The sequence below is a fragment of the Strigops habroptila genome, chromosome 15 (genome assembly GCF_004027225.2).
Source record: "Strigops habroptila isolate Jane chromosome 15, bStrHab1.2.pri, whole genome shotgun sequence".
Taxonomy (NCBI): Eukaryota; Metazoa; Chordata; class Aves; order Psittaciformes; family Psittacidae; genus Strigops; species Strigops habroptila.
Window position 1 is genome coordinate 7373476 of NC_044291.2, and position 144179 is coordinate 7517654.

Sequence of the window (144179 nt, forward strand, 5' to 3'; positions counted from 1 at the left end):
TGGCAGTGCTCTAGGGGAGATTTCTGGGCTGGCTCAGAGCTGCCATGGACAAATGGATACCAAGAGGGGAAAAGATGAGAAATCAGAACCTGCAGGATCCCCCAGACTGAATTTCTGCTTAATGTTCAACCCACTTCTGCAGAAATGCAGGAAATTAAGTGTTTGGTATGGAAAGCTGGAACATGCTGGTATCAGAGCGTGTCTGGACAGCAGGAGGTGCAGAAGCACGTAGGCGAAGTTCATTGTTGGCAATATTACCATTAGCAGGGAAACATAGCAGCTGAGTTCAGGACTGCTTAGGGAGAGATGTGCATACACAGAGTAAGTAGCAGTCTTTGCTTTGGGAAGCATCCAAATAAAATAAACAAGATGGAGTTTTTATACACACTCTTTAACATGCTGCTTGGGAAACTGTGGCGTAAAAGCTACATTTACACCGTCTAGCAGCTGTGTTTCACACTACATGCTAAGATCTTGGTGTTAGGCACCTGCACAGAGTATGCTATGGCTTGTTCTTAGTTTATTTGACTGTGTTTCTAGAAACAGATTGAACTTTCCTGCTCTGACCACTAACCAGAATAGCCTGAGAGGCTGTTTAGGCAGAGAGTTTTTGTAAAGCACTTTGGTGTGTGCCTTTCAATGTAGCTCCTGAAAATCGATCGCATCAACTTTTTCTTAACAAGATGAAAAGTCACTATTGTATGTGAGAAATAACGTTGCTCAAGGCATGTGGTTACTGCATGGTAACAATAACCTCACTTCTCAGGGTGCCGGTATGCACCAGCTATCAACCTTGTGACTCACTGCATACCTGAGGCAAAGTGCAGTTATCTCAGAGTAGCAGCATGCTCTAAAACATGTCATTCCTTAGTGCTTCAAATTCAAATTTTCTCACAAATAAATAATACATGATACCCAGGAGGAAAGGGGAAGGGAGGGGGAATTACTTACTCTTCTTTTAGTATTCAATACTTAACAGATATATAATTTTGTCCAAAGATAATGGTGATAGTCCATTCTGAGCTAGACTACTGTTGATGGAAGAAGTGCAGTGTGGTTTTATGAATATGTTGTAACGTGCCAGACTCCCTTCCCTGATGATTTGGATCCTTGGGATCCAGTAAATGGAATTTACCTGCTTTGTTGTGTGGCAGATATTCAGGTGGCTTGAGCGTTATTTATAATGCAAAGAGAAAAAGACAAAGCCATCCCTTCCAGAAGCTGAAAAAAATTGCTCATACAATTACAATATATCAGCATCAGTCTAACAGTCATGCAGTCAGATGTGCATACATGTTATGAATTGATTTGATGCTGTGGGTGGTACAGTTATTCTGTATCAACATCCGATCATGCAACCTTAGCACAGCCCTGTTAGATGTGCACTGGCTTCTCTTGGGTAAATTGGAAAAGAAGCACTGACCTTCTAACTCTCATTGGCATGCTTCAGAATTAGTTTAGACTATGGATGACAGTGGCTGTCCGCCTCCTCCAGCATCCCCTGTTAAAAGACTGTGAGATCTTTCTCATGCCTGCTTCACAAACATCAGGAGATATCAGTGGCCCTTGCTTTGCCATCTCCTTTGCAATGAACATTTCTGGGGCTCTGGGAAATATGAAGCAGATGCAAGAACATAGATATGTTGGAGTGAGAAATAAGGGGGGGGGGAAGCTCAATTGAACATTCTATTCCCCTCATTTGACTGCGTGGGTTTCAACTATGAACACTTTTTTGAGTGGTCTGAAGTGCTGAGTGATTGCAGATAGAAGCAGAGCGAGGCTTGAAGCCTTCTGTGCAGTGTACAGCTCATGATGGGTTGGGAGTTACAAGTAGTTCCCCTTTGAAAGCCTTAGTCCAAGTTCAGAAGGAAACTGAGCTGCAGGTGATGAATACTGATGACTTGTACTTGGTACCAGACAATAGTAACAATAGTGAATATGAAAGACTGCTAATAAAGAGGATGGTTTGTGCCTAAGATGGGAAAATCAGCAGATATATGTTCATTTGGTTGATTTTTGTGCACCTCAGCAAGCTCTAGAGGAAAATATTCAACTCCTTTAGCTTCCTCCCTCTCAAATTTAGGAATTCAGTCTAAGCTGCTAATTTTGTTCCCTTGAGAGTCAACATAGAGTGAATTTCAGAAGGAAATTCATCCCATGTCAGAGATAGTGTTTGATGTAACAGAAAGATGACATTTGTAGAGTTGAAATTACCCCTTTTTGTTAACTGGAAAGAACACTTAGACAAATACCTGAAACCCAATGCCCGGACTGTTCTAATTCCTCATGAATTTAATGGATCACATAATTTTGCATCAGTTAGCTTTGGTCAGGACCCTTCACGTCAATGACAGTTGGGAAGCAACCTTCTGAGCTGCGAAGAAATCAGTTCTCACTGCTCTTTCTGCCCACTACCTTTTCCTTATAGTGGCTGCTGTCTATTTTAAATCTCCAATGAGGCACAAACCACTATTACTACTTTTTCGCAAGACATCTGCTTCCTACCCAAGACCAGTAGGAAAAATACTTAAAAAGCTAATTGGAAAGCTAGATCTCAGGAGACTGAAAATCTCATTCTGCAATCCCTAGGAGCTTGCACTGCTCAGAACAAGTATCCTGAAAAGTGAGCGCCTAGGACAGCTCAAGTTCAATTTTGAAGATGTGGCATTTCTTTTATTGGTTTGATGCTGGAAAGGGATTTACCTCAGAAGATAAACTTGGGATATGTCAATTGAGGAGCAGTGCAAAGATGGAGAAGTATTTCTTTGGGAAGTTTAGTGAGTTGACGTCATCTACCTGGACTTGTGCAAAGCGTTCGACACTGTCCCGCACGACATCCTTGTCTCTAAATTGGAGAGACATCAATTTGATAGATGGACCACTCGGTGGATAAAAAACTGGCTCGATGGCCGCACGCAAAGAGTTGTGGTAAATGGCTCGATGTCCAGTTGGAAACCTGTAACGAGTGGTGTCCCTCAGGGATCGGTGTTGGGACCGGTCCTGTTCAACATCTTTGTCGGCAACATGGACAGTGGTATTGAGTGCGCCCTCAGCAAGTTTGCCGACGACACCAAGCTGTGTGGTTCGGTTGATACACTGGAGGGAAGGGATGCCATCCAGAGGGACCTTGACACGCTTGTGAGGTGGGCCGATGCCAGCCTTATGAAGTTTAACCAAGCCAAGTGTAAGGTTCTACACCTGGGTGGGGCAATCCCAGGCACTGCTACAGGCTGGGCAGAGAAGAGATTCAGAGCAGCCTTGCAGAAAAGGACTTGGGGGTGTTGGTTGACGAGAAGCTTAACATGAGTCGGCAGTGTGCGCTTGCAGCCCAGAAAGCCAACCGTATCCTGGGCTGCATCAAAAGAAGCATGACCAGCAGGTCGAAGGAGGTGATCCTGCCCCTCTACTCTGCTCTCGTGAGACCTCACTTGGAGTACTGTGTACAGTTCTGGTGTCCTCAACACAGAAAGGACATGGAGCTGTTGGGGTGAGTCCGGAGGACGGCCACGAGGATGATAAGAGGGCTGGAGCACCTCCCGTATGAAGACAGGCTAAGAGAGTTGGGGCTGTTCAGCCTGGAGAAGAGAAGGCTGCGTGGTGACCTCATAGCAGCCTTCCAGTATCTGAAGGGGGTCTACAAGGATGCTGGGGAGGGACTCTTCCTTAGGGACTGTAGTGGTAGGACAAGGGGTAATGGGTTCAAACTTAAACAGGGGAAGTTTAGATTAGATATAAGGAAGAAGTTCTTTACAGTGAGGGTGGTGAAGCACTGGAATGGGTTGCCCAGGGAGGTTGTGGATGCTCCATCCCTGGCGGTGTTCAAGGCCAGGTTGGACAGAGCCTTGAACCACGTGGTTTAGGGCAAGGTGTCCCTGCCCATGTCCGGGGGGTTGGAACTAGATGATCTTAAGGTCCTTTCCAACCCTTACAATTCTATGATTCTATGAGTTCAGAGCCTTTCAGGCTTCTAGAGCTTCACTGAGGATGATTCAGTTTAATGCAGAGGAACCAGCTATCAGAAACTCCTTTCAGATATAAAAATCAAAACCATTCCCAACTGTTTCTTCCCACTCTGCTGGGACCTGCCAACATCTTTGCTCAGCTTGGCAGGGGGTTCCAGCCTTCCCTCCAACCCCTACTCAATCCTTGACTCCTGCATTGCGGATGGTGGAAACAGTCTCTGCTAGCTCCTTATGTCTTCGCCCTGACGCTTAAGCCCACTCCCAGACTTTTTCCCACCATCCATCAAAATAGCCTGGTGTTTGGCGACACTGCCCTTTGTATCACCCATCCTGCCTTGCGAACAGTGAGACACTCACCCATGTTTTAAGGGATACTAACAGCAAATGAATATGATTAGTACTTAGGAGCTGGATATCTCTGCAACCAACACAAAGCACAACCTAAATAAGATCACTACTTACTGTGATATTGTTTTCAGAGGAGAAAGAGGAAATACATTTCACAAGAGACTGGGAGAGACCAGAATATCAATACAATGCTCACAAAGCAAGTTTAATCCATTTTTAGCCTGTAATAAACAATGAAGTCTGCAAAACCTTGACAAGAATACATTCTGCCTCCTCCAGGAGGGCAGCACAACAGGATATGTGGAAAGAAAAAGTTTGTTGGTAGCATAAGAACAACTCTGAGTAGGGTCAGATTATCTTCACCAGCTCATGGGACTTTGAAGTGAGTTTTTGCTGCAGTATCACAAGCAGAAATGAAGCATTCACCATATGCAGTTGGCACATACAGCTCCTTTTGCACTAGATAATAGCACTTTGTACTGGCCTCTTTGGGATGGAGTTGATGTCCTTTATAGCAGCTCACATGGTTCTGTGTTCTAGATCTGTGACCAAAACAATGCTGTTAACATGCTGATGTTTAATTGTTGCTGAGCAGTATTGGCACAGCATGGAGGTTTTGTCTGCTTGTTACTCTGCTCCTCCAGTACATAGACTGGGGGATGTGCAAGAGATAGTGAGGGGATGAGACCAGGTGGATGACCTGAGCTAACTGAAGAGATATTCTATGCCATATAACAACATACTTGGAAATAAAAAGGGAAAAGGGGGGAGCTTATGTTAGCCATCTTTTGCTTGGGAACCAGCTTGATATTGGTCTAACTATGGAAGATGGTGAGTGATTGCCTTTGCATCACTCGTTTCATTTTCTTTCTCATCTTCTAGTGCTCCTTCAGTTGTTAACAATTTTTCGCATGACTCCCAAGTTGTCTTGTTTTTACTTGTCCTCTCCTCTTCCCCCATCCCTCTGGAATGCGAGGTAGAAGGGAGTGAGTGGCTCTCTGCAGTGTTTAGTTGAATACTGTAGTTAATCCACACCCACAACACACTTGGAGTATGCAGTGAAAACTCATTTGCTCATCTTTGTGGCAGCTGTTATGTGAAAAACCATGAACACTGCTTTCTGCTTTCTAGGTCTGTTTCATGTGATATGTTCCAAAACTTGTCATAGACAGTCCAAATTACTGTTTTCCTATCCTTGCCACAACCATAATTTTTGGGGGGCCTAGTGCTTGCAATTGGTAGACTCCTTTTACACCATGTGCGTTGTGATTTTCTGTTCTTCATATCTTCCTGTGATTGACTAGCTTCTATTTTCTTCATGGGAAGAATATTATAGCTTGGAAAAAACCTAAACATTGCTTTAAAGACAACTGTTGAAAAAGGGAAAAAAAATATAAAAGTGAGGATTTGACATGCTGAAACTGTTAATAGCTAAAAAAAAAAAAAAAAAAAGTCCTTACTGGTAGAAGAAGAAGTAGAAATCCTTGTTCAATGGAGCTTTGCTGATTTGGGGTGAAGATCCAGGTTTTGTTCATTGCAGGGAGAAGGGGAGTTGAAATATCCAAGACTAAAGAGAGATCACTGAGAAGAGAAAACTACTGAAGTGAAATAATTTTGTTTTTTAAAATGACATCCAGAAACCTTATCTTTGACACATAAGAACAGACACATAGTTAAATATGCTGTAACCTGCTTAGGTTTCCAAAGCAGCAAATTAAACCACTGGACTATGCAGTGAGTGTCCATTCAGATGAGCAAAGCTCATTGAACACAACAATATTGTAAGAGAACATGTTGAATACTCAATGCACCAAATAATCCTCTTTTGATACAGAGACAGTAAAAGCTTTTGGGAAAGAGGAAGCAATAGTGTATGTATGAACTGGGGGGAATAGAGAGAAGCATTCTGGGACAGGAAAATGATGCGCAAAACTACTTTGCTTTGGTTTATGTTTTCCCTTCATATTTTTATGATATTGATAGCAACTATTATGTCCAGGCAGGACACTGGTCCTAGAATTTCTTGTCTTTGACCTCCTGGAAGGAGAATATTTGAGTTGTTCTCTAGGTCTGTGAAACCTTTTGTTGCCTGAAGAGCATCATCTTGCTGTTTTCTCTCATTCCCTCTTCATGGGGAACATGAAATATTAGGCTGGGTGGTGCCAGGTCCTGCTGGACCCAATTGCACAACAGCCTTCCCAGGTGTAGTGCGAGAAGACACCCACTACTGTTGCATTAGTTGAATCCATATATCCTGTGTGACTACAGAACTTGTTCATGGAGCCTTTTCTTTGATTTTAAACAACTTCACCTAGGACAGAAAGATTCCTCTTCCATTTCTGGCAAATGCCACAAGTACCAGTGAAAGAACACACTAGTGATAACCCCAAACACCACTTTTATGTTTAAACAAATGAAAAGTGCTTGTTTGTGTCCTGTATAAGACCTGATCCCTCAATCTTCTCTGCCATGGCGTAAGCCATTCCTCTGTGGCCTTCTACCGGGGGAACCTGTGAGAATCATTTCAGTCTTTCATTTGAGCCAATGTGACAGAATCAGGGGTGGCTTTACTAGGAAGAGTGCTTTGTGGCTGACCAGTCACTTGGAAAAAAGTAAAACTCCAGAGCTTTGGGTGCACTAACTGAGATAGGCTAAGCTACAGCCCTATTGGTATAGCTTGGAGTTTAACCAAACAGCTTCTAATTCTGCTTAGGAAAGATTTGCTCAAGATTTAGCGTAAGACAATGTTCTGCAGCCACAGAGGATGGGTGAGAGAAGGACAGAGTGTCCTTGCAGGCCAGGGAAGGAAGATGGAAGGACATGTCTCCTTTTGCCCTCCTTGCTACCCCTGAACAAGGTGGTCCATTTTTCCCTTCTGTCAGCACAGCCAGTGCCTGACTTGTCTGAGGGGTTCCTGGCTGGAAGCCTCATGCAGGAACTGTGAGGTGCTCTTCCTACACTGGGTGGCCACTGCTGAGGTTTGCCTGAGTGGGCCATGTCCTTGAGGCATCCCCATCTCCATTCCCCATCCCAAACCTTCCCTGGGGGGCTTTCCCCACCCCTGCCGTGCCGACCCAGCCGAGCAGCCGTGACAGGAGGCTCCGGAGCACAGCCGCCTGTCCGCTGCTTCCCGGGATCGCCCGTCTCCTCTCCGCTCCGCTCCCGGCCTGCAGCGGCCGTCACCGCCCCGCCGGGACGCCGCTGTCCGCGGTGCTGAACAGCAACCGCACTGCGCGGCTCGGGGCGGTGGGGGAGGAGACGGCGACTGCTTCCCCTCACCCTTGGGGGAGGTCGTACCCCAAAGCGAGGAGGAGATGGGGGACACCCCGCCTTCCCGCAGCTCTCTGCTCGGCGGATCGCGATCCATGAGAGAAAAATCGAAGGCGGAGGAGGAGAAATAAATATATATTACATGGATGGGGGCTGCCTGGAATCCAGCCAGCCCCCTCCCCAAATCCGGGGGGCAGACAAGTTTAGGTCCCCGTCCAGCGGCCCTTCCCGGTGTCATCCTCCCTTCCCATGGCCCAGGCTCCGTCTGGCCGGAGCTTAAGTCACTCCTTTTTGCTCCCCCATCCCGCCCCTCCCCTAATTATGTACAAAACACTTCTTAGCATAAGATGGCCAGGCTGGGGCTCCTCCCTGCTTCCCTCTTCCCCATTCATCCTCTCCAGGCCGCTCCAAGCCCCTCCCCCGGCGGCAAGCCCAGCCTCTCGCTTCCCTCCTGGAGCCCTTTTCATTTTTATTTCTAACCCCCTCTCCATTCTCCCTGCTGCCTCTGCTCCTTCCCCCGATGGCTACGAACTGAGCAGCAGAAGAGAGGGGGGGGCGCGGGAATAAGGGAAGGGGGGAGAAAAAAATCAAGGGAAAGAGGGGGAAGAAAAGGATTTATTTTTATTTTTATTTTTTTGCCTCTGCCCTTAATGCCCGCGATCTGGATCAAGGAAGGGGATTTTCTGTCTGAGCATGAAAAGGACTGCTAGAGCCCCAGGATTTTCACGCCTGCATTATCAGCCCAGCACCCAGTATGCGAGCTGGACACAGAAGCTCTCCCACAAGTTCCTACCGAGCCGAATAAAACCCACGGACGAGCAGATCTCCGCCAGAGAGGGACATTAGCATCAGGTAAGGCGAGCGCTGCGGCTGCAGCCCGGCGCCGGCTCCGCTCCCGCCGGGCTCCCTGGTCCTGCTCGGCCGCGTTGTGTAACGGCCCCCCGGTCTCTCCGCGCCCTCGGGCAGCGGGGAGTTAGCGGGCGGAGGGATGCACAAGTCCTGCAACCCGGTTAGCGAGTGTGTGTAGGAGCGCGGGGCCGAGATTCGCCGGTACCGGGAACACTGGGAGCACTGGTTCCTACCAGGAAAGGCGCAGCCCCCGGGGGCTGGCCGCGAGTGGGGGTGGGAGGTAGCCAGGATCTATCTGTATTCCAGAGTATCGATACAGCCCGGAGCGGGTAGGGGGGGACACAGGGACCCTCCCCAGGGAGATGGTGTCATCGCCGCTTAATCTGCTGCTCGGGTTTTGCGAGTGACAGAAGCAAATCGCGGAGGAAAAGGGAAGTCTGGCGCCTTGGATCCAACACTGGGCTGCTCGCCGCTACTTCGGGGGGGGAGGAAAAGATGCCGGTGGGGAGCGATGCCGAGGGCTGCATCCCACAGCGCAGTCGGTTGGTGCTCCCCGGCTCAGCTGCTTGTGAGGCTGGTGCGGAGCGCAACTTTGCCTTTTCTAGTCCGTGGGGGAATGGGGGGCCCGGAGGGCACCTCCACGCCATTGCATCATTCCCGGGGTCCAGAGTAGCCCGGGTGTGATGATTCAGAGAGAGGAGGAGGAGGAAGGCTGCCGATGTGAGTGTGTGGCTTTGGGGAGTCCCCCGTGCTTTTACTTGGGAGTAGGGAAGGGGAGGGGGTGTCACTTCCCAGATGCAGTCTTCTTTTCATGGAGAAAAGCAAGTGCTGGTAGTCTTAATGTATGGATTTAGCCTTGTGATCGACATCTGCACTAGGTAGGACAGGAGGGTCCTTCATGCTTTACCCTGGCTGTTCATCTGGGTGCATATTAATTTGTTAATGGCAGTAAAGCTGCTTTCCTAAGAGTTGTAGAGAAGTGTTTGGGGGATGGTGAGAGCAGGAGGTAGTGAGTAAAGGGGAGACGAGGCTTCGATGTAAGAAATATGAAAGGGTTATATGTTTTTTTAATTCCTTATAAAGGAAAAAGATTGATCAGATCTGCTTGTGGGTGACAGACAGACAAACCCGGGCGCTCTCCCACCCACACACCACACAGACAAGCAGTCGCGGTGTCCCTGGCAGGCATGTACACGCTAAGCACACATAACACATGCTGCCGAACTCGCGCAGTCCCCACGCTTCAGCGCAGCATCTCAGTCTTGTTCTTGCACAGATTCAAGGACCTGTTCAAGCCCTGCAGCTCTGCAGTTCCCCACACTCAGACACATGTTCGACCTACACAGGAACACACTGTAATGTGCAGAAATAACCACATTGATATTCTCATGATGTGAATCAAACATTCAAATGTTTGTATGAGCATACACGCACTGCCTCTTTTGCAGGTCTCTCAGTAGGTGGTTTGTTCCCCAGCTTCATCCTCTTAATCGTAGTGGGTTCCAGGCATTGATTTGGGGTTTGTTTGACTCCCAAGCTCTTTGCAACTCAGCGGAAAGAGCTGCTACATTTTGTGTGTCTCTGTCTGTTTTATGGCTCTTTGCACGTTCCTAGGACTCGGGGATGATTTCACTACTGGAAAGGCAGGCAAGCAGCAGGCAGGGACCAGGCGAATGGCTGGGGGGAGCGGTGGCAATCCCAAACCCATCACACCCTCTCTGATCACGAGCTGGAGCCTGTGAGTATGGGAAGGACTCTGCTGGAGCCACACTGCTTTTCTCTGTGTGTGAACAAAACCACATATACGTCTATAGCTAAAGCACACACAGTGCCAGCCTGTGCTTCAGTCTTACCCTGCTTCAGAGCAAAACCCTCCCATCCTCTGAGTACCAACACTCCTGAGCCTTTGCAAGCCCCTTTGATCAGAAATGGCATCATATGCACGGGGGGTTGTTGTCACTGGTGTTAGATGTATTTAATTGACACACCCCTCTGACCTTCGTCCCCTTTCCCTCTTTCCATGGGGCCTAGTGAGGAGGTTGTGCAAGCGCAAGGGTAGAACGAGGCTAAAGTCTGTGCTAAAACTTCAGAGAGGAGGAATGTGTGTGGAATGGGCTTGCTGTAGGGAGAAGGTGTCCCAGAAGAGGTGGTGGAGGGTGCTCTGTGTTCCCTCCTCACTTCCGCTGTTTACTACATTAGAAGTATGTGTAAGGCTGATGCTGAACGTTACGTGGGAACGGGTCTGCCAGCAGACAATCCTCGCTGCTGTCTGCGTAACAGAAACGGTTCAAAGCCAAATCCTCCCGTCCTCGCTCCGGCAGAAGCCCCACTGTCTGCCTGGAGCACGCTGTTGGGGAAGGCGCTGCAGAAACTGGCTCCAGCCCAGACCCGCGCAGCCGTGCCTGCCTCCAGGCATAGATGTGGGTTTCCAGAGTTTATCCAGGGCTCTAAGCCGACACCCTGAATCCAGCTGACGCAGGGAAGGCAGGAAAAATTTACTGGGGGGGTGGTGGGGGGTGGATATAAACGGCTAAAGATGAGAAGCGGGGATGGAGAGCACCAGGAGAGCCCAAAGCACCATGTTCGAGGATGGGGAGTGAGGGAGGGATTTCAGCACCACCACCCCCCTTTCCTCCGCCACCGCGCAGCGCTGCGCTCCCGCGGAGGGAGGCGGGAGGCGCCGTCCTGGACCAGTAGGGGGCGCTGTGGCTCCATGCAGCACCAAGCGCGCAGCGGCGCGGAGCGGGACCGACTTCCCCCCCACTCTCCCCGGCCCCGCGGAGCTGGAGCCAAGCGCTGAAGATAATAATAGTACGGGGGGGAGCTGTACATAACAACGGCGCTCTCTTCTCCCAGGGGCCCAGGTGCAGCTGAATGGGCCGGATTGGATCCTTCTCGACCCGCTGGAGCGTGCGGAGTGCTGAGGATCTGGCCTGGTGCACGCAGGAATCTTTTACCCGGTGATGAAATGCAGCTACTTCTGGGACAGAGCCCAGCAGCTTTTCCGTGCCAGCCAATACTACAGGGGAAGTGAAAAATCACTTCATGCATTGAAAGTGCAGAGATGAACTTAGTGAGGCAGAATATAAATTACCCAGAGTTAAGTAGCTTGTGCCCTGTGGCTTGATTTACACCATCCCTCTTGCAAAAGTATCACGAGATTTTTAACAGCCACAAGGACCTTGGTCTGTTTCCTTCCAAAACAGCTTCCCAGAAAGGGAAAATATCCACGTGCAGGGATCTGGCTGCTAAAGAGACCCATGGATCATGGTCCTATTCTGTGTCTCTTCCTCTTGCCTGGAAGATGGCTGCCACCCAGAGCAGGATTCTGAGTTACTGCATGGTGCTGAGCTGGGTCGGGTTAAAGCATCTGTGTGTGGTACCCCAGGGTGTTCTTGGATGCTGGGGAGGTTTTTCCCTGCTTGCTGTGCCACCGCACTGCCGCATCCAGCTGACCCGCTGGGACTGGACCTGGGCTGGACAGGGTTGCAGCAGGCTCTTAGCTTGTAATCAGTGTGGAAAAGGGAGATGCTATCAAGCAGAGAGGCCTGGGGAAGGAAACTGGATATATCTGCTGGGTTCTTTTGTTTGGAGAGAGTCAAACATGAGCAGAGGTGGACTAGACAAATGAGGTGACATTTACTGGGGCTGGGGAGTAGGTATAGGGTAGCTGTTGCTGACTTGATGGGCTGAGCTGTGTTGTTTCAGGGAAGAAGTCCTAGGAATAGTAGGAGGGAGGAATGGGAGAAACAGCAGAAATTGGAGGATCGGCTAATTTAGACTGAGCTGAAGACAACTTCAGGGATGCTGGACCAGATCCTAAGTGAAGGTGTCATAAACTGGGTATAAACATGTCATTTTGAAATGGAGGTAAGAGTCAGGCCCAGGATTCCTCCCGTGATTGGGTTGGGGAGTTTGATGCAACATGTCTAAGCCTTTGCAGCCCCCTGCTCAGTGAGCTGTTTTTTTGCAGCCTTGGGGCAGGACCTGCAAACAGCATCACAGGAGAGAAAGATGCTTATTTATTTTTGCTATTTGTTCTTCTGAAGTCATGTGCTCTACATCCATTTTATTGTTGCCTACAAGATGCAGCTGACAGAGCTTAGCTACGCACAACGCTGTTGCTCTGCCTGCTGACAGGCCCCTTTAGAGCACAGTGCTGGGTGAGAGCGGTACCCACAGCAGCACTGATGTCCCTGCAGCTCTGTTGGTGGCATGTCTCTAGGTGTAGATATAGTGTTCCCCAGTGCTTGGACTCATATGCATGATTCCCTGCTCCTGTTTCAGGAAAACAACTAGTTGCACTGCTGATAGATCACCTCTTACACTGGCAATAGAAATAACAGTAAGTCAGAGCAGCAGCAACTGATTGGAGTAAGTAATCTACAACAGCTTCTAACGGTGGCCTGCAGAGGAGGATGGAGTAAATAGCCTTTGCCAGACACACGCTGTTGTTTCATTGTTTATTTTGGTGATAGAAATGCTGGACAGAGGTAGAAATTCAGGTGCCAGGAACACCAGTATGGCTCTCAAGCCCTAGGACAAATTCACTCTGTGTGTTAGCAGTGGGCACTGTGCAGTGGAATATTGCCACCACAGTGACATCTTCCCTCCCAGAGGTTCACAAATGACAATAAAGCCAGCTCTGGGCTGACACGTACGAAGCAATGACACAAAAGCTTGCAAACCGAGCTATGAGAGGTTCTCACATGTAAGAGAAGCTCCAGAAAAAACAGCTGGCTCCAGGGCTTTTTGCTGGAAATCAGAACAGAGTGTAGGAGCAGAGGGAGCTCTCACACTCCCATCCATCTTCCTGTACTGCCTGATTTCCAGTAGAGTAGCTCTGGTTCTTTGAGTCTCTTCATGCTTGGGACATGTCTCATGGCTATCCTCATAGAATGTGTGCTCTTTCACCTGGTGGTTATAGGAGATAAAGCCTGGAGACTTATGAGAGGTCTTCTTATAGCTTGGACTTTAATATCTATGCATATTACAGCTGAAATATGTTGTACAGTGAGTATCCACGAAAAGCTTGGAAGCGCTTGCTGTAAATCATCACAGGCTGTCGAAGCCGGGAAGTTAACTGGCTTCATGGTGAGTGAGGATCTCTTTCTTAGGGTTTGATTTAGAGCATGATTTAGAATCTGGCCTCTGCTCTAGACTCTGCTGTGTCCATCATGAATTTGGATGCAGTTTTGGCCAGAAGTCCTGAGTCGGCACAACTGATCCCATTTAGCCATCTCTTTACCCTCCTGGAGCTGTGTACAAGGTTGTCGGATACATTGCTAACATTGGAGACCCTTGTTGCAATTTATCCTCTGCAACTGTGGATGCTGCCTCACTGAGCTGGATGGAAGATGGAGATGGTGAGCTTTAAAACCACTGCCTCATGTGGGCAGCACATTCCAGGTGTAGCTGCAGGACCAGAAGAATAAATACAAGGAACTTATACAATAGGTCAAAGCAATAGTTAGAAAATATCAAAAAAATTAAAACTAACCAAGGAAGGATGGAAGGGAATGAACTGTGACCCAGGGGAGGAGGCTGATGGTTCCGGGCAGGTAGGAAAACCGAGATGAGCAGGTGGACTTAGGGGATCAGTGGAGCAGACAGCAGTGAGGCAGGTACCAGTGCTGGAGCAGCCTGCCTGCTTTCAGCATGTGACTGCTCTGCAAGCAGGTACAGATAGTGAGCGGGTAAGCAAAGCCCTTGGACATATGCTGGGGTACATATGGGGCTATGGGTCCCTCCTGGCTCAGACCACTTCCTTGCCTAGAACATGAGGATACTAGCGTTAATCCAGACACTTCTCGCACTGCTCTGTGCTGGCAGAAATTTGCAGTCACAATCAAGGGTGTGTTTTGAGGCAGCTGGGAGAGCTGAGGATGTACAAGGTGAGACTGAAGAATGCTTGAGAAATGCTGAGAAAGTCCAAGTCAAGAACGAACAAAGGCAGCATAATGTTTGTGCTGAAATGTTGAACGGAGATGAAAAAGCAGCAGCAAGGATACATGTAATGTAGCCTTAAGACCAGCAGCTATTTCTAGAATTGCTTATGTCATGTTGTCCAAATTCAGAGTAGCTTCTGCAAAACAACTCCAGGCTTTGCTGTTCTATGCCTGAGAATGCTGATAATGTGTTTATCTGCCATTTCCACACTCCTAAAGGAGAACTATAAAGTATTAGAAAATGATGGTGGGTTGCTGTACTATATTTTAGGCCAGCGACTAGATAAATCTAATCAGCCAAGGAAAAGGCACCCGTTAAGATTCTCCCACAATTTGTATGATGCTGGCTTAAAATAACCTAATAGGGGTAATCTGAGTTCTCACAAGTATTTTGGTAGAATCCTTTCTGTGCATTTAGAAATACGTATATATCAATGCTTTTATTTGCTTCTTGGGGGAGAAGAGTTAATGTTCAAAGGCAGTGATGGGAACTGGATGTGCTGCTCGGCATATTTGCTGGTGACATGGAGGAAGGAGTGATATGTTTTGGTGATGTAGCTGGATCAGGCCTTGCTAAGACTGGGAAAAACTGAGAAGGGGTCTAACTAAGAGAGCAGAGATTAGAAAGGCATGGATGAATGCAATCGCTCCTGGGATAAACTTTCAGTTGTTTGGGGACATGCAAACTCAGCATGTCATGTGTGGGATTGTCATGTGCAGTGCCACCAGAAATCCGAGATCTTGCGGGTACGACTACATCTTTATTGAGCCTTTTTATGCTTTTGGTTTTTGTAATATTCTGCAGCAATGGAATTAGTTATGTGTTCTCTGCAAAAATATTTTGTTTGGAATTTTCTTGGATCTGGTACCACGTAACTTCCTTGGGTGTCTCCAACTTTCTATGGGCAAGATAAGGTGAGAACATTTCTCACTGTCCATCTCTCCCTCATTTGTGACTGGGTAGACATCAAATCACACCCCTTGTCTAAATGGCATACAGGCCCCACTCCTGCAGGGTATGTAACTGAGTGCTTGGGTATTGCTCAAAGTGTATCACATACAGGCTTGCTTTCAAATGTGTGCTCAAATGTCACTGGCCCAATGCTATCCTGACTGCAAAGGTCCTGATCCTGCGCTCTGAATCACACAGACAAATTTTTAATTACAGTCCCATGCATATAATGAAACCTGTTTCCAGGATCAAAGTCTAAGCAACAGCAAATCCATACATATGCTGACTGCAGAGTGAATCATGTTTACGATCTGCCGGAGTTCAGCTGCTTTGTTCTAAAAATGCTGGTCAGGAAGGCAGAAGAAATATTCCCCAGCATATTATAAAGACTAACATATCATCAGAGGGAGAGTCAATGAAGATTGATGGCAAAATAGATGGACACTCGAGACATTAAAAGGAAGGCTGGAAAACCGAAGTGATATTATAATTGAACCATATTAATATTTTTTGAATTGCTTTATAAATACTAACAAGTTAAATAAGGAAAGCCTGGAAATAATAGTTTATTTAGTCTAGGAAAGCTGGGAGTAAGAAGGGACTTTCGAGTTCCACTACAAAAGTATATGAAGGTTAGAATGAAAAAGTTATCAGAAATATCTTAAAGCTTTGATGATACAAGAACAAGGGGACACATCAAAATTAAAGGGCACAACTTTTAAAGCAAATTAAAAGGAAATAGTCCTTTCTTCAGTGTATAGTGAAGCTACACAATCCTCTGCTGCAGGATGTCGCCAAGATGAAAGTCTGGATGGATTTGAAGTGTAAAAGGCTATGTAACTTAGTAGCAATTAATAGCACTCACAGCTCTGCAATCTGGGACAATGGTAATCAGATCTCACGCTTCAAAGCAAAAGCTGACCATCTTCTGGGGTCAGGAAGGACATTTTCTCTCTGCATAGAAAGAAGATAATATGGCTGGCCAGGTAATGTGACTGGATATGGTCGATCCCGCTAGAAGCTAAGTCAGCAAGAGATTAACAAATTGCTTCTGTGGGTGCTGGATTAAGGTATTATAAAAAGGTTTTCATCAATGCCAGACAGAATATCAATCCAAAAATCTCTTCTTCTGTGTCAACTCCCACAAAAGTAATTTCACTGATTACAGTAGATATTGAAGTAGGACATAAAATGAGTGGTTATAAGCAGCGGCAATGACCCTGAGCTGCTCGTTTCAGTTTCCTCTATCAGCATCATGATCTGCAGGATGGTGCAGACCTCATATGAACCTGGAGTCTCTTGGTGCTTGGTACTGTACAGACCAGACAGAGGAAAAGAAACAAGGAATGCTGTCCCTTCTGCTCAGTACGAGAGGAAGTGCAGCACAAGGCCCAGGGATCAATTCAAATACTATTAGAGTCAGCGGAAGCATTTCAGTTTATGGGAACAGGAGCTCGGGCTTGGCCTTGTCAGAACTGGAAAGACATTGGTGGCAAAGTAATGGAACATGTTTAGAAAACAGGACCTTAAATATTACAGTAGGGTATGCTGAACACTTGGAAAATGAGCTTTCAAGGTGTTTGTAAAATGTCACCTTAAAGAATTTGCCCACGCTTACGCAGGAAGGCTGTGGCAGAGAGAAATCCTGGGTACATTAAACCTGGAGATTTGACCAAGCCAGACTGGTAGGAGTGACAATGGAAAGAGCTCAGTTATGGAGCCCATTAGGGTCCCATCTCCTGTCCTCACATTTACCCTCCAGGTCCCCATGCACCAGAGGGTCCCACAGTGTCCTCCCCAAATGGAGATGCACCTTGTGCTGGGCACAGTCCTACATCCTGCCCATGGTCTTCCACCATCACGGGGGCCTTATTGGTGGGAAGAAGGAGAAACCTGCCTTCCTCCATGCTCTTTCTCTCGTATCAGCTATTTTTTCCTGTTGCTGAAGAGATGTTTGAGTGAAGAGAGAACAGGCTATTGTATACAGACCAGTGTGTTCAGCTTCTACACATTACACTTGCTATGAGCCACTTGTCCAGTGGCCATAAGCATCTCTAGGTAAGCAGAGAGGAGACTGCTCTTCCACAGTCATCTGCACTGGGGCTGAGACAGGTAGTAAAACTGAGTTTCCTTCAGAAAGGTGGGAAGGATGAATAGCTGTTGGCTGTAAGGAAAGCATAAACGCTAGATGGGATAAAGCTCTGAGAGATGTGTGACTGGCGGGGGGGAAAGAGGGGAGACCTGGCAGGTAGGAACACCAAGTTCACTGGCAAGGCAAGTGTGAATGCTGAGATGAATTGCTACATCAGGACGAATGATTCCTTTGCTGCTTGGACTGCAAACAAGAGAGAGATGTGACCAGCAGGTGCAAATCTGCCGACAAGGTGCTGTGTAGGTGTGATGATTGCTGTGCTTCCAGGCTTGGCTGGAAAGGGGAAGGATGGACAAGGGAGCTTTCGTTCTGTAAAATGCATGAGAAAGATGCATGAAAAAGAAAATAGCTATGAGGTAGGATTGCAGTTTACCTGTGTTACTGAAAGATTGATTTCTGATGAAAGGAGCAGTAGAAGGAAGGGGAATAAAATTTTATAGATGGCAAGAATGGGATCAGAGCCTTAAAATGGCAGTTGTGAGTTAGTATTCTTGAAGGATTGGTTTAAATGTGACTGCAGAGACCAGTGCTAGTTTCTGATTTCCAACCATCTGCATTTAAAAGAGAGAGAGAGACAGCCCAGCAGACTGGCCTCAGTGAAATTCTGCTGGGTTTCCCCCAGAGAATCAGAATGGTCCCTGCATTTCAAATACCTGGAAGGCTTAAAACACTGACAAGGCTGAAAGGTGAGGCGAGGGTCGAAAGGGAGAATGGATGGCAGGAATAAGTAGATTGTAGACTAGGCTGGATAATTCAGGGTTCTGTAATAAAACTGCATGGTGACAGAGAGTGAATAAAAAACTGTAGGTATATTATGGTTTACGGAGCACAGGACAGATGTGTCTCTAAGGAGGCTGTGATAAGGAGTGGAAGGTAGCAGTGGACTGAGAGCAGCGGCTGTTTTGAGATGCAACAGCGCTGTGTGAATAAAGCAAAACTGTAGCAAGATAGTTCAATCCCAGTGCTCACCGACATGTTATATATGACCTTGGGCAGGTCACTTCGTCTGATACCTTTCAGGAAAGCTTTTAAATGCATGTGTTTCCATGCACAGGAACTGGATTTCTTACAGTCAGTGCTGCAGTCTGAGCCCTCCAGCTCACACCATGGATGTGAACCACCCAGGGAACTCAGCTTCAAGTTTGGTATGATGAAAATTCTGGATTTTTCTTTTCTTCAGAATTCAGCAACCCATGTCGTCAGGAAATACAGCCCCCCAAAGACTGGTATTCAGAGTGCTGAGCCTTTACATTTCCAGTGCTGGGTAAAAGCAGCACTGGATTACATCCATCTCCCCTTTACCCCAGTAAAATGGCTCAATGTTTAGCATTCTGGCCTGAATTAATTTCTCTTCTCATTGCCTAAGATCACTAATGAGGTTGGCCTTTTACTGGAATATATAAGGGAGGAATATGCTAATTGTATCTTATTTCGTTCTGTTGCACACAGATATAGGGCTTTGACTTGCATACCACACAGAACGAAGTGTGCAAGTGTGCATGTGCACACGCAAAGCACATACACGTGTGCATTGTACTTTAATAAGCTTTAATCAAAACTGCTGTTTCAGGGCAGCACATTAGTCTTTTCACCAATTTCAGCATCTGCAGTAAATAGCAATTAATGATAAAGCTGCTTACATTAAAAAGAAGAGCAAAAGAGGCTGATAAGTCCTTGCTACCAGTGGATTCTGCTGCAGTGCTTCTCATTACTTTGGTTTCAAGTTAGAAGACAGAAATCTTGTCCATGGCATATTTTTTTAATCCTCCCTTTCTCTGCTGCTCCTCCAAGGGAGCTCTTCTGTAGAGCCTTGAGACCAGTGAATTACAGTCCCCAAACCTATCGTGTCTCAGGTAAGAGGGACATTGTGATGCTGGGGGCATGACCCTCCCTCGGGTGCCATAATAGAGGTGGACGGAAGGGCTGGGGACAAACACACACTCTGCTGACCTTGCACAGCATTACTGCTCTTCTGCAGACCTCCGTAAATAAGATTTGGAACTGGGGAAATCAACAGGAGAGCTGAGAGACACTCTGGATTTTATTTTTATGTGTAATTTTAAATTTCCAGGCGCTTGAAAGGATGTGAGGGCTGATTTCCAGCTTAGTAATACACTATTTTTGCAGTAAGATGCTCAGGAAGCATTTTCCGTGCCCCATGTGCATGTGGGTTTGGTGGTGCAGTGTCTTCTGGGACAATGCTGAAGGATTGTGGAAGATGACAATAAGTCACTGGAGGGTTTGTGCTTGCACATATTGCCCACAACTGATGTTAAGAAAGCAAAATATACCCAGAACTGAGTTTCTTTTTAGTGGAAGCTTGTTACCTCCTGAAGAAACCCCAAAAGCAAACTAATACAAATGCAGTGCTTATGACTAAGGAATGCAGGAGCCAAGTTCTTTGACAATGTAGAAACATCCCAAGATATTTAGATGGCTGACACCTAGATAGGTGCCTCATTTTCATTCAATCCAGTGAATACAGGAAGCTAAGCAAGTGATGCTTCCCTAAATACCTCTGGGACTAGATTGCCAGTGCGTGGCTGGGAGCAGAGTCTTGTGCTTGAGAGATCAGGAGCAGATGCCAGGTGCTGTCTGAGGAGCAGGAGCCCTGGTACATGCTGTTCCCATCCCTCCCTGTCTGTGTCTAGTCCAGAGAGCACTTCAGTGATTTGAATCAGGGATGGCTGATTACAGGGAGTTTTGCTTTTAATTTTGCTTAATGTCAGATGCTCTTGGACATTGCATGTTCCGATTTGCTGTAGGGACCTCATGCCTGTTTGGTTATGTGTTAGAAATAGCGGTGCTTGAATAAAAGGAAAGCCAAGAGAAGTGAAAAGAAAGAATTCAGAGAAATAGAGAGTTAAAAGGGATGGTGTGATTGTAGAATAAACCAGCAAAATATGGCTATTTCTAATGGAAAAAGTAAAACCATTCTTGAGATAGATTGTTTCTTGGGAACTTTTCTCTCATTTTTGATACAAGGATTTGTTGATGTATTTTTCTGTAAATCTAATTATTTCACTTTAGGTTCTCTGTTGAATGCAGGTTCAGACTAGAAGAAAGCAAAGGACTATGAAAGTCATCAGCTTAAACTCCCAGACTCTCAGCCTTGCTGAGATCCCTCATGTTGTTATGAAGATCTGACAGGCAGTTATTGTAATTCCTGGTAGGGATAGGTGAATAATCATTTTTGGTTTTGGGGGTTTTTTGTCACTTTGATTCTGAAGCAAAAAATGAAGGGGAAAAATGAATTTTAGCTTTTCAAACATAATTGGCATTGGAGGAAGAATGAAAATACTTTTATATTTGGGACTAAAAGGAAAGGAGAATAGAAAATCACTTCCAAACTTTAAATGTTGCAGAAATGCACAACTTCTTTCTCATAACTGTTTTTCATTTTACTTCCTTCTAGATGCACTTCGTAAACATTTCAATCTGAAGCATTTAAGTTAGGGAATAACTCAATCATTTACTTTGATTCTTTTATATTTTTCCCGATCCATTTTTTGACAGTAACTATCTAACAAATTCAACCTGAATTAATAAACACTAGCAGTCGATCCCCAAGCACTTTGCTGTGCCTAATTTTACTATGTGTTTAAAATGTCTTGCATCTTTAGTGCCTATGATTGCAGTTTCCTTTATGCTACACAGGGTTAAAGACAATTCATATCTCAAACAACATATACTCAAAGGGTAGAGAGTGGTGGGAGATACAGGAGAAAGTAAAATGATTTATCTGAAGTCTGAGTAAACCAGTAGCAGAAGCATATAGAGAAGACTATAGTCTTGACTTCCATTCCCTTGCTCTCAGTAGACTGTGGATTAATTATAAATCTCTCACACATCAGATTTTTCTCATACTTCTGCTCCTGCACTTTCTCATTCACACCTTCGATTCCGTGTTACTCTTCTTTTAATTCAATGTTCTTTACTTTCCATTTTTACATGCTTTCCTCTTTTCTCCTCTTTTCTCCTCCTCTTCTCCTCCTGTAGAAGATTACTAATGAAGTGGCAAGTGTTAATAAGGTTTCTTGGCTGTGCCCATTGTGATGGATAAAGGAGCAAGGTGGGTGAAGGAGGAATGGAAGGGGGTGATCTGAATTGATTTCAGACTCCAGGTGAAGGTATGTAGGAACACAGAGGAACCAGCTGCATGCCTGGAAACCCTCAATGCTATCAGAGCAAAGAGTCCAAACTAACTGTCGAAGGAGAGCGTAAGTATGTCTGAAAGGTGGGACTTGTATCCTCAGGGATACAGGCACCAAAAGGAGAGCAAAGATTTATAGGACTGGGAGATGTGTGTGTGAATAGGAACCAGCAGATTCCTCCTCTTTTCTGTGACAGGACCTCAAACATGGATGTCTCTCACTTGATTTATCTGGATAAGTTTGTGCACAGGGACTTCTAGTGCTTGAGTAAAATCAAATGTGAATATGCATATTCAATCAGACAGGGGTTATGGGTGCTCCTTGCGCACTGGGCCTTGCATGCTGGCAGGGATTACACCACCATCTGCTTGGTACAATGTACATCACAGGGTTGGTACCTGAATCTGGGATGTTGCTGGAACTCCTGCTGAATTCCTCAAGTCCTGCAGAATAACACCTTTGTCACCGGAGCCTCTGTTGTGTGGTTAATGGACAAATCTGGACAGAACCTATGGATTTAGGGCAGATAGGCATTTAAGGGGCAGACAGAAGAGGCTGAAGAATCCATGCTTCAGGTTGATACCTCTAGTTCCCTGAGGAACAAAGACCAAGCACGCAACAGCTAGTGGGGGAAACCGTGTTGGTGCCGTGGGAACAGAGATGTTGTTGTAGTCTGCAATCCAGGCAGGAGGAGGGAGAGAACAGAGATATAAATTAGGAGAAGATTTCCTTGAGCTGCTTTGGTCCAAGAATATTATACCAAGAATAAAACGTCCAAGAATAGCTGTCTGTCATTGTAACAGTCACATTAGAAGTGATGGATAACTTCAGGCTATATGTTCATGAGCACAGTAGACTCTAAATACCCTTCTTTCTTAGAAATGCCTTCCAAACACCTGTGATTTCCCAGGGATAAGCCAGCTAGCTGTATTCCTGTTCTGCATTAGATTTCCCACTCACGGAATATTATTCATCTAGCTAGCTATTTATTATCTAATTCCGTGGCTGCGGTTGAGGCAAGTCTGTTTATTCCTTTTCCACAGCAGTGTCTCTTTCTCCAGCAGCTCTTACTAGCTCCGAGGTGCCCTGGGGAATGTCAAAGCAGAATTAATTACTCATGACCAGCGATGGAGGTGTTTTTCAGCTTTGGCTTTGGCCAGCTGATTGCACAAGATCTTTCTGGGAGTCAGGCTGTTGAAGAAACAAATGTGACGCCTGCTCTGGATTGCTTTCAGACAGAGTCACTCAGGGAGGCTGCAGAGGCATGTAGGATCTATCAAGCAGCAGGGAAAAGCTAGCAACCTAGCAGAAATCAGCAGTGTGCATGCTGGTGGAAGGGACTGCTCGCTTCCTTTGGCAGGACACCATGTCAGTGAAACTGTAAACTACAGTTTAGCATGTTCTGCTCTGTTCCCAGCCTGCAAAGGTGTGAATCTTTCAGCAACCACAAGAATGTCTTCTGTGCATTCATTTTGAATGTCCCCTTTGGAGCAGGAGGGGTTGTGATGGCACTTGGAACATGCCAAACTGGAAGCCACCCCATCAGCATGCCCATGAGTGATGGCAATGCTGGCCATCTGTACAGGTTGTGCTGAAGCAGCAGTGCTTGTTTTACAAAGAGCTCTGAATTCTTCCAGACCCTCTTCTTTCCCTTTGTAGAGCCCAGTAGAGCATGTGCTGTTCTTCCTGGTCAGTGATTTCCTCCTGGCAATGGAGAAAGGTCAAGTGTCCATGCCAATTCTTTTTGATCTGTCAGCAGCCTTCTAATCCTCTAGCAATGAAGGGCTAATGATTTGCAGTGTCTGGCATGGATGGGCAATCTCTCCCTGCAGGAGCATTCCTTCTTTCCAGAGAGAGTCTTCAGTGTGGCTTGGAGTGATGAAGCATTTCCCTCAAGGACTCTTCCAAGGGAGCAATTCAGTGTTCAGCTGTCGGAGTGATGGGGCTACAGTATTAGAATGTGCTGATGACAAGGGATAAATTCAACTTTCAAGTAAATAATCCACAGTTATCAAAATTTATTATCCTCAAACATCTTCTACCTTCAACTTGTTCCATTGTTGCCTATCACAGAAACAAATTGAGGCACTTTGCTCCTTTCCCACCCCAGAGATGAGGCCACGTGTACAGAAACATTAGCTGGGACAGAGCCATTTGTGGGGCGGGGAGGTGGAAACATCAGCTTTTATTGGAAGCCTCAGGCTCCAGTACTACTCACTATTAGCAAAAAGCTGTAATCTGTAGTGACAGCCCAGCTGGAGCAAGAGTAGATAATCAGGCACATCTGCATGCAGAGGTGCATGTTGAATCAGCTGCGTGGGGGAATTCAGATTCCGAATTACAGTGTCTGGTGGTGGAGGCATGTCCCTTTAAGAGTAAAAGCAGACAGAAAAACCTCCTGCTACTTCAAATAAACTTCCAAAGACTGGGGATGCTGCTTCTTTCTATTCCCATTGCACAAACCACTGTGCTCACCCGTGCAAAGCCTGCATGGTGGTTGGGACTAACTCCTCTCTCTGAGGGGAGGTGGCAGCTTTGCCATGGGAAGGGGCAGCCTTTTCTCCCTATTTAAACTTGATTTTAGCCTGATGAAAGGGAGGAGAAAGGAAACGTGGTCATGCATAGCCATGCACTGCCTCATGCTCCATGCACAGCCTTGGATCGGGGCCCTGCTTTTGTGTATGTTGTTCTCTGCATGTGCATTTAGAACAGAGTCTGTCCTCTCACGTTCAGCCCTGCAAAGAGGCACCAGCCGCACACAGTGTGCAGACCTCAGCACCGAGACTTGCTGTCCTCCATCTCTTATTGAACTGCAGTGAATGCACAGGAGTTGTTGGGGACATTTTCATCCATGAAATGAAGAATCAATAGAGTTGCCTCATTACAGGCTCCATACCACTGTTCTCTCCTTCATCCCCTTTGCCACTTGCCTTGCCCTGTTTTCCAACCCACTTTTACCACAGACTCGATGGTGTGAATTCACGGGTAGCAATTCCCCTCTGCTATGAACAGAGGAGCAAAAATCTGGTTTAAAAGAAGAAAAGAAAATCAGGTAGACTTCCAAAGAGGAGATGGAATATATATTTTAAAAGCAGGTAAGTGGTTTGGAAGCCAAAGGCCCTGGAGGTCAGTGGTATTCAGAGTTTCAAATCCCTGATGCTTATGAAAACATCATACACAAATTCCACCCTGGGAAAATCTGCATTTTCTTTCTTTCTTCTTTTAACCAGCAGAGAAGTTGGTCTTCTGATATGTGGAAGGGAGGGGAGCTGTGCTAGGCAGTCATTGAGCTGACAGAGCTTCTTGGAAAATGGATGTGTTATTTCCTTAGGAAAAATCTCGCCTTCTGATTTGTGGTAATGTTTTTAAGCTCCAGTTTGGATGAGAACCATGCTCCCACAAAGCTTTTATGGCCTGAAAATTCAAAAGCAATACTAACTCGAGACCCTCAATATCTTCTGTTTCTGTGCTGCCGAAGCACTAGAATGCTCTAGGAAATATTTACCATTGTTTAATGTTAACACATAAACAAACAAACAGCAAATATTTTATACAATATGCAGTATATTTGGAGTATATCAATACAATACAGAATATGTAAGAATGTCAAAACACATTAATTGAAACAACATAAAAACGTGTTTCTCTCCTCAAAAGGAAACATTCCAGTATGACTGAAATGGAGAGAATCAAAATGATTTGTTTTGACACCTTAGACATCAAAAAGTTTGTCAGAATTGACATGTTCCCATGCAACATTTCGATTGCAAGGGAAAGGCGTTTTCCTGCTAAGAACTGTTCTGTCACAATTGTGTGACCAGCTCTACTTGTAGTCTATCTAAACAGACAAACATCACAGCCAAGACTCAAACACTCCAGGTGGTCAGAAGATGGATTTAGCACAGAACAGAACAGACTCAAAGAAGGAAATAAAGAAAACTCACAGCTAGAGATGGCCTTAAACTTGGGAACCAAGCTGTTTTCATGTTTGAGATGTTCAGACCTGCGTGATTTCAGACTTTAATCCTAGCAAGGACTGAGTTCCTTCAGTGTTTTAATAAATCTGTGCTGCAGGATTGGTGTGCTGATGGAAAAGGCTATTTGAGACGGTGGAAGAGAATCTGCCAGTGCAGATTCTCAATATCCTCTGGGATTTTTTGGTTCTTGGAATTGGTTGGGGTCTAGCTGGTACCAGCCCTCTATGTTCGACAGATTAATACTGATAAGTATGAGATGGCTTTGTTTTCCACACATCCCTATGTCTGAGTGGAAATTCCAGGCATAGGACTTAGGCAATGGGCTGAAATGCAGTGTCGTGGGCAGATCGGCTCTGGGATTCAGGGCTGATGAGAACTCCTTAGCCTAGGAGTTCTCCCACCTTCATGATACACAGATTTTAAATCTTCTCATTATATAAATGCAGTTTCAGGTTAATTTGAGCCTCTAATTTAATATGCTGTTCCGAATTAAGAGTTAATATGCTATTTGATTATATTTTTGCAATGAGATCCAACCCAAGGCTCATTGACTTCAATAGACCTTCCAGCAGAACCTGTGTCTGCAGAGCCTGCCTAAATGTGTGCTTAGAGCAGGAGACTCACGCTCAAGATTCCTGGCTTCTGTTTCAGAAGCTGCAGATAAAATGGTGTTATTACACATTCTGGCTGACATATCTAGACTGAATTAAAGTGCCTGTGAATTAATGTGTGTGTAACTTCCCCTGTATTGGAACGCAGGGTGGTAGAAGGAGCTGAACCACGAGTGTTTTCACCCTCAGACCAGTGTCCTATGCACTAAAGGGATGTGTCCTAAATACTTAGAGATTTGTATAACACACCTCTAAGTCACTGGGCAACATCCATTAGGTAGTTGCAGGGATACCAAGCCCATGGCAGTGACTAGTGACTGGTGATACTCTTCCTGGTTCTGTTCACAGCTCTGCTCTTCAGCAGAAGTCTGAGACCTTGTGAGGTCTCACCTTGTCTCTAGTGTCCTGGCAGGGCTGTTGCACAAGGGTCTAAAGCTGCAGGAGCCTGAGTGGCTAAATGCACAGGGAGATTCTTATGGCCACAGCAAATTCTTCATCCTGTTAGTGTGATAAGAAACATGGATGTGTCCAGGGCCATAATTTGCAGTCACCAACAACTTTGGGTCCTTTTTCCTTCCTCTCTTCAGCTGCTTCCGGTTCCCTTGGCTTCATCCAGCGTGAATGGTGGCAGAATCTGGTGCCCACAGGAAGTGCTCAGTTAAATGATGCTTTTCATCCTGGCAGGCAGGGCTGTCATTATCCAAGCAGCAGGAACTGTACCAGCAGAAGCCATGGCCTATGGATTTTAACCCCTTCTACTCCTCCGGTAAGAGCTGAGGAGCACAAAAGACCCAGGTCAACAGCTAAACTCCTTTCTGAGCGACAAGAAAACCAGGAAGATGAATCATTTGTAAGGATTGTTAGGTAACCTCAGCTTCCTAGCATACCAAAACCAACAGTATTAGTTAGTGGAATCACTCTATGTGGCTGTGGTGGTGAAGTCCCTGCCCAGGAATGAATTTCAGAACAACAAAAGTATTGCAATGAATGGTCAGGTGTGGGATAACAGTTGACCTTTTGGAGTGAATGTTACACTATTGCTCTTCAAGGCAGTTTTGGCATCGATTGCTTTTTTCCTTCAAGCTCTCTGCTTACAGGTCCAAATTGTTGCAATGGAAGATATTAGAAAGGCAAGTCTGGGACAGAGAATGGAACAGGCATGAAAGCAAAAACCAGCATTTCTGGACTCTGACAGAAGCCTCTTTGAACTTAGTTTTCAGATTACTCTCTCAAGTCACCAGTAGGGAATAGTCTGATTTTTGTTCAGTTTATTGTGCATAGTTCGCAGGTATTTTCTTGTTTCAAAATGCAAGAAAAGCACTAAATGAATTTGGACATTGCAGAAAGCATAAATTATGAAATATATTTTGGCTCAGTCAAAACACACTGTTTAAGAAAACACTTCATTTTGATTTTGAATGTATAGTACTCAACATGTAATGAAAAACAAAACACAATCTTGAACCGATCCTTTCCAAACAGAACACTCAACACATTCTGTTCCAAAGAAAAGCTGACTTTATCAAAATGCTTCTTTCCCCTGCCCCACCCCCCCCCCGAAATCAACAAATTTCTACCAAGTGTTCTGCCTCTGATGAATTGGCATTTTTCTGACATAAAATGAGCAATCCAAAAAAATCCTAAGCGGCTCCATGGCAAGTCCTAGCTAATTCGGGAATAGTAGCGTGAAGGTGCGTAGGAAGGGTACTGCAAGGAGATGTCGCATTGAGCTGAGACTTAAGAGATTCAGCTTGAATTCCTGAAGCAGTTAGAAAATGATCTGGGACAAGCCATTAATCAAGCCTGTGTCTCAATTCCCATTCTGCAGAATGGGAAAAAACAGCATTTCCCAATCTCCTAGAGCTACTGCAAGGATAAAAACCTATTAACACTTACGAGATTACAGGACTTTGATATGAGGTGTATAAATACTGAGGAAGACGGAGGACAGAGCTGCATTTTTTTGTGTAATTTAGAATGAAATTATGGAGAAGTGGACTAGCTTGGACAATAATTTAATAATAGTAGGAATAATTTCAAGTTCAGGGCAGTGTTTAATAGAAATCACTGCTCACCACCCACCATATTTTTTTTTAATAAGCAGCTCAGAAAAGTGCAATTTATCATTATTATTACCATCTATATTCATTCTATCTCTGCCACTTCATAAATGAGAGGAGTTCCTCACAAACATCTACAAAGCTAGCTCATTATCCAGCCTCCCTATTTAGAACTCTCATTTCTGACAATAGCTATCACAATCTTGCCAACAGTAGGGCTGCTGGTGTGCTGACACCACTGCTCTGAGCCCGCTGAGCAGCATTATCTCACTGTTCCCTTGTGCTCCCCCATCTGTCCCTGGCCATCTGGTGTCGTTGGTCTTTCGATTAGACAGTAAGCTTTTTGGGGCGTCGACCACCTTTCTGGTGTCTGTTTGTTCAGCACCTAGCGTGATACCTGTTCCAGTCTCAGATTCAGCAGGGCTGTCTTCAGAATGTGATACTTCACCACATAAATCTGTGTGTACATGCAGAAGTCCCTTTTAATTCAGTTCCCAAATGTACTGAACACTGTCAGATGGATCCTCTTTCTAAGTAGAGCCCTGAACCTAGGGCCAATGGATCCTGGATTTCAGAGTGGTGGCTTTGATATCTTGGCTACTAGATCTATGATGAGGACTACCTGATGTTGTACTTGATGGACGTTGCGTGCCTGCAGCAATTCTTTGGTTTCAAAGAGCCTCTTATCCTCATCAAAACAACACCAGCACTTTATAATTAGCTGAAGTGTGGGGACAAATGAGCTGAAAACAGGTACTTAGTTGCTACCAGCATGATTCTCACCTTGCTAGAGGCAGGGAGTAAGTAGTTTCTGCACAAAACCTGCTCCCTTTAGGCTGCTGATTGAACTGCATTAATAACAAAGGATTTGTAGGGTGTTTTTGGTTCACCGAATATTCTGACAAGTTGTAAGCACAGTGTTGACAAACTGAAAGGAAAAAACCTTTTCTCCTTTAAGTCACTTGGGGTCAAAAGAACTATTTTCATCACTGTTCTCTCTTAAGAAGCTGGAAAGACAAATCTAGAGGAAAAAACTATAGTAATTTCAAATGGAGACTTGGAAATTTTTCCCCTTCGTGCTCTCACAGCCAAAACACTGACATGTCCGAATCATTATTTTTTTCAGCATGAGCAATTTGGCAAAAAATGAAGTGAATCCATGGGTTGTGTTGGTATTTTTGGAGAGGTATTTCGTATCCTTTCTCCTTGCTTTTCCTCACCCAAAAATGTTTCAGCTGATGACTATCCCTCAGGTCTAACAACTCATGCATGTTTTAAACTGAAATGGTTAAAGGGTAAGTGGAGATTTAGACACTGGTCAGTGCAGACTTACCAAGGTTCGGGGAGGGATTCACCCATCAGTGTCTCAAATAGAGAAATCCTGCTTCCATAAAGGAATAGCTTTATAATCATTTGGGATTTTACAACATTGCATGCCAGAGTCATCTAGAGACTCAGAACCACTGCTGAATTGCAGCTCCATCTCTGACAGCAGTCAGTTATCAACACCCGTAGTTTGAGCTATAGAGACATCTAGATCAGAAGCAGCCAGATTCTTTTTTCCCAGAGCCCAGCTTTATCCACAGAAGTTCATATGACTCAACAAACCTTGACAGATTGGCTTTCTGATCCTTTTCCATCCTTATTCCCTGTTTTCTCCTGGCCCTGACACAGAAAAGACGTCCTCAGCTTGGTTGGATTGCTGACCAGTGGTTCCAAATGACAGTTAAAGCTGTTTCACAAGCGGTATCTGCCTTTCAGCACTTTCATGGGCTATCTCTGAATTAGGTGCAGGACATAAGTAATATTGCTCTAGTTGCACCCAGTGACCTAACACGAGCTAAATCCTAAAGGTGTAGGGCAGTAGTTATCTGTCTAACAGGAATGGGAGTGTACAGTTAACTTAAAGGAAGGATAGTTGAATAAAATCTAGAAGAGCATCTCCTGGACTTAAAATTAAGGATGCACTTAAGCTGTTTGCTGAAATGAGGTCAGATGATCGTCACTTTACAGGGTCGAGCTCTAAACTAACATAAGCTGTTTCATCTCTCCCTTGACACTTCTGTCTTTTACTAATTTATCAGCATCCTAAAGCAGCGTGTGAAGTTGCTGCAGAACAGAAGTGTTTCAGATACAAATAGCGATTGTTAGCCTCTTCCCTCTGGTAAATGGCAGCAGGCAGAAACCTCTCTCAACCTGCCAAGAACCAAATGTGGGACACAAGAAAGAATTATTGGTGCATGAAGCTTAAAGAGATAGGGGACTTATTTCTTTACTGCAAATAATGTGTTCACTAATTTCTCTCTTCTGAGTCTGCGTTTCTGATGGAAATAGTTTAAAACACAAGGAGAATGAAACAAGAGGGATACGTGCAAGATCAACTTGAATCTAATAGAAAGGATAAATGAAAGGTACAGAGGTTAGAAGAAAGGTAGAAAATCCCAGGAGGCAGAGGAGTAGTGGAGTATTCACAGCAAGTGATGGAGAGTCAAAGCTCCTGCATTCTGCCTTTCCTGTTTGTAGCAGTGAGCTGGGGCTACACAACCTCCCTTGTATGAAACAGCCCTTGCACTATCATTCTGTGCAAAATCTATCATTCTGAGCTATCCCACTGTATAAAAATTACCTTTTAAGTGGCTAAGTAGACACCCAGCTCCATTCCTTTCTTCATCTTTCAAGAAACAATGGGAGTAACAGCACTTGCCTGCCTTACTAGAGTGCTGAGAGCTTTAATTAATGTCTCTAATTCAATTTGAACTCCTTGGATAAAAGGCGCTGCCTTGTGACAGAAAAGGTATTGCCTAAAATAGAATATAATTAACACAGAGATATCAATCACAGTGAAATTAAGTGTACATTCAAATACAACTTGCACTTTACAGAAAGTACTTGCCTATTTTTCCTCCAAGAATCCTGAAGACTCACAAGACAAAGAACATTTAATGTTCAAGGCTGGATTTGTATTAGAATAAGGCCATCTTAAACCACCTAACAAACTGAAAGGGGTTGTAACGGAAACCTCTGTTTGCACTAGTGGATGTGCCTTCCTGATGGACGATGCTGGAAACTGACTGTAATATGACTCAGAATCAGTACATCTAACATTTTCTTCTCCCAGTTCTTATTTACTGTGAACTGCAGTCCATGCCTTAGCTCACACACTGATCATGTTTATTAACAGATGTGTTAATTGCATGATCATGTTTGCTGACATGAACCAGAAAGACCCAGATGACTGCTTTGCTCTGTAACACTCCTGAGTGAAAATGGCCTTTGTAGCTTGGATTTTTGTTAGCTGCTGTATTACAAAGCTTTCTGACACCTCAGGAAGGTTGTCATTCATTGCTTACAGGGCAGGAACACCTAGGTTCACCTAATGAACCATGTGGGCAGCAGGACTGTCTTTTGTTAGGTGCTGTAATCAGATGATGGCCTTTCCAACAAGTCAGTGGTCCAAGTAGTCAAATACTGTTGTGTTTCCAGGCTGATAATTGCAAAGCAAAGCAAAAAAGCATATGCCCAAGATCGTGGAGGGTGCAGAACTGAGCAGAATGCTGGATTCCTGGATCAAAACCCAGTGTCTGGCTGCCCCAAGCCTCCCCTTTAGTGCAGAGGTGGCTTCTGTGCCACATTTAGCTTTTACTTAGTCTTGTCTCTCCTACCCAAGATCTGTATACTTGGAGACATCACCTCCCTACCCTTTTTTCCCTATCCGCTTTGCAAAATCCCCAGCACATATTGCACATCAGTTGAGCCCCATAAAGATACCTAACAAATTAATTTCAGATTCGATCTTGTTAGGAGTTAGATTGAATGCATCTCATATAATATTGCCTTAGACACAAAATAATCCCACTTTAGTAAGCTTTATAGCTTCCATGGGGACCAGCCCTGTGGTGTGTATTAATCTTTAATGTGAAACAACATCTCTACAGCAGCTACAGGGGGGAAAAAGACACTACTAAAAAATTAAAGTTGATGGTGTGATAGTTGTCTAGACCCAATTGTGCTCTACCATCCTCCATTGCCTCAGGCACCATTCCCTGCTCTCAACACTTAGGCAGCTTCCAGACTGGAGATGTGTCCTTTTCTTCTAGTGATCTTAAGGCATGTTCTCCCCGCGTCTTAACCCATGGTTAAGAGCTATCACAACTCATATCATCCCGACACCAACTTCAACCTAAAAGGAAAGGAAGGGAGGATGAAGAGGTGCGTGGGGGGAATTAGTGAGTATCTCCTCTCTTTTATAAGTTGATATTTCCCCAATGTGTGATGCTCGCATGTGGGAGGACACATTGGGATTTCTCTGAAGCCCATTTTATTCAGCTCTTCTCATAGTTCAGTTCGCACTTGCACTGCCTGGGAACTGCAGGGGAGTTATCACTCGACTTAGGTATGTAAAAGCTCCTCTCTTTGCAATGGAAATTCAATAGAAAGGGAAATGTTTAAAGGAAAACTGGTCCAGGCTGGCTGATGAAGGAAGTAGTTCTGGATTAGTTTCATGAACAGACAACCAACCAAGTTTGGACAATGTGTACATAACAACTGATGGTTATCAGAGCAAATGTGCATACCCATCTAATGGCAAATATGCTGAGTTTGCAGCTGCTTACTGTGATGGGTCGGTGCTGTAGATCTGCAAAGAGCAGCAAGGCAGGGAAGTAGCCTGGATGGATAAGCAGGAGGGATGGCTTTCTGATCTGGAATTCGAAAATGCTGAGGGTGGGATGTAACTGGGAGCATTTCCCAGTAATCACCTTGGGATCATGACCAGTGTGAGTGGAAGCAGATATGGACTGTAGCCCACTTGGAATATGTTCTATTCCTTTCAGTGTGGGGCTAAAAACTCCTCAAACCCCAGGTTTGTAAGGTAAAGTACAACAAGTCCTTTCTAAGAGGAGAGGCACTGAAGCGCCGAGAATCGCCACACTTCTGGGTTCAGTAAGAGTCCGTGGTGAAGGCTACTATTAAATACATGCCTTCAGAACAGGAACAACCTCCCTCAGTCAGGAGCTACAGGTACCATTAGATTTAATAACAGTAATATTCCATCTGCATTTGGAAAGAAGTTTAAATGTGCTCAACAGAAAAAGAGAACATTCGTTGACTTTCCCATACTTAATGTTTTTCATTCCTTCATGTAATGCAACAGCTGACTGTCGTTTTTAACGAGACTTACACAATTCGGCTTTGATAAGTGCTGCAGAGCTCACTGCAGCTCCACAAACACATGCTGTGCACACGTGCAGACTCCCACACACGCACTCGGCACTTGTGCTCCCTGTCACACTCCTGGCACAGGAGACATGGATGCTCAGAGCCACAGGCTGCAGCTCTGCTGTGCTCCTGGGGGAAGATCCTGGAGCAGGAGACAGCCACGCCAACCACAGATGGTGATGCTCTCTGGTCTACACTGTGCTGCTTACACCGGCCAAGGTCTCACGTTCACATGCAGTGCTGCAAGTGTGTATGGCGCCTCTAGTACACCTTGGTTTGGCCTCTCCTACACTCTTAGCAAAACCTTTCCTCTTTGGGAATCACAAACTTTTAGTTTGAGTGCTTATGATGGACTCAAAACCTGAATGGTTTCAGGAGATGTACAAATAAGCCTGACACTAAATCTCCCTGTAGCAGAGCTTTGCATAGCCTAATTTTTCCTTCTTTAAAGAGTAGCTGCAGTCTCCCTGCACTCTGTTCTGCAGAAATAGGTGGGTGTCACCTGTCCTGAGGACAACTTTTAGCCAGGTTTGTGTTCTCAGACTGGGGGATGAAGCCTCAAGATCTCTCTGCCTGCCTGGGCATGCCCACTGTGTTGGCACATCCTCCATGAAACTCAGCAAGGCAGCCAGATGGACAGGAGGTGGGCAGGAGGAGGAACACATCCTGTGTATGGAGAGGACCTTTTCAGAGCAGCATCAGCAATGAGGAGCACAACCCAGCACGCTGGGATGCTGCTGCAGGCACAGTTAGGAAGCAGAAAGGGAGGGTATCCATATCAGGCGTGGGGTGTCAGCTAAGCAAGCTGCTCACCTTCCACCAACAGAGCACACGGCTTCATTCAGATAGGGGCATCGTGCCAACAGCATGACTGTGGAGGTGGATGATCTAATGGCTGAAACATTGCGAATGGGAGTCAGGAGATGAGGGCTCTCTTCCAGCTGTATCCATGGCTTGCTGCGTAACCTTTGGCAAGGCATTTCACCCCTCTGTCTCCCTTCCCACTCATCATATGTCTTGTCTGTTCAGCTGTTAAACACATCAGGGAGAGGAGCTGGCTCATAGCAGGACTAGACTCAGCCATGATTTGATATGGGGATGTGGTGGGATAGCCACTCTCCCATCATATGAATGACATGTCCTGCACCAGGTGCTGTGAAGCGTGCCCTTAAGCTTCCTAGTAAATCTCCCACACTGAATATGCGTGTTCGCTGTGTCGCACTGCAGAGCCTTGATCTTGGAAAAAGCCTGGAGGTCCTACCGTAATCGAAATGGCAACAGACCCTCTTCCCCCTCCACCAGACACACACCTCCCAAACACCCAGGCAGGAAAGCAGGTTGAGGTGATTTTTCTCCTTCAAAGTTTGGCAGGGTTTCATAGTTGTGTGTGCGTCTGTGTGTCCGCATGTGCTCGTCACTGAAGCCTGGGTAATTATTTTGTTTTATTTCTCTTTTTGGCAACACTTTAAAGTAAGAGCTGGGCCTTTATAGATTGCTCAGGTTTCACAGAGTATGGATTATAGATCATCAGAGAGACATGAAAGCAGAAGACACGTTTCTCTGGCATAGCATTAAAGGGACAGGAAAGGGGTAATTGTAGCCTAGGGTGCAGTCACCTTCTGCGCCCAGCTTCACTCACCTCTGCGACACTGCGGAGAACTTCACGAGGGAAGTGATGGAAAAGCTGGGGTGAGGATGTCTCAGGTCAGGACCTGGTTATTTCAAAGGTGATATATGCTCAGGAGGTTAAAGACACCACTTAGGTACATGAATAAAACACTACCAAATACTCTAAGCTGTAACACAGGCAGAGGGAAGTCTTTGAAAACTTGATTTTTCATGTCTATTTTCACTTTGAGAGACAGTTGTCTAAGGATCAAAGCGATTCCCATTTTAAACTCTCTCTTTCTCTCCCTCCTCCCTCTCCTCCCCTCCATTTCTCTCTCTCTCTCTTTCCTTCCTTCCTCCTCTTCCCTCTCTTTTTCAACAGGACTCCACAGAATGGAGCAAGAATGAGAGGAAAAAGGCAGACAGAAAAGCATGAACTGGAGGCTTGTTGAGTTCCTCTACCTCCTGTTTATATGGGACCATATACTAGTACAGCCCTCCCACCAGGACCCAGCTGCTACCAACCAACATGTCTCCAAGGAGTTTGATTGGCTTATTTCAGACAGGGGGCCTTTCCACCACTCACGGAGCTACTTATCCTTTGTGGAAAGACATCGTCAAGGATTTACAACCAGATATAAAATATACAGGTACGTTGGTTTCCTACAGCACCGGGAGCTTGGAGAAGTTGTTAGGTGGTGGGAACTCAGCCATTTCCCATGGGCTCGAGGCTTGTACTCAATTGGAGACACATCATTGCCCCTGTTCCATCTGGAAGCGCTTCTTTTGTTTTTCATGGTCCTCAGCTGGCAATGAAAATTGCTTCAAAGGCTCAGCTGTAATGCTCTGATAGTGAGATGAAGGTAGTACCATGTCAAAAAGGGATCAAGGGTGTGGGTCTACTTTGTTTGTGGTGACAGATAAGTTCATAGCTAGGTTCACAAGCATGTTTGTCAAACCACTGTACCGATGGGCAGACCAAGCCTCTGTACCAAACTCATACATGTGAACTGCCAATAGCTTAAGGTTCACATGAATGAGAACAGACATAAAGATGTCAAGACACACATCAGTATGCCAGTTCTCACACTGCCGAGCATGATGAGCTTTAGCTGTGTACTGCCTACCACAGACCTTTGCAGATTATCTCCATGTAGGAGTTGGATCTGTGCTCTTGGTTTAAAAGGCTTCCAACTAAAAACTCCAGAGAATGGGTAGAATCTGGATTTTCCTTTGCCTTCTAGGTTTTGAAGCCTTTGTTGTTGCCTGTTTCCAGCTCTTCTTGCCCACTGTGATATCCAGAAACATGCTTTCCTTTTCTCATTTTAACATGAAAAGCCGGGGTGCTCATATGAGCCTCCTATTAACACAGCAAGCGCTTCAGAGTGAAGGGGAATAAGCCAGCAAATGTCATGAGATTTATGCTAAAACCCAAAGAGACTGCAAAACTCTCACAGACATGTGCACATTTACATAATTATGTAATCCTGGTGTGTTTCAGAAAGACACTTGCAAACACACCCGTGCAAAGTAGTAGGTAGGAAAGCACTAGTGAATAGCCTAGTGCCAACAGGCACGCAGACACACATGCGTGATGACTGCGGGGAGCAGGGAAACCACGTGTTTAGGCTGTGTTCCCCACGGGCAGAGAGCCAAAAGCACTTGCAGAATAACAGTGATGTGCAAGACATCATCTATGCGTGGGGAAGAAAAATGAGTTGTGCCTGTCCCATGGCCTCCAGGGAGTGCAGCATCCCCTCCCCTCACACCAGTCTGCAGATAAAGGGCAGGTTAACGTGGGTTGAAGGTATTGTCCTGGCTTGTTCTCTTCATTCAAAACAGCTCGGGGGGAAGACAGCCCCAGACCTAGATATTATGCTGCCACGCATCCTCTAAGGATGTCTCACTGTCTTTGCTTGCACAGAGAAGCAGAGAAAACATGCCTTTTTCAGAAAGACTTTCTTCCTGGTTGTGGCTATCCCCAGCTCTCCTCCTGCCCTGCCTGACAACACATGCTGTGATTGAGGCTGCAAATCTCTGCCCCACACAATGCCCCTGGTAGAGGCTCTGCCCTTTGCTAAAGAACAATTCAGCCCTGAATGCCACCGTACCAGTCCACAGGGGCTGTAGTGGGAGAGAAATGCATGCAATATATGTGTTCAGACACATCTATGAACTGCCACTGTAGGTCAGGCCAGAGATCCATCAAGCCTGGGATTCTGTCTCTAAGAATCACGGAAAAATGAGTCTGGAAGGACCTTGAGAGGTCATTTAATCTGTGCCTCTTCCCCAAGGCAGACTCAGACATACCTGTGTCACATCTGACAGAGGTTTGTGGGCGACTTGAAAGGTTTCTTGTGATGGAGAATTCACACACAGAGCAGGCAGCCTTCACCACAGCTTTGCTGTCCCCACTTTTGTAAAAGAGCTAAAGTGTTGTTTGTATGTGAAGCCTGTGATTTCTAGTTGTATCTGCTGTGTGGTGAGGAGCAAATTCCCCTTTGGTTTGTAGGAGGCTGGTAAGAATTTGAAGGCTTATCTCAGTTAAGGATGAACTGTATATATGGGAAGCGGAAAGGGGTCTGTCTCCATTACTGCTGGATATGCACTTATGAAAGGCACTTGTAGCATGGGGAGAAGACAATGTCCTCCTTCTTCTATCATGGGAGAAAATAGGCAGCAGCATTCTGCAAGCATGGAAGGTGTCTGAGAAGGGTCTTGCAGATGGTGACAGTGCTGGAGAACTTACTCAAAAGAAACTGGAGATAAGGTCCAGTGAAAGTAGTTAGGGAGAGAGTTTGGAGAGACAGGGGAAGACTGCAAGGGCACCTAGGGCATCTCATGGCCAAGTACCATGCACAGAGCTGAGGGAAGGAGCTGAGAGCTTTGGGTAATCCATCCACGTGTATCATGGTTTGAGCTGCTGGGAGCGGAGCGCCTTGGAAACACTCACTCTAGGTCTAACTTCTGCTCCCACTACAGTCAGCTGAGGAGGAGGGGAGAGCCTCATGTTCTTCAGCAGATGGAGCCATTAAGTAGGTGGCTGGCCAGATGATGGAGGATTGTTTGTTTCTAATACCCAGTCCTGTTGGCAGAACTGGTCGCTTCAAAACTGGTCCTATACGTTTTTTTAAAGGAGTGTTAAAATCAGTCTGGTTATGGTGAATTAGTGGAGCCACAGCCAATTCCAGCAGTTGAGAGCTGGACTCGGAGCACACACACCCCTTCCAGAACATATCATTTTACTGAAACCCACAGGGGTAAAATCTCATTTTGTGGGATCCTTAAATTGACTTCGAGAAGCTGTAAAGCTGTGGGGATTTTGTCAACTCTTTAATTCCAACACAGAAGCTTCTTTCCTACCAAATGATGTCTCTCAATTGCTCTTTGCACTAGACTAGCCCAAGGGAGGCACATATTCTACATTAAGGATATTGCTCCTTTCCTTAGAAAAGCAGCAGATATGAAGCATGGGAATTTTCTGTGCTGTTTTCTCTTTCAATGTTCTTTTTCCCCCATACTTTTTTGGGTGGCTGGTTTGTTCTTTGTCCCTTCGTCAGATAGTTCCTTGAGGCACTTGTGATGTAGTTAAATGAGGTTTAACCTGACCGCTGCTTTTCTAAGGCCAATAGCAGCAGATCTCAAACCAGACAGAACGACCAAGGATTTAGAGTGGAAGTGAAACCAGGCAAGAGGACCTCACCCATCCCTAATTGAAACACTGTCATCTGTTTAGTGTTGATTTCCCCAGTGTCTTGCTGTGCAGAAGCATGGACACAGTGCGTTAGGACCATGTCATTTACGCTGAAAACCCACAGAGATTAAGCCACTGTCAGTGCTACACAGAGCAGAAGGATAACCACAGCATTTGCTCCTCTTTCCAGGTGATGTTAGAAAGGAAGCAACACTAAACTAAACATGAAACCCTCAGAGCTGAAGTCCAGAAGTCTGCCAACAGCTAGCAAACAGCCTGTTTTAGTTAGCCAGGCTATTTTATATGCTGCATAAGCAGAACTGCTGTAGCACAGCAGAGCTGCCAATATCTTTTCATAGGATGCCTGAATGCAGATCTATCCAAAGGCTTATTCCCTCCTCCTGTGTATTTCATTTTAGTATATTTTAGGTCCCTTTCTCACAAAACTTGGACCACCGATTTTCCTGGTATCCTCTGTCAAAATTTGCACCTTGCATGTGGTATTAGCAGGCAAGCAAAGGGCAAGACGTTTTATATATGAAATCATGAACAGTAGGGGTAGATACAATTGCATTAAGGAAGCACATTAATCAGCATCAATTCATACTAATAAGGCTGGTTTAGGGGGGCCTCTGGCAGGAAAATGCTGCTTTGATCATTATCTGTGCACTCAGATGCTAATGCAGATAGGATGGCAGATGCTGAGAGCGGTTTGTGGGGTGGCTGAATATTCATTATCACTATTCTGGTTGTTCCTAGTCATGGGAGTCTTGGGTACTAGGTACTGCATGAGGGCTGGAAAACAGATGAAGCTCAGCTTGGCTTTGGGACTAGGGCACTGCTCAGCCCAGAAAACATTCCTGTTATCACAAGACAGTAGTTAACAGCTTCAGTCCACTTCTTTGAAGTATATTGTCACGTTGTCCTTTCTTCTTTTCCCAGAAACTGATTATTTAGCTATAAGGCAAAACAAAAGCAACAATAAACTGAGCACTTGAATACACTCTGCAGCCAGCCACACAGAGGCACTGACACAGAGGCATTTTGCTAATGATGCTGCTCAGTTTAAGCAAGTTCTAGAAAAACAAATCTTTCCTAGAAAAAATGAGGCTTTGTTGTTCAATGTCAGAGGTAAGACACAGGAGGCAGAGAGGGAAGTGGTGAAATGGTCTCAGCCAGCTGAGCAGACAGGCTGCCACTGCCAGATTTCCTACAGCAAAGCAGGGATAGGACACAGTGTCTTGGAAAGAGAGACTTATGGTTAGACTGTCAGAGTCTATATAATATCTATATGGATTACGTACATCTAGAATCTATATTATTGCCCCAGGCTGATGGTGTGGCTGTGGGTAAGCTCACTTCTCTATGCCTTGGTTCCATCCTCACCCCCTGAAAATGAGAGACGACAGCGCTTGTCTGCTCTGCATTGCTGGGCAGACTTAATTAAACGCTGCAAGATGTTTGGACATAAGGGACGACAGCAATATAAAATGGATGTTTGAAAGGGGCTGAAAGGGGAATGTGCAAGAAAAAAGGTGGATTTTCCAAGTGTGGGAGTTTAATTCCATTTTCTGCAATGCCAGTAGGGACCAGGAAATCTGGCTTTGTGTGGGAGAGCAGGGAAACCCTGGTGTATAAACAGGAGATCTGCTCGCCTTGCACTTCTCCTGCAGCAGGATCATTTAGAGGCTGCCTAGTTCCATGAAACCTGCAAATATACTCTGCCAAGTCTGGTTAAAATGAACCATCAGATTCCAAACTTAGTGGAGGATGTGACAACAAACCAGTCAGGCCTGCCCCATCCCTGTACCTGCAGAGTGACAGGACAGAACTGATTGCTTATGTACACTCGTTACAGTAAGGTCCCTGGAAATATAAAATGGAAATACAGCTCCTGAGACAGGAAGGGTTGTGAGCATGTGAGTAACTGGATGCACAAGCTAGCTATAAATAGGTTGGAATGATGCCTGGGGAAAAAAAGCTGATTTCCTACCCTTCAAAGGTTGTTTCATCAGGAGGGTGGTGCAGGTCTAAGGCAGGTCAGTGGAGAGGTGAGAGGTATCTCCATAACTGGTGGTCTTCACGAATTGGGTGGACAAAGTCACAGCTGATGTACTCCAGAGCTGGTGATAGTCCTGCTTCAGGTAGAGGTTGGATTAAGGTCCCCCAGGATCTCATCTAACCAACACTTCTGTGATTTCACTGTATCTTTGATTCAGAGTGGGCACTAAAGTGGGTGCTCATAAAGGAATTGGCACTGCTGAATGCATTCAGCCACACTGGAGGATTTTATTTAGTCCTAGAAAACCCACAAATCGTATTCTCTAAATGTGTCATTCTCCCAATGAAGAGGAAGAGAATGATCATGAAGTGAGGATGTTTGCTGTGCATGTAGCGCGGGCTAAAATTGACTTAGAAATACATGTGCTGTTCTGCTGCTTCAGTTTGCCCTTAGAGGAAAAATAAAGTAAAAAAAAAAAAAAAAAAAAAGAGTAAAAAAAAGATCTGGTCTCACAAAATTTCCCAAATTTTATGGCATATTCAACATTGCCCACTGCCCCAGGACCTGCTTCTACAGCTCCAAGGGTTAGAAGGCTGCTTGCCCTGGCTGGCTGGCTGGGGGAATGATGAGCTTTTATTATTTCTAAGCAAAAGCCAAATCTGGCTCCTATTCCAGGCACAGGACTGGGACAATGTGGCAAGTGAATGTGAGGTTTCTATGACTGTTTTTTTATAGCAGCTTCTATTACAGACGTTTTGCCTTTCCTTACCAGAACTTCCAGGCAGTTTTCATGTAAAACGCTGATTTTCACAGCTGAGGAACTGATCTGGCAGAAAACTAAGTTGGCGTTGTTCAGCCTGGAGAAGAGAAGCTGTGGGGAGACCTCAGACCAGCCTTCCAGTATCTGAAGGGGCCCTACAAGGATGCCAGAGAGGGACTCTTCATCAGGGACTGTAGTGACAGGACAAGAGAGAATGGGTTCAAACTAAAACAGGGCAAGTTCAGGTTAGATATAAAGAAGTTCTTTACTGTGGGGGTGGTGAGACCCTGGAACAGGTTGCCAAAAGAACTGGCAAATGCTCCATCCCTGGCAGTGTTCAAGGCCAAGTTGGACTAAGCCTTGGACAACATGGCCTAGTGTGAGGCGCCCCTGCCCGTGGGAGGGGGTTAGAACTAGATGAGCTTAAGGTCCTTTCCAACCCAAACCATTCTGTGATTCTATGACTGTGTGGATGGAAGCAGGAAAGGGACTAAGGGAGGGGACTGGCAAGACTGCTGTTTTCAGCAGCCATGTGGATTAAAATGGTATTAAAGTAGTTGTGAAAATACATGCTGACTTTTGGCAGGGACAAGATCTAGTAGAGCTGCTTCCACCATTTTTTCAGCCCATCTCTCCACTCCTCATTGACTCTTTCTGCTGTCTCTCTATTGCGTTGAATTTAATCTATCGGTCACTAGAGCTGTACAAATAATTGATTTTGTGGTTCACTGGATGTATGGAACAAAAAATAACATTAAAAATGGGTTGATCTGAAATGGATGTTTGTAAAACGGAAAAATCAAAACATTTCATTTTAGGCTCAGTGAGAAGTTTAAGCTTTGCTCCTTGTTTTCATTTTATTAATCCAGTGAAAAACCTTTTCTTTTATTGCAATTTTTAAGACATAAAATCTCATCTCAAAACACAAAATCAACCGATGCCACTTAAAACATGTCAGAAGGGAGACGTTCTGATTTTGAGTGTATTTTGTTTAGCTCTTTTCTCTTCAACTTGCTCATTCAGTTTATGTTGAAGTCTTTATGTCCTTGAAACAAGGAAGGAGGAAATAAAATAGGCTGGATGTCCTTATTGTTCACTCTGAAACTCTTTGACTTCCCTTGGGTTTGGCTTTTAGCATCTTAGGATAAAGGAAAAGTAATACTTTCCTCGGCACTGCTGGGCAAGGGAGGCAGAGCCACCGTGAGTGGTAGGATTGAGCTTTGATGTGCTGCTTCAAACTGAAGCTGGATGCTGAGACCTTGGTGCCACTGACTGAGACAGACAGTACGACACATATGCAGTCATAGCTCCTCTCTCACATACATCTCCTGGAAAGTTTTCAGTCCTGTTCCAGTTATTTGAATGCCTGAAGCATCCAAAAAAGCACTGTGAAGGTTCTTCTCAAACAGCATTAAGGTGATGCTTTGCACTGGCACAAATTGATGGGCACTGTTAGGCTGTTTAATCTTTGCTTTGGCTTTTTTAGTCACGCTGGAGTTCTGCTGACAAGGTTTTCCTATTAGGTTTTTATGCTATCTGTTAAAGGGGACATCAGCTTTTATGTTTCGTAGTCAGAGCAAGGCTTTTTTAGGAGATGCAACGCAGGAATTGAAGGACAGAGGGAGCTGAGATAAAAGGAGGCTCTTGACTCTGTGTGGAATGAGCAATGGAAAGCCGTACAACATTGCATGGCAAAAAGTAGGAAATCTCCATAGTTTACATTATGCATGTAAACGGGTGATGTACATTGGTTTGTAATCAGTAAATGCCTTGTAAATAAATGTGTGTAAACCAAAAATTTAAATCTATTTCCATAGAGCATGTAAACAATGAAGGCTTCCAGCGTTCTCCTCAATGTAAATGTTAATCTCAAAAATGACATTACTACAAGTTTATGCAACTTTACAAGAGAGCCACAATTTACATTCCTGTCTCACCAGCTCTAACACGGCAGTTTGGCAAAGACAGGCCCTTCAGTGATGGGTGTAAACCAGCCAACTCCATCACATTGCCTCTCCTTTAGCCACCACCTTCATTACTCTTGCACTTCAGGGACCAGTGTTGTTACATTCCCTGCATAATGCATCTCCCTGCGTATGGGAAGCTTATAATGTATTTGCATAAGTAGAATAATGGCAGGAGTAGGAGGTGGCAGGGAATGGCTGAGCTGTACAGTGCTTTGTCCTGGGGCTGTTGGGCTAAGCAAACAAGGAGCTTGGCTTCATTGGGGCTGAAGGAGCAGCTGCTCTGGCTGCATTTGGATTCAGATGGTGAGGGCTTGCGGACAGCACTGGCAGCTGCAGGACTTGACACAAGCACACACCTCTCCTCTTCTTTGATATTCTTGAGAACAGAGGGCAAACTAAAGGATAAATGGCACCAGCCTTTGGTATGCTCAGAGCTGTGATGATATGAGAACAGGACATCTGGCCAAGCTTTGGGGAGGGGCAGGCCCTCATCTCAACATGGCACTGCATGTAGGGAATAGTGCAGAAGCTGTAGGGAATGGTGCAGAAGCAATGCAGTTGATAAGTTCATGTTCTGACAGGGTGCTTGTGGTTAGGACTGGGTGGTTCCTCTGGAGAAAAGCATGCACGTGAGCTGTATGCCTAGAAAGGCATATCACTAGCTGGTTGCCCTGCCTGCTGACCCGGGTAAGCTCTTAGCTGGGTTGGCTGAGGGTTAGCACAGTTCTGCAGAGTTGCATGCTCCAGCACAAAAATTCCCGCTCTGAATCCAGGATGAAATGGCTTTAACCTGCCAGAAGGGAGATTGAGATGAGCTCTTAGGCACAAGTTCTTCCCTGTGAGGGTGCTGAGGCACTGGCACAGGGTGTCCAGAGAAGCTGTGGCTGCCCCACCCCTGGCAGTGTTCAAGGCCAGGTTGGACACAGGGGCTTGGAGCAATCTGCTCTAGTGGAAGGTGTCCCTGCCCATAGCAGGGGGTTGGAACTGGATGAGCTTTAAGGTCCCTTCAACCCAAAGCATTCTATGATTCCACAATTCTATGAAATATTTTAACCATGCTCCCAGAAGAGGCACAGGCAAATATTTTTAGTCACTGAACCTTTCCAAATAGATCTGCATCCTGCTGGGCTGGGAAGAAGCTGTCCACACAGCCCCCTCTGGGACTTTACTGGTGGAGAGATCTTTTCCCCTCTGCATAGCACAGGGAGGGCTCTGCCCACATACCTCCCCAGGCTGCTCCCCAGCATGCTGCAGCAGCAATGACTCTGCACGTTCAGCTCACTGTGGTCCAGTGGCTTGGGAGCATATTTTAAAGGCTAACAAGCTGAGGAGAAGCCTTCACTGTTTTTTTTTAGCAGATTATTAATTCTGCTTTCAAATCAGGCAGATGCTTATTTCAGCAGAGAAGCTGTTACACACACACAAAAAGTCATCCTGTTAGATCCATGGAATAATTTTGTTCTTGCACCAGTAGCACTGGGAGATGGCATGACTCCCCCTATTATAGGGGGTTTTCTATTTCTGGATCCATTTAATGTTTCCCTTGGGTTCCAGAAAGTAGTTTTTTCCCCTTTCTTTTTTGCTGATTGCCACCCACCAGCCTCTGTAAATGGAACAAGATGCGTCCCACCGGGGCAGTCAGAGCCATCCAGGCTGGTTTCCTGTGTTAAACTACTAAGAGCAGGTACAAAACCCAAGGACACCTGTGAAAAGAAGCCCAGGAACCAGCTTTGCCTGCAGCAGGGAGGGAAAAGGGTTTGGGTCAGCCCTTTGTGCTAGGATCTCCTCTCCAGGCGGTGTGAAATCAAACATGCCCGTGTGGAGCCAACGGTTCCTCTGTGTGCTGCAGAGCACGTGTGCTTGGTGAAGTAGCTGACACAGCACGTGGGCAGCTTGGTGCAGTCTCAGCATTCCCTGCAGAGAGCTCTGGGCAGTTGGTACCTTCTGTGCTCCTGTGGAACAGGATGCAGGCACTATTTGAGCTGCCAGGTCTGTGCATCAGGGATGCTGTTCACTGGTCACCAAGCTTGGCAGCTCTGCGTCTCGAGTGATCAGACCCCATTTTGCATCCGCAGCCTTCCACACAGTGACCACAAAGTATTTACAAGGAATCTGCAGTGAGGTTCCCTTCACCAGGGAGTCATGTTTGCTGGTTAAATACATCCCATCGGGTGAGAAATGCTGAGAGGGAAGGGAGGAGAGGGAGAGGGATGGGAGCTGCAGGTCGCAGCAGCATTTTCATCTATCTGGGCTGCAGGCAGGTGCTGCCTCCTCCTCCTCCCTCCCTGCCAGACTCCTGGCAGCTGCCTACCTCTTGAACCACTCTGTTTCAACAGGACAGAGATTCCCTCTATCCCCATACTCTGTGGCATGGGAAAGCCTCCGACCTGCTCCAGCGCCTGGCCTGAAAGGCAAAGCAAGCCTTGAGGTGTGACACCAGCAGCTGTGAGCAGGGCCAGGCTGGGGCGTAGCAGAGGGATGGGATTCTCTAACGTATCTGCTATGCTTCTAAATCAAAGTCCCACTGACAGCACAGAGCACTAAATGCCTGCCTGGGGCTCTGCTCCTACAGTCATGTGGTGGCATCAGAATTTAAGCTTTAATTAAGAAACGAGTGCAGGGAGGGAGGAAAGAGTCTCTGGCCCTGATGGCTGCAAAAGAAAGCTTGGAAACATGACCCAAGTGCAACCAACATCTGCTTTAATGTGCAGACGGCTCCCAGCAGAGGGGTAAGCAGCCGGGAGAGAGAAGCCATTACATCAAATTCCCAATCAGGTCAGGCCTGCCTGTGCTTCTGCTTGCAATGAAAGAGCTTGCTTGGAGAAAAGAGTTTCCATTAAAGCTGTGCTGTGGCAGAATTACACCAGTTACACCAATTACAGCATTATACTCTGGCTGTGCGTGGCTCTCATGCAGCCTTGTAGGGCTAATTTTTACGCTAACACAGCCTCTGTTTGTGGACAGCTATCATTTAGAGGTAGCAAGTGCCAGCTCCTGCCTCTTTGCTCCTGCAGGCTGAATCATGCTGATGGTGTGCAGCACTTTTTAAGCAGTGACATGAAATTGTCTGCTCTGGGGTTATGGCAGGAGGTGTTTTTCCTCCTGGAGTTCTTTAGCGCAAACTGAAGGGACTGCTGTTATGCCTATGTGGCATGCTACCATTCAACACTTGCTGGCCTGAAAACCCATGCTGGATTTTCTCCTGCCACCAGTTCCAGCAGCAGCAGAGAGCAACTAGAACTAGAGACCAGTCAAAGAGAAGCTTCTGGATGCTCTCCATTTCTCAGGGACACATCTTTGACGTGGTACATTAAGAAGAACCCTATTTGATAGCTATGCTCTCAGCTAGCACACCAGGGTCTGAAGGCTCAAATATGACTGATATTGCAACAACCTTTCATTCCCACGAATGAGTATCATGAATAGCCAGTGGAAGAGCTGTTCGCCTGTAACTTATAGCTGGGATCTGTCTCCGGACTCTGGCTGACTTAGTGATAGCTCTTGCAAGCATCCTGACACCGACACCATGCACCCCCTCCCTTGCTGATGTGGCTGCTCATGTAGTTTCTTCAGTAAAAGTGCCCCTTTGCAAGCTGTAAACAAAGGTTTCATGGACTGGCAGTGACTGGCAGGTCTACTGGAGCACAGACTTGGGTTTAGGGACTGATTTCGATAGGGAACCATCACAGTGCACTCAGGGCATTCAGTTGGGATGAGGATGCAGACACTGACCAGGGAGGGACACTGCCCCCCCATCAGCTACCTAGGGTTGGAAGAAGCAGCATTGTGTTCAGAGGGCAAAGGTGTTTTCATTGTCTGTGAATCCCTGCCAACTTCATTTTGCTTTTCCTCCCTTTCATACTGGTTCTTTCCCTCCCAGCAAAGGAAAACCTGCCTAGTGAGTATTCAGCATTAAATATTTCAGTGGTAGTTTCCAGCTCTTGAGCCAAAACCCAGAAAGAACATTACTTTTTACTCCCCTCCAAATGTCTGGGGCTTTCCCTGGGGAGCACAGGCGCACAGCCTGGGTAAGGCTAATAAGAGAGCTTGGTACACAAGAAGAACTGTGTTGCATTGACAGAAGCAAGCAGGAGAAACAGGAATAAGAAAAGAAGGTTGTTAGCTTCATCTCTGGTTAAAGCTAAATTGTCTCCATCAGAGTAATACGTTCTCCTTGCATTTTGTTTTCCTCCCCTCTGTTTTCATCCCTTTGCCCCCTATTCATGCACAGACTCAGTGAAAGTCTCAGGTTCCCTCTTCCCTCCCATAAAGACTCCAGACTGTTTCTTGGGAGTACTTAATATCTGGGCCATACCAATTCAGCAGGTGAGTGTCGCCGAATCACAGGATGAACTATACCTCTAGCCTATTTAATGTCTCTTCAAAGCCCACACTTTTAGAGGCCTGTGATTATGTAAAGAGTCTCAACTCAATTTTTAAAGTAAGTTTACGGCCTTCATAATTGCAGAGGAAAACTTGATAATGCTACTCCTACATACTCAGAAAGCAGAAGGCAAAAAAGGAAGAAGGAACAAAAAAAACCCCAAACCCTGAAGTTTATCAGATTTTAAGAGTCTCATGAATTTTAAAACCAATCTCTTAATTCTTTTTTGGAGCCTGACTCATGATTTTCAAACAGTTAGCAATATGGCTGTAGGGATTGTAAGGCTGGTTTGTTATCTTATTAGATAACTTACATAAAATATCCAAACCCATGGAGACTCTGAGATTGAGTACTGCACTCCAGTACACAGCTGGAGAGAACAGTGTCTGTTCCTTCTGTATAGATGCTGAGGATCTCTTCTTAATCCAGGTCTCTAGTCACTACTGCAGCATAAATATTTCCCCAAATTTTATTAGTGCTAATCATATGAATGAGAATAGCCATAATATTGATCTTCATAATACTTAGGTTATTAAATTTGAGTTTGAAGGTAGTTTTGTGGGGCAATTCATAATAATAGTAAATCTCGTCAGCATGCATAACCAGGGAAAACAAGCCACAGAGCAATAGCATTGCAAACCCAGAGAGAAATATGTTCTAGAGTCTTCCATCCTACCACAAGACTGCACACTGAACAGACATGTGAATAAATTAGCAATGCCAGAACTGAAGTTGTGCTAATCATTTGATAATCTCAGGTGAACTAATTGATCTGAAATGGGAGAAAAGCCTTTGGATGTTGAAACAATTTGTTCCAGTATTTCTATGAGGTATATGCACCACCCAGGGGCACTTTATTCCCGGAACATTTACATGCATACAAAGACAAGGATGCTGGTGTGATAAAATGAAAGGGGATTGCCTTCCACATATAAGCTTATTCAGGCTGTCCACATTCAGTTTCAGACTCACACTTACTGAAGAGGTAGGGAGGTAGCAGAGCTCACCATGCTCATATCTGTCACAGAGTCTCATAGGTGCCTCTGTGCAGATAAGAGGTTTGAGATGCACACAGATATTGGGATGGCTGAAGCTTCTTGCATGGCCTGTGGTGGATTAAAGGAAATCTGAGCAGACTTCTCTGTGAAATATCTCTATAATAGGGGCCAGAAAAAGTCTTACCAGCTCTTGTAGCACCTAACAAAGGAGGAACTAAGAGTGTGGAAGAAGCTGAACGCTGCTACATAAGAAGTTTACAGCATAATTGCCAACTGTACTTGGACTTAATTTTCTCTTGCAGAAGAGTCATAAATAAGTTTATTGTTTTCACTGCTGGGAACTGAGATATTTTAAAGACAGTGCTGTATCTCCCCGCTTGAACACATCAGCTCCATTGGTGACTGTCCCCTCTATGATTGTGGGTGAGCATCCAAAGGTGAAGACTTTATATGCATAGCTGCTGTCTGATTGCTGGAATAGAAGTATCTATCTCAGCTCTCTGTCAGAGTCTTGCAAGTGTTTGTAGCACTGGGGTGGGATTTTCACTCATGGTAGTGGGGATTGTGCACCAAGAGGGGAGCAGATCTGGTTCTACAAGGATGGAGGAAGGCAAATGACAGGATGGCAAAGTCTTTGCATAAAATTGGCTCAGTGAGGTAGAAGAATGTTTCAGCCAAAGTAAGGTTTTGTCAAACTCTTTGATTCTGTTAGTAATAGAATGTTTCAGGTGATGGATTGGATTCAACATAGTTTTGAAGTCTCAGCCTCTCTGGTCACTAGTGACTATGGTGGAAAAGAGAAATCCAAGAAATAAGCTGTTTTGACCAAAAATTGTCTAATGAAAACATAATGAGCTGTTCCAGATTCTTCCAGCATGGAAAAAAGCCAGATTCTGCAGACCTGAAAATAGCTGCGAAAAGGAATAAGCGCCCAGACAACTCCAGCCACTACTGAAGTCGGAGCTCACCCAAATGTGAGCGATTTAAGCTTTGTCTGGAGACACAAAACTGAAGCCCTTACCAATTACAGATGAGTTATCATCAGGTGCCACAGGGACAGTGCAAAGAGGTTGAGTAGTAAAGGATTAGCCGGTGCACGCAGCAGTATTGAGCAACCCACTACTACCTCTTATTGTGCTCATGCCAGTGGAAATTCCTTCTTTAGAATGGAATATTTTATTCTATTTTTAAGAGCTCTCCATTTTTCATGTAAGAAAGGGACTTGGAGCAGCGTCCAATCTGTAATCAATCAGTCCGCCTTTGCAGAAAAGCTCTGAGGAAGAGCTTCTGCTCTTTGGTCCTTTATCTTCTCTGTGGACACACAGAAATTATGTTTCTCAATGGGATTAAGAGTGAGGGAGAGGGAGAACTGCAGCCAGGGCAATCCTCAACTAAACCTTATAGGCTATAGTGCTGTAGTGACTATCTGTACCAAAACTGTACCCAACCACACTGCTTCTGTCTCCGGTCAGAACAAGCAGATAAGCTTGGATCAGACTTAGAAAAGGTATTTAAGCACTTTGTGTGGGTACTTAACCGCCTAAATGCCAAATTCCTGTAGATTTTAGTGGGCTTTACAACACAGAATCACAGAATAGTTTGGGTTGGAAAGGACCTTAAAGATCATCCAGTTCCAAGCTTTTGAAGAGGATCTCTCACAACCCTAAATGAGGCCATCAGTGATATAACCCATGATTGTATTATCCCTGGTAATAAATCACTAGAAATACACCATGATAAAAGGAGGAATAATAGGCACAGCTCACCCAGGGATCTCCAAGCTCTTGGCAGCCATTACTTAAGAGTTCCTTATGATCACTAAGGAAAAGGCTGGGTTTTGTTTGTTTGTTTCGAATGAATACATTAATCATTAGTAAAATATTATGCAGTTCATCAAATATATTAATCACTTGCTATTTGTCAAATAACAGCTCAGTCATATATTATCAGGATGAAACACTTATAATGTGTGTGTATCTAGCCATCACATGATTTATTCAGGCTTTTGTGGACTGAGCTAGTTACTGACCAGTGTAGGTACAGCTCCCTTGGGATGCAGGGATGTGTTAGGTTGTGAACTCTTGTACCATCTTCTTTGTCGTTCAGCATCTGACACCACAGAGTCCTGTGTCTGGGTTTCCTTTTGATGTTACCTCAATAAACATAGTTATAACTCTCTTTATCTATAGCCAATACCAGGTCCAGCTGAGGTAGGAAAATTCAACTATTTATTCAAGATCAAACTATGATCTGAGTTCTCCATGTTCTTGTAGGACCAGTGCCTGAACCCAACACCAAGGTCCTCAACCTTTCTGAGATATCTCAGCTGTTTAGTGTCTCTCCATCTCCCAGTTGCAGGAAAAGAGGCTTTAGGGATCCCAGTTCACTGCTCCATGATAGATCACACAGTTTTGGTAACACTGGGGAAGAACAGAGGAGTCCTTTACCATGTCCCTCCCAGCGCCCTCTCCTATGCCAGCAAACTGGCCTCCTTCCAAAAGTGCCTCAGCAGAGCGAAACTACGTGACTGACACTCACCGACTGCCCTTGTCATCCGTGACCAGCATCCCAGGAGACTGCAACTTCTTCCATGCCTTTATTGGTGTCAAACAGCACAGCCTCTCCCCTGGGTTTTATTAGAGAAGCTGATGCCAAATCACCCAGCTTCCTCCTACTCGATAAAAAATGTTTATAACCCAGTAAATTCTAACATATCAGCAGCTTGTTATGGAGGGAAAAGGTCATTGGGAGAGAAAGGAAAGGAAAAAAAAGAGTGCCTTTCCATTAGAATCTCTGGCTGGGTGTATATGAGGGAGTCAGTGCAGGAAAACATCTTTCGATATGATAAAGTCTCATAATAGAAAATGTTGCTGCAATACAGGCCTTGTTTCTTCAGATAAATATTTAATATAGATCACTAAAGATTAATCGAGTACAAAAAAGAGTTCTTCCTATGGTTGGTGTAAAGAAAACATGTTCTTGTTATTTTATCATGGAGCCTGAAACAAGAAAAATCCTATAGAGAGAAATGCAGGGTACAGTTTCCACAGAGAAACAGCGCACCGCACCAGGATTTATTTAGTGTGTGGGCAGAGGACTTCCCAGAACCAGCTGCAGCTTGGCATCCATGTGATAAAAATCCCAGTGTAGGAAGAAGTCTCACAGAGTCATCCGTGTTCTGCTAATCTGACTCCTGCACATCCCAGAGTATCCAGGAATGGTGAGACTGTAGCACCTATGGGCTCTTGAGAGCTTGCTCCATCCTGGATGAAGGTTGTACGATGGCACGTGTACCATCCCAAGCTGCTCCTCCAGGAAAGGGCAGTCAGTTCTTTTGGAGTAAGGTAATGTCCCAAGCTTCCGTGAGGAGAGGACCCCCCAGCCTGATCCTGAGGGCTGCTTGCTTTGGCCAGAAGTCCCCATAAGCATCTCCCTGGCAGTTTCTCTAAGGCATTGTGACTGTTTCAGTGTGTTCCTGACTGTATTGGGCAGCAAAGAATCCATGGTGTTGATGTGAGATTTCCCTCTCTCACAGTGCTGGGGCATGCTTAGTCAGCACCATTGTGATGGGTAAATGAAAGGACCTCTTTGCTATCTGCAACACCATCCACAGGAACCATGTTCCCAACTGTTTTGCAGCGTTAAATAGGACAGTTACAGAGAATAAATCATAAATAGCAGCAGAGGCAGTCAGAGGGAGAAAAGAAGAGTCGCAGGCAAGGGAGGAGAGAAAAGAGATACGATTTCAGCTGAGACTGAAATGGAACAAAGAGTCAATGAGATGAAGAGCTAGATGGGGGTTGTTCCAGATGGCCAGCCCCACTGACGTGAAGCCTCTTGCACCACCAGCATCTTGTGATCAGCTTGTGAAGGAGGAGGGCCGCTTAGATGAGCAGTGGATGTGGGCAGGAGAATCTGGCTGTGCTCAGGGATGTGGGAAATAGAGGAGCCCCCTCCCAAATGCATGTTTTAGAGACCAGAATCAGCTCTGGAGAGAGGGATGCTGTAACATTTTCCCACTTCTCCAACAAGCCGTGTCTAGTTGCTTCTCTACAGGTGGTGCTTTGTTTTCCTGCTTGACTTTTTCCTGTGGACACCTTTCCTGTTTTGGGAATGTTCATGTCAAACAGTCAACAAAACACTAGTCCACTTGTTCGGCTCTCCCCAGGAGAGAGGCCAAGGGAAGGATGGTTGAATCTCACCAGTCATATCCCAGTCATACTGCTCTGTGCAGTGCTGGGAGGCATTCAAGAAAGGTAGCTAGGAAGAAGATGGAAAAAGCATGGTTAGATAAGGATGATTGACTTTATTTTTGTGGCATATGCAACTCAGAGCATCTCTTTGCTGCCATGCCTAGCTGATCTTACAGGATGCCTTTCTTTAGGGTCACATGGAAGAGGGTGGAAGGACAGAAAAGCTTTAGCGTCTGGTACATTGAAGGAACATCAAACTAAAAGGACTTTCCAGGGTCACAGCTTCCCATCTCCCACTCTGCCAGGCACAATGTTTTGCTGTTTGAAGAATTACAGTCCTAAACCTCTAGGGCAGGATGGAGGGGTCTTTTTGAAGACCACATCGGAAGAGGTCTTAGTAACACAACCTAGGTAACAACCCAAAATCTAAGTAATAATCCTCTAGTTCTACCACAGGCTGTTGGAGTTGCTACAGGTGTGACTGGATGGCAGGCACTAGCCTCAGGCTGTCTAGGGGAAAGACTAACAGATTTTTAATAGCTGCAGGGCTCCTTGCAGTCATCTAATATAAACCTAATCTGTGTTTAGAACAGTTATTTGTGGCATGTGACACAGATTTGGTCAGGAGAATTGCAACAGCTAAACCACCCGCAGGCTAACCCGTGGCTGATCAGGGGGCTCTTCTCTCTGCAAACACTGTGACTGTGCTGCAGTTTGGCCCCTGTCACCTTGGCAGAGGCTTTGCCCCTCAGACTCTGCCTGTCATGCTTCGTATTCCTGCTGCACTGAGCCAAGGATATAGCCTGTGGAACACAAACATGATTTTATAATAAGTTTTCTATGCAGCCAGGATAAAATGCCAAAGAGAATCAGAAGACAATCAGTCAGTGAAACTCTCTGCTGCTGATGAGCATGCTGTTTGTGATGGTTCAGTGCCCAGGAAGATTGAGGCTTTAAATACAGCCACCACCTGCCCTTCCAAACATGGGGCAAGGAGAGATAGGCAGGCAGGGGATGAGGCTCAGGGAAGAGGGAATACCCAGTACAGCTCCTGTTGGGAATAAATTAGAACAGGAGCAATATCAGAGCTGCAACCTTAGTGTGGAGTCACTGCTGCTTATACCTGGACATCAGCAAATTCGCCGGGAGCTGGGCTTTGTGAGAGGAGCAGGGACAAACAGGTCTGCCTCAGAGCCAGCATTTGAGATAAACATGCACTTATTGTGAAGGCCTCTGGGTGTTGCTCTTGCACAGGGTCATATAATTGATTCCTCCCACTGGAGGCGGCTTTAGGACGCTTCGCGCCCCCCCCATCAGGCTTGCAACAGCCCCTGCACCGGACAACTTGAAGCTTACATCAGGTTCTACATCCTGCCACAAGAGTATGGTCTGTAGGACCCTAAATCTGTGCTGCTCAGCACAGTGCAACAACTGGGAGAAAGGAAAAAGGGAAGGAGGGCTGGGAAGCAGGAAGAGGGAAAGCAACTCCACAAAAGGGTTTGAGTACCTTGGTATAGAGGGGAGTGATATAGAGCATCCTGCTGGCCTGAGCTCAGCTCATCTGGCAGTTACCCTAGATCAGGAGAGGATAGGGATGTAGCCCAGCGATAACTACCTAGCCTATGGCCAGGAGGCATGGGCTGCTTCTTCTGCTTCCTGATACTTTCTTGGGCACTGGGAGTTGTGAGTTTCTGTTCAGTAGCAGGAAACATTGGGACCAGCTCTCTACTAGACTGCACAGATATTTATAGTTATTTATTTTTCTCCAGTAAGAGTTGGGGGATTCATACTTGCTTTTTTCCTGTCTCCTTTAAGAACTCCAGGCTTGAGTCATATAATTGTATAACTCACAACTTCCATTAAAAAGAAAATAAGAATAGGCGGTCTTTTAGGATTGCAAAGAAAAGCCAGAAAATATGAGCCTTTAAATCTGAAACCCCAGAAGGCAAATAAAAAGCAGTGCAGATATTGTTGTTTTGTTCAGTAGATAAATATATACATATGCATGTGCTTCAAAATGCTGGAGTCCAGTTCATTATGTCTGAACAGAGGCTCAGATGTGCGATAGAACATAATCCTTCATTCAGCCATATGTATGGCTTTCGTTAGCATAGAAGATGATGCTTTTACTTTGCCCAGTCCTCAATCCATAAAATAGATATGAGTAGAGTTCTTTTTAGCTTTCCTGCAGCATCTGATGCCCCCAGACCATTTCCAGTACCTTTCCTTGTGGAGATCACGAGTTTAACTTAACACATACAAAAAAGCCTACCATGAAAGAAAGCAGCACAGGAGAGGGGGAAAGAACCAGCCCCACCGACACTCCCACCCAGACCCAGGAAAGGATTCCTGAACCATGATGAAAGTGCAAAGCAGATACCTGCCAAGCCAAAGTGAAAATCTGAGGTATAAGAGCTCTTTGTAAAGAATAACCCCCTTTACCCTCTATTTCACTCTTTACTAAACTTAAAAACCCCAAACCTTCCCACACAGCTGAGCTCATTCTCCCCCTAAATATGCTTTGAATGGTGAGGCTATAAATCTCTGCAGCTGGCCCTATCCTGCTCCACAGGAAGGAGCCCTGTGTTTGGGGAAGGGGATTGTGCCCTTTGCTTAGCAGCAGGACTCAGGTCCTGCCTATAACCATAAGTTTGAATGCAGGAGTGTAGCCCTGCTTGCAGCCTAGAGACCTGCTGGGCTTTGACATTGCTTTTGCTTATGGGGCTGGATGCTGCTTGCGCTGAAGTCGAAGAGGTTTTATTCTTAATTTCTTCAAGACCTGAGTTTCATGTCTGGTCCTTAGCATGTGAGTGGATTTTGGTTTTGTAGGTGGATTGAGTGACTTGTGTTTTTGTGGCTCTGTGTGTGTTGTGGGCAGTTTGCATGATCTCCCTCCACTATACAGCAGATTTTATGCCAACAGCATGGGTATAACAACCCCTCTCAGCTATTTAAGGTGTGTTTGAGGCTCAGCCAGCTAAGAAAGCGCTCCAGTGATCTTTTTTCACAGAATCAGAAAATTATTTGGGTTGGAAGGTACCTTAAAGCTCACCCAGTCTCAACCCCCTGTCATGGTCAGGGACACCTTCCACTAGACCAGGTTGCTCAAAGCCACATCCAACCTGGCCTTTTTTACGCTAAAACAGTCTCCTGGCTATGCTATATTAATAACATTGTAGGAATTCAGATAGACACAACCTGCGGTGATACAGACTAACATTGCTGGAGAGCTCAGAGTTCTTCAAGCTTCTCTCCCAGACTGGCATGTTCTTTGCTGATTTGAACACAACAGTCAGCAATCAACACAACCTTCCCAAAGGAAGTGGTTTGCATTTCATTAGATTGATTTCACAGCCTTTGGGGTCCTATTACCTCATAGAAGATAAATACCAAGGTGTGCAGTTGATCCCTCTCACTTTTGCTATACACCAGGTCCAACACCAACTGTGGCATGACTCCAGCCCACTCCATGTCTTTCTGCTGCTTGCATGTGGCTCAGGTGTCCTCCCCGACGGGCTGGGATTTGGGAGTCTGTGTGTGATGGTTTTAATAGGCTCGTACTTCTGCTTCTGTTCTCCTTGGCTATTGTGGGGTTGTGTTTGTACATTGCCATCACGACCTTTAGCCTTATTGAGTGTGATGGGGGAAGCAGGGCAGGCAGCGAGGACCCTGGGCACAAACAAAACAGGCAGCAAATTTAGCCATGACCCCACCATCTCCTTTAGTCTTTGCTCATGAAATACTTTGGCCTCCCTCTAGATCTGGGTTAATTTTGTCCATGATTGTCCTGTATGCTAGGTCTCTTCCTTGGAGAAGTTGTTTATCTCCTGCTGCCTTCAGCAAGAGACAGCTTCTCTGTCTGCAATGACACATTTAAAAATGTTTTGGGATCCATGTATCAAAGTCACAAATAACAGCTAAAGGAAACGTGACTCATGACTGGGAAGTTGGTAAGCATGTGCCTGAATAACCAAATGCTTCAAAGCTTCACAAACAGATCCCAGCAAACAAAAGCATTTGCTGTCACTAGTCCCTGTTCCCTGGAAAGGACAGGGCAAAAAGAAAGCTTTTCCTTTCTGAAATGTTGCACAAAAAACATGGTTATCTTTTTATGGCAGCCCACTTTGCACTATGCAAAGAGATTGCCTTTCTTCAGGAGTTTGTGAGTTTGGATTTTATCGTAGTCTTTTTATTGCCTCCATCAAAACATGTCTGAGTTGGAAACGGCATGACTAGGAATGAAAATTAAATACATCAAACCTGATTCTTGTTGAAATGAGATTTTTTTTTTTTTTTTTTTTGGAGCAACCAGGGAATGTTCAAGGCATTCTCACTGCTTGTGTTCAGGGTTTTTTTGCTAAAGAGGGCTGTAGTCTGAGGAAATGGGTCACCTTTTTCCTAGAGAAAATTTCTTCCATTTTACTGTAATTCTGAAATGTCACAGGCTTTTTGGGACAGGGTTTGGGTATTTTTCAATCTTGAACAAAGCACAAATGTCTCTGATTATGGATGGCTTGAATTTTGCTGCTGTTATACTCTGCAGCCTAATTATTTTAGCCCTTCACCTCTTACCTTCTGCCCTTTGCTAGTAATTCCAGGCCCAGTTACCATCTGAATCCTACCCCAAGAGGGGACAACCTCTGCATATACCAGCTATGTATATTCCTGCTTGCTGGATGTCACTGTTAAAATAGCAACCCTTGGTGAATGGTCTGAACTGAACAGCACAGCATGGAAACCAAAGGGCTGTTGAGCCACAGCTCTTAGGGTGAAGGCACAGGAATGGGTGAGGAAACAGGAGGAGAAACCACTATTTTCTCCTAAAACAATTTGGAGAAAATAATGTCACAACTATAGGAATAAAGTAGAAAGAATCAGTGTGGGAGGGGATCGTGGTTTTATGAGGTTGAAACACTTTTTGTCCACTCACACTCAGACCTCCACCATGTACTCATGAATGCACGATCGCTTGCAGCAGCATGGGTGATGAAGAATGTTAGTCCTCATCACATCTCCTGGGTTATTCTGAGGCTGGTGACCACATGTGGGCTCTAGGTATGGCTTGAGGAGCAGGCAGTGATTGGTCTGTCCCGTTGCATCTCAACAAGTCATGATTTCCCTACACATTCTCTACATGCAGCCTGCATTGTGCCCTTCCAGCTGAAGGATATTGCCTGGCAGGGAAGGGTATGGATGCCTTCACTTCACTTAACCTGGACAAAAGTCTCTCATGTAGCCTGCAGCAACAGATCCCTGATGTAAACAGGTGGCTTTGCCAACTGGCAAAGTCTTTAGGCATCCAAGCCACCCACCAGCACCAGCCTGACACGATCACTCATGTCTCCATCAGCTGAGAATGACTCAGGGGCAAGGGGATGAGCAAGAGGGGACAGCTTTCCCGTTTTCCCATCACTGCCTGTCCTTGCTGAGCCCACAAGTGTGGTAGCTGTGCCCAGGTGGCTCTGCCAGGATGGCCTTGAGGGCACAGTTGGGGATGAGAGGCAGGAGGGGCTTTGTATTTAAACATCACTTTTCTTGTTTCCTCCTGAAACCAGTGAATTTGAGCCTTTGCCAAGTGAGTAGCACAACTGACCAGAGGGGGGGTGATGTCTCCATCTCCTAACAACAGTTCAAGTTTTGAAACATGGCTCCATGCTGCTTTGGAGGAAAAAAATGTGCTTTTTGAGGGAAAAAAAGGGCAATCAAGGCTAACTTCCTGATACTTGCTCTCCCAGCATTGATAAATGCTGTGCTTAATTTGCCAGTTGAGCAGTAGCCAGATACCTTCCTCTGTACTGTGAGAAATTAAGGTTCAAGTCCACATTTCTCACAATTATTTCATCTGAGCTAGCTGTGAATCATGATAAGTAAAGAGCAAAGCTTGGGGTTGTGGTGTCACAGGCTGAGGTTATCGGCTTGCTACAGCTAAAAGGGAAAAAAGCCTGTAGTCCACACACTTATGTCTTCAGGAATTAAAGTAAATGCAATTCATAAAATTACTTGTTCTAAACTATGTTCTTGTTAAAGCCTTTGATTCATGTCGTTGTGTTCATATGAACACTGGTAGGCAGTGAATATAATGGTGAATTTTGGGGCAGTGGTCCATGGGTTAAAGAGTGCTCACCATGACTTAGCATGGGCTGTTCCTCCACTTGGTGATGTTATGTGCCCTATAAATGAAAATCTTTCTGCTGGTTTTGCATTTCAAACCTGCTTTTAGAAGTAACGGGTTTAAATACTTTCATGTACAACTTACCCATAGGAGGAGGGACTTGAAGAGTTGAATTTTCTAACCTACTAGAGTCCAAAAACACCAGTGTGAAAAGGTCTCTCTTAGTTGTCTCACCACCTGTGTCTTACCTTCCCTTCCAACCTGTTGTTGGCTAAGTCTCATTGACTGATGTATGCCATCAGCTCTCTGGACAAGGATTGTGCATTGAGCAAAGCAGTGCACAAGAAGGGAAATGGAAGAAGTATGGAGAAGGGAACCTGAAATCATACAGATTATCCCAGGTTTCCTCAAGTCTCCTTCAGTGACTCAGATGTTTCCATCTGTTGCTTCAAGTGCTGTTCTTTGAAAGCAGCTTGTTGACAGCTCCTTGACTTCCCAGGATCTGCTTGATCCTGAATTCTGAGTCAAACTTGTAGAAATATAAATCCAGGAGATCGTGCTATGAAAAATACCGGTTCTCTTGTAATCATAACTATAGAACTCGATGCCCGGTTCATAGATGTGTTTCTCTAGGCTAGCTCAGGTATTTTAGTGGGGAATTGTTCTGGCTGCATCTCTTGTGATTTTTATCCTGATTCATAGTGAAGGAATGAGTGTCTCTATTGTCCATTGCAATGCTTGGAGCACAGGACCGTGCAGCCTATTAGAATAGCTTCCTCAGTAGCTTAATAAACCATGTCTGGTTTAGGTAAGCTTTGAGGATGAAAACAGCAACAGAACAGAACGTTTCTTCTTGCTGATAATGTTTGTTAAGCTGCAGCAGTACTAACAATGCTGGGAGCTCTTGTAGAGATGTCATTTCAGCTTCTAGCAGCTGGTATCAACCACTATGTAAATCCGAGTGGCTTAGAAGTGCTGCCAGCCCAATGCTCAAACCAGCTGAAATGGTGTTAACAGTAATGGGAACCACTTAAAGCAAGTCTCCAAGGGTGGACAAGGCTTAAGTAGGCTGGTGTTGGAAAGGCTGTCTCTAGAGCCTGAGGTGCTTGCTTTTTGCAGTGAAATCTGCCCAAAGGACACTATGAAGAAAGTTGAGTGGAATAAATGTCCCACAAGTAGTTTGCATTGTAAGCTGATGGGTGTGAAGAAAGGGAATTTAGCAGCTGGCTTGAGTGAAATACGGGAATAGATCAATAAATGACAGATGAAGGTAGCTGGTGAGTTTACTCAGTGTTCAAGTTTAGAAGTTACTGTGTTATCTGGGGCTGCATAAACATGTAACTTGGAGGTGACTTTATTCGGTTCAAGGGGTAGTAGCCTACTCTACCATGTTTGCTTGTGATTAATCACAATGTTGCTATGTTTAGATCTGAAGTCAGAGCTAGGAATCATAGCTATGGCCTGGCCATGATCAAATTTAATAATAAGCAACCTTTGTAACGATCAGATTTAATGGCCTGTCTCTTAACTTGTACTTACCTATGCTGAATCACTCTGCTTTGACTCTCTAGTAACACATTTATTCCAGCTTCATCTTTTTTTAAACAAATCAATGTTCTCAGCACCCAACAATTACATGCTACCTCCCAAGAAAGACAAGTGTAGTCCTATCCTAAGCAAGAACATGAGACTCAGAGTCACGTCTGCCTGATTGGTTTTTGACTCAGTGCTGGAACAATCTGTTTACCTGGGTGCTTTCAAGGGCACAGGAAATCCTCCTAACTTTGAAGTCATTTCTTTTTGCGTCTTGCAAACTTCAGGTCATTCTGGATCTATTACTTACCCCCCTCACCTTCTACAAAGATACACCTCAAAACGCTCCAAGTTTTCAACCCTGGCACAAGTTCATGGTTTTAAGGAAAATATTAGAGACGAAAACACTGTTCGTAGCAGGAAAATGCAACAGGATTAAATTATTGCCTAGAAAAGGAGGAGTACTGAGGTTTCAGACACCTCAGCCAACACCAAACACATGGCCAAAGCATATAGGCCAAGGGAAAAAAACACAACAGAAGATTCCTCCATTGTTCTGTGCAAGTAGTAAGGTGAAGGAGTAAGTAGTTCAGAAGCAGTGTTTTATCAGCCATATGATTGAGTGATCCAACCACTGATAGTTTTCTCCTTGGATTCAGTCTTACCAGCAAATGCCCTTATAGGAATAAAACTGCTGCAGCCAGCACAGCATTTATCAATAGATCAATAGTCAATTTATTTATCTTATTCACCTGCCAGCTGTCATCTGCTTGCCTGCCTGCTTGCCTGCTTGTTAAGCTGAAAGCCTGACAGCATTTTGCGTAAGTGATTTCTTTTTCATACTTCTCTGAAATTAGATTTTGGTGAGGTGTTTTTTTGCCTCTCTCTTTCATGGCAGAGCTTCAGCCTCTAATTTGGAACTAGTTTGAATTTACGGACTGGAGTTTTCTTAAATAGATTAGGGGGGATGAGTGCCAAACCCTCACAGGAAACTAATTCTTGTAGGCCCTTTGAAAAGCTCAGCTTTGAAGCCTGACTTCTTCATGCTGGCCTAGTTAGAGAGGAGGCCAAGCTGCAGAGGAAACTGCTAAAGGAATATCGCACTGCTCAGCCTGGGGCTGTCTGGCATTTTGAGGGCACAGACTAGAAATAAAGCATCACTGACCCCATCATAATCACAGATACCCCATACAGACACAGTAAGGCAGCTCTGGTAGTAAAAGATAGCATTATAGTGCTGTTGTTGGGCTCATATCATGCCCTCATGGTGTTGTTTGCAGAGTCAAGGGCTCACAGTAACGTGGAAGAGCTATCACCCTGAGGACTGGAGATAACTATTCCTTTGTGCAGCCCATGATCAGGACAATTGGGCTAAGGAAAGGAAAGACAAAACCTCCCAAACACACAGCTTAGTTGTAGGAGCATCTGGAAGGATTCTGGAAGACTTTGGGCCAAGTTCCTGATGTGAACACAAAACTTGTTTTTTTACCTGGGCAGGACTTAAAATCTGTTTTGGTACACGCTCATTCTAACAGCTAATAACACTTGTTTGCAATGTACATAGAGGTGTCTAAAAATGCCTGTCTCAATGATTGTGAGGTGCTGTGGTGAAATGAAGGTGCAGAGATGTGTCCAGGCAGATGCTATTGTATATGCACCAAAATCCAAGAGAGCAAGAAGGCTCTAAGCATTCTCTGTCTCTGACATTAGGTCATCAGTCAATAATGTTGTGATATGCCAGGAAGAGGACATTGTAATGTTTGTATCTTGTTTTGTTATTGAAAAGGGTGTTGCCTTTGGAGGGGTTCTGTCTGCTCATCACCTATGGGGGCAGTTGATGGATTTTTATGTGTGACCTATAAGAAAGATAACCACTGAACAGAAAGGAGCTGGTGCCTTCTCCTTGCCCTGTTCCCAGGGAGCACTGGGCTGCTCCTGTTTGCTGAGTGTGCACTCTGAGTGGAATGCACTAACTGCCCTGCAGGCAATCCATCCAGAAGCAGGAGATGCTGGGGTGTTCCAGTCAGCATGACAGCTACAGGCTTTGTTCAGTGCCATCCTGCTCTGCTTTTTCCTTTTTCAAACAGGCTCTGTCTCGAGCATCATTTAATGCATTTAATTTCTTTCTGGTTTCAAGTGCCAGCCCCTGAGGTCTGTACTGAACTTGTTTCTTCACTCACATCCTTTAGTTGTCTTGGCCATTTGAAGATGGGGAATTTGATTTGCTCTGATGGCCTCTCTCTTTCAGACTTCCTGGGTAGCGATGTCATGCCCTTGGATCTCCTCGCCTCTCTGCTGGTGCAGCAGTGGGTCTGGGTGATGTACCCATTCCAGGCTTTTGGCTTTTCCTCCCTTTTCAGAATTTTCTCCACTTTTTTCTGTTTCCCTGGAGGGGTCATAGTGCTAATAAGCACTGAGACAACCCTAGTGGACCCCTCTCTCTGACATGCATGGCCTTAATGGGGAGCTCATTGGTGCAAACTATGAAGGGGTAAGTATTTTCTCAGCTGTAGCCATATACAAATAAAATATCCCCTTACTGTTACAGGGAGGAAGGGCTGGAATATGCATATCAGCCTTCCTGAGGCAGTACTTCATCCCTCTATTTCCTCTTCTTTCCCCCTTTAGGCATTAGCACCTCCTATCCCTTCCAGTCATGAGAAGAGTCGACTCTTCAGTGCTCTCACCAGACATTAGAGAGCAGACTCTCCTCTGCTGACCTGGCATGCATTTTCCTGGGCACACTCCACATTAGCATGGGCTGTCTATGCTGGCGAGACATTAGAGCATAAACAAGTGCCTCTCCCTCCACTACTCAGACGTTAGGTCATAGTTTCTCCTTATCCCGTCTCTGCATCAGAGATACAGACTCTTCCTCCTCCTTGCTAAGAGGTTTATCATCTCTTCAAAGCCCTTAAATGCTTCCCCACTGGCAGACGTTCAGGTCCTTGCTGGGGGTTTCCCCTGAGGGTCAGAAGACTGCACTAATCCTAACTGTATCATGGGGTGCCATCATAATCCTGGTCAAGTTTGGTGGCAAATTCACCTGGAAATTGAGCAAGCAACAGTGCAATATTTCTCTTTTTATAAATGCCTTGAGATGTGTAGAGGCTTCACCTGTGTTTTCCAGGCAGTGGCATTGAGACTGTGGTGTCCCTGATGGCACTGAGAAGCAGTGATAGTGCAATGGCATCTGAGAATGATTTCTGGGAGGAAAGATTTCAATGCCCTTTGGCACACAACATCCATGAATCCAAGGTCTTGGTAGATCATCCAAAGACTCACAGAATGAAGGAATCAGTGAAGATAGATGAGAGTATACTTACTAGCGCCATGAATTAGTTTTGGCCAATAGCAGCTGCTTCTTCAGGAAATGCAATTCAGTGCAGCATTGCAAGCTAATAGAAAACCTGTTCTTAGAGGTGTTTCATCACATACTTCAGGAGTTACAGGTTGGATCATTCCTAAGGTCAGAGCTATACAGTTCACTGCAAATATATTTCACCTTCTTTATTACCTCAGTAATGCAAAGTAATTTCACTAGACATACCCATTAATGTTAAGTCTATTTTCTAAATCTGCACCATCATCTTGACATCAGGTGCATCTTCCAGCACAGAGTTCTATAGGTTGTGTGGAAGATTGCTAGTATAAAAGGGTTGCTTTCAATGTAAAATCTTCTGAAACTGGGGAAGCCAAGTTTAAAATGTATTTTTGGTCATTGATCAGGAAGCTTTGCAATTTACTTGACCAATCCCAATCAAACAACAGCACCCAAAGAAAGGATACAGCCAAATGCTATGCAAAACCTTAGGAAAAGAGTTTGGAAAATATCACTAAATAAATTCAAATAATGCATAAATTATGGGGAATGGCAACTGGCTCATGGATATTCTATGAGCAGAAGATAAACATCTAAGTTAGTTGCATAAATTATTCATCACAACGTATTTGCTCAGCTTTCCTCATCAGCTATGAAAGCCACACATCCAAATGTTAGGAAAGTATAACAGAACTGGGCTTCACCTCAATGATATGCCCTAGGAGCAGGAAGCCCAGGAGACGGGTGGCATGCATAGGAACTGAGAGGGGAAAAGAGCCTCCTTTGCTATGTTGTTTTAGATATGGATTCTGCCAAAGGCTTCCGCATGAACAGGGACTGGAATTGTCCCTTGGCACCAGGCAAGGCTGAAGATATGGCAATGATTTCTTTTGAACTCCTCCTTTTGCCTTCTGCCAGTGGTGTTGTGAGATGACGTTGGACCTCATGTAAAAAATGATCCCGCTTTCCCTTTGAATCCACCATTTACCACATTTTCATTCTCTCTTCCTCCCTTCTCCCATCTTCATTGCCCACTGCTTTCCTGTTTTATGGGAAGTAATAACCACCTCTTTGGAGAGGAAAAGAGATGGCATTTTTCCTATGCTTGCTAGTGATGATAGGAACATGGGCATCTCTATTTATTACAAACTTTGCCTGTCTTTCAGCATCCACATATACCTCTTCTCATGCAGTGTGTAACTACTGATGTGACCATTCCTTCTTCATGCAAATGGGATTTCCTTATATAGTTAGATCTGGGATTGCAACATAAACTGGGAATAAGAGCAACCTCTCCTGGTGTGTCAGAGACAAGCTGTTTATCTTACTTTTAAGGTTTTATCTATCTCAAAAATCAACTGGAACTCCCAGACATATCCCTTCCACATGTTCTAAGTACTGGGATTGGACACTATTCTGGGACAGCAGAGAAAACCCCATATATTCTTCTCTGTGTAGTGTACTCATTATCTGCAGACAACTTTGGAGCCACTCCTGGTAGTAGGATCCTGGTGTACAAGTTATTTTGGGTTGAGTTTGGGGATGTGGTTTTGGCCTTTTGGCAGATTTTTGTAGCATAGACCAATGTTTCTGTGGATTTCAATGTTTGACACTAATGATTCTGGATGTGGTAAGAGAGGTGTTTTGTTTTGGCATTTTTACTTGGCTTATGAAAGCCTGGGAGCTACAGAGGGGGCATTAGCTCAGATGTAAAGAGATGTTTAAGTAACAAGCTGGCACTTTCCTATTTTAGTGAATGCAGCTACTGGTGGGCAGCCTGGGGTGTTGTGATGGGGTGGAATCTAAATAAATACATGCATAATTGCATTAAGTAAAATAACCTGGCGAACACAAAGCGGACTGAGTGCAGGATCATCTGGGGGGAAAAAATGATCTGTTTTGGGATCCTGGTTTTGTAACTGACTTAGAGCACCTCCTAATCTGCCTGCTTGTCAGGTTTGCTACCAGCAAATTGGGATTGCTGGTGCTGGTTGATACAGTTTGGTAGGAAATGCAAGGTATTGTTATTCCTATTGTACTGGGTTTGACTTGGTGTTATGTATTAACTCGCACTTGCCATCAAAACAGGGCTGGACCCTAGGATCCCACTGAGAATGAATGCCAAGTCCAAGTGAAGGTTTCCAATTAGTCTTTTATTAATTCTTAGGTTACAGCTTGAACTGGTGCCTCCAGAGAGGGACCCCTACCCCAATTCGTACCTCCCAATTACACCTGTACCACCAGCACCCATCCCCAGGTCCAACCACTTAATATTGGTTGATGGTCTCTCACTTTCTTATGCACTGGCCTTACTTCTGAAGGTACTTCATTCTCATGGAAATGACTCCTTGGTCTTTTTATTCTTTATCCCACTTATCTCTTCTAAATCCAGCTAGTTCCTTGTAAGCGGCATTAGTTTTCTCAAAGTTTATTCTTGGTCAGCTCTTGCAGCCTAAGGCTGCAGTTACTTTAGCGGCTAATGTTAAGCCACTAATGCTAAACTGGACTATTCACAGAGAATAGTTAATCCAACTTCTTCTGTAAAACTGGGATAGAGTTAACTTTTCCATAGTAGCCAGTACGAGGCTGATCTTTAGTGAGTTCTTTGGTTAGAAACAGTGTTGCCAATCCCAGGATGTTTTGGTTCCTGCTGGAAACACTGTTGCCAGCCCCTAGCAGTTGGGGCGCCTGTTGAGCAGCGCTTATACAGTCATTCACACAGCGCTGTTCTGCTCCTCACACCCCACCAGGCAGCTGGGGGGGCACAAGGGGTTGAGGGGGGGGGGGATGCAGCCGGGGCAGCTGATCCCAGCTGACCCAAGGGGTATCCCAGACCATATGGAATCATGCTTAGCTGGGGAAGAAGGAGGAAGGGGGGATATTGGGAGTGATGGTTTTTGTCTTCCCAAGTCACCGTTATGTGTGATGGAGCCCTGGTTTCCTGGGGGTGGCTGAGCAGTTGCCTGACCATGGCAAGTGTGAATGGATTCCTTGATTTGCTTTGCTTCTACTTTACCCATTAAGCTGTCTTTATCTCAAGACACAAATATTTTCATTTTTACCCTTCTGATTTCTCCTCCCCATCCCACCGAAGGGGCAGTGGGCAAGTGGCTTAGTGGGGCTCAGTTGCCAGCTGAGGTTAAACCCCAACACCTGTTACTTAAAGCTTTGTCTTAAACCTGAATTATAGGAATAAGTGAAAGAAAAGTGACGAAGAAGCTTGTGACTTGTGACTTGATTATCTGGAAAAGAGCTTAACATAGTGCAGGTGCATTGCAGGAGAGGAGTTATAAATAATATCCTTGCCTTTTAAGAAGGCCTTGCTCAATAGTTTTCAAAAGACATTAATAGGCTTCTCACCTTTTAGGTGCTCAGCTGGTGATGTTTGAGGCCTGTCTTTGAGATCACAGATGTGCAAGGTTTTCTCTAGGCATTTCCCTCTGTGTTGTTTCAAAATGGATACCTGCAATAAAGAGCTGCATTTGCAAACATCATTTTTTCCCCCAGTAGCTCTCAGTTTAAAAGAAGGGATTTGAAAATCACTATTTTTCAAAAGGAAAGGAAGAAAACCAAAACCTTAATTTTCATCCTAGCCTCTGCTTATATCCAAATGGATCATTTTTGGTGGTATTTCAAAATGATCTTTTGCTGTACTCCTCGTGCTGAAAGATTAAGATGTTTAGAGAAAGTGCTTCCTTCAGCCTTGCTTTGCAAAAGCATGTCAAGAAGTCTTGTGGACACAGGGATATAGCAACTATCAGACTGGGCTAGATCTGCAGTCTAACTGATGAACTTTTCTGACAAAAACTAGGATTTTCTGCTTTATGGAGACTTTTAAGACTCCAAAGTCTGCATAGATGATAGGGCCAGCCTACTTCCTTTGCTGGAAGGGAAATGCAGCCCTTTTCTACATATCTCTCTGCAAACTCTGAGGCTACCTCCTCTTCGGTCCAGACCCTGATCCTCAAACGGTATTGTCATTGTGCAGTAATGTCTCTCCTTTCCTCTTCTCCTCCTCCTTTCCCTGTGTCTAGCCTTGTGGCCTCGTGTGTATTCATGTGGCAGTGTCCAACAGGATTGTCCCCTTCTCCATCTTCCTTTCCTTCCCTCGGTGACTCTCCCTGTCCCTCCAGACTGAGAGCCTCAGTCCTGTTGTGTTCCTGTGTTGTTATATAGGGAGTTTGCCCGTTGGAAGGTGAGGAACACAGCCATTGAGCGGAGGGACCTGCTCCACAATCCACTGCCCCTGATGCCTGAGTTCCAGAGGAGCATCCGCCTCCTGGGCAGGAGACCCACCACGCAGCAGTTCATCGATACCATCATCAAAAAGTACGGCACCCACATCCTCATCTCTGCCACCCTGGGAGGTAGGTGGCAACCTGGGCAGCTTCCTCACATGGGTGGTGGGGTGGTGAAGGCACTGGGCAGCACCTACAGAGCACTTTGGAGGATGGCTGGTAGCATGGAGGTAGGCTGCAGCTCCACCAACTGAAGCCTGTCCCATTGTCAGATGGTGGGAAGATCCCTGGAGTAGAAATAGCCTTTGCAAATGAATTCACAATGTGATGTGTGTGCATTCAGCATCTGTGCTACGTGTGCACTGGTGCTCCTCTGACAACAGCGTATGTGTATCAGTGTGTGTCAAGATAAACATGCTTCATTTAGCTGCGGAGCCTGTCTGTCATTCCTCTGCCTCTGTCCTTCATTTGACAATAGAATGTGTGATCCCCCTTTTTTTTTCCTTCCAGAATGAAACCAAATTCAGGGGAAAAACCATCTTTTCTTGCTGGAACTGGAGGAATTTTAAACAGCTTCAGGATGAGGGAGTTCAAGGAGTTGGGCAGAGAATATGTGCAGCAGGGGAGGAGGCAGCCAGAAAGGCTTGTGCTGAATACATAAGTGAGCACAGTAACGCAGGGTAGGCTCTTGAAAAAACAATAGTTGAGTAAAACTCAATGTATGTGCAAGGACTGCAGAGAGGCTTGTGTGTGCAAGTGGAATATGTCAGTGATGACATAAGATATAGTGCTGTAGGGCCATTAACCCATGAGTGTGCACTGCTATCGGTGCTGCACGAACATTTCAAGTACTGAGTATTGAAAACAGGGTGAAAAGCAGAAGCTCCTTGATATTTGTTGCTAATTTCTTTCCCTCTTGTATTATTTTTACCATTCTTTACCCCTTTGGGGTATGCATTTAAATGCCTTTCTTCTGAGACATGCTGTCTCTTAAGAGTGATTCTGCAGTGGGAAAGGGTCTTAATTTTAGTACAGTTTGTTGCTGTTGCTTCTTCTAATATACCTGGCCTCCAGCCTTGCCACTTTGCGAAGTTTATGGTGAACTTTGAGGGATTTCTGGCCATCTGTCTGTTCCCAAAGCATTCTGCAGACACTAGGATGAGACGGAGATGAGGTTAGATGTGTGCATATGATTCATGCACAAATTAGGTGGTAGGTAAATTGGCGCAGTTCCATTGAAGTCAAATGGCCTCTCATGTGGCATGTCCTTCAAAGGTCCTCAGGCTGCTTTTGCAGCCCAGGCAGCCAAAACATCCCTCCATCTGCAAGAAATGTGAGAAAAAGCAGGTTTCCATGCACCAAAGGGTACAAGTGACTGCCTGCATCAGGCCTTAATGAAGTCTGCATAAAGATAAACTGCTTTTTGTGGAGGAAATCACTTTTCAGGACCATATTTTACAAAAGCCAGCCAAGTAAAGACTCCAGTAAAGTATTGACAGTGTTTTTGTGGGTTTGCTATTCTTTCCATTGACATTCCTTTTTCTTGCCACTTGCATCCATGGAAATCTGAAAGAAGACCTTTGATGGTGAAATATATTTTTAATTTTGCCTGGCTGAGGTTGTGAATTATTCACAGGGGTTTGTTTCTTCTCCTGATTTTTACAACACAACACTTTTAAATATGCAGAGGCTTGTAACAAGAACTGGTGTTGGAGAGGAGTGCTAAACGCTCCATCAGCCCAGAGCCTGGAGAGCAATGGGAGGGGAGCAAAGAAGGATTTATCTTGGCTATGGCAGTCCCAGAGAAAATGTAGATGAAGCTGGGCATGCATTATGCAAGGAGGACGCATTCTAATCACAGGTTGTGGGCTAACCACCACCACTGGGATATAAAACCAGGCATGTCCTGGCACCCTTGTTCTCCCAAGACTGTCTCCTCAGAAGAGTCACAAGGATTCTGCTTTGGATTACAGTGGTTTGTAATTTACCTGATATCTTATTAGGTTGCAAAGGAGTGACAAGCACACAGGAAATTGTTCAGCTTTTAAATGCCAGCTGTTGCATGGTCCCCAGGAGGCTGGGTGATGGATCAGGCCAGCCCACCTCAATCCAGCAGCTATTTTCACACCTGGCCACATGAGGAACAGCTCTGACGCTTTTCAGCCTACAGAGCAGCCACATCCCCCTGGAGCCCAATAAAAAGCAGCTCTGCTCCAGTTTAGTTCTGACAAAGGAATTGGTGAAGGGTCATTTTGAGGGCACCCATGCTCTGGGATGGAGCACACAGATCTGAGAGGCAATTTGCAGGGAAAGCCCTGAAGGAAACGCAACTTTGAACATAGCATCTGCTTAATAAATGAGAAATGAAGACTTAATAATGCAGCAAAAGTCTGTTAACCTCTCTTGATCTAAGTGTTGCTTTCTCATGCACATGCTCCGTGGGAATGCTGTGCTTTTCCAGGTCTGTACACACCCACACGGAATAGGGTTTCCAGTAATAGTATTTCTGCTCAGTACCCTTCACTCCTCAGGGCAGTATTTGTCCCTCAAGAAAAGCGTCAAATTCCATGGGCTTTACTTCCCTGCTTTCTTCCTCTTACTCCTAGTGCAAGGGTCCAAGCACCTCAGAGAGGGGAAAAATGGCAACTTTTTGTGGGGAAATCACTGATCTGCACTGCCCTAAAACACAGGTTTATCCTTTCTGATATCTAGGAGCTGTTTCAATTGCTCATTGCCTGCTTTGTGTTGTCTAGGGACAGAAAGGCGTTTGATTTCCTGGTGATCTGAAACCAGTGGTATTATCTGGTGCAATTCAATTCAGGCTTCCTGGTTGCTCTATTCAAGACATCTCCAATCCCAGCATTCCTCTAGTTAAAATGAACTAGTCTGGAATGAAATGGTCCTGATTTTTGTGCCTTGACTATTAATAAAGGCATGACATTCTTCCAGAAAAAGCTGTTTTTTTCCAGTTACTGGTGGAATTGAAGAGTTGCTGCCTGGATCCAACAGGTTCCTCTGAGAATAGCAGCTAAAAGGAGAATTCTCCAGGTCTTCCCTCTCCTGTCACAGCCCTGCAAAGAGGTGGCAAAGCATCACTTATGTCTGCTGCATGTCCATGCTATTAAATACTGCTGCTACATGCAAGATACAAAACTTTTGGCTCTCGGCTAACTCCTATTGGTGTTCCAATAGGAGTTATTATGTTCCTTTTGCTGGCAAAAAAGTTGTCTCATGCAAATTCACAAAGTCTGTCCTTCCTTCAAATCCCCCAGTAAAAGTCACTTCAAAGATGAAATCTGACAACACGTCAACAGTGGCTGGGCATCTGGTGTGTGGTGACCGCTGTTTCTTGTGCTAATCACAGTCATCTTATTACCTTGTGCTTTGCCACCTGTCTGCTGTATACAGCTGTTGTCTCCTCAGATATGTGGGTTTTAAATGCTCTAGGACAGGATCTATCTTTCTGCTGTTTGTGTGGCTAGAGCCTGATGTGATAGAGCCTTGATCCCTGCCAAGGCCTCCTCATGCTGTTCAATGTACAATGACGATAACAGTGATAAAGGAATAAAGCAGCTCATTTTCCGGGAAAAGTGTATTTGTGAGAGGTAACAATGAGGACACTGTTACTACAACAACTTTGATCGTGGGCAAAGGATATGATGTTATTCTAAAGAAAATATTAAAGAGAGAAAGTTTTCCATGCCAAACTTTGCCACTTTAGCTCCTGTGAAGCCAATTAAAAGATTTCAACTGATCGATTCTTTTGATGAAAACTATCTTCTTTCCACCAAAAAAAATTTCATTTTTCATCTCAAAGCCAAAGGCTCAATCCTCAACATATCAATAGCTTGAAAAAAAACCCTAAAATCCAATAAAAAAAATTTTGATTTTCATCCAGAATATTTTTGGTTTGTTTTCAGGCATTTGGCTTCCAGATGAAAGCTGGAAAATATCCAAGGAAAGCAAAAGCAGGGGGGGAGAGGGGGGAAGTTTTTTGCATGTGTGCAATAAAAGAAATTATTTGGACAAATCAAACTACTTCAGCTAATAAGAATTTTGAAGAAAAGTGCTTGTTCTCCAAAACAACAATATGTAAAAATGCTGAAGAGCAAAACATTTCTTGGCTGAGAAAGTGGTGGAACATTATTTTCCTCTTTGACCATGCTATTATTGCAAAGGATGATGTATTCATCAGTGGTTCATCTATCAAATCAGAACAAGTGTCATTCCTCTCATTAAGAGGGCTCTGTAGAAATGGCACATTTCTACCGTGGGTGTCTGTTGTCTTTGTTAAAATCAGAGCTTCACGTGTTAAGGGTGCAGGATGGTTTTCTACCCTTTTACGCCTCCTGTAGTGCCAGCCTTATGTTAAGGATGAGCTGGATTTTAATCTGGCTCATACATCACGGACTGAATGTTTAGGTAAATGTTATTTCTCAGCTCTGTGCCCTTTTCATACCTCTCTTGTTACATTCAGATTTCTGCTGATGTTTAGGATGTTTGGGGTTCTCGGATATTAGCTGCTTCACTCCCAGATTGTCTGTGGTTACTGGTTCAAAATCGCCTATTGTCCATTACCTCATACAATATTCTTCACTCTCCACTTAAATTCCCTGAATGACACTCTACAAGAGGAAGAAAAGCAGGAAGGGTGGTTGGTTTAAATCAGCTTTCTTATTTGCTCTTTCCTCTGATTGCTCCCCTTCACTCACCTCCTTGCCCTTATTATTTTTGCATGCTCACTGGAAGCTGAAGAAGTGCAACTAGCATTTGTCTGTCCTCTGTACCCACCTACATGACTATATCCCATTGGCAACTTAAATCGTCACTTATTCCTGCTAGAAATCAGGCCAGATAGACCTACATAAAAGTGGCATCTTCTGTCAGGTGTGCATCATTCTAGAGGTGCTGCCCTAGAAAGTGTTTCTCAAGTGGGATGAATGGTTTGAATCCTTTCCAGCAGTTGTGGTACAGCTACGCTGGTTAATAAATGTCCAGAATGTTATCTACTCAGTTCAGTGGAGCTGCTCTACAAGTGTGGTGGACCTGGCCTTTCTGGCTGAATAGACAAGGAGAGTTTCTCATACTAACTACAGTGAGGTTCTGGTACTGGTGAGGAAGGGTGGATGCATTTAAAAGTGCTTTAGGTGTTGGACTTTTCTTTCTTTAGGTGCCACGTGTGACATCATATGTTCCTGTTCAGATGAACCTCCATGGCAGCCTGAAATCTCGTTTTCTTTCTGCTGCAGGAGAGGAGGCCTTGACCATGTACATGGACAAAAGCCGCCTCGACAGAAAGTCAGGAAATGCTACCCAGAGCGTTGAAGCGTTGCACCAGCTTGCTTCCTCCTACTTTGTAGACCGTGATGGCACCATGAGGAGACTCCATGAGATCCAGATCTCTACCGGAGCAATCAAGGTATTGTCTCTTGCCTTGGGAAGAGAAAGAAGATTGTGTGCCCATACCAATACTGTGGGGATTTGGGCAGGACTTTGCTAGTCCAGTGTGATGTCTTTTTTGATCACAAGTTGTTTTGTTCCTGCACTGAGTTTCTGGGTAAATTGTTCTCTTATTGACCTTACTGAAGAATTGATTTCCCTAGGGCCAGTAACACCTGGAAAGAGGCGGGGTATTCAGTGTGGTAGTTGTGTGGGATAGGAGACTTCCACTATGTGAGGCAGTGACCTCTAGAAGGGGGAGAGGGAACAGATAATCCAGATCAGTAATGGAGGTTGGAAGGGAAAGGCGGGTCTGAAATGGACAACCCCGTCCAACCCAGGAGTATTCTCATCTTGCAGGTATAAGACTGCTGAACATCTCTCAGGTGAATTTACTACAAGAAGAGATGAAAAACTCAGTGTGGCATTACTGAGGCATCTGGAATGAAACGGACTGAGAGACAGCTTGAGGGTTGCAGCAGGACGGAAGGGAAGCTGCTCAGAGCATACAAAATAGGGAAAATGGCTCTGCAGACAAAGGCTGCCTCCTCTGAAAGCAATCATCCTATACTGGGGAGGGATTTTATTGTTGCAGAGTTCACTCCAGGGAAGGAGATGTGGATGGAGTCATCATTGTTAGCCATTTCTGAAAGGTTTCAGCTCTGTGGTGTCTCATGGCTGAGTCTGTTCCCTTTTGGGTGGGAAAACGTATTGAGATATTGAAACAGTGACAGCAGATAATCACCCTTTGTAAATTCAGGAAGGGCAGTTCTCCTCCGTGTCTGGAAACCAACAGCAACCGCCGCAGCAACAGCACTGCAGGTCATCTGTGCCTCCATCTATCCTCAGCACAAGGATGGTGTGCACATATGTTGTGGGAGCACTAGGCACCATAGTGGGCTGGCAATCCATCTCTGTATCTTGCTTTCCAATAAGAGAAGCCAGGGAATAATTCCTCTACTGGCTTCTGATGTTCTCCAGTGGAGATCCTCTATGAGAAGCATCAATCTGCAGGACCTCATTGCCAAGTCCAGAATAACATGCAGTACCATAAAGAAAGCAGACACAATTCACTCTATTTTCACTTGTGAGCAAGCCAAACATGAGCTGTGTCTGTCCAATGTGGGGCATTTTTTTCCCTATTAGGGGAGATGCACTTTGGATTGCATCAGTTGCTGACAAGGAGTCATTATATTACGAGGTCTGAAGCTGCTTGGGGAAGATGTGGTGCAGGAATCAAAGGGAACACTCTCTGTTTTCTACATCCTCCATAGGTAACAGAAACTCGGACTGGCCCCCTGGGCTGTAACAGCTACGACAATCTGGACTCTGTGAGTTCTGTCCTTCTGCAAAGCACTGAGAGCAAACTCCACCTGCAAGGTAGGGCACAGGAATGAGGGAGATGGTAATACAGGGCATGGAGTGGGGGGATGAAATGGAAGGGGCGGGTGCTTTCTAATATCCTTTTCCCCTCCTCTGTTTGCTGTTATTGCTGCCTTCACTGTAAGTTGCCTGAAGCAAGACTGGTGGCTTCATATGATGCTCAGCACAGCAGAGCCGGGGCATGACAGGGACTGAGCTACAGGCACAAGGAACTGCAGGCTGGACCCGCAGAAGTGCCCCTTGTCATTCAATTTTGATGGACTTATGCACATAATATGTACACCAATATAAATAAATGTGACTTCTTCCTTTAATACTGAAGGGGCATTCTGTCCACGTCTCTCTCTGTCCCTCCCAAATTGCTGATTCGTGTAAGAGGTTTGCAGATCAGCTTTTGGGACTCTCTAATGACCATAATCTTTGGGAAAAGTCATTATTTGGATGCTAGAAGCCATGGCTTCAGTCCCAGCTGGAGAGCTGGTCCAGAAGTCAGCAGATAGAGGTCATGACTGAATTAATACATACATACACGCTGGTTAGCAAGAAGTCAACTTCAGTAGAAGGAGGAAATTCACTGGGTGTGTAATTTACAAAGGTTATTCCCAAGATTTTTGACAAAATAAGGAAATGTGGGATTTAATTGCTCATTTGCCCAGCTGGTTTTATTTCTGGAATCCTTGTACTTGCACAAACTTTAATTTTTCAGATGAATGGGCTACATTACATCTTCCGCTTAGAGTATAATTTGGCAAGTGCTGTTTTAATCTTGGTTGCACAGAAAGTGGGTTTCATTTACTGAGTCATGTTGTGGATATATTGTTGTTGTTGTTATTATTTGCCTTTAAAAATAATAGGCAGGTTGTTTTCACTATTCCCGTGATTGTCTAAATCACTGAGTTCTGGTTCTTACCTAATTAACAATAAATGATTTGAGGCTTTTTATACACTGCAATGATGGCTGCTGGTAATGAAAACCCAAGGATGACACATCAGATAACTAGGTAAACAGTTAAATAACAGACAGATGGGTTTATAGGCAGACAAAGTGATAAGTAGGTGAATCAATACATCTCTATTGGCTATCTGATTCTACAAGAGAAGAGAAAAAGCAAGATGCCTGAGAGGGGGAAAGGAGGTGAAGAGGGAAAATTTAGGATATGGGGGATGTAAGGTGGATGAGACTGTGACATGTGATGAGAGTAGACAGAGACGTCAGGGGCCAAACACACATGGCATAACCCAGCCCAGAAAGAGATCAGACCCAATCCAAGGGATATGGGGAGGAATGTAAGAACTCCTCCTAATAGAACAAAGTGACCTTTAAAGCCACACCTGAGTTTTCTGCCTAATCTGGAGTGTGGTTCTTGGGATAATTACCCAGGATCCTTCCTCTGCTCTGAGAGGCTTCATTAGGAATTAGTCACAAGGCTGCAGGTAATGGATCATGACCGAGTCTCCTCTGATCTGATTAGCAGCCGAGCATGAGCTTCTAACAGAAATCCATGTTTCTACCTTCATGTCATTCCAGCTCTGAGGCTGGCTCAATAAAAGAGCAGCTTCTTCGTGACAGGGAGAATTTTTGTTTCTGCACTTGCTGCTGCCCAGCCCTGAGAGTTGTGGCTTCAAAGATGATGCAATGGCCAGACCCAGAGCTAAGCTACATTCATGTTGCATGAAGGGCTCAGGAAGGTCATCCAGCCTGGTCCAGGGGAGGACCTGGATGCTTGTATAGTGCAGGGTGTTTGGTTCTGTGCCTATGGTTACATGGACAGAAAAGCATCGCTAATTTATAAACCAGTATCCACATGGACCCAGCATATATGTACATCTGTGTTTGGAGTATATACAGGTACATCATAGTACATACACTATCACATAGTACATATGTTACCACAGTAGCTTACGTTTCCCTTTTTCCTACCTGGAGGCAGGTTCTCCATCCCATGCATGAGGAGGGCTGTATGGTGATGCAGCTTCCCTACAAGGGATGGGGGGGATCCTGTGGTGGGCCAGGATCTCCCAGGTAACTGCGCTTCCTTGCACATTGTATCCTCCTTTCCCTGCTACCATTCCTTTGCCTGCCTCTGCCTCTAATGTGGCTGACGCATGAGCTGCCTGGGAAAGGAGTAAATCAGAGCATAGGAGGGAAAGATGCTAACAGCTCTGCAGTGGTCTAGTGGGAAACAGGAGTTTGTTCCCTGGAAAAGTGTCCTAGGCTGGAATTTGAACATTTGGGGGGGGGGGGGGGGGGGGGAACAACACTTTGAAAAGTTTTGGGAAATTAAAATTCCAGAGACATATCCTCTTGGATACTGTGACAGTATATGTCAATATTACAACATGGCACTATTTCAGCAAGGTAAAAGCCTTCTGTGCTATTCTAAAGATTGTGACATTAAACAGGAAATAGTGCATATTAGGTAGTTACGTCAAATGTGGTAATAGAATATTAAGATTTGCATTACAATTCATATTAAAGCCTTTGCCAGAATGGGCAGAGCAGTAATGACAACACAACACAGTCCAGCTTTTCACTGAAACAAAATGAGGAAGTATAAAAAAGATACATTTAGACCTTTCCCTGTCAAAAGTGCTTTTGGAGTCAACATGCTCTCACCAAATGCTTCAATGAAACTGCATTTTCAACAGAGAACTCTTCTGTGGAAAATGTTTCAAATAGCTCCAATTTAGAGCTGGGAAAATTTACCTCTTTTAATGCAGGAAGCCTTTTATATACAGTCCAAAGGCAAACATCTCTCTCTAATAGTTTTTCTAGGTGAATTAAGGACATGTCCCCTTGTGAGACACTTCACATTCCACCTGTAGTTATCTAAGACAAATCTATATCAAATCCGTGCTGCTTTTAATTTTTAAAGGGGAACTTCATGCTTTACACAGAGGCAGAATTCCTCCTTCTGATCAATGTTACCTTAACACTTGTCACCAGCACACCTACCTTCTGCATCTCTTAGCAGCTACTGAGGCTGCTGTGGGGGATGAGCCCATTCCTTATGCATCCTGGCTTGGACTGAGGCATTCATCCCATGAAAATGGCCCAGTATCTCAGCCTTTAAGGTTGCCCCCTGCTTGGCTGCTTACATGAGGTTCCTTTATCAGTAACGCTAATACAGATTTCTTCCACAAGGAAATTCCTGGCTGGAATATCTCTGAGTCATATGTGCAGTTTTAAACTTAGGGCTTTGTGTTTGGAGTATGCACACTTGTGTTTGGATGAGCAGCTGGATTTGTGTGTCACTAGTTCCTGGTCTAAGCACATATTTGAATATATGCTGCTTGTTAAATGCTGCAGTTAGCTGCCTGGATTCCAGCAGAGCTGCTTACCTGATTAAAGTTCAGTATTTATATATAAGTGTTCTTTTGAGTTGGTGCTAAGTGTACGGGGGGATGATTGCCTTTTAAATCTGAGATTATTTCTTAAAGAGAAGATCCTCGAAAGGCTTTTTTAGAAACCACGAGTTTTATGGGCAAAAAGCAAGCATGCACGTGAGGCACTCTGCAATGCAGGATAAGCCTGTGTCATATTTTGGAGGTTAGTGGGTATTTGTGTTTCTGTGTGTGCTGAGATACACAGTCATTGCCCATTGCAATGGGAAGAGCTTTCCCTGAAACTTCAGTTGCTTTATTTTACCCCTATTCACTCCGGGGAAAAAAAAATATCCCTAAAGCCAGTTTCATTTGGGACCAAACAGCTTGTCAGTGCTGTTATTCAATCTAAAATTCAAAGAGAAAATATGGTAAGCTAAAGAACCTGTGATCATTTGGGTTTCATATTCAAAGGCTGAGGCCAGGGCAGATTGCTCCTCCATGAAGCAGAGAGTGGAAAGATTTATTCATGGGACGTGGACCGTTAATAAACAGGATCAATGCACATCAAGAACTCCAGCCCCCCTCTCCTGTGAGCTTGCAAGCTCAGTGATTATAGCAGCCTTTAGGCTCTCCAAACCCCATTTGTAGATCTCTGTTCTCCAACAGCACTTCACTTTCTTTCCATCCTGAAGGAGAGTCTTGGAGCTTGGCAGGTGGGACCATCCCTAATGTCAGTGTGAAAAGGGACCATCCCTCTGTGGTGGTTGCTTCAGATAAACCCCTAAAAGAGATTGAACTTCAGTGCTTCCTGCAGACAACAGGGCAAAAGCTGAGCTTTTTGTTGAGAAACATCTCAGGAAAGCCCAAAGGACCTCAAAATTCTGATCTCGGTAGACTATTATTGAGGTGTTCACAGGGATGCTGCAGACTGGGGTCAGCCCCTTACATGTTTCCTCCCTTTCACACACCACAGAAAAGGTAGCAGGATCTATGCACACATGATGCTTCCAAATGCTGGGCTTGAAACCCTTGTGCAAGTGTCATAAATGTCTTCTCCTGCCGAAGGTTGTTCTGTGTTCATCCTGGTAGTTGCCACCATTCCATGTTGTGCTGTTGTCTGATTAGGTCATACAACAGGGCAGCTGCTGCCACTGGGTGCAGTGCTTGGAGACTGTGCCCTGGCAATAGCAGGAGGGGAAAGGAAGCAAAGGTCCCTGTGCCTTCAATAACCTCCTGATCCCCTCAGAGCTTGGTCTTCCAGAGGGACCTTGTCAAGGCAGAGGTGGTCTCTGTGGAACCAAAACAAAAGGGTAATGGGGGTCCCAAGGGCACAGCCCACCACTTTCCTCTTGCCTGAGGTGACCATGACCTATCACAGAGATGGGCCTGAACTCCTGAAAGGAGTCACAGCCCCTTTTGGCCTTCCTGCACACTCTCATCCTCTGAATTATTGTCTTATTTTCATTCCACTCCAATGAGCTGTCAGCCACGGATACAGTAATTCAGCACAATAGAAACACCAACAGATGGGTAATTGACCCGTATGCCTTCATTACACCAGAGTTCAGTGCTGCTACTAAAGCCATAAACTCCTATATCTGCTACTTCAAAATCCCTGGGCCTTTTATGCAGAAGGTGAGTGGTCCAGGCTTCCTGTGAATGCTCGCTCAGAGTTATTGTCATCTCTGTCTCATGCACCAGAGACACTGACTGAGTCTGACAAGCAGGATTCACCAGGTAGAAAAGAACAGCTGTGAATCCTCAGGGATATCTCTAGGGAGCCTGGAGAAGAGGGCTGGAGAAGGACAGGCTGGAAAATCAAGCACACTGCACACAGGGCAAACACTTAAACTGTTATCATGTCCTCTGGTACCTGAGCAAGTGTCCACCTACACTAATGCCTGCACAGATGGATGGATACACAAACACTCAGATGGAGAAAGAGATATGGGGATAGAGCTCTCCACTAATGTAAATCTTCAGAGCACCACTGAAATCACTGGCACTAAATCCATTTGCACTTTTATAGGATTTGGCAAGTAGCCTTCCTAGCAGGGAGCAAGCTGAAAAGACTTTCGGTATCCAACTCCTGTATTTATACTGTGGGAGCTGGGCACTTAACTCTGCAAGGGTCTTTTCCAAATCCCTCCTTGTATTATTTTCTTTCCTTCTGTTTTCTTTCTCCTTCAGTGTGAAGTTTCCTTGTTTCTGTGGTACAAAACCTGTTTAGTCTCTCTCAAAACAGGTCAGAACAGCATAATGCTCATCACTTCTGAACTAGCATTATGTTGCAAAGTATAAAAACCCCACCTGGGAGTAAGGGTGGCTTTGCATTCAGGTGTTTTGTACTGTACTGGGATTCAGGACTAGGATGAAGGGGGTACACTGCGTGCTGAGGAGAGGGGAGTTACTTGTTACCCTTCTCTCACAGAGCAAATGGGCTCTGCTCTCAGCTAACTCACTCCTTGCAGTGGAGGCATGTAATTTGTACCCCATCTTCCTTACTTGTGACAGCTTCAAGACAAATATCCCAGCAGCTTTTAATTCCTCAGCATCACTTTCCCAAGCTGTTAATGAAACACGTTTTGAAAGCAGAACAGGTACCTGAAATGACTTTTTTCTTCTTCCCACATCCCCACCTCTTGTTTCTATGCCAGGTCTCCAGATCATCTTCCCTCAGTATTTACAGGAGAAGTTTGTCCAGTCTGCCTTGAGCTACATCATGTGCAATGGCGAAGGGGAGTACATCTGCCGGAACAGCCAGTGCGGCTGCCAGTGTGCGGAGGAGTTCCCGCAGTGCAACTGCCCCATCACCGACATCCAGATCATGGAGTACACATTAGCAAACATGGGCAAGACCTGGACAGAAGCCTATAAAGATCTGGAGAATTCAGGTAATCGAGCAAAACTCATTTTCTGATTGATTTGTTTCAAGCAAAACATGTCAGATTATACCAGTTAAGGGTCTTTTCTTCCCTCAGTATAATGCTCCAGCTTGGACAAAAAAGTAGAGGGTATTGACCTAAAAAATGTGATGTTAGTCTTGAGGGAGTGCTTTTTTTCTCTATTACAGGTAAAACCACACACCACACATAATTCTATGTGTAAAGAGATATTTTCCGTGGAAGAATTTGTTTGATTAAAAATCTGATTTTTCATACTAAACCACCTCAGAATCTCTCTTTAATAGTTCTACAGAGAAACTTCCACAATATGAATGATGCAGAAATTGCTTTTCAGATTTGCATGAATGATTTATTCTGCTTTGGTGAAAGGCAATTCAGAAAGAGAGAGCACAGGCCAGATGACACCTCATTTGAGATAGAGAGGAGAAAGGAAAATTACTTCTCTCTCCTACAGTGCCAGTGTCTGCTGATGTGAACGTTTCTCTTCTCCCTCCATTTTCTCCCAGTGTGTCCTTGGGGTCTCGGAGGAGTTTGTTCCATGTTGATGCTGCTAACACCCATTGTAGGTGTGTCATAATACCTGGGCAGTACGTACCCTCAAGGGCTTGACGAGCAACCATAGCAGTGAGATTATAGCCTTTTCTTTAGCAAGTGGTCTCCTTACCCTGAAGCCACACGGGCACTAAGCAGAACTTAATCGAGAGCTTATCCCTGTGCTGGCTCACATCTCTTGGTGTTAGCCAGTTACTTTCCAACCCATTTTCTTTAATGGCTATGGTCATAACTGTCCAGATCTACATGTTAGGAAAGAAAGCTCCGAGGAAGGGACCATCTAGCTCCATTCAAGGCACTGAAGAATTCTTCTTCAGAAGTCTCCCAGCAGCAATTTCCTTCTTCATGTTGAAGGTCACCGTAATCCTCTTAATGATTGAAATGAAGTGGCCTATGATGTTTCCTCAATGGGCTGTTGAGGACTGCTTCATGCTTTGATATATGGACCCTGCTGGTGTGCCTGCTGTTACACAGATTCTTATGCCCAGCTCATGCTGTCAACTTGGTGTTCAGCTGAGCAAAGTTAGAGTTGTAGTTAATGGCACGAGGCTGACTACTGTCTTGGTAAGATCCAGCTCTACACTATGGTTATCCACGTGGCTGGGTCAGTTCCAGAAGCAGGTCACTGGCTGAAGAGGTTGGTGGTTTTCTGGGAGATTCTGTAGACTCCAGGATGGAGTAGGTACCCCAGGGTAAACCAGAAATGTGGCTTTCAGAAGCTTCTGCTCACTCAGTACTACAAAAATTAGGATTACTAGCAGTACCTGCCAGCACAGCTCTGCCACTAGTTATGTGTTACTAGTTGCTGGTTCTGGCATAGGGTCTTCACACAAGATGCTCAAGAGCCACATGTGGCCACCGCTCATCAAACCCCTTTACACCCCCAGGGGATCTAACCCAGACACTTAGAAGGTGAGAGTCCTATGGAGAGAGAAGAATTACAGTCCCATAGTGATTGTTTTAGTGTTACGTTCTGTACTTGTTGCACTTGATCTAAGCAAAGACTGTGGTAGATAATTATATTCAGTCTCCCTCCCCTAGAGATTTCAACAGGGGAAGGTGTTTTTCATTTGCTCTGTTAAAGTGACACATTGCAGTGTAATTCTCTGCTGTGCTGTAGCCATATTCCACCCAGGGCTGGAGGCTTTTCAGGACTAGATGGAGTGATTATCTTTATGTTTAAAGCTGCTGCATCTCATTCATCACTTTGTTGCATCATGCGTGAACTTTTCCTTTGAGATGAAAGTTGATACCACAGAGGACTCCAGTATTAGTATTTTGCTGCTTTTGTTTTAATAAATATTCCCAATAACTAGAGGATTTTCTTCATTATGAAGAGCAGAAAAGAAATCTCTAATGACATCTGAAGGCTTTTCCAATAAAGTGGGCTGAAAGGCACACGAGTGCTCTGAAAGCAAATACCATTTGTGCAGTAAGCTGCAGATAGCCTGAAAGATCTGTATTCTGTTTCTGATCTGTGTTGGATTCCTCTCTCAATTTGGAAGAATCGTGCAGGGCAAATCAAGAGTTGGTGTGATTTGGAATGGTATCTTCAAAGTCAAGGAGGCTGCAGTGAACTGATGCTGCTTTAAATCAGCTCAAGAGCTCTCTCAGTCCCGTGCTTCATTGCTCATGTGTAAATTGAGGAAAAACAACACTGCCTTATTCTTGGCGTTTTAGTATGGCTGGTGAGGAAAAACAACACTGCCTTATTCTTGGCATTTTAGTATGGCTGGCCAAAACATTCTGCATCAGGACTGTGATTCTGGGTTTTAAAACAGCCTTTTGATTGAAAGTCAGGGTTTGGTTTGGGGTTTTTTTGCAGTATTATTGCTTTCTGATGAAAAAGTTATTATTTTTTTAACTGAAAAGACAAGCAGTGGAGAAACGAAAGTTTCACCTTTGAAAGAAATGTTTGATGTGGCTGTTTCCTTGTGATGTTCTCCTGAGGCTGGACCCTCTGCCCTGTACCATCTGTGATGCTGAGTCATTGCCATGGGACTGCTTGCAAGGGACCAGGTAACTCGGCACAATAAGAGGCCATGTAGCATTATGGGAGATGTAGTCCTAGCCATCATCAACACTTTCCGGGCAGATAAATAGAACACACCCAAATGCAAACAGATGCATTAATTATTTGGAAAGTCTTAGGGTTAAGAACGAACTATTCCCAGAAAGGCACAAAGCTTAGCAGCATGCAGCCATAGTCTTGAGATAGCTCTGGAGATAGTTCTGTAGAAATGAAGAAACTATACATTTTGGAAAGTATTTTCCTTTTCTCATTCCTCTTTTTATAAAGCCAACCCCATCCAGCTTTTATTTTGCCAGCTTTCTTTGCTCATTTGTTTTCCCCCCAACGTTGCACTGCAGTATCAAAATGTGCACACTGCACTGAAATTTCTCCCTTACCCGTCTCTATGAAAAATGTAGCACATTCATCATCAGAGGGAAAAAGAGCTTGGTCTTTTGCACAAACAGGCTTTTGAGGAAATTGATTTATAAGGGGCGGGAAGCAAATGCAAGGCTTTTACTGCTGAAAGGTACCGGGAGTAATCAGCATGGTCAACAGAAGCAATTATACATGATGATAGTTTCAGAAGACCACTGAACAGGGGAGAATCATTTTTGGGGAGGAGAAGGGCATTGAAAGCAGCATTGCAAAGAGAGTGAAAACCTGGGAGATGATTAAAAACAAAGTATCTCTCCATTATCTTGGGGGAAGAAAGGAGACAAGCAGATGTCCCGTGGATCTTGATAGTGCAATGATGATGATTATTTTTATTAGGCGCTCAGTTTCACCATGTGATGAGTACGACATGAACATCCATTTACCATCTATGTAATGATGGCACTGACTAACGCAGAGATATTCTTTGTTAGGCAGTTAAGCATGAGCTGCAAGTTGCTGAATAATAGGAAATCTGTTATGCAAATATCCACAAGCTTTGTATGATAGATTGTAATTTATCTGGTCTGATTTTCTTCAATGATTCTATGGATTATTTCTCTTTATTGAAAAGAGATCAGCCTTTACAAGCTTTCATTTTTTGGCTATTGTCCTCTCTTCTGAAAATGGGATGAAGGAGTTTTAATAAAGGATTAGGAAAGGAAGAAAAATGATGTAGATAGCTTACAGGAAAAGATGGCTGCATTTCTTGTTGCATGTTTTGTGGGGTGTATAGCAGGGCTGTAGTCCAACCTCCCTCTAGAAGCAGGACTACCACCAGCACTACTCGATCAGGTCAGCCATGGTTTTGTTTAGCAGTGTAAAGTGTTCTTCTGCACCTCTGGGCAGCACGTTCCAGTGCTGCATTACCTCCAAGTGAAGAAGTTGTTCAATAAATCATTTGAACTTCTCAAACTGCAAACTGTTATTCCTTGTTATGTCATCTGTCTCTAATAAGAAGAGTTTCTCTCCTTCGTATGCGTAAGTACCTTTTAAGCAGTTGTAGGCTGTAATTAGATTGCCCCTTGGCCTCTTTGCTGGATTTAACAAGTGCAGCTTCTTCCGGCTGACCTTGTAGGACTTGTGGCCCTAGACCATTGTGGTAGCCCTCAGCTGTGGCCTCGCCGTTTCTCAACACCCATCTTTAATTGGGTAGCCCTAAGGCTGGCACAGAAATGCAGATGCAGCCTCAGCAGTACCAAGAAGAGGGGAATATTAACTTCCCCAACCTACCGGTTTTAGCACAGTATACAGTTTGTGTTTCTTTCAGGGAGAATATAGTGTTAACCCACCTTTAGCATGATGCCCACCATAACCCCCAGGACCTTTCTAGCAGCTCTTATTCATCTGGTTGTTTCCAAGCCTATACTGATGTATGAGATTTTTCTCTCCTGGTTCAAAACTGTACTTTATTGCACTTTGTGGGGGTTTTTTTGTCCCATTCCTTGCATTTCTCCAGGTCTCTTTGTGTCAAACACAGTTTTCTGGTGTCAAAAATTGGGTTATTTTCTGAAAAGGAAGTTGGAACTGTCTGTTTTTTCTATATAAGGATGTCCCAGACTGATAATCAGAGTCAAAGCAAACTTCTGTTCTCAGAAGTCGTGAACAGAACCAGTATCTCTCTATACTACTTCGTAATGAAAAAGACCTCAAGCAAACCCAACATAATGCGGTTTTTTTAATTATCAAACAAAAGCAAACAGAACTAAAGTGATCACAAAACAACATTTAACAACATATATTTGGATCAATTAGTTTTTTCCCTTTGGCTAAAATTGACACATTTAGTTCTGACCTTAGCCCTGCAGACTGCTTGATTTTATTTTTATTGTTACAGAAAAAACTCATTTAGCTTCAAATGAAGTTAAATGAGAAAAAAAGAATCCGAATGCTCCTTTTAAAAGATGAGAAGCAGGACATGGGAACACAATCCAAACCCTTCCTCTGGGGACTTTTTTAAAGCTCTTTTTTCCTCTTATTTTAACACAAAGTGATTTGACTTCAGCAACAAACATCATTTTAGGAGCAGCTAAAACACAATTTAAATGAGAACTCTTTAACTGACAATGATTATAACTCCCTGCTTTTTGTTCATAACCCCTAAACTATAATCCCATGCTCCAGGGAATTTACTTTCTTTTTTTCTCCATTCATTAGGTGAATTGTTTCACCCTAATACTGGGTGAAACAAACCATGGGTTTTGATTCCCATATAGGAGCAGCAACAGCCATGGAATTAGTGGGCTTCCTGGGGAAGAATGTCAGACCAGAGAGTTAAACGTAAAATGGTTTGTGTTGGAAGGGACCTTAAAGCTCATCCAGTTCCAACCCCTGCCATGGGCAGGGACACCTTCCACTAGAACAGGTTGCTCCAAGTCCCTGTGTCCAGCCTGGCCTTGAACACTGCCAGGGATGGGGCAGCCACAGCTTCTCTGGGCACCCTGTGCCAGCACCTCAGCACCCTCACAGGGAAGAGCTTCTGCCTAAGAGCTCATCTCAATCTCCCCTCTGGCAGGTTAAAGCCATTCCCCTTGTCCTGTCCCTACAGGCCCTTGTCCAAAGCCCCTCTCCAGCTTTCTTATCAGCCCCTTTAGGCAGTGGAAGCCTTCTCTTCTCCACGCTGAACAATGGACATGATCTTCCTTTAGCAGAGCACCAATAGCCACATACATCATTGCTGTTTCTCAATCCTGCTAATGAAAACCTTTGAAGCTTTGTTACAATTCAGAAACCTCTGTATTTCTCCACATTCTTGTGTGTTCCAGATGAGTTTAAATCCTTCATGAAAAGGCTACCTAGCAACCACTTCCTGACCATTGGGAGCATCCACCAGCACTGGGGGAACGACTGGGATCTGCAGAACCGCTACAAACTGCTGCAGAGCTCCCTGGAAGCCCAGCGCCAGAAGATCCAGCGCACTGCCCGCAAACTCTTTGGCCTCAGTGTCCGATGTCGGCACAATCCTAACCACCAGCTGCCTAGAGAAAGGTACCTTCACCCTTCATTGGGGATGAGTGTGGTGTGAGGGGTGACTGATGGACCCAAGCCTGGGCTTTAACCTAAACCCAACAGCCTAAGTGTTCATATATAGGATGTGCTAACACAGAGGTTTGGAGGGAAATGGTAAAGTCTGGGAGTGTGTTGAAACCTCTGGAGGTGTAAGTAACCTTTATCACGTACCTAAATATATTCACATCCCTCCTGTGTGGTCTTACCTACCCAGGTAAAGGGCACCCACTTATTTTGTGGTGTTCTGCAGGAATATTACAGGGCTGACACCAGGCAGCCAAGCAGAATAAGCTGCTTTTTAAGCAGTTTTGCCTCAAGTACTACAGCCAAGCTTTAAGCCTCCATTTGCTGCTGAAGAGGATATACAGAGCACAAGATGCTTCAGCCCATTTTGAAGTTGTACTCCTCAGTGAGTATAGCCAGAGTGAAAAAGAAGCTTTAGCTTCATTTGGAATAGATGACATCTCTTCTACAAAATGCAAGGTGAACATGCAAACCTGCACTGACCAGAAGCCTAGCAATGTTATTACAGATGGAGAGAATAGGCTCTTGGTAGATGACAGCTACAGCAACTATGGATATGTAATAGTGACCTTCTGGGGCTCCTTTCAGCCCTGACCTATGGCTCAGTTTAAGTTTGCTTCCAGTCATTTTTGGAGACCTACATTAGTGGATTTGAATAAACATGTCTTGATGTTTCTTTCTACATTGTCTGAAGTAACACTGAAAATCTTGGAAACAATGAGTCCAAGTGCCTTTTCTTCCATGCTTCTCTTGAAAGGATTGGGCCAAGTTCATATTTGTGGGGGAACTGTTTTTTCATCTCCTTCATTACCTAAATTCAAGAGAAAATGAAGTGATTGACTGCTGTCCCCTGTTATCATCCAGCTCCCTGGCCACTAAACACACTGAGCTTTCATTTCATCACTGTGCAGCTCAGGAAACTCTTCCAGGGTTTAACATCTCTTTAATTACCAAGAAATCTCTTGTTTCTGAACAAAGACTCCATAGATTTACTAGGGATGAGGAGAAATATCTAGTAAGTTTAAGAAATTAGGGGAAAAAAAGCCTTTGGAAAACATCCTAAAATAGGCTCATTCCTGCCAGCTGGCTGAGCTGCTAGAACCAAGCCAAGTGGTGGAGGAGTCACAAGCACATCCAGGCACGATTTTGAGTTGTACCACAACAACAACAACGCAAAGCAGCAATAAGCAAATATCCAGCCAACCAGGCTGCTGCAAAGCATTCAGCTAAAGACATCTTTAGCATTTCTCTTCTATTTTAAAGAGTCAGCCACGCAGAAAGGCAGCCTCCATCTAATACTGTAAAATCTGGGGGAAGGAGGATGAAGTGGCTGATGGCAGCTGGGTTTTTAACTGACTGATGTGCTTGATTTGTTTAAGTCAACACCAGCAGGCATATTATCATTTCCTTTCTTATTTGTCATGCTGCATTTGTAGCTAGGCAGGGGAGCAGCTCGGTAGATGTGTAGCAGAAGAGGTATGCATTTCACTGTTCCTTTCACCAAAGCTTGGAAAGACTCTAATTTCCTAATTGTTACTGTACAGAATGACAGATGCTTATCAAGCATGCCAATGGCTTTGAAAGGATGGAAAGGTTCTATTTAGAGCAAGCCTCTCTCTTTAATAGTAACCTTGCATTATATATTCAAAAGCAATGGAAAAAAGAAATACAATTACAGTTGATGGTCTTCAGGGAAAGGAGGAGGTGGTGTTTCCAAAAGAAAGAGTAGAGATTTTGGCAATTAGGCTGATTCTCCACGACCTTTTGCAATAGCAAAGAAGGCTATAAAAATACATATTGATATAGCTATATTTACAAATATATGCTTTTAATATATATATACACATGTAAATATATTTGCTCAGCACTGCTTTGGCTTAAAAACCACCTCTTTGAAAGCAAGTTTGTTAGTTTCGAAAAGAAAGCACCGTTCAGCTGTTGAAGCATCAATGTTGAATGAGTACCTATGGCTGCATTATAGATGTAAAATATAAATAACATCCAAAGGAAGGGGGGGGTTGCTACATGCTCTGGGCTCCAGCCAAATTGTCATTAGTTAAGAATACATCTCGCAGCTGCTGAGAATAAAAATAGCTTTTTTTACTTCACTGTGCCATGCTGAAAGCCCATAAGTACCTCCACAGCAGCTAGTGCTGATTGGAAAGAGGAAGGTGAGTTTGCAAAGAACTTGTTAAATCCTTACCTTTTTCCTTGCAACTAGAACAAAAACTAGTCTCTGTCCTTCTGGCTCCAGTTTCTGATTGTTTTTTGTGGGGCTTTTTTTTGTTTGTTTGGGTTCTGTTTTTGTTTTGATATGGTCTGTTTTTCTAATGAGCTCAGACACCATCTACAACAAAGCGGAAGCTTTGTCTCAAGGGACGCCCGTCAGCTTCTTCCCCTCCCCAGACGTGATTCATCCTGAAGGTTGACAAGTCAGGAGGAAAGAAAATTGTTCATCACCTTTCAGTATAACCTGACCTTTGCTTCTGATATGAAAGCCCAACACTGCAAAACATGTTTTTTTGGCACAACACATAGGTTTTAAATGGTGAAACAGCTCTTTGTGGTTACCTGGCTCTCCATTCCCACCATTGCCAGGGGGTTTCCCTGTGAGGGTGCTGAGACGCTGGCTCAGAGTGCCCAGAGAAGCTGTGGCTGCCCCATCCCTGGCAGTGTTCAAGGCCAGGTTGGAAGGGGCTTGGAGCAACCTGCTCTAGTGGAAGGTGTCCCTGTCCATGGCAGGAGGTTGGAACTGGATGAGCTTTAAAGTCCTTTCCAATCCAAACCAACAGGAAAGTTTAGGTTAGATATAAGGAAGAAGTTCTTTACTGTGAGGGTGGTGAGGCACCGGAATGGGTTGCCCAAGGATGTTGTGAATGCTCCATCCCTGGCGGTGTTCAAGACCAGGTTGGACAGAGCCTTGGGCGACATAGTTTAGTGCGACGTGCCCCTGCCCATGGCAGGGGGTTGGAACTAGATGATCTTAAGGTCCTTTCCAACCCTAACTATTCTATGATTCTATGACTGCATGTCTCCAGTTAGCACCATCAAGAAAACACTGCAAAATATCTCTCAGTCACCGCTTTCCCTGGATGTAGTTCTTTTTCATTTTAGTTTTGGAATGTAAGATTTTAAAGCTGAATGTAGAATTGCTGGACAGTGACCTTTGAAGACATAGTTTTCCTTTTTTTAACTTTCACATGCTCTGGTACTTTGAACTAGCAGAGGTAGCAAATACTAGGCAAAATAACTTTTGCAATGATATGGAGACAGAGAAAGATAAACCCATGACATTTTAATGAAAGAGAAAATAATTAAAATGAAAACCAGTGGCTTTTCTGCTGCTGGCTTTTAGCTTTTAAAGTGGCTCTTTTCAGCTTCCTTCTGTCCTGACATCCCTTGGTTATATTCACATGAGTCTGAGCCATCGCAGGGATGTGTCTGCGGAAGTTCACCTCCTGTCAGCTCAAGGGCTGTGACTGCATCTCCATATATTCTTATCCTGTCCCAGTTACAAGACAAAACGGGGTAATTTATATAACTTTCCCTCTCTCTCAGTCTCTCACACTTCCCATTGTCATGTTTGTAGCCAATGCCCAGCTCTGCCCTGGATTCTGCATTTTCATTTAATTACATCCTTTGTTGCTGCCATCAGCAGATGGTGGGTAGGCTCGTTTTTCTGTCCTACTTGTGTCTTTGCTGAGTGCTAAGACATATATATCCTCCAAAAAACCCTTTACCCTCTTTCTCCTGATCTCCTCCCATCCTTCCTCCACAAAGCGGACCTGGGAAAGAGGAAAATAACAGGTTTTGATTGCAAAATATCATCTGAGATTCCCCTGTTAGTGTAAGAGAGGGATGGAAGGATAGAGTTTGGGTTCTTTTCCCCTAGAAAAAACACACCTCAGACTGACAGGATATGCTCAACTGACTCCCATTTTTATTGTGTCCCCTGCAGTCCTCGTCTCATGAACTCAATGACATTATCAGCATGTAAAACCTGTGTAAAGTGTTGAGCCAGCACTGCACAAATATGCTCAGAATCCTGTGCACAAGGAAATCGGGATAGTTGAGTTCACTTGCACAGAGCTGGAATTGAGATCTGTGCATGGTAGTTGTTCAGCTTGTGTTTGACTGTCTCTTGCGTATGCAGATGTATGAGGCTATTGGCAGCTGTATGAAAGTGGTGGCAGCACATGCACACAGGCACACCTCTGACAATACCTCATCAAACCCACCTCAGAAATCACCTTTAGGCCTATGAGCAACCATTGCTACCTCATCTGGAAGCCCAGTCCCCCAAAAAGCAACAAATGTGGCCATGGAGAGAGCTGTGGAAATCAGGGAAATATTACTCTCATCTCATGGGCAGGGGTAGGGATGCTGAGGGGGCACCTGATGGAGCTGGACATTTACGACCTCTCTGCCACCAGCCTCCAGGCTCAGCTCTTCCTTCTCCTTATGCTACTGGGCTTCTCCTTGTCTTGGTAGAAATTACAGTGGGAGTGGGAGTTAGGGATGAAGCTTGGGGCTGCAGGAGATATTCCCTTCAAAGCAACCTCTGATTTTCATCATTGTCAAGCCCAACCATGCGAAAAGGCAGCATGCAGGAACCTTGTGCTTCTCTTCAGCAGTCCCCCAACCCAGTGAACCAAAGCAGCCTGGGTGTGTATATTTGAGGGTTACTTTGGTTTTAGTTCATCCTTCACTTGCTCATTATTCCCCAGCTCCAGGCTTAGACTGTTTAGAAGCAAAGAATACAGCTTTCAAGGAGGTGCATGGAGGAATTGAGGTGGGTTCACAGCACCTTAGGGAGATTGAAACTTGCAATCTGGGTGCCTCACTAAATTCAAGTGCATTCAGCACTTTCCAAACAGGAACTGTGAGGCTTCAGATAGAGTAAAATATATTTGTATTGCTGAAAAAATGAGCAAAAATTCACCGATGAGCAGAAGGCAGAGTCCAGCCCCCAGGGCATAGTTTGGAGAGTGCTTGTTGCTGTCAGCAATGTGTTTTGCAGACACACTGTGCTGTGCTGTCTGTCCCTGATGAAGCAGAGCTGTCCTAGAGACCAGGAAGAGGCATGTGCACTTCTTCTAGGGACCAGGACTGCCACCATCTCCCTCTGCAGCAGATGTTTATAGGGGTTGCTGCCTTGCTACCAAGCTCCCCAGCCAACCTTGTCTTTTCCACTAGCAGCAAAGCTCCTGTTAGTTGTGGATAGGGGAAAGAGACACAGGCAGCCCTGTATCACAGGAGGAATATGAAAGTTGACTCTTCCCACATCCAAGGCTTCACAATTTTCCTGCTAATTCACTGCCTTTTTCCTCACTAATTTTTTTCCTTTCACTCAGTTTCTTCCTGCTTCTTTTCATTCCTGCCTGTCCCGTCTTTCAGTTGTTGCTGCTGGTTTAGTTTCCTCCTTTCTCCATTCCTATTCCTCCTGCCCATGGCATTTCTCTCTCATTTTTCCTTCTACCTACATTTCCCCCCTCTACCCTTTCTGCTTCTGCTCCTTGACTACTTCTTTCCTTCCAGTGCTTTCCTCTGTTTCCACTCTCATCCCTCCACTCGCTCTCTCCCCCTAATCATCTTGCTGTTCTTTGCCGCTGTATCATTTAATGCCTTCTTTGATACAGCCTACAGCTTAATGATTATTCGGAGGTCAGGCGATGCAGGTGCCATGAATTTCTCTAATCCAGCTCTGAGAGCCTCTGTCCATAATCACTCCTCCTGTTCTACAGGGACTGAATCCTAATTTGTCATTAGCCAGTCCTCTCACTGCAGCACTACCAAGAACTTCTTGCCCAGAGGAAACAATGAAGTATTCATTAACTGGGGGGTGGTGGAGGGAAGGAAAGGGAGGGGGTGGCTGAACAAGGCCTTCAGCTGAAGGCTGCTGAGAAAGGAGTCGCTGTGCTGAGATTTCCCGGGGCAGTGGGGAGGGGGAAGAAGGGGCCATAAGGCAACATTGCAAGAGAGTTATACAAAGGCAAAAGTGGGTTAGTGTCATTCAACAGGAGTCATTCCAGGGTTGCAGGATGGGAGGTGAGGGTGCTGATAGAGGAGGTTTGGGAGTGGTGGGGACCGGGGATGGGCAAGTGTAGCTGCTTTTCAGGGAAGAGGCTGTAAGAGGTAGTTAATTGTCAACAGATTTTTCAAAAAGAAGCTATTTTAGCAGCTTTGTCTCTACGCACCCTGACTTCCACCCTCTTTTCTGCTACTCCTGAGCTCTGAACCATAAACAAGGTTATTACTGGCTTTGCCTCATCCCATTGCAGGTCTGGTTTTGGAGAGAGGGGGAATTGCCAGTGCCATGGAGAGTTTTCTCCTGCTAGCGGAGGAGTTGTGCAGACCTGTGATGTCTGGTAGCACCTCAGCCTCTGGCATGGCTTTATCAGCTCCATTCCCATGGCTGAACTTTGTCACTGTAGAATTGATGAGATCCTTGGCAGGAGACTCTGCCAGTCTCGTCTCCTAGAGCAGCATGAAGAGGGAGACTTCAGATGATCAATTCTAACTTCCAGCTATTTCTTATAGGGCTTGTGAACTCCACCAAAGAATTAAACAGCAGATGAATGATTCAGTCTAGAAATAGAGACACAGCAGGGCATCAATGTTCCTAGAGCTCTGCCTCAGATGAATCCCTGAAAACACTGTGGTTCTAGTAAAATGCTGATAACAGACTCTGTGAAGCTCTACCATGCTAATGGCTTTCTTCTTCCTACCTGCAGGACAATACAGGAATGGCTTACACGGGTCCAGTCCCTGCTCTACTGCAACGAGAATGGGTTCTGGGGGACCTTTCTGGAAAGCCAACGGAGCTGTGTTTGCCATGGTGGCACCAGCCTGTGCCAGCGCCCCATCCCCTGCATCATTGGGGGCAACAACAGCTGTGCTATGTGCAGCCTTGCCAACATCTCCCTCTGTGGCTCATGCAACAAGGGCTATAAGCTTTACCGGGGTCGCTGCGAGCCTCAGAATGTAGACTCGGAGCGGAGTGAGCAGTTCATCAGCTTTGAGACAGACTTGGACTTCCAAGACCTAGAGCTGAAGTACCTGCTGCAGAAAATGGACTCTCGCCTGTATGTGCACACCACTTTCATCAGCAACGAGATCCGCCTGGACACCTTCTTCGACCCCAGGTGGCGCAAACGCATGTCCCTCACATTGAAGAGCAACAAGAACCGGATGGACTTCATCCACATGGTGATCGGGATCTCCATGCGAATCTGCCAGATGCGCAACAGCAGCCTGGACCCTATGTTCTTTGTCTATGTCAACCCCTTCAGCGGGAGTCACTCTGAGGGCTGGAACATGCCCTTTGGGGAGTACGGCTACCCACGCTGGGAGAAAATCCGCCTCCAAAACAGCCAGTGCTACAACTGGACCCTGCTACTGGGCAACCGGTGGAAAACCTTTTTTGAGACTGTCCACATTTACCTACGCAGCCGGACTCGGCTGCCCTCTCTACTGCGTAATGAGACTGGCCAAGGGCCTGTGGACCTTTCTGACCCCACCAAGCGCCAGTTCTACATCAAGATCTCAGATGTGCAGGTGTATGGCTACAGCCTGCGTTTTAACGCCGACCTACTGCGCAGTGCTGTGCAGCAGGTCAACCAGTCCTACACACAAGGCGGGCAGTTCTATTCTTCCTCCTCCGTCATGCTCTTGCTGCTGGATATTCGGGACCGAATCAATAGACTGGCACCTCCTGTGGCCCCAGGGAAGCCCCAGCTGGATCTGTTCTCTTGTATGCTCAAGCACCGCCTGAAACTCACCAACAGCGAGATCATCCGCGTGAACCATGCTCTAGACCTGTACAACACCGAGATCCTCAAACAGTCGGACCAGATGACAGCCAAACTCTGCTAACCCAGACTTTTCAATGGACATGTTGGTGATTGATTCTTTTGCTGTAAAAAAAAAAAAAATAAAAGAGAGAACAAAGAAATAAAAAGAGGAAAATTAAAAAGAAAGAAAAGTGGGGGGAAAGTAAAGGGGAAACCCGAGATTTGTAAAATGTAATTAATATACAAAAGAGAAAAGAAAAGAGGAAATTCTTCATTTGTTGAAAAACTAAACCCGTTCTAGCAGCTGTATAAAACTGTCAGGCATGTTTGTTATTTCTATAATCCGTCATAAAAGGGGAACACCTTACTCTCTCTTGACCTTGGGGGTGTTGCTTGCTACTCCTTAGGGGCAGCAGAGTAAATAAAGGGAGGCGCAGAGGGAGGGGCAAACTTCTGTAATGAACTGTAAAGTTTTCTGCTATGCAGGTGCCAAGACAAAGAGACAAAACCAATCAAAGCAAACAAACAAGAGTTATATGTAAATGTAAAAGAGCTACCATTATTCCTATAGTGGGAGTAAATGGTTAAAGATAAAAGATATTTCTTCTGTCGAGATTTATGCCAGCTTTATGTTGAGTTATTCCCGCAGCCTGTGCTGAGCTTTGCTGGAGGACAGAAAGTGATGGCAGTCCTATGAGAGTAACACTAATGCCTCATTGGTGAGAGGGCATTAAAGAGGTGGAGGGTGGGTGCAGGTCTCAGGTGGCTTCACTTTGGGACTTCCACCTTGGAAGGCTTTTCACCAGAGGCAGTGTCTCAGCACTTGCTGAAGAATGGGATGTGTCAGGTCCCTTTGGTTACTTTGGTTCATGTCCTGCATCAGATGCTGCTGCCTTCAGTGATGCCAGAGCTTAACCCCTGGAGGATCAGCACCTGTAAATCTTCAGGTACTCATCTTTAAGGTACTTCAACAGAGTCCCTAAAACAGAGAGCCAAAATCACATGCCACTTTGATAAACCTAAAGGCAAACATTGCATTTGGCTTTTTGCCTCAAGTTCTCGGTTTTCCAATAACGCTGGGAAACCTTCATCACCACAAAAACCAAAGCACAAGAAAACATATTTCTAAGGAAACTTAGAGGCATTAAAGGGTACACATGCCCATTTTTGATTTAGGGAAGGAAAAATCCCTATTACTTTCTTATGTTTCCATGATTGAATGAAATCCTTGTTTCACTTACTTATTTACACTTTCTTTGTCTAAAAAATAAGTCCAGAAAGCAGGTGAATTATTAAGCTACCTGCAAAAGAAGTAAAAGAGAGGGGTGGGAGGGAAGAGCACAGTAACCAAATCAACCCTGAATTTTCAAGGATAAAGCCAAATTAAAAAGAGTTGAGTTATCAAAAAGAATAACTAAAATAACTGAAAGGTGAGTAAAATGTTGTGGAGTGTGTGTTTGTGTGTGTCTGGGTTTAAAACAATACATCAAATGGAGTGTATGAATGTGGGACCAGCTGAGCTGGGTGATGAAGCCTGAACTCACATGGGACGTGAGTAGTGGGCACTCTGGCAGTGTTCAAGGCCAGGTTGGACAGACGTGGTTTAGTGTGAGGTGACATGGTTTAGTGTGAGGCGTCCCTGCCCATGGCAGGGGGATTGGAACTAGATGATCTTCAGGTCCTTTCAAACCCAAACCATTCTCTGATCCTGGTGAAAACCAGGCCTGAGCAGGATGGATAGTCCTGATCCAAAGTCCAAAACTCAGACCTGGCTCAAGATTTAACGTATTAACTCAATCAAGATCAAAAGAGTCTTGTAGAAATGTTGACCTTCTTTGTTTGGAGTCTTTGGCTCAGATTCTGAGAATAACATCAATTCTTCTGGAAAGAGCTAAATGCGTTGTAGTGTTATTCATGTGACACTAGGGACTTAGACAATTAAGTTTGGCTTCAGGTTTAGTTTAATTTGTGTGGTTTTGGTTGATGCTCATCCAAGTTTCCTGAGAAGGAGTTGGATACTTTGAGGAAAATACACATTCACTGAACTCTCCTGCTGAACCAGCAGTTGGGGCATAAGAGAAACTATCTGGTTAGACTGTAAGAAAGCAAAAAGGACTCCTAGTCACAAAAGAAAGCAGTAGTCTTTGCTACAAAAGGTGGGGAAGTGCATGCATCTGTATAGCAAAAATGTTTCTAGGGACTTCCATCTATTTCCATCAGTTGTAACTTTGGCTTTTACCTAACTTGCATTGAGGTCTTTCTCTCTCTACCAGTCAGTCCATGCAAGAGGTTATGCTTTTCCCAGTTTGTTCATTTGGTTGGTCTTTGCTTTGTGCAGTAGAGGTTCATGCTTCCCCACCATTCACAGAGGCTCCTTTACAGTTGTGACATTCCTGTGTCAGATTTCTGATAAGAGAAAATTCACCAGCAATAGTATGCATGGAACTTAGTTTTAAGCAAATAGTAGAGACTATTCATGGGAAATGAATGTCAGATTTGTAATTATGAGTGGAAATAATGTTCCTGACAGCTACATCTATCCAAGCAGGGAATAGAAATGTACTGTTTAATTTACATGTATGACCCAAAGAGCTGACACTGAAAAGAACTATAGTTATTGCTCTAAAAATACCGAACACTACTTGTGAGCAACCTATAGCCTGAGATGCATTCTGAATTCAATGAGATTTCTTCATGGCTGGGAATAGTGATCGCGTTAACACAAAGTGAAATTAATCTGATAAATTGCTTTCCTATGAGATAAGTATCCAGTTCTAGTGACTGGAAGCCAAAGAAGCTGCAATTAAATCTCAGATCTCTTGGGTAACTAGCAACACATTAGCTAAATCTTGCCCCATATCTGTGGGAGTGTTAGGGATCAAATCAATTGCTCTCATGTATCTTTAATGATGCCTTGGAATGATCAGCGCCCAGTATTACTGGGCTTCCACAAGGGCGAACACGACAAACCATAAGAAAGACATTGGGTGCCAAGAAAATACTAAGCCCTTCCCCAGGTAAAGGGGCAGTCTGACAGCCAGATCCAGACCCCACAGGTTTGTTTTAGGTTGTCTGTGCAGGCAATAGAAGATGTGGAGGCATCTGGCATACTTCTGTCTTGATAACAGAAAACTGAGATCTCCCTAGAGGCAACACCAGTGCTGTAGTGGTGTTAATGGGCTTCTGAGGAAATTACATCTAAGTCCTCCACTTGGTCAGAAAAAGATGGTTTACAGACAGTGACTAGAATGGAGCAGAATTAATAGAGGAGAATTAGGTGGCACTCAGAGAATCCTTTCACGAATAAACCCAGATTCACTAAACTGCCTGATCAGTAGGTATTATGGTAGAGTTTCATGGTAAAAGGGACATTTGTACTTTGAAATATGAATAACCATTCTCTGACTGTACGAGACTGAAATTCAGCTTCCTCCATCTGTACAAGGAGTTAGGGAGTAATCCATAAGATTATCCAGCTCAGCTAACACAGAGATGGTCCTACCAAATCATGGCAGCTACAAATCATACAATTTGGCACCTACCAAATCATACAGCTTGTCCCTTGCTGTAATTAAATTAATGACTATATGAAAGTTGGAGCTTCCAAATAACCCAGAGAAAAAAAGAAAAGCCAGATGCCAGCTGTCCCAAAGGCAAAGCATGGCAACAAGCAGAAGGTAAAGCAGAATCTACCTGCTTCTTCCCTTCAAATGCAGAAGTCTTCTGGGATCAGTTGCTTCAAGTCACATGAGAGAATTCACTGGGAGCTTACGAAGAAATGTGCTTTTTTTAAGTTATTCAAATTTAGACTTAGCAACCATGTGGCAAAAATCAAAGGACGTCAGCAACTCCTGTTAATATGCTGATGCTACAGCTTCAGAAGTGTACAGAATGTCCATTTGGATCAGGGCTAAGAGCACAGCATGAAGTTGCCATGGAAACATGGGGAGGTCATTAATTAGCTATCACATGATGACATCAGGAAGAATCTGGACCTCAGCAGCTTTGCCCTCCTTAGAGGCAAAGGGCTCAGCCGCAGTGACCCCCAGTCAGACCCAGAGACCCCTCCACAGCTCCAAGAACAACCGCTTCCTAGAGCAGAAGTGTCCTCTTGGAGGCATAAGAAGTGCATGGACAAAAAGGAGGGGGTGATGAGGACAGAAGGCAGGGAAGTAAAGGGTGAAGTCACTTTCACATCTTATTTCCCCCTTCCCAGGAAGCCTGTTTGCACTTGCATAAAGGAAAACAAGAGATCTGTTGCTTTTTGTTGCTGATGGGACTTATGCTAGTGACCTCAATGAAATCAGGATTGACCACAAGGCCCTGGAGAATTCAGTTAGTGGAGTTAGCACCTTCTTGGGCAGGCTGCACCTGGGACTGGTGAATGCCAATGCTCCCTGGTGCCATCCTGCTCCCCAGAGCTATCTCTGGCCATGTTAAGCGGGGAATCCCTATCTCCAAAGGGAAACACGGGCAAGTAAGAGACACTTATTGGCTACTTGCCCAGCATCCCTCCAGAGCCAGAATCTTGTAAGCAAGCTATGATGGACTTCAGCTGCCATATACAGAATGTTCTTTTTAGCTTTTTAGCCCACTTGCTAAAACACTACTTGGGAGGACATTTGGCAGATGGCGTGTCCTGTGCCAGGGTGTTGAAAGATCCCCATCCTGGCTGCTCAGCTCACAGTGCTGAAGGAGAGATGCTGGGTGGCAATCCAAACCATGTGCTGCTGTCTCCAGCTAAAGCACTTTCCTTGGTGAATATGCCCTGGTGCTTGTTGAAAGCTAAAAAATGGTACAAGGATCAGGTGTTGCAGTTCCTTGTCTGAAAGCAGAGTCAGAGGAGGGTGGTCAGTGGAGCAGGAGAGGCAGAAGGGAGATAGATGAGACAAGGCATAAGGAGGTCATGCGGGAGACGTTTCCATGTTCTTTCTACCCTGGGAAGTTTGAAATGATACATTGGACCTGCTGGACCCAGTCAAATTTTAGACCTTCTTTTCCAAGATACTCTTTCTAATCCACACATCAGTTAATATCCCCTCACGTTTCCTTTGTGACTTCTTCCAGTGATCTTTTTTCCATAGTCTAAAACTGCTTCTCTTCATGTCACCAGGATTATTATCCTTCTGTAAATTAAATAAATATGGAAAACAGTGAGGACTAAAAAACTACATAAAAACCTTGTAGGAAATTTCAGTCCTTTCTTCTGAATTTTCAACTGAGAAAAGATGAGTGCTTTGTACAAATACATTCTTCAACCAAAAATGACTTTCCTTTTGTATAATAAGAAAAAAACACCAAACGGTACCAGTCTGTGCCCCTTGCATGTGCAAAACAAACCTTCTCACATACAAGACTGTCTATCTGAATCCTGACCACGAGACACTGGTGAGCAGTGGTACCAGTTCTGCAGCTTCTCAGATAAATACTGACAAATATACCACCAGACACTACGGGTAAGAGTGGGTCTCACCATAGGAGTATCATAGAATAGACTTACCAGTCTGAGCTGGATTAAGTTTATCAGGACACATGAGATGGAATGTAGCTAGCTAAGCATCTTAATGGAGTTTAGTGATATTAAAGACATCTACAAGCAGTGCCAGAGGCACCATTTTGTATCCCCATCTTTAGTGTTTATCTGCTCAGCAGTGTAATCACTGGGTAGTTCCTGCTAGCCTCCAATACTTGCGTTTCAGAGAAGAAGGAAGTGTGACCTTGTGTAGAGACCTAGAAAAAAAGAGGCCATGAGTTCCTCCTCAGGAGAACTACAAAAGGTATTGCTAGAAGAAAATAATCATGGCTGGAGAGCCTGTGGGGGAGTGAGATCTGGTTAGGTGACCCTGAACAGATATAGGAAGGCACAAAAGAAATTGCATTACTGACCTCACCACTCAGGGAGGACCCCTTTCACTCCCTAGGCCCATCCTGTCTCTCATCATCCCCTCTTTTCAGTTTTGGCTCAGTAATGAACAAAACCAGCCCGTGAGCTATTATATATAACACACATCATGAAAGTGCAGCTTAAAATAATATTTTAATGTCACAGAAAAAGTCAACCAAAATGAACCGAACAAAGCAGCAAAATGAAATGGGAAAAGCACGCAGACTCTGTTTATGAGGGATGCTTTTGCCAGTGATAAATGGCTGTGAGGTGCCATAGTTTTTTACAACACAACAGCTTCCAATAGAAAATGTCCAACTGAGTTATTTCAACTAAAATTTGAAGGGAGGTCTGAAAAAAGAGAAATTTTAAGTCAAGTTTCTCTGCTCAAAACACGTTGGTTGGATACTACTTTTTGAGTATCAGAGCTACCCCTGGTTTTTAATACTGTCAGTCATGTTGACTAGAACATAGATTTGTTTAAATAGGAAAGAAAAGCTTGACTGGGATGATTTTCCAATGTGCTCACAGATCTCCTTGAACAGGGTGTGCCAAGGGGAGCTGAAGGTCAGGAGTTCTCAAAGATGCTGCCAGAAGCAGAGGAAAGAGCACCTGGATAATAGTATGATTTTAACTTACTATATTTATTAATACATATATTGATATATATTATTATCGTTATTAATAATTATATTATTATAAGAAGTATGGTTATTAATCTAGTTATTAATCAATTTATTAATCTATATTTTAAGGGCTTGATTACAATCCAAGTCTCACTGTGTTTGGTTCTGGGTGTACATAGAAATAATACAAATAAAAATAGATATGATCAGTTTAGGGCTAGCCTGATTTTTATAGTTGAGAAAGGGAAGCCCAAGATGGACAAATACTGGCTTGCTATGGCAAAATTTGCATAGAGCTGGGACCAGAGTTTGTCTTGACTCTGTCTTTAGACTGACCATGGCATGAAAAGAAGGAGAGACAACAGGGCAGGAATGGTTATTCCAGGTGTGCTTTTATTTCCACTGGCTGTTTCTGGTGTTTGAGTGTCCCACTCTCACATGCATTAGTAGTGACCTTGAGAAAGACATAGAATGATGCGCTACCACGATGTGGATTTTTTTTCAGACTTGTGACATCCCAAACGCTTAGGTCAAGCCTGAAAGAACTGGCATTGTCTGATTTTGGTGCAAAGAGAAGCCTTATTTCAGTCTGTTTTCTGGGACAGGCTTCTTGACAGCGTGCAACATCTCCCTCTGAGTTGGGCTGTGGTTTAGTTTAGGACTGAATCTTGCTCTGCAACATGATGACTGGATTATATTATACAAATGTCATGCATCTACCTACTGAGATTTGGTTTCTAAACTTCCGTAAGACATTTAAACTCAGAGTTCTGTTAAGATTCATTCCAGGATGAGAAAGCAAAATGTGGATATTGGCTGGGTTGGATCTTCCTGTGTTTTTACACGCAACATAATGAAGGGAGTTCACTCCTGACTTACTCGAGGATACTTGGGAACTATCTCCATACTTTCAGTCTCGATATGAAAATCTAATCATGTTCATTGCTCAAAATCAACTCTGGTTGAAGACTAATGCAAAAAGGCTCAGCCTAAGCAAGCAGCTTGCTCAGGGAATGTAGATAAGAAACCCTTGCGAGTTGCTTTGAAAGTCAATAGACTTGGGTTTAGAAGGATTAGTGAAGGGCTCAGTCCTGCAAGGTGTGGAGCATGATGGATTGCAGCACTGAGTGTCTGCATGTATGCGGGCAGATGCATGAAAGTCAAATGGACTGTTCAAAGCCATATGAGTTAAGATCATGCCCATATATTTTTCTGGCTCGAGTTCAGAGTTCTCAATAACTGAAAATGTGTGTCAAGCTCTGGGGGAATCCCAGATCTCAGGGCTGTGAAGGCCCAGGAGTCCCAAGATCAAAAACCAACCTGCCAGCCTGGATTGCTTTTTTAGTCTCAGTGGCTGGGTTGGGTTCAGCAAGCCCAGGCAGCTGTGACAGAGCATACATGGAGCCACTTAGACCAAGATGAAAACATACATTGCACCCTGGAGCAGCCAGTGTAGTGCACAATGTGTGTCCAGATGAACTGCAATCTCATCGCTCCTTAATGAGAATTAGTATCTCTGATGCAGCACTGGGGGACCTCAGTCGTGCACCAGAACCCCAGAGCAACTGAGACATAAGAAAAAGGAGATTTGCTGTCAAGAAACTTCTCAGAACACTGATTAAGAGGTAGATGCATGTGGCAACAGCTAAAGTTCCTAGTGGGTTTTCAGGGGTCAGCTCCATAAAGATGGAACAAGTTATCTGGTTTTAGGGTGGTTTCCTTCTGCCCTCTCTTCCCAGGAAATGCTGAACAGGAGCCATTGCTTTTGCCACTCTGCATCTATTCCCTTTTGCAAAGTGTTTTTTTACCTCTCTGATATTCTTTATAGGGTGAGCAGCATTTCCTTTGGGTCAGCATTACTTGTGCATTTATTACAGGATCCAGTTAATGAAAACCAAGCAAATACAGAACAAGAAATAGAAAAAAAGTCAAGTAGATTACATGGATGTGAGAAACACGTGCTCCAAAAAGTATTGGTTTAAAACAAGAAAGAGGGCAGAAACAGATGTTGAAAGAGTTGTCTATGGTCACTTAGTTAGTCCAGAGCCAAAGCAAAGGACATACCCAGCCCATGTTAGTGGTCTTCGCAGTCTGTACCTATAGAATCAAGAGCCAACTGGGCAGTTTAGGGTTTGTTGCCAGGATGAAGGGAACTAAAGAGCCAAAACCACGTCTACTGTATGGCTACTTTATTCACCAGTTGTAGAATAGCCCAAATTTCTCTGAAACAGAAGGTATTGGCCAGAGGAAAGGTATTACACTATTAAACTCCAGGATACCCAGTTGTTCTAACAGAGCTGGCATATCCTACCTTTCTGTACTCTCCTGTAAAACAACAATGCCATTTCTCCCATCATTATGCATTGCTTATCAATCTGGCTGTTCATGAACAGCACTGACCTGAATCTGTCACTTTACAACAGACTCCTGCAGGATTCCAGGTTTCCTGCCATATATCTGCTTTATTATACATGGAAGGCTGTAATAAGCTGATTAAAAAACCTTCTTTCTTTTTTTTCTTTGAAGACTTAATAGATACTTTCCTGACACCAGTTAAGCATAAAATAAACCTGAAGCTTCACCCAAAATACATTATGCAAAGAAATCTGTCACTATATAAAGCTTAAACCATGCAGGGCTCCCTGTACCAACTCCTCTCTGTAACACCTTGCTTGCATAAGAGGGAGTCCTGTTGTGGCAACTGTTAATTCTTTAAAAGCCTTGTGTCAAACCATCCTTTCTATGATTCAGGTGGTGCAAGACACTGTTCTTCCTTAGAAATGCAGCTTTGTGGAGCAACATTTTAATTCTGAGGAGGAAAGTTCTAAACTTCAATGGAAAGTGCCATTCTCAAAGTTGACGGTGAAAGGCAACAGCCCATCATATTTCAGCTCAGAAATCTCAGGACAGCCTTCTTGAAGGGGAACTCTGGTAAATGAAGAAGACAAGGGCTTCTCGGTTGGGTTTTGATTACTTCATGCCAGATGAGAGAGAACTGGCCAAGTACGAAAATGGAAATGAAGTGTTTCAATAATTTCCCATTAAAAATGTCAACAAAAAAAATATATTTTGCTGAATTTGCATTTCTGTAAGAGAAAACTGTTCAGCTGGGGAAAAAAAAATTGGTCAGCTCTAGCAGCAGAGCTGGTTATGAGAAGTGAAGTTCATCACATTTGGGCTAATGGGGTGTGAAAAGTAGACACGTAGACCTCTCTTACTGCTCCTGAGAGGCCTTGAAGGAAGGAGTGATCCCTGATTATCCTGTCTCCTGTCTACACAGCTGTAGTATGCTGATCCAGACAGAGCTGGGGTGCAAGGGTTTGCTTCATGATCAGACCAGTCTGTAAAAGTTGGTGTCCATCACACTTTCCATGGCTAATGCTCTACGGAGGAAATCTGCCATGATGGGAAGGCATCACACAGCACCCAAATTAACTTTTCCCTTTGTGTGTATTCCTACTGCCTCAGAAAATGATTTTGTCTGTATATGTTTTCACTTTAAAGTGGTGGATGCAGGAAAGGAGTTGTGTTGCACATAGCGTGGCACAGAGGACATGCTCACTGCAGAACATGTCTTGATGGCTGGTAGTGATGTAAAGGAGTAAAGTCTGTTCTGATAATGGTGAAGAACTGTCCTGGATAGAGAAAACCAAACTTGGTGTATATATAGATACCTAAAATAGACCCAGGAGCAAAATACTATGTAAACTACACTAGTGTTTAACTTAGAGAGACCAAGGTGATTGCTCCAAAAGGAATCAGCTATTGTGTGTGATTGCCCTGGGGATAGGACCTTGGAGGAAGATGGTGGCACGGATGGTCAGGTAGAACAGTGGGGGTTTTTTTCCAAATAGAAGGCAGAATGATGATGATCATCTGCAATATTTCAAAGCACAACTTTATCACTTAGAATCCAACTTAAAAGGGAAAGTATTTTGAGCCTTATATCTAAGCTATTGATAGTGGCAGGGTTTTACAGTGTGTGCTGTACAATCAGGGAACAAAAGCCCCAGATATTTCTATTAATAAAAGCTCATCTTTTGAATCAGTTATTGGGTTTTTCCTCTTGTTGCAATCACTGACCAGCACAAGCTGAATTACAGTGTTCTTTATTAACCAGCCCTGCTTGCTCCACCTTAATTAGTGCAGACCAGTGGAGTTCAGGTGAATGAGGTGAACATTAGATGCAATTTTGTCATTGATGTTGAAAAGACAACCATGCCTCAACTTTTCTCTCTCTAAGTACATGCCTTCCTTTTGTGAGATGATCAATAGCACATCCACTGGAGGAGGGTGGGCAAAGCACCTTTCAGAACTGATAATTGTGCAGGATCCAAATCTTTTCTAGTAAAATCTTTCAAACCCTTTACAATATTTCTGCTGAAGGCCAGTTTTCCTAGGAGACCTATAATTATTGAGAGCAAAAGAGAGAAGAGATGAGAGTTATCAACTGGTTTCACATAAATAGGACCAATTCAAACAAGGGACCTGAAAGCCAGGATATGGACAATCAAATAAGAGTGGGGAAAAAAAAGAAGTAATAATAATAATACAAGAACAAGGATCAATATCTCTAAGAAGAAAAAAAAATCATTTAATTTTATACAGACCATAAAGTGGACACATATTCTGTGATTTCCCAGAGGTCTTCTGGTTGATTCTATTTTCTTGTAAAACCTGCATCTTTACATGCTGCATCCATGGCTATCTTAGCAATACAAAATGTACATGCAGACTGCAGGATATCCCCGAAGATTTATTCCCTTGATGCTGCTCTTCCTCTTCTTTTTCATGTTTCAAAGTCAAATATTTATCATTTGACATCTTCTATGTTTTGGTTTGATCCTTGGAAGAGAGAAAAATCCCTTCTCATTGCCCTCACTCTGGAAAACCATGAAGGCAGAGGTTGGGAAGATGCAGTAAGACAATCAACTGAAGATAACAGATAGGAAGATGGCTCCAAAACAGTTGTTTTCCCCAAACTATGGCAACCAGGTCAGTGTACTGACACATATTGAAAAGCTTGGCATTCAGGAGGAAAAAATACTAATTCAGGTTGAGGAAGACACTCAGACATCTTCCCTTACCTTTGAAAACATGTGTTTTAGATTCAGAGCTTCTGGCACAGCCTGATTTATGCTGAATCACCTTGAAGATCTGTCTCTTTCCAAGAAGAGTAGAGATCAAATGGTATGGTCAGTGCATCCCATGCTTTTGTCTGCAGCATTAGTGGGGAATGTCTATGGGAGGCCTGTTTTAAGTTCATCCTGATCTAAAGGTGTTTTCTTTCACCTAAATTTGCCTTGACCATTGTCCAGACTATGAAAAATGAAGATGTTTTTCCTGTCTCCTTGCTGACAGTGTGATATTGAAGCTGTGTGTGATAGCGTGCAAAAAGAGCCAAAAGTGAAATTAAAACCTCAGTGATATTTCTCTCTCCCACCACAGACAAACATACACAGACTCATCAGGCAGCTCTGCCTGTGTCTGCTGTCTCCAGTGTGATTTGTTGCGCAGGACTCTGATGGATGGGGGCAATGCTCCTCAGACAGCATCCCTGCACCCTGCCCCACATATGGCATCTCTTGATGTTCCAGTCAGAGGTGTATCATCGCCCCAACCCCAAAGTTCTGCAGCCCTTTTGGAAGTCAGCCTCAGTTTTCTTTTCACACATGCCTGCCTTCAGAGGCTCATCTCATCTCTTCCACTTAGCGTGGAGGTGAGAGGAGACCAGTCAAAAAGAAAAGGATGAAAAACAAAGCAAAGAGGGAGTGTGGGGGGGAAACAGAAACAACTTAGCAACAACTTAAAACCTCCTCAAATGTCCTTAGGGTCAGACTCTCTGAGGTACCCTCAGTGATAGCAGTAAGGACAGGAGGAGGGAGAGAAAGGAAAAAACCAAAATCATTACACTGAAAACTCACTTTAAAGAAGCAAAGGAAGATGGGGCTGAGCCAGGCTGCAGCTCAGCTCCCGTTACTGCTGCTGTGGTGAGCAGTGCTTATCATTCTGTGGAGTTCAGGGAGCTTTCAGGTGATTGCTCTAAAAATACCTTATCTGCAATGGTTAAAAATAATTTCCTCCTTTCTATTTATTGACCTCCCTCTTTATGACCTCCCATTCCCAAACATCTCCCAAGTATTTAAAAATAACAATCTGCATTTCTTCCCTCCCAGCCTAATTTGATTAGTTTATATAGCTCTGTTTAACTGGGTGCATGCGGAAAACAAAGACCTAAAGGGGAGCTTCGCATGTGCTGTTTAGTGTACACTCAGTCTGATCTCTCACAGGAATGAACAACACTCCTCCACCACTGTCCCTGAACACATTTTGGGTGATTCAGATATGAACTGCTTTCTTTTGAGCTACTGCTTTGTTGTCCTGGTGGTCCACAGCCTGAGGGAGAAGTATGCTCAGGGAAAAAGAGACACTTCAGATGGAAGGGAAAACAATAGGCAGAGCAGCAAACTGAAATAACTTTCTTTGTACATGAGTTAATGGCTGCATCTTATTCCCGTTAAAGCTTTGCCTTGCTGTGCCTTCTCTTGCTGTGTGCATGAGCAACACTGCAAGGTGCCTGGGCAATGTAGCTGGCCCCATGTCTTCTCGGATATTGTTTAATTGTTGCCTCTCATGGCTTGAAGTGGGCATTTATTTCTTCATTTTTCATCTTCTGGCAGCAACAGGAAGCAATCTTGAACTCATCAAAAGAAAGGACTCCACACCACTGCCACTTCAGACTGAACTGACTTCTTAAGGCACCACATACTTTCTTTAAACATTAACATCTATAAGGGAGAAGACTGCTTATGGGAATCTGCAGGTGCAGGCATGGAAGGGCGGCCTGTGCAGGATGTCTGTCTCGATTTGATTTGGAAGGACGATTTAGAATTACGTTGTTCATCCTCTGCTAGAGATGGGGTATTATTTAGCAAGCAATAGTATCAAACGCAGAGGGAAATAAGTCCATCACAATGGATTCAGATGCACTTCATTTAATTTAGTACTTTCATGTTCCTCAGTTTGTGATTGGGGACACAGAGAACAGCAGCCACTTCGTACTGCAAGCACAGCTTTTTATAAGGACTTTGCAGTACCTTCTGCCCTATTAACACTTGCTGTATTCTACTCCCAGGCTTAATTATTCATCTTATACCCAAAAGTGCAGCAATGATTAAACTGAAGAGCAGTTAGGCATTTTCAAATTGAAGTGCTGCTGCAGCACTGGAGAGATGCGTATTTCAAGGGTACGAGTTTGTCCCTCTCCACCTGCCCAGATCTCCTCTCCACTGAGCATTGCCTCTGTGTTCCTCCACTACTCAATCTTTAAAGCACCTCTCTTTGTTTCCCTCTCTCCACCCTCTCACAATTACGTCTTTTAGCTCTCTCATGCCATTACCTTTCCCCTTTGTTGATTTGCCTCTGCAGCTGAATTCTCTCTATTGCTCTCTCCGCAGGCTTGGATAAAAGCCCATTGAAGACAACTGAAATGTTCTTAATGACTGTTGGAAAATATTATTGAAAGGAGGAAACGTTAAGTATAACAAAACTTTACTGCACTTTTCTGCCTGTGGACTGGGGATGGGTCAAGTGACTGTTTCCAATAGGCTTTAGTTTCTCTGACTCCAAGAAACTTGAGCAAACCATTTTTGAAAGACAAAGAAGTGCAGATCCCAGATGAAAGCACAAAATAGGCCTTTGAAGGCTTCTCACCTTGCTCTGCATTTTGAAAATAACATGAGACAAATGCAGGTAACGGTGAAGATGGTTAATTTCTGCCACTAAAGTTAGGCTTTCAGTTGGAACTAGTCGTTTAAGTCATGGAATGAGAGGCTGTTACCCTGGGAGAATGAGTCATTCCACCCACTTTAGATGCTGCACATAGGAAGAGGTGACTCATTCTCTGGAGATGCCTCCCTTTCTTCTCACAGCCTGTAGAGGAGGGCTAGATCACTGGCTTAGACATCTAAACTTTTACATAGCTACAGCTGGGTAAATTTAATCTTCACTTTGCTGAAGAAGACACAGATATTACCATGCTTCACAGGAAAGCACTGGGAGGGACACCAAACCACTGTTGTTCTGTGATCCTGCAAGTGGAGCTGCAGCAAGTGGGGCTGCAGGAACAGCTCTGAAGTAACTGCTGCCCATCAGTGTGTCAGCTCAGGTTCAAGCTGTGGCCTCTGCTGAATTCTCCTGGGAGCCAGCAATGTTGTGGTTAACTTTATCCAAGCTGAAACCAAAACAAGCAGGAATTCTTTTTGTTTCCTGCTACTAAGTAGAGGGTGAGCACTCAGAGTCCAGCTTGATTTCAAAACCGCCCTCCCTTTCCTTTACTATCCCACTTTAACTTTGCAACCAGTAGGCTGCGGTACATTCTTTCCTCTGAGCCTCTCGTCCTTAATCACCTGATTCTCTTTTGATATCTCTAGCAGGCTTGGCTTATTGTCCTTAACACCACTGGGACATCCCAAGATCCTGGGGCAGGTGGGAACTGAGTACAAGACCTGGTTTCATTTTCCAAATGCACCTCCAACCGGGCTAGCTAAGGCCATGCTCACTGTCTCAGAGTGGAAGTACCCAGCCCAGCACTTCACACGCTTATTGGAGTGCAGCCAGTTCTCTGCTTCTGCTGAGAGAGTGTGAGAGCAGCTTTCAGATTTTTCATTTCCAGAAAACCACATGATGGGAAAGAAGTCAGGAGTTGTTCTTGCTCTCTCTTGTAGTTTCTCCCTTGCATTTTCGTTGAGGGCTGCATCAGTACATTCATTTATAAAACTGACCTGAAGACAAATGTGCACAAGCTTTTGTTGCCTTCCTACTGCTATCTTGGAGGCAAGGCTCCAGTTTTTAACCATATGACACAGCAAGATAAGCCTTACAATAAAAAGCAAACAATGCAAGGCCAGCCCCGGGCCTCGAAGCCGTGATCTCCGTTTGTTCAGCATTTTCCCAGGAGGTTGTTGGAGATACCTGTGAATAAGGCTGAATGCAGAGAGTCAACTTTGCTGAAGCAAAGAACACAGCATTCTGGGTTATTAAACCATTTGTCTTACAGCCCTGGGGAAAAGAAGTTTGCTAAAAGAAGTCACAAATGGACTGAGTTTGCTTGTCGCAAGCCTGTGTCTCTCCATGTTGCTGCACCCCCAGCTTGGCACCATTGTAGCATGAGCACCAAGTTCTGGGGAGGAGAGAGCAGAGACTGAGAAATGCAAGGGAAGGATATGTCAGTAAAGCTATTTTTGAAGCTGTCTCTGGCTCTTGTCTGCATTATCTCCAGATCTCCCCTTGACAGTATTTTTTCATTGTTCATGATAGGTTGAAGGGGTTTTTTTTCAACAAAGAGTTATAGGAAGAGTTAATACTGTCAAAAAATTCACTTTTAGAGTAAACTATATTCTCCATGGCATGGTAATACAATATGCTGTTAAATTCTTTCACTCAGGAGGGAATAAAGGATATTTGAGCATAAATGCATTATCCACAAGCCACAATAGCACAGCCTATCCCCCTGTGGATAATGCTATTAGTGCTACATTTCAAATTAAAAAGCATATGCTCTTCTTCTTTCAAAAACAAGGGATTGCTGCCCACTTCCTTCACTTGACTAAACCCAAAAGCTTTTAAAGTGATAAAGCAGCATCCATTTTATAAAAACAACCATCTGCATCTGATTTAGCTAAGTGTTTGCATTTAAAGATAAATTGCTGGTTGGGGAAAAATTAAATACAAGCATGAAGGTTGACTTGATTTGACCACAAATTGGTATCCACTATCCCCACCAGTACTAACCCTAATTTTGACACTAAATCCTGACCTTCGATAACAAGACCCGATCAAGGGGTTTTTAAATCATTTACTTACAACCCCTCAAATCAACGTGTTCCCAAACTCACCCTCTCCCTTCTCAACCCATTAGTCTGTATTAGTTAAAGTGGGTTGCTTATTAAGTTTTTTATATCTTTGGAATAATTTGGAAAGACACCAAGGTCTTAATGTACCAGATTTTCATAACACAACGTGATATTAACAAACATCAAACTCCATCAATGATCTGTGCAGCAGGCATCCTTAAAGCATGTAATTAAGATAACACAAGATAGCATCAAGCATAAAAAGAAAGCGGAGGAGAGAACATGCAGTTTGCTGAGGCCGCACTGGGATCATCCCGCTGAGGTCAGGACACAGCGGCAACATGGGAACACTGAAAATGCTGTTCTGGCAGTGCACTGAGCTGGGATGCGCAGCGTGAAGAGTCAAATATACAAATGTTCTGTAAGAAAGGGTTATGTACATTCTAATGGAAAAGTCCTCGAGTGTTACAACCTGTCCTTGATTTTTAAATCACTGAGGATTGTAATAAAGATAACAAAACCCACCTGACAGAGAGTGCTTTGCATGACTAGGTCTTTCAGGCTTTGCAAAAAAGGTCAGTGTTTTGAGTTTCACATCTGAAATCACTGCGGTAGTTCTTGTGCCATTCTGCTAGGGAGCCCCTGAAGGGAGGTGTGCCTGTGGCCCTCACAAAGTCCACACAAAGATCTGAGAAAGACCTGTTAAAGACTAGACAAAAGTCCTGACAAAAGCCCATGAAAGCTTCCGGTAGAGCTAAGAGTGAGGAATTTGGGGTCCCCAGCCGAGGAGGAACTGTGTCTGACCACAGATCAGATTGGACCGGGGGAGGAACGGAGCCTGCCGGTTGCAGCCGGTCCTCTTCGGAACTGCGGGTCTGCAGCCGGAGACTGTCCCCTTGGGTCGAGATGGCATCTGAGTAAACACCTTGAGACTGAGAGACGTTATTAGGTGAGTGATTGCGCATTTTGGACCATTTTCCGTAGATGTTAAGAATTAATCGTTGAGACAGCAGTGTAGCGACGAATCCATGTGGCATCCTCAATCTGGAGTTGGTGTTGGTGGAGCTTTAACTGAGTTTGAACACCAGATTTCGTTTGGTTCGGGTGACAGTGCTCATGGGGGTGTGTGTGCTGGAGGGCAGGAGAGGTGCTAAGAAAACACACAATAATGAACCCAAAATCATCGTTATTATCACTTCGTACTTTCAAGAGTCATCCCCATCTCCTGAGCTATTTCTGTTCAGTTTAGGAGGAGCGAAGTGGGAAAAGTACTTTCTTTCCATGATCTCTTTTCACTGGGAAACGGCTGGATATTTTCGTGCTGGGAAGTGTGGTTGTGGCTGTGTCTGCTGTTCCTTTTCCTGGCAGAGCTGAACACACCCATACAGAACCGAACATGTATATTTAGCTGTTAAAAAAATAATATATTAAAATCCCAACATAACGTGATAACAAGCTTATTTCCCACCAGACACTTCCATCTATTCGGGCAAAACTTTCTGCATTCCAAGACAGTAATAGACAAGCCCAAATAGACAAGCTGAAAGCATTTTAAATGACATCAGAGAGATTACAAAGCATATTTCAGATGCATAAGTAAGTTCAGGCTAACAAACCCCCCTTTCCCTGCTCACAACCGCCAGTGTCAGAACAGTAAACCAATTTGTCACTGCTGCTGCCTAGTGCTGGAATAAAAGCGTGTGCTATTCTCATTCCTTTGCCAGAGGTCACTGAATGCAGTGTCTTAAAGACTGTCTGAGCCGAAAAAAATGAGTGCAAACACATGAACTGCGAGGAAGGAGCTCTGTCGTGACTAGTAGGGAGGCAAGGGGAATGCTAGGTTTTGGGGGAGCAGGAGAAAAGATGTACATGGTTCATCCAGCACAAGACTACTCTAATCACTTTGCCAGGGGATGGCTGCTTTCAAAGACAAATGGGTACTACATGTTTCACTAGGGCCGATAGTGAGTTAGCGACTATCTTTTGGCTTACTGATACAGCAATTAAGCGAACTCGTGCCCTTGGGCAGCTGCTGAGGCTTCTTAAAAGTGGAATTTTAGACAGCACTTCAAGTGTTTCCTCACTAGTAGGGGGGATGCACAGAAAACATGCTGCTGTGTGTGCTGGCAAGAGCGGGAAATCTGTCTGGGAACAGCATTCTCTCCTCCATGGCTATAGCTTGGGGCTTCAGAGTTCTGACCTGCATGCCAGTTCTAACCTGGTTACGTTCCCCATTCTAACCTGCCCCTTCACAGGGGTAGGTGGGAGGGACATCTCTATGCCATTCCCATGGCAAAAGGAGAGGTGTTTCTTGGTAATATGGGGCCATAAGAGAAACCATGAGCTTTTGTACCCTTGAGCTGTTGCCCATAGGACCAATTAATCCAAAAAATGTGCAACTGGGCTTGCTTTCCTGTGCAGCTTGGACAAATTTTATGGGGTTATAAAACTAGAGTCTTCTTTTGGTGTCCTGAAATGCACAGGGGTAAGTCCAGCACTGCCAGTTTAAACTAGCAACACATGTACAGCAGAACTCTGAAGACCTCTAAAGAAACAACAGCACAACAAGATGCCATTTTGGCTGATCACAGAAACTGGGGAAAAAAGCCCTACAAAGCTGGAAATCTTACAAAGCTTAACAGCTACATCTACAAACCCAGTGTCAGTCTCCTATCCGAATGGACACTGAGATATCTGCTGCCTGATGAGCAATGGCTTGGGAGAGTTTCATACAGGAGTGAAACAAACCCTTGGTTCCCAGTTAACTCCTCAATCTCTGACATGTCCAGGCTGGTACATGCACACTGAATCACCTGCCATGCTCAGGGTCACCGAGAGGGAAGTTCCATTGTACCTGTGCACTGCAGTGATTAACTTCTAGCCACAGATTTATTAGGCTAATTTTGCTTTAGAAATGCCTTCTCAATTATTAAGCTCATTTTGCTTTTCTGTGAGTTCTCCTCCTCCAACTGAGATCATCAATTCTTCAGATGTATTTGCCAAGTATTTTTTTTCCTGTTGTTTTTCAGTGTCATAACTTGAATTGTTAAGCTGCTGCATGTTGTCTGGCTTGTTCTGTGTTTGTAGTCTATCTAGCACTTTGATTGGGGCCATGCTGTCCCTCTGTGAGGTAGATATATATATAAAAATAGGCAGTACATTGTTAGTACTCTGTATCCCATGTTCATGTTGCGCTGGTTACTTCTGACACAACCCAGAGTTCACATGCTGTGGATTGGTCCCCCTGATTTCATACACATTTCTCTATCAAAGCAGGTTGTTAGGGCTATAGCTTAGAAACAAAGCCGAGTTGCATCTAATATTCCCCAGTAGTCATTCCCAAGTATATAGGAAAAAGAGGTTCAGCCGCTGAGCAAACAAAAGCTGGATTAATTACGCTGTTATTTCTGGAAGGTGTTTTGAGGTATTTTCTCATTGTTATTTTGCTCCCTTTTGTGCAATGCCTGTGCCTCCTGACCCCACCTGACACTCTCACCACCATCCTTGCTCTTTCAAGGGATCTTTTATTGCCAGACAAAGGGAAAAATATATATTTGAATGCGGCCACCAGAGAGGCCATTGCTAACATCTCTACAATAGAAAAAGACATTGCAGAATAAAGACATCATTGGTATTATCAGGAAGCCAGGTCTGGGCGGAGAAGGCTGAGGTCTTGTGACACATTACAAGGATTAAAGGTGGCTGGCCTTGACTTTGGCCACACTAGGGCAGATTCTCAGCTGGCATAAACTGAAGTAGCTCCCATGAAGAAACTTGAACTATGTCTATTCTATCCCGTGACTTCATTGCAGTTGAAGAACATGTGATGGAAAGAGATCTCTAAAGGTCATTGCATCCAGTCCCCTGCTATGTCAGGCAACCGCACCACACAATCCCACTCGTAATCTGATCAAGCTTCATCATCAAACCAGTCCGGCTGCTGCTGCCACCCACTCCTCCTGCTGAAGGCTGTTCCAAAGCTTCCCTCCTCTGCTGGCTGCAAACATCTTCCCAGCTTTCAAACAGAATTTGTTAAGTGGAATCCATTTTGACTTGCTTTCTGAATACACAATCCAGCTGGGGGAAGAAGCAGAGGATAGTGGGGCTTCTTTGCATTTCTTTTTTTCCATAAATCAGGGAAAACATTCGCCAGATGTTGGAAGCCCACTGCATGCATGGTAGGTAGGGCTCAGCTCTCAGTTCATACCGTTTCTTCTCTGTGTGTGGCATACAGGTAATGTCACTGCAGCTACTGAGCTTTCTGCTGTTTCATTTCACTCTCCTCTTCAAAGATCACTTTCGCATAAGCAGAGCCACTTCTCCATGGTGAGACTTACCCCAGGACAATTAATAGTAAGGAGACAATATCTATACAAGTTGTCTGTTCAAAATCCCAGGTGAACCACAACAAATCTACTGGCAGTTCACTCACAAGGGGTGCATAGGGTCACCAGGCCAAACTTGAAGCTCACAGGGTTTAATGATGTTCACAGGGTGTAGAAAGATGGGTTACTTCTGCCCCCTGCACCCTGAATGTGTTATGACAGTTTCACATGGAAAGTAAATTAAACTTTATCCATTCGGGTCCATCTAACAATGATACTTCTTACAGAGTGCATCATAATTTTGACCAACTGGGAGCTAGGTGCAACAATAATGCCATCATGTGTGTGGCTGCATCAATAGAGAACTGGAAATGTCAGCCTGTGTTACTCTGCACCTAACTGGTGACCCAAATCCTCCCTGCCTTGGACCAGACTGGTAGCAGTAGGAGGTTACAGCCTGGTCCACCAAGATATGTCCTGGGCTTGGATCCTCCTGAGAATGCTGTGGTTATGTTCAGTCAAGAAGGCTTCAAAGCTTGGTATACACATTATTTTGCTTCCCGCACTGAAATAAAACATTTTTTACTAGCATTTTCACCTTACTGAATATGAAAAATATCAAAGGAAAGATGCTTTATATATATATTAAAAAAAAAAAAGTATAAGCAGCTCAACAAGAAAGATTTCTCAAGAGGAATGTGATCTGATGAAGGGAGAATTAACTTCTGGACTTCCATTTGTCTGCAGAAAATATACATTGTTTTGGCTGCGGTTTTTAGGACAAAAATGACAGTGATTAAGAGATTCATTTTAGGAAGCTTGTGTTGCTTCCTTCCAGGCACTCTCTCCCTGGAGGAGTTAAATTGGAAATCCAGAGAGGCTCCTGACAGTGGGGAGCTCAGAGGAGGTGTGGAGAGCATATTTCGGCAGCTGCTGGGGGTGGCAGGTAGTGATTTCAAGTGAGGAGCAGGAGATGGTTGTAGTCTCTGCTCAGCCCTTGCTGGCTTCGAGCCTGCAGGGTCCTGGCATGAGTGCATCCATCGACAACTCTGCTGAAAGACAGTGAAATAGGTTGAGGCACTTTCCTCAGGAGCTTCCTAAGAGAATCTGGCCTCAGTAATAGGGTAATAATGGCAGAATTTCACGAAACATTTGTAAAACTCTCCCTCCATTCCTGTTGCTTCATTGTTTACGTTTCTCTTTGTGATATCCATAATGTCTGTGTACATGAAAATAACTGCCGCAAGCTAGAACACGAAAACTTAAGCCATTGCTTTGGTAGGGAATTGATTCTGTGAGGTACTGGGCATACTGGCTCCAGTTCTGTGCAGTACTTAAGTACCTCTTCAGTTCTGAATATACTGTGAGCAAGAATTAGCAGTTTGCAAGGCTGAGCCTTCTGAGGATGAATCCCATGGCTGTGGTTAGTAAGACCCAAAGCTGGACACACGGTATTTGGCCTGAGGCCAGGAGTGTTATTGATAGTGTAAAAAGCCCCAGATTACTCTCATGTACACTCAGAGCAATGTCCTGGAAAAGAGGAGCCCCCCATTGGGAGAAATGCACCTTTTTGGTGGTGATCCCTCTGTTCTTGTAGTGTCCTCTTACCAGGCCACCATCAATGAGGACAGCCCAAAATATTGACACTTGCATGGGTGAGTGAGAAAAGCCTCTAAAGCACAGTTCCAGACTGCTTATCCACAAACCTGATCCAGCAGCTCAAGGAAGAATAAGGACGAAGTCTCTTTGCTATAATTTTCCTTCTCTTGTTGTATTCCTCAGATTTATTTTTCAATTCTTTTCTTTTGCCTTCTCTCTTTCTCCTTCCTATAAACCTTTGCTTTTCCACCTCCATCACCCCCACACTACCCTTTTTATGTTAACACCATCTTATCCTCCTGTTCTTCTATCTTACTCTTTTTCCATCCTCATTTGTCATGAGGATGGAAAAACCACATTCCCCTGTTATTCTCCTAATTCCATTCCTTTCTCTTGAGCCTGTGGCAGTCCTTCTCCATCCTCCTTGCCTCTCACAGCTTTTCTCTATCTGGACCCAAAGCTGTCCTGCTCCTGGGCTCCAGGGAAGAGGTGTGCAGCAGCTGACACCAGGAGTTTGAGCCCTGGACATAAGGTGATGCTGCTTGGTTGCGCTCCTTTGGAGCTCAAAAAAGAGTGGCCATTTAACAAGGACATGAGAGCACATCTGCCCCTAACAGGCTTTGAAAATTGGCTTCAGAAGCATGAAATGGGTCAATAAAAGCAAGAAATGAAATTAATGTCAGAGGTTGTATATATATGACAATAAATAGCTTCACATGCTTGCATTTCTCCCTCAGTTGGGAGGCTCCCAGCTGCTGGCCAAGTAAATAGGCTCTGCAGCATATAGAAATGAGGGGGAGAGTCAGAGGAGGGGACAAGCAGTTGTCAAAGGCAACAGGGACACCAGCTGCTTATACCTTGCACGTAACCCTAGCCAGTGTCCATCCTTAAGCCAGACAAAGAGGTAACTATATTTGTATTTAATGTTTTTTACTGCATGGCAGTATTTTAGATTATAAAATAATGTCAGAGCAGGAGGTGTACATAATAACTGGTAATAAAAGGCAAAACTGCTGGAAGATTTCCTCTTATAGGCTTATTTTGTCAAGTATTGTTCCACATTTACTTTTTTCCCCTCTTAAACTGAGAAATAGATCCTCCTCCTGCATTGTGAGAAGCACCTTTTGAAGACAAGAAAGAATGGGAATAAAATAGTAAAACATAACATAAACCCTGGAGCCCATGCCTCTACTCCCAAGTGAAAGGAGATTTCAAAGGGAAGTATTTGTGATTTAGATTTGTGAAGAGCAGTGAAGAGAAGCCCCACTACTGACTCTCCCACTGAAGATGCTGAGGCTCTGTTTCTCTGTTAGTGATGATGATGATAGAAGATTTGGGAATAAGCCTAAGAACAACTATCTAAACCCCTTCAGCTATTTAGTCAAATGAATTCAGTAAGTCACTCAAATGGCTCTGATCAGGGCTTTATCAGCCTGATTTCCCTCCATATCTCCTCGTATTATCTGGAGACGCCAAGCCTTGCTACAGGCAGGAAACTGCCTTTGGCTACCACTGTCATACGCTAAATGAGATGTGTGGCAGACATTTGAATGGTTTTATTTCTTCTCATACAGCCCACTGGAGAGGGGGACAGCAGAGCCTGAGGTCAGACTTGGAGCAGACCCAGGTCTTGGAGGATGGCTGTTGCTAGGAGAAAAGTGGTTGACCAACATCTTGGAGGCCCAGTCTAGGCTGTGGCACTCAGATGGCTGTACCTATTGCATACTGACACAGGACTTTTCTGCTTCAGCCGTCTCCAGATGTAGATGACACTTGCTACATTATATCATCATAAGACTGTGCTCTAAAGGCAATCTTGTTGCTGTCCGAGCTTGACTATTGACTTCACTGGAAACAGAGTGGCATAATTTGTGCTAGTTTTAATTCTACAACAGCTCAGTGATCATTTATCTTCTCAGGTAGTGAGTCTCCAGAGTCCACCTCCCATCTTTGTCACTGCCAAGCACCTTACTACACAAGCCTTACTCTGCTCCAGCAAAAGCACTCAAGGTGAACTGCATGTGCTGATTTTAATTCGGATGAGAAATGAATTGCAATAAGATCCCCATCACTGCCAGCAACCTCCTATGCCTCAGAGATGTTTGAGTGAGAGCAGTACAGAACATAGGGAAGATATAATAACAGGGGCCTTGCTGGATGCTCTCCACTCTCACCCCACAACTGTTTATTAAAGGCGAATTCCTAGGGGTGTTTGGGCTCTACCTTTGACTAGCAGAGATAATAACATTGAAAGCTTTGATGAGACCAGACTGAGCTTCCAACTCTCTGAATCTATATGAGATTTTGAACTCCTGAGGGGTTGATATATCCAGGTGGAGAGAGTGGACAGCTAACCTGCATCTAGCAACCACTCACATCACCACAGCTGGAGCTACAGGAGATGATGTGGATCACAGGGCACCCCCTCTCCTTAGGCTCCTTCAAGCACCCTGTACAGACCTGAAGCTTCACTTCCAAGGTGAAAATAACAGCAGCAGAGTTGGGTGTGCTCTGGTACTGGTGTGCCCTCATCTAACATCTCCTCCTGCCTTCAGGGTAGCAGGGTTGATGCAACTCTTATCCTGCCCTTGATACAGCACAGTGTCCAACATTCAGTGTTTTGGGAATGAGGTGATTTCTGCAGTATCAGGAGAGGGGTTTGGCCCATACCATAAGTGCCAAGTTTAAAGACACATCAGCTGAAACTGGGAGATATTGAAAGTAACTTTGTCTCACAAAAGGACAGTCTTGTGGCTGTTTTCTTCTCAACCAGTAGTTACCCTCATCCAAATTTCCTCTTAGTGCAGGAAATTACCATACATATCCATTTTAACTGGATTTCTGCTCACCTTGCTTAAACTCCAGGCTGGCAGGACCGCCACTAACTTCTCTTGTGAAGGTGGTGTGCTATCACAAGGCTTGCCACTTCTGCTTGTGCGCAACACCTTTAGACTAGATTTTGTTCACAGGTGGGTAAATGCAAGCCTTTAGTCTTATACAATGAGGTCCGGGCTGTATTTAAAATCTTCACCAAACTTTATTTAAATGCTTTATAATGCCATTATATCACAGATATAATCAGTTATATCTGAAATCATTTCTGGAAACATTTTCTGAAAGAGAGCTCTCCAGTCACAAGTATGGATCCTAGGCTGGTTTGTGTTGAAAGGGGAGCTTAAAGCTCATCCAGTTCCAACCTCCTGTCATGGGCAGCGACACCTTCCACTGGAGCAGGTTGCTCCAAGCCCCACCCAATGTGGCCTTGAACACTTCAATTATCTGTCTCTAGGAGTTGCTGTAATGTGAAGAATACAGGGGCCCTGAAAACATCCAAGCAGAAAAGATGCTGTTTCATTTTTCCGCCTTTTTTGACAATCCTTTATGGTTTGAGATGAAAAGAATGAGAACTCTGGTGCCTGAACACACCAAGACAAGAACCTCCTGGCTCTGATCTGGGTCACCTTAGAGACAAACAATAAAATAAATAACTTGGGACTAAAACCCTGAAAAGAACACAACCAAACCAGCTCACGTGGAAGCAGGACAGAAGGAGAGACTTCACCAGCTGTTCCCAGCATGAACTTTGTATAATTAACAGGCACTATAAATGAAGCAAAGCCAACGTGACAGTCACAACAGGATTGCCTTCTTTGCTGAGCTTTGTCTTCTTCTGACCAAGCGCAGACATCAGCATCCCTTTTCGTTTGGGTGCCAGATACATCTCTGAACCCCCCTGACTAGCCCAGCTCAGGCCTGGCCTCCTTCATACACTGAGCAACCTCTTGCAAAACAGAGTCTCTGCCCATTTGGGGTGACCTTTGCTGAGCCACCCTGGCACTAGCAGCCAAAGGCTTCTGCTGACCTTGGGTGACTACTTCTCCTTTCCAATTGCTCTCTGTTGGATTGCCTGTTACTGCAGAGCTCCCTGAATGTCGAGCAGGAAAAATGGATTGGGTAGAAATGTGGGGAAATGAACTCATAGGCTATTATGAAGGAAACAGGTTGGCTTCAGTCAGCTTTACCATTAAGCGCATTATGGAAGTCTGTGGTGTCCAGGGTGCTTCTCCACTGCTCCTCCTCCTCGAGAGCTGATGAAAAGCAGGGTGAGTAGGAAAGCCAAGCTTTGGTCTCCTTTCTGGATGCATGAAGAGCGTTAACAACGCTTCCAGCAGCATGATGTATCTCCCCTTTCCTCCTACCCTTTCTCTGTACCCCTTTCTCTGTCCCAAAACATTTCTGTGTCTCCATTTGCCAAGCATTCCTGATGACAGCTCTCCTCTACACACCTTTCTCTTTCCTGCCAAACTTATCTTTATTGTGTAGGAACTTCAAACCATTCCTTGTATGAAATCACTGCGTCCTGGATGTCTCCATGCTCCAGCCTGCAGCTATGCCAGTCTTAGGATGTCAATGGTCTATTATAACTTTATCCCTCCATCCCCATCTGCTGCTATGAGGAAGGAAGTTCACTGTAGTCCAGTGGGTCAGCTTCCTATTGTTGGAGCTGGTGGTGTCTGACACGGTCTCTGTGCAGTGGAGAGATGGTATGAGCACCTGGATATGACCTGTAGCTGAGAACGAAGCTTCACAGAGATGCTGGATGCAAAGCCCTGGAGAGAGAAAACAGAAAACCAAAGTGACAACTGCAGGAACTGCTCAGAGGTAGCTAATGACAGCAGTGATTGAAGCTTAGGGTCTTCAGTACAGCCCCCATCTGTGCTGATCTCTTCCCTTCATTTCCATGTTTTCCTGCTTCCACCTTGATCTACCTTGTGAAGTCTGTGTGTGTTTGTGTGGGTGTCCATCCCGAGTTGTCTTCCTGATGATGTGTTGCTGATCCCACGAATCACAAAGCTCTTGAGCCCTTTCTCATCCCTTCCAAACATATCCTTTCACTCTGGATGATGCAGTGAGCTTCTTGCATATCTCTCAGTTGCCTGGTTACCAGGTTAACACTGATGACAAATCCTGGATGACAGTTTGCTTAACACTGCTTCCTCCGTGATCTGGGCTCCAGCCTTCTCCCCTCCTACCTCCTGCAGTGTCAAGTCTTCATATGATCTTGTTCACAGTGTGTCTTTCCAGTAACCAGCCTCCTGCATCCGATGTTCTGTCTAGTCTATCCTGTAATATCCAATGTCCTCTGATTGAGTTACCTTGTCACACTGTCACAGGCCAGGTTCTTGCAGGAAAGACCAATGCTTTTCCTCTCACCTTTTATTAGAAAGAAAATATATCCATATGCCATTGATCCTCTACCTTATAAGCTATCAGTCTTGAGGAGAGATATCCTTAAACTTAAATTTCCTTCTGTCTTGGAAATGAAGAGTTTTCATATTCCTTAGTTTTAGCTCTTCCTGTGCTTTTGTCCTTTGTAGCATCATTGGGTCTGTTGAGTGAATGCATCTGATTTTCTAAGCCCAGAACTCATTCTCAGAGACGTCAACTCCAATCATTAAAGTCTCCCCAAACCTGTCCCAGTGTCCTCTTATTGTACCTCCAATGCTTCAGAGCATCTTCCTCGTCTAAACTAAAATGGGACATCAGTCACCTTACAGACGAAAGCACAACTGAGCTGGCTCTTTCGGAGAGAGGTCTCAGAGGTTGTACAAGAGGAATTTGTCCAGCTGGCAAAACAGACTGACCAAACCATAGTTTATTCTTCCAGTGCTGAAGCTCAGAGCTTTTGGATGAATCTGTGCTTAACTATTTATAATTGACCTTTGCACAAAAGAACATGAAATTTTTATAGCCTAAAGCCTCATTTATTAACTTTACTGGAGTGTAAAATATTGCTGTTTGCTATAAATTTGTACCAGGACAAACAATATATATGCTAATTAGTGGCTGTGCAGCTACTCAGGGGCGTATGTGCTCACCAGTCATTTCCAACAGGCAACAGAGAAGAATGGAATAGACAAATGACAATTGAGTAGTTTGATACTCTCTGTTCAAACAGTGAAGTCTGAAGGGGTGAATTAATGGTGTTCATTATAACAAGTCCATTTCCTTTTCATTTCCTTTAGAAATTAGTCCAGGTAACATGCTGTGTCCCTGAGAGAGCCGATCAGAGGCAACCTGCTGAGATGCACCTGCAAAACTGATCACTCTGGAGTTCTTTCATCACTCCTTACTCAGCTTTCCCCTTCTTTTGCCTTCCATCAGCCCACCCATTTGTCTTCTCTATTTTGCCTCCTCCAGCTGCACTTTTTCCTTTTATCCTTTCCCTATTTTTGCTTTTGCATTACTTTATTTTTTCCTTTTTGCTCCTATCCCTCTTCTCCCCCACTCCCACCCCTTTTCTTCCTATTGTCTCTTGCTTGTTTTTTCTCCTCACTCCTTTTTTCTCACCATATATTATCCTTCCTTTTAGTACTTTCAGGATCTCATTGTTATCATATTAACTTTGGATCATACAAGGGCACATGTCCCTAATGCTCACCAAAACTCAGTATGAAATACAACCCCAGGGAGGGAAAAGGAGAATGAGATGTGTTCAGTTTCATGTGACTGAACTAGCTGTTTCGTGGTTGCTTGGCTTTTGGTAGCAAAGAAGTAAGGTGGAAACACTTCAAATGGTCCAGGATCTGCAGCTGCATCTGAAGATCTCCTGTTCCTGTGTTTGTCACAGGTATATCAATATATACAGGCTGGAAAGATGAGTGACAACCTGCTGCCAAAGAATATGACAGCTCTCAGTAGTTATCCAGGGATGGGGAAATGGAAGACAAATGGCATTTTAGGGCTGGGTGGTCACAAAAGTTTGGTATGGATCTGAAATGATGCTCCTCAGAAGGAATCCTTCCTTTTGTCCCATTTCCTGTACCAGTCTTGGTCACTGTCTGGATGTAAGAAGCAGCAGGATGCTCAGATAGGGAGCAATCATAAGAGCACCCAATCATTATTAGGAATAGCAGAAATCAGAGGGGGCACAACCAAGGGTGATCCAAACATAATAAACCCACTAAAAACATATACATGTTGCCCTTGGACACAGATCTGGGCTGTTAGTTTCCATGGAAGGTAGACCGTTTCAGGAATCCAATTGCATTAATTGAATTGTGGGAATTTGTCAGGGATTTTCGATCAAAATATTTGCAAAGAAGTATTTGGTTTCTATCAAAATGGAAAAAAAATCAGCTGAAAAATATCAGCATCACAGAAATTGCTTCAACATTTCCTTTGCAGTAGACAGGTATAAGCCTTACTCTGAAGCCCGTGGGAGCGAGTAATGTGCCCCAAAATATCATTATCATGCAGCAAATTGACATAACTGGAGGATTTTAACTTAATATTTGGAGCATTTTCAAACTATCTTTTATTTTGCAACAAAATTCCATTAATGTTTAACTTATCCTGCCATCAATCCTGTTGATCTATTGAGATATCGTAGTGGGACAAAATTCTGCGTGTGAATCAGATCTGTATACTGGTATAAATGTTAAATAAAAGCATTTCCCTAAACCCACAAACTTTCCGCTTCCTCGGGAATAAGATAAACCCTGCTGTGAAGCTGTGCTTGGATATTTGTAAAGGTAAATAAGCAACAAAACGGTTCATTAACAGAACAGTTGTGGGGAAAAAAGAGCTCAGTTCATCAAGCTCTTTGAGTTTCTAGATATTAAAAGAAAAAGCTTCCTTTAATGATATTTATTCCCTTATTTTCCCCCATTAATTTTCACAGATTTGAAAGGAACACAATAATGTACCCAAAGCTCCAGGGTTTTCCAGTTCTAAGAGAAACACTTTGCTGAAACCACAGGTTTCACTCTCTTCTTATTTAAACACAGACTTTCAGTGAAAGCTTAAGATTGGGTGTAAGAAGAAAATAAATCCAATGAGCAGAATATATTGTTTGGGGATGAAATCTCTGTTATAGATACTACTTTTTTAACGTACGGGTGTCCCCTCCATACCTCCATTTACCCATAGAAGAAGGGAAGATGTGGCATTGCTGTGACATAGAATCATAGAATGGTTTGGGCTGGAAAGGACCTGAAGATCATCCAGTTCTAAACCCCTGCCATGGGCAGGGACACCTACACTAGACCATGTCACCCAAGGGTCTGTCCAACCTGGCCTTGAACACTGCCAGGGATGGAGCATTTACCACTTCTTGGGCAACCTGTGCCAGAGCCTCACCACCTTCACAGTAAAGAACTTCTTCTTTATATCTAACCTGAACTTCCCCTGTTTCAGTTTGAACTCATCACCCCTTGTCCTATCGCTACAGTCCCTGATGAAGAGTCCCTCTCTGGCATCCTTGTAGCCCCCTTCAGATACTGGAAGGCTGCTATGAGGTTTCCACATAGCTTCTCTGCTTCAGGCTGAACAGCCCCAATTTTCTCAGCCTGTCTTTGTATGTGAGGTGCTCAAGCCCTTGATCACCCTCGTGGCCTCCTCTGCTCCATGTCCCTCTTATGTTGAGGACACCAGAACAGCACACAGTACTCCAAGTAGGGTCTCATGAGAGCAGAGTAGAGGGATATACCTGAAGTAGATGGATTTGGATGGATTTCTTTCAGATGGCAGGTGTTTGTGGAAGTGAGAGGACAGGCTGGGAGGGGGTTATTCCCTTTGTAGTCTAGCCTCAGCCTAGTTGAGCAGAAGTGTGGTCTGAGTGGTTTGACACAGGGGAGGGGCACTCCATCCCCAGGCTGTATTATTGCCAAGGCTTCAAACAGCACATGCAGGGTGGAGCAGTAAGGGAAGGGGTCAGCAAAAGCAGAGATAACAGTGTTCAAACACCCACTGCCTCCAGTGATTATGTTTTAAATTGCTGATCCTGAGCAAAATGAAGGGCCAAATTGTCTGCTTATGTAGCTCATCTCAACTCCAACAGAGCTATAGCAGGAGATATGGCAACTGTATCTAGAGAATGCCCAGCTTTCCATGTTCAAACAGCATGAGAATAGCTGCAAAAATGCATGAGGTTTTTACAATCATGTTTTGAATTCTTGTTGACGTGGCTTCTCTGTTCTGAATCTTAAGGATATGCTGGGATCATGGTAGGGGGGAGTTGTGGGTTGGTTTTCTTCCAAAGGTATGTACAGAAAAAAAGCACTGCATGTTTTCTTACAGAAAAACAGATCTTTCTCCTTAACACAGGTCTCCAAGAACTGAAATTGTTACCGTTGAACAGTGGGGTGAAGGAGGAGATGGCCGGGATTTTTGTATACAGCACAGTGAGATGTAAGTACAATTCCTATTAATCCTCAGTATTATAGATGCTTTCTTCAGCTTCCTCTTATTGGCACTCAGTTTTACATGAAAGTAATCAGGAGATCAATGTGATCCTCTGGGCACTTCTTTTTCACAGCCTCAGAAGGGAGATGAATAACTTAATGACCCAAATTCTCACTTTCATTAACCACATTGGGCTGGCTCAAATCAGAGACTTCCACTTGGCAACCCCAGCCCCTTCATCATGCCATTGACTTGGTATTGTCTGCTACATTAAGTACATCAATAAAGAATGTAAAAGATCTTCCTCCCATCCTTTTTATTGTCATATAGGAACTGCATTATTCACATGTCCATACGTTTAAACATAAAAACTGAGCTTTATGATAGCTTTCATTCCTTTTTTTAGGCAAACAGTATATCAGTGAAGGCATCATCATAAAAATATTGACCCAGTTCATACCTGGCATAAAATGCCATTGATTTCAGTGGGGTTGTGGAATTTGACTTATTGCTATAAACATTTCCCATGAAGTCCTATTTAACAAAGTATCTGGAAAACCTTCTTACTCATATTTTACATAATCACAGGGCAGTGGCAAAGCCATCAGGACATTTTCCCCTTGTTGTTAAAGTTGCTGATCCAAACCTTTCTTCAGCCTTATGCAACCCTCTTGCTTCACCTCTTCCTGGCACAACAAGGCTGGAATTAGTGCAGAGGAGGGATGCAATGGATCTGATGTGCAGACACAGGAAGGCTCTTTCAGCACAGCTCCCTTAACCATGCTGCTGCACCAGGACCACCTCATTCAGTCCCTGTACCAGAGGCAGCTAAATATGTGGCCATATATTTTATCACTTGCTTTCGGTTGCAGAAAGTGGCCTTTATATGTAGTTTTATCCCCAGTCAAATTAATACTGACTAAGATTGAGCCAGCTTCAGAGCTGGATGGCTTTTCTGGATCATATTCAATGCCTAACATGCCTGGCAGCAGCGCCCAGGTTTTAACTGTTGCGAGTGAAGGGACCGCTTGCCTTGACTAGTCGCACACAATGGTTTTGCTGCCACTGCTAATATTTGAACAATGTGTTTGCCAATTACGTTAATACAAACAAGTCCCCTGGATCCCAAGGAAAAGGCTGTGCAAACCCAAAGTGAAAGAGATACTGGCGGCCTGGCTGCTCTGCGGGGATTCGTACTACAAGGCAGGCAGAAGCAAGACAAGGATAAGACAGATTAGTGAGGTTTCTGCCAGAAAAGAAGGTGGCTTAGCTTGGCAAAGTGATGGGTGACTCCCAGAACTGAGTCTGGGATGCAGGTATGTGGATGGGATGTCAGAGGTTCTTGACTTGTGAAGCGCCTCCCAGGAGTCAAATCACATTCCTTTGATTTCTCCAGATATCCTTTCTCAAATTGCATTTGTCCAGGTGAATCATGAGGATATTTTACTCTTTATTTTCCATTTCAAAGTGATCTATTCTTGTGTTAAAGATTGACATCCTCCTGCTTCTTGTAGCTGCTTTCTTGATAAACCTCTCCTCATACCCATTCATCTATGCCTGGTTTCTCCCACTACAACCTGCCATAAGGCCCTGCTTATCTGTTGGCCTCTAGTTAGAGTAATCAGAAACTCTTTATTCCAGAGAAAAATATCATCCATGAGTGCTAAGAGTGTGAGGTCAGGAAAAAAGTGTTCTTCCAGGAGTAGGGAAGCAGTTGGAGTGTAACATCTGTCTTCTTCTGCCTCAGTATCCCCATCTCTATGCACAAGTGGGAGATAGGCTCCTCTTTTCAAAGGACATCATGTTTCCAGCTCCTTCCTCCTCTGGTCAGACTCGAAATCAGAAAGTAGCCTGGGAGAGCAGGGAGGGCTTTAATGCACTGCAACCCTCTCAGGTTTTATGCACATACGTGCATGCCCACACGTACATCCATCTGCACAGTGAAAATTGGCACAGAGCTTACCACTGCTGTTCTTGTGGAACAGAAAATACTGCACAGCTGGTTTAATAGCATTTAAAAGTCCCATTTGGAGCTGTTCAGGAGCTAAGCCTCAGTGTTACAGATATGCTTATAAAGCTGTCATCATTAATTGCCACCCACTGTCACCACAGTGCCGAGGGCACGTCTCCATGAAGGGAAAGGCCAGTGTTACATGGGCTGCATCCCACATGTGAGGATGTTCCTAGCACCCCTCTTTATCCCCCAGACAGCACTGGTGGCTTCTTGGAACTAGCAGAAAATCCTCCTGCTGCCTCAGAGTTCACAGTCTTCCTGTTCTTGTTTCAGCTCCAAATGCCCATCTGTCTCCAGCCATTTCCTACATTATGCCTGAGCAGCCTCCATTTGTTTCCTTCTGAACCTGCTCCAATATTGAGGGTTTGAAAGTTCACCTCCAGCCTGGCCACTATTGGCTTTGCCCTCCACTTAGGAGCAACTGTGAAAAAGAGGAGCAGGGAGAGCAAGAGTCCTGAGAAAGAATAAACAGATTCAATGCCAGCTGAGCTCTGAAAGGCATTTTCTAGCCCAAATAGAAAACACAGCTTGCCCTTTCATTGTAGATAAGAAAGAGGTGGCTATTCCTTTTCTTTTGCCTTTTTTTCCTTTTAATGAGTCATCCTTAAGAAACTCAGAAAGGTGGGTGCAGAAGGGGGAAATGGAGGTGAAATTACAGCAAAGTGACAAACTCAAATGAAAAGAGTGCCAAGATCTGGCAGGCTGTCCCTGTCCATGGCATTAGCTCTCCCTCAAGTGAATTCTTCTTGCCAGTGTTTCCCCTTGGCTGTCCTCCTCTCCCAGGCTCTCCTCTCTCCATAAATCAATCTCTCTGCTTTACCCTTTATCCTTTCCCTCGGGCCAATGCTTCTGGTTTTCTCTAGCATGTCTGTGCAGCTTCTCTTTCTTCAAAATCCTCAGTTCCAGCCTTTCTCTCAGTCCCTGAGATGTCTCATTCCTTCCCTTTGGTATTCATGTTTATCAGCAACATCATGGATTTGGCAGTTTCACCTTTGCATTAAGGCCCTTCAGACATTCCTTCTGATTCTTCATTGAATCTCCTATTTCTCTCTTCTGTCCTTAAAATGGTTTCTCCCCTATTGTCATCTCCCCTTCACCTTTAGCCCATATTCCTCCCTCCATGAGCTGCCCTTTGTTGTACCTTTCCCCCTTTTAGCCATTCAGTCTCAGTCTTTTCTATATTCCAGAGCTAACACCAGCTTGAAGACACTCTTCTGCTTCAGGGTCCACTGGTTTGCTGGTATTATATGCACCATCACGCCATGCTTTTCTCTCTGGAACTCACTAAAGGCATCTCCTGGGTGACCTTCAGTCAGCTTTGCTCTCCTGTGCACCAGCCCTGCTGTGTTTTGAAATCCCAGCACATACATAAGGGAGTTTCTTCCCTCACGCGATCTCTCTCCCAACAGCCAGCTCCTGAAGCATGAGATTAGAAGAAAAGGAAGTTATAAAAGCTCACTTGCTGCAGAAATGCAAACAAAACCCAGCCCAGGTCAGGACACAACTGGCATTCACGCAGCATTGCATGAGTGCACACCAGGACCAGCTGGATAAGGAGGAGGGTGAGTGCTCCACTGCTGCTGAAGGGCAGATGGCAGACAAGTGTCAAGAGGATAGTGTCAAGGAAATGCACTGATAGATAGGATGGTAAATATGGATAAACAGATGTATTGATAGATACAGATATATGAATATTATTTATAGATTCTCTTCCTTTCTCCCATCTTTTTGCATGAATGCCATTTTTTGCCAAGGGTCCAAGAACAGCAGTGCATCTGCAACCAGATCTGTAACCAGATCTGAAGAGCCCAAGTGACAGTGGTCTCTGGAGACTTAAAAATCTCCTGAGGCATTAGAGATAATAATAATAAGGCATCTTATTTCCAGTCTTATCTCCTACAGGTCTTTAAACTGCTCAGTGCAACAGGATGCTATACAGAAGGGTGGTTCTATAGGCCTTGCTTTAAAAATATGTTAAATTCCAATTACAAGACCCCTATTAAAGTCTACAGTGAGAGCAGTTCATTTATACTAATATGCTATCAGCTGCAGCTTGTTTGAGAGCAGTTGAAATGGAAGATCAGGCTTTCCTGTAGGTCTAATTCGGAAATCATCTGAATAAGCCTTGTTTTGTGTATGTGTGAAGGTATGTATCCCCTCTCTCCTTTTAAGGCTTAAGAACAGGGAAAGAGAGTAAAGAAAACTATGAAATAAGCTGATTTCCACATCCTGCTTTGCAACCAGAGGACCCTTTGCACTCGCTGCTTGTACAGCTGGGCAGTGCTGTGAATTAGGAGGGCTCATTACTGCATCCTTTAGCATTCAGAGCCTTGTGGAGGACTGCAAACCTCCTCAGGAGCCCAGTGGAACATATAAAAGAGAAGCTGCAACATTTTCTTTTAAAGAGCTGCTCTGTCTCCAGCTAAAGTGCTGTTGTAGCTCACTTCTGGGAGGGAGAAGCCTTCTAAGCCTGTGTGTTTATGCTACTTCAGACTGGACTCCTTGGGGAACCATTGTAAACACACTGCTGAGACAGCCTAATAACCCAGGCAGCACTTCAGCAATCCTCCTCCCACATAGAAGGGATGGTCCTGGCACAGCCGGGATGCAGCCCACTGCGTCCCATTGACAGTGCCCCAAGGAATGGTCACTTCACGTCTTCCCCTTCAGGTGATCTCTGAATTGGAGACCAGCAGAAAGTTATTTCTCTTTGCCCAAAGCATCAAATCACTGCACACTCAAGCAGAGTCAGCTTAGAGATATTTCTCATTCAAGTAGCAGCTGAGGGAGTTTTCCTGCCCTGCGCTGCTCTGGTTCAGTGGCATCTGAAGAGGCTCCTGTCACTCTGGCTTCTTGGTTCTTCATTCATTCTCAACAGTCCCTTTATGCTCTCTGCAGACCCCTCTCCCAGCTCTTCTCATGCATGCAATGGCTCTGCTGGCTCTCAGCAGTGGTAGAGGTCTCCTGAAAACACACACTGAGTGTCTCTCTAGACATATTACATTCCTACCATTAAACACACCCACTTATTAAATTTCACCCTGGATTTATTATCTACTGTATGACAGTCAGTCATCTTTGACAGCCCATTCCTGACCTCCTCGGAGTTGATAACCAAAACAGATGTCTTCCTTATGAGGACTGTAATCCTGGGTTTCCCTTTGCAGTGATGCTAACGCAGAGACAGAAGGGGAAGGGGAGGAGAAGAAAAAAGTTAGAAGTTAAAATAAAACCCTAAAGTCCTCAAGTCTTGCACACAACTATCCATAGCAACAGCATGATCTTAACACTGCAATCTCTGTCCTCCCTGTGCTTTCTCCTCAGGGGAATAGATCCCTCATCCTGCTGTGTGTTAACTCAAGGACCAAGAATGTGCTGATTCATTGTGGTGGCTGCCTTCAACTTTGGAGGTATGCTCATGATATTTCTTGGTATTCTGAAAAATCCCAGTCCTTGGCATCATGGAACTTTGTATGAACCAAATCAAGGTTTCTCATTCTGTCTTTTAAATATGTTAATGTTTGATTTCTTGTAAATACGATTCTTATGGGACTGTAATTTTCAAAAATGAGTAAGGAAATTTCAACAGTCAGAGCAGAAATTTATACCAACACTCATTATTTACTAATCTTTTTGCTTAAAATATCATTATCCTTATAATGAACTCAGGATTTCTTTTGTGAAGCTGCCACCTTATTGTTGGGGTTAGAAGTGCAGCTACCTTCTGTGATCAGTTCAACTTACTTACAACAGTAAATACTAGTTGTAGTAATAAAGATTAGTTAGTAGGATGGTATCATAGCACGATGGGTTCATTCAAGATACCATCCAGAGCCTCTACATCTTTGCGGGTCTGGCAATGAACCTGAGAGCCAGGGGAGCATCAGGCAGGAGCATCATCTACAGACAGGGCTGGTAGGATTGAGGCATGGCAGCTTCAGTAGCTGTGCTGGAGAGAGCAATGGAGATGCCATAGTATCAAGCCATCTTTCACTCCCTGATAATGATTAATTATTCACTTAACACTAGGTTTCACCTCCAGGCTTTGTGTCCATAGGAAACCACTATGTCAGTATTCATTGTCATGCTCTAATCCTAAACAAACATGCAGGTAAATGATAACATCCATCAAATGACCACACAATGTGAAAATCCATTGCAGGGTGTATTTTTTACTAACAGCACAATTGAATAAATTAACCAGGTAGCTGAGCAGTAACCTTGAGATAAATGATTAGGTGGGTTTATTTTTTATTTGGGAAAAAAAAAAGGAAGATGACACAGTTTTATCATATTTATAATAAAAGTCATTGACATAATAAAACACTCCCATCACATCAGTATTCATTTCTGCAAATAGAGCGCTGACGTTTTATAATATTAACATGTGCTATAAATGTCACTGATATATTAAGATTTTCAGTCTCTCTAACCAAAAATATAGAGAGATGACTGAGGAAAAGATGACTAATTCTAAGAGATTAAAGAGAACATTTTCGCATGCAATTAAATCATCTTCTGGTGATTGTGAGCTGAGCGAAACACACAAAAGGCCTATTCTGTGGTTGCAGTTTTTATCACCAGCACAAAATGACCTGGTGCACTGAGTAACTGGGCTATTGGGAAAACTTAGGCCTGCTGGGAAGTGCAGGACTTGCTGAGCTACTGGGCAGACTGTGTATTGCATGGTAGTATGGCTGCAGCTACTGGGGCTTTGCTCAAAACCTCAGAAAGTGCCTCTGGGCATCTCCTTGTGCTGATGCACATGGTCTGGACCAGGGCGGGTTTTTCCTCCCATCCTCTGGGGTGTAGGGTCAGCATTTAAGAAAAGATCCCTGAGCTTTTTCCTTCCTAGAATATGAACAGCAGAAGTTCATATTCTCAGTCCATATTCATAGGAGTTCATATTCCGCAGTTGAGTCCTGAACAGGACATTTGCTGGCCATGCTCTGCTCCTGGGAATGCCAGCCTCTTGGGACATGCTGTTCCTCCGGCTGCATGGAAGAGTTCAGCTCACAAACAGGAGTATGACTAGAACATGACAGGGAGATCCAGAGCCAGGACATGGTGTGGCTTGAAACAAAACCCCAAGAGGTGAGTTGTCAACAGGGATAGAGCCAGGAATGGGAAATATAATTAATGACTAAGTGATAAGCAATGAGCAAGGGCTGAAGGAATCCCTTGACACCATGACTAATTCTTGCTAAGAAAATCTTGCTGAAGTTCCTGGGTACCATTAAGCCTCCATTGAACTTACAGGTCCTCTGTGCTAACCAACAAATAGGTTTGTTTCAAACCCAGCAGCCTCTGGAAAGAAATGCAGTATATGAACTCTTATGAACACTTATGAACCCTTCTGGTCCTCAAGTTTGAACTTCCTACATAATCCAGTCTGAGCATTTCATCCCATAATTTTTTAACTACATCTGTAATTTCTGTCTTGCTATTTTTATAATAAGGAGGTGTTTGTGTTTTATACAAAGTCAGGACAGAATTTTCGCAGTTTGTGAGTTAGTTATGGGGTCTTTTCTTCTTTTAACCAGCAGTTAAAGCAGTGCAACACCTGAAATGTGTTCCCTCCCAGCTGTTTAAATGACACCTACATCAGTATTAATTATTTTTCCTCCTACATGGAAATCACATGTATTTATACAACAGGTCATTTCCCTAGAAAGCTTGTAATCTGATAAAGAAAAAGAAATAAAAGAACCAGGAGCAAGCAGCTAAGGGGCTGACCCAGAGCCACACAGGTTGGCATCACAAGGGGGACAGCAAATAAAGTTTCCTGAGGCACAGGCTGAATTTAAAGATCACTGTTGCTTTGGCTGTCGAGATCTGATTGCAGCAATGTACTGCAGTTCCCCCAGCATAAAAAAGGCACTGACTGCAAAAGGGTGGGAGAAAGGCAGCCAACTAAATAATTCGTATATGTCTGGATCTATCTGTATATCCATATCTGTCTGCCTGTCTATCAGTCTTTCTTAACCTCCTCTTTTCCACTGAGATGCAGACAGCTTCACAATGTTGTCATCAGCTCCCCAAACAAATGTCACAGACATTGCCAAATTTCAGTTCACAGGAGAGACAACGCGTGTACTTTCTATTATTTATTTGTGTTCAGGGAAACAGTGCTGGTTTAATTATGCCTGAATAGGTACAGAGGTACTGAAGGCCTAAATAAATGTATTCCTAGCCAATTAGAGTAACGAGTTTTAATCAGGTTTGCAGATTCTTCCAGTTCCGTTTTGCCAGTGTTGCAACTCACGGTCTTTGAGTGGGAGCGGGAGATGAGCAATAAACCTGGTGAACATGTTCTACAAACACCTTGTTGACCTTCAGCAGTTACAGCCTTACTTACTGCCCAAGCATTTGTGTAAGGATAATTTGATCATGCGAATCCTCCTGGGGTTACTGCTGCTCCAGGTCTTGGAAGGGGTCTGGCAGGGTTTATTTGTGCCACTTGTCAGGGTTTCCTCTCTTGGGAGTCCCAATTACGGTGGCGTCAGGGAGGTATAAGTTTAAATCTCCAGGATCCGTGTGTCTCTGCAGATGAATTCACTGGTGTCTACGAGAACCGATTCCCATTATAAAACACCATGTACAACGACAGAGACCTTGGACTGCTGAAAGCAGAAGCAACAATAAACATCCCACAGAGAGGAAATGAATTTCTCCCCCCTCCCGCCTTTCCTTTTTTCTCCACCGCGTAATAACGGTGAGTGTTTGGATTGCAGGGGGCTGCTGGGGCTACGGGTGAGAGGAGGAGGGAGAAGCAAAGGCAGCAGAAATGGAGATTTTGTACTTACTAAAGCAAGTTATTTTTCAACCTGCACTCAGCTCTAAAGTTCACCACTGAATTATTAAGTGTGGCAGGCTCAGAATCTGCTTCAGCAAATAACAGCTATATTTTTTTGGGAAGGCATGGATGTGTACATCTTGGGGCTGTGGGAAAAGCAAAGCAACTCCAGTGTATGGACTGGAGCTGGCCATCTTTACACCATCCTCAGGAGGTGCTCTGTGGTCCAGAGGTCTTCACTTGGTCAGTGTCCTTCGCCCATTGCAGGCTGTTTTTCTCTAGTCTCAGTCACACTGGCACATGGTGGTGGGGAAGAAGAGTAACCTTGCAGTAGGCAGCAAGAGAAGCAGATAGAATAGACTGTAGGATCTGGACTCATGTAAAGGGAAATGTCAGGATTCATGGACTGATGTGGGAAAAAAAACCAGTGACATAGTTAAATTTGCATTCCTCTAGGTGTTACCAAAAAATGCCATTTTGCAAACAGTTAAAAAGCATCCAAACATGCGTACTCATGCAAATGACCAAGAGGCAGAAAACCCATATTTTTACTCTTTTGCCCCATCCCTGGCAGCGTTCAAGGCTGGGTTGGACGGGGCTTGGAGAAACCTGGTCTGGTGGAAAGTGTCCCTGCCCATGGTAGGGGCTTGGAACTGGAGGAGCTTTAAGGTCCCTTCCAACCCAAACCATTCTGTGATTCTATGATTAACCACGAACTGTACCCAGGTTAAACAAGTCACTGCATGGAAATAGAATCTACTGAGCCCTACAAGGAGTCATCTCTCTGTTTATTCTTTGACTGCAGGTGAAATACTTACCATTGCTGACTTGCTAGAATGAGATCTTGAGGTTTCGGCACGGTTGCGCTGCTGGAATGAGGGGAAAGCTCAGAGCTGCTCTTCCAGACAAGTTGCAGACTCAGGCCAGCATCACTGAGGAGGTGGTGTTTGATTCACACTGTGAAGATTCCTCTTGCTACTGAAGTGCTGAAGACTTAATTATGTTTTTAGATGATAGCTTAGACTCGGCAGCACAAGCTGAATTGTACAAACAAGGAAGCTGACTCAACGAGACACCCAAGACAGCCCAGCCCAGCCCCTTCGAATGCGTTGCATAGATGATTGCTTTTCCTACAAGATTAAAAACTGAAGCAACACGAAGGGTTAGTATGTTTCACAATGAATTCTGATTTATCAAACATGATTAGTGGATTATGAATATGGATGCAATTTCTAAACCCAAAAGAAAGTTCATTTGGCTCATCCTTCCTTAAAAGATTAATTTAAACTCAAGCAGTAGCAACAGCAATACAAATATATTGTGCTAAAGTCAGGAAATACAGAAAAGGAGGGAGGGAAGAGAAACATTGGAAAAATCAGGTAGAGTTCAAGCAGGATCAACTATGTCCAGGGATTTACTGGAGTCTTGTACAGTAAATACAGTTTCAGCAAGGAACAGAGATGTCTAGAATCTATTTTTACATTTGTTATTAACCCTTCAATCTGCTCCCACAAACAAGAGGCTTAGACTTGAGGGAGTTCTATCTCAGCAATACTATTTGTCTTTTCCCTTCTTTTCCCCAGACACAGCCCTCGAGATTTGGCATCAATTCACATCTGCAGGAACCATACTGAAGGTTCTTTATCACAGCAGGCTTCCCAGAGGCCAGCAATCTTCTACCAGCTGGTTAAGCTGGCTTTACAGCTGTGTCACATCAGAAGAAGTGAATAAAGGAGTAATTAGGGTACAAGAGAAGGTGCAGTGCAGCTGTAGCAGGATTGCCTGGAGATGAAAAGACAGTGGTTTTGGGGTGTGGAGCTGGATGCAAAGATAAAGTTTCACACTGAAGGCTGGTGACAACAATAAAACATCTGGGAGCTGGCTACAAACCCATCAAGGACATACTCGGACAGGTAGGTCTTGGACATTGTAGAGGTGACCTCCAGCCAAAATTCCAGGTTTTCTGCCTGAAAAGACAATGAGTCTTATCCTCAGAAGAGCTTCCATGTGCTCCTCATAAGGCAGCACAAACACAGCCAGTGACCATGTTTCTATGCTGCAGACAAGAGCAAAGAGCTACCCCTCGGTTGTGAGGGCCTTATACCTCCAAGCAATATCATATTTATCAAGAGAGCACTCTGTCTAACCATACAAGGTCTCCTGTGCTCATCACCATGGTATCTGAGTGTGTCATTTATTATAGAAACAAACAACTCACTTCAGAAACGAGTTAAGGTTGCTAAGTGACAACAATGTACTTACTTACCACATCATTTGCAAAACCCTCACACTTAAAAACAAGGAAATGAATGATTAAGGACTCCTGAAACCCTATACTGCCCACATATTAAATCTATATTTTTAAGCTGAGTACAAAGAAGTGCACTTTTTCTTTCAGCAAAACAACCTCATGTTTAACCTGTGGCTTGTTTTCTTTTTTGTTTTGCCTCTTTTAGGTGGTATTTTCTATTTCATTGAATTTGTTGTACAAACATCTTCTTTGAAGGAATATTCATAAGTGGTAAATATAATTAGTTACTTGAATTATTTCCAAGTCCCATTATTTCCAAGTCCCATTAGCATTACGAACAGCTTATACTGCATTTGTAATAAGTGCCCAGTTTTATATATTAAAGAGAAAAGTCCATAATATTGTCTTCAAATCAACATTCGTCTTGTAGGTGTGTTTCACATTGTTTGAAAAGGATTTGTTTTCTGTTTGAATTCTAGAAGCGGTCATAGAAAAGTCAGAATTAAGGTTGTTGAGGTGTTTTCTGACACACGTTTCGTTGTATTTGAGAAAACAACTTAGTTAAAATCCAAATTCATCTAAAGTCAAGAAGAACTTTGTCATTGTGCTCAAATGGGTCAGGATTTCATCCTTTGTATGTTTTGTGTAGGCAATAAAAGATGTATGATGTTTTTAATTATTTATCTCCTGGCTTTTAAGCACTTGGGTTTTGTACCCAATGCAACAGGAACAAGCGGTGCTGAGGGAGTAATGCTGTTACTTAATTGTAACTTGTTTGAGGAACAAAACTGCTGTTTGTTTCAGAATTTCTTAGATCACTCTGATGTTTATTTTCTGCTTTTCTATCTTTTCTTTTTGTGTGAATAAATTAAGATCCAGGGTCTGCCTCCATTTGCAGTAGACCAGAGCTGTGTAACTTAGATGTGAATCTACATCACTGGAGGAACTGGTATGTGCTGGGAGCTTGTACCTGAATGGGCTAGAATAGGTACCAGTTAGTTAAACTAATGTTGTGATCAGCCCTGGTTGAGCTGATAAGAACAGAATCCTTCTCCTCCCACTATCTCTGAAATTGCTGAGGAGGATACCTCCATTGGGGACATGTCCAAGTCCTGATCCTCCGCTGGTTCTCTGGGCTGCTCGCTGAGGCATGCTGTGATCCAGATTTCCAAGCAATCAGGATGTAAAAGAGAGGACAGATTTTTCAAAGCACTCTCCTTCCTCCATCCCCACCATGACAGCACTCGCAAGAAGAGTTTTGGAAGGATTTGGTACTCGCTGAGCTGTGCTCCTTAGAAAAATGTGGTCGCTCACTTTGAGGCCTAAATGGGAGCTGGGTAATGTGGCTTTGGTTGCTGGAAGAATTAGTCAGTGACAAAAGGGCAGTCACAACAGCTCTTCTCCATTAGCTTCACCGAACAATATCAATTATGGAGGCTCTAGCCCAAGGTTTCAAATAATAGCTATTTCTCTGCCATATTATTATTTTTGCACATAGAAATGCCTTTTGTATGAACCACTGTCAAGGTCTAATCTAATCTATTTATCTGTATTTACAAGGCACTTATCTTCCGTAGCATCTAAGTGCTCCACACGGATTAATAGACAACACTGTCATCCAAATGTCACATTTCAGCACTTTGCAGCACACTGAAAAATCTCCTGGACTTAAAACTTCCCTCTTGGATCCTATATGCAATGAAAATCATGATGAAGACCATGGCTGTGTGGGGATCTAAGAAAACACTATAGACCAAAATCTGCTGTCAAAACTCTTACTGATGGCAGTGGATTTGACATCAGCATTGGTTTCGAAGTTGTCTCTCCTTGGTATAGCAGAGGCTTGTGCCCAACCCAGTATGGCTGTTTCTATCACCTGTATTAAGGTAGGACCTGGTCTTCCCTTGGTATCAGCTTCTCAGCACAGGTAGCATCCCCATGCTGCCCCCCTGGGGTGCAAGCAACTTAGAGAACAACTGAGGTGCAAGCACACTTCGAGAAAACTAGTTCCTTGAGAGAGGTCCTGGGCTCCATCCATTTGTGGGTTTGCTATAGCAGAGAAAGGAATTCTGATTGATTGCAAATTGCCCTACAGCTGCTTGGTGCTCACACTGCAAACCTGGAGTGTATTTGGTCTGGCTAGATGGTACCTTCCTCTGTAAATGAAAGCACCTTCTGGAAATACCTCTCGAGAAAATCATAAACTTTCCACTGCATTTTGGGCAAGGTGATAGAGAAAGGAGATCAGGAAAGATCCCTGTTCCTTTGCTTGGGAAGGCTCTGAAACAGTGCCTCTGGGAGACTGCACTGTGCACTTCAGGGTTTGCTCAGCTCTGCTGTGATTCAACAGACTCAGTCTCCAAACAAGCAAGGGTTTAGCTGAATCATAAATAAAGCCAGCACCCACAAACTCCCCTTTCTCCTTCCAAAGGATTTGTCTTAGTTTGTATTTTGAGGATTAGATTTGCCTCTGATGAGTAGCTATGAGACAGAACAGAGAAAAACGTGTCTTGTTGTTCAACATCTTGTCCTGTTCACTCCTCAACCACAGATAGTGTTTTCAAGCTAGCCAAGGGCCCTATCCCCCTTTCTCCTGAATTGTGCCTCTGGACTGTGTGATATGGTTGGACAAGAGACAAAGAAAAGTGAAGGAAAAATATCAGCCTTTAACAGAGCAGTAGATAGATATATTTGTAACACTAAACCAGAATAAATTTCTAGTTCTCCCTTTCCTTCATCCTTAATTTCCCTAAATGAGACACTTTCTGTGGTGAATTCTCCCCAGGCAAAATAAAACCAGTTTTTCCTCTGATTTTGGCTGGCTGGGTCAGGCCAAAACTGCCTGACAGGACCCATATATTACATGGCAGACAGCATTAATGGGAGAACTGGGAAGAGGGGGAGCTGGATGGCACAACAGGACAGTTAAATCCTGCATACAGCAAGGAGAAAAGGAATGGATTTTGGTAAGGGAGAGATAAGGATGGTTCCATTGCCAAATTCCTCAAGAGAGGTGGTGTGTGGGAGAGAAGAAGAATTGTATAGTAAGAGGTGGAAGAAAAAGGGGTTATAAAACCCAAAAGGCTGAGTGCCCCATGCTAGCAATGCAGGTATCTGAACGCACCTGAAAGTGGAGGTTTCTCAGCTGCGAGAGAAGGCCCTGTTCAGAGCAGCTGTCACTACAATCTCCTAATTGGAAATAATTGGGATTCTGTCTCAAACCACAAAGCCCTGAATTAGCCAGTGCAGCCTCCACCAGGAAGCATCTGTTGCCATCTCCAACGGCAACAGTTCAATCCCCTCTGCTTCCAGCCCGCTCTCTCCACTCGACAACTGGCAGGAGATGCCCGTTCCACCCCAATCATCCTGCATCTGCAGTGGGCAAGGGTGCAGAGGCAGCCCAGGGAGAGGCAGAAAGAGGATAAGGGCTACCCTTGGCCTTGGGTGCTGAGGCCACCCTGGGATGCCCTGGAGGGTCCTGGTGGAGTGGCCAAGGGGTGCAGAGGACAATGGGATATGGGAGGAGGGATGGCTTGGAGAAGCAGCCCCATTCCACAGAGGCTGTTCCAACATTACACGCCAAAATGGGCCCTAGGAAAGATTGTTGGAATTAGTGCTTTTTGCTGATTATGTTAATGGCTCCTTTGTGCTGTTCATATGCTTTGGTATAATTAAGATGGGGTTTATTTATTTAGTTTTGGTTTTGCATGACAAAGGGGAATGGGGGAAATATTAACAATAGTAAAGAAAGACGAAAAGAGTCCTTCAGCCTTTTGGGGTGTTTTTCTGTAGGGTGGGAAACCAGGAATAGATGACACTCTAAAATATTTGGAAGAGGAAAGAGTGACTCCCCATTGAGCCTTGGCAGATGATAGGCAGTAAACTGCTCGCTCGCTGAAGGACAAGCCTTCGGAGAGAGCTGAGGGTCGTAGAATCATAGAATAGTTTAGGTTGGAAGGGACCTTCAAAAGCCATCTAGTCTGCAATGAGCTGTGACAGACCTCCTAGCCAGTCTGGTTGTTCTGCTTCCTCACATCTCTCTGCAGGTTGAATGTGCCATATTCATCCCTTGAGGGTTACAGATCCACCTCACCAGGACATCCCAGCCCCCCTCCATGCCTGCTTGTGCCCAACTGAGACGGAGAGCTGCTGGGCTTCCCCTGGTACCTGTGGGTCCTCAGCCACCACAAATCAGGCAGAGCCAGCTGGAAAGCTAAAGGGAGCAGCCCATCAGGCAAATGTGCATTAGGTAAGCTTTCTGTGGTCAACGCACCAGAAGCAAATCCTCTCAGATGTCATAGAATCATGGAATACCAGATTGGAGTCCTGATCTATGCTTTGTGAGGAAGCAGGGGGTGGGTGACGCTTTGAAAACCAGAGGGCCGGACTTTTGCATAGGCATCACCGTGTAGGGCAAACTCTGAAAAGACCATCAAATTAACTCATTACTGCAAAATGTGCTATGCACTAGCTTCCCTTCTACATGCTCCAGGCTTCCTTCTTTCCGTCCACCCAAGTACTGAAGCCCTATAAATGGGGATTGCAGACAGTTTGTGAAGTAATTTTTATGGCTGAAAAAAGATACAGAGTTAACAGATGCTTTTAAAGCACATTCATCCTAACCTGGGTGCCTCGGAGCCATTCTTGCTCTGCTATTGCACTTAGTGGTTTTTCACCCTGGAACTTGGGAGACTAAAGAGACCACGGAGAAGTCTGATGCATCTTGATAACAAATTGGATCAAATTGTCTGGGTACTCTGTGCCTGGGGCAGATATTGCAATGAAGCTGGAAAACACTTGGAAAAGCCTGATTCCCCTCCCTATGATATCTGCATGATGCTGGGCTATGAGATGGAGGAAAGGGGAACTTTTCCTCGAGAAATCATCCTTTGCTGACATTTCTTTGCTTAATAGTGTTTAATAACTGGTTGAGTTATTCTAGCTTTCCTGGGAAAGTTTCACTAGCACCCATTTGGCTTCCTACCTTGGATCTTCATTAGCTGAGCAGGTTCTCATATTCACCTGCCTATTTTGAAGTGTGCGAAGCTGAGCTCTTAGCAAACACAGAAGTGATTTGTTTTTCAAGCCTCTTAAGGACACCAACTTCAGCTTCACACAAGAAGTGGGGGATGGAGAGCCTTTGCTTTCCTTACTGGCAGTATATTAGCATCTTTCTACCTCTCTTGAGATCAGGGCTGCTTTGTGCTTAGCGCTGTGGACCTGTGACTGAAGAGCTTGTCCCTGTCCTTATAATGTTTACTCAGCAGGCAACAGGTGAGATGGGAAATGAAAAGCCAAGATTAGGAGAGGAAGGGTTTACCTAAAGTCACAAGAAGGGGGTGGAAATGCGTCTGCTGACGCTCAGGCTGATTTTTAAGCCCCCAGAGACCACAGTCTCCTAGGCTGTCAAGGTCTACTTATAGGTTTCCCCTGCCTGAGAGTGGTACTGACTGTAAGAGGCTGGGAGAAAGGCAGAGAATCCATAAATCATTTAACTGTGTTTTGTGTATAATTACGTGTCAACCTCGCTTTTTTTTCCACTGAGATGCAGACATTCAAAACATTATTCTCAGCTCCCCAAGTAGATATCAAACAAATTGCTAGATTTTGATTCACGGGGGAGAAAATTCGTGACTACCCCAAATGCCAAATGGCAACGGGGCACCTCTGGGAGAAAGCTGTTAGAGTTGGTGTTGTAGATGAGTGAAACATGCACACTGGGGATGTTTGAGGTTAATTTATGGGTACAGAAGGGAAGCAAATCACAGCTCTGTACCTGAACCTTCCCTCCATCTATCCCATCTCAAACTGGCAGCATGAGGGTGTGTGTTTATGCTCACGAGAATTCAGTGCAAAGCAGCAGAAGCTCAGATAGAAAAGCTCTTGAGAGAACTCCTTTTTCTCACTGCACTAGAATTCAGACTAATTTACATCTTGTATTTCACTTAGGGTACCTATATTTCTTTTTAATCCAGCCTCTGGTTCAGGGTGCTGCTTTCTATTCCTGACCTCTGTTCTACAGCTCACACTAATCCTATCTATAAATTAGTTCATTTACTAAACATCAAGCACAAAACAAACAGCCTGATGGCCTATTTACCTGACCATAATCCTGAATCAATACCATTTCATTCTTCTGTTTAAATCAGAGGTGATTATTTGTATTTAAAGTGCTAATGGTCCAACTGGTAAGTACTTTAAAGATGGGATCTTGGTGTGGGATTGGGGTATCTTTCTGCCTCTAAATGTGATATTGTCAATATATGATATAGCAATATACGATATATCAATATGCCAATAGCCCACCCATTAGGAGCCTGTACGCAACACACATTGCCTGAGAGTCCACATTGTTTGCAAGCTGAGCTTTTCAGTCCTTTCTAATAAAAGCTTAGGCAAAGCCTGAAAGAAATCTTGCTAACTATAGCTGGGTATAATGCTAGAGGTCAATTTT

The 144179-nt window shown here is 44.3% G+C and overlaps 1 protein-coding gene across 1 annotated transcript; it reads left to right on the plus strand.

The window, feature by feature from the left end:
* Window positions 1–8010: 8010 nt before the first annotated feature.
* BRINP1 (BMP/retinoic acid inducible neural specific 1) lies at window positions 8011–95809 on the plus strand. Its single transcript, XM_030507178.1, has 8 exons — window positions 8011–8432; window positions 35491–35758; window positions 68250–68440; window positions 73561–73730; window positions 75025–75130; window positions 81118–81354; window positions 87130–87352; window positions 94132–95809. Exons 2-8 carry the CDS (start codon window positions 35541–35543, stop codon window positions 95270–95272), a joined length of 2286 nt encoding a protein of 761 aa, XP_030363038.1. The 5' UTR covers window positions 8011–8432; window positions 35491–35540; the 3' UTR covers window positions 95273–95809.
* The last annotated feature ends 48370 nt before the right edge of the window (window positions 95810–144179 follow it).

Bases quoted from the DNA above. Each gene is read 5' to 3' on its own strand.
- BRINP1 (XM_030507178.1), top strand. From the start codon at position 35,541: ATGAACTGGAGGCTTGTTGAGTTCCTCTACCTCCTGTTTATATGGGAC. The intron at 68,441-73,560 runs GTAGGTGGCAAC...TTTCTGCTGCAG, and splicing joins CATCTCTGCCACCCTGGGAG to GAGAGGAGGCCTTGACCATG. The intron at 75,131-81,117 runs GTAGGGCACAGG...TTTCTATGCCAG, and splicing joins GAGCAAACTCCACCTGCAAG to GTCTCCAGATCATCTTCCCT.